This window comes from Strix uralensis, chromosome 4, assembly GCF_047716275.1.
Source record: "Strix uralensis isolate ZFMK-TIS-50842 chromosome 4, bStrUra1, whole genome shotgun sequence".
Lineage (NCBI taxonomy): Eukaryota > Metazoa > Chordata > Aves > Strigiformes > Strigidae > Strix > Strix uralensis.
Window position 1 is genome coordinate 94,174,555 of NC_133975.1, and position 115,191 is coordinate 94,289,745.

At 38.8% G+C, this 115,191-nt stretch overlaps 1 protein-coding gene across 9 annotated transcripts; it reads right to left on the reverse strand.

The window, feature by feature from the left end:
* Window positions 1–3,556: 3,556 nt before the first annotated feature.
* On the reverse strand, window positions 3,557–95,701 carry PCNX1 (pecanex 1). Of its 9 annotated transcripts, none has more exons than XM_074867972.1 (36): window positions 94,835–95,701; window positions 86,547–86,755; window positions 80,440–80,545; window positions 77,307–77,352; window positions 76,312–76,401; window positions 72,962–74,662; window positions 61,272–61,401; window positions 56,416–56,600; window positions 48,928–49,018; window positions 47,124–47,181; window positions 44,748–44,965; window positions 43,617–43,770; window positions 42,858–42,890; window positions 41,654–41,825; window positions 37,978–38,088; window positions 37,406–37,497; window positions 36,029–36,138; window positions 34,224–34,329; window positions 32,475–32,567; window positions 30,733–30,883; window positions 29,231–29,372; window positions 27,622–27,799; window positions 27,110–27,218; window positions 26,363–26,492; window positions 25,189–25,247; window positions 24,253–24,468; window positions 23,571–23,824; window positions 22,359–22,589; window positions 20,944–21,044; window positions 19,531–19,681; window positions 17,571–17,801; window positions 16,932–17,206; window positions 14,959–15,200; window positions 13,444–13,880; window positions 11,873–12,013; window positions 3,557–8,597 (listed from the first exon to the last, which is right to left on the reverse strand). In XM_074867972.1, exons 1-36 carry the CDS (start codon window positions 94,985–94,987, stop codon window positions 8,457–8,459), a joined length of 7,047 nt encoding a protein of 2,348 aa, XP_074724073.1. In that variant the 5' UTR covers window positions 94,988–95,701; the 3' UTR covers window positions 3,557–8,456. The 9 variants fall into 9 exon arrangements, with proteins under 9 accessions (XP_074724073.1, XP_074724074.1, XP_074724072.1 ...); XM_074867973.1 differs by having other exon boundaries at window positions 44,748–44,950; window positions 61,272–61,404; XM_074867971.1 differs by having other exon boundaries at window positions 61,272–61,404.
* Between the last annotated feature and the right edge of the window lie 19,490 nt (window positions 95,702–115,191).

The window sequence follows — 115,191 nt, forward strand, 5'->3', positions numbered from 1 at the left end:
GAGCAATTATATTGAAGCTCCTGACTTCGTCTCTTGCAGCTTCCAGAACGATGAAGGTACTCTCTTTCCTCACATGTCCTTTCCCCAATACATTTGTCTTCCTTTTTCTTGCTGTTTGCTCTTCTCTTCTACTTTGTTCCCAGCCATGGATCACTGACAGTCAAAGAAAATTACTAGTTGGGTGGGTTTTTTCCTTTCTTTTTGACATCCAAAAGGACATTATAAAACAATGCCAAAAACCCCCAAATCAAACAACCGAACTCATTCATCCCTGACCTGGTCCACAAAGGGAAGGGCACGGACCCAAACAAAGCCAAAGGCAGCAGAGCTGATGGGGGCGAAGGGCTCCTTGAAAACCACCCCGAGGTCACGCCAGGCTGTGGCAGTGGTTGGGCACATGTTGCTATTGCCCTCGGCGTGCCTGACGAGCACGGGTCTGGAGCCAGCCCCAGCAATCCCAGTACATCGGTGTCTCAGGGGCGCGGGACGGAGAGCAGCGATGTGCCGTGCCCCAACTGGCGGGATACAGGCTACTCTGCTCTCTCCCACGCCACTGAAAACACTTTCTCAGCAGTTTTCGTTGACAGGAGCGGGAGGCTAGTCAATATGAATAGGTGGTGGGGTCCAGCAAGGTCCCAGGCGCCTTATTTCAGACTGCAGCATCCTTAAATGAAGCGTTCGGCCTCTGCGCTGGCAGAGGGAGCGTTGCTCTGCCCCTGGCTCGCCCCTGCCCCTCGGCACGTTCCCGCTGCAGGGCTGCGTTCCCCACCAGAGCCAGGCAGGAAAGGCTGACGTTTTTAAAGCAAGGTCCGTTCCCTGACGAGGTGAGGGAGAGGCAGCAGCCCCAGCCCAAGGGATGAACTAGCAGGGGCTTTCTACTGTCGGTGCTCCGGCCGGAGCCCCCCGGCCCCACAGGGAAGGGCTGGGGGTCCTCTTCCTGCGGGATTAAGGATGGTGGGATCAGCGCTAACCTATCGCGTGTGAACGCCGCTATAGGCTTCGCGGAAACACCTGGATGCTGTGGGAAAGGGTGGAGATCAAAATGACAACGCTGAAAGAAAACGACCCCCGAAGGCCGGCTGGGTCAGATGAGCGAGCTGAAAGCCAGGTGGGGATTTCAAACCCCGCTCTCCGCAGTCACAGCCATCGTGCCTCCCCGGCTCCTCTCCGGCAGCCCCTGGGCTCCTTGCCCGCTGCCCTCCCGCCCGCCGCCGGCGCTGCCCCCGGCCCCGGGCCCGGCCGCAGGCGCGGAGCGGGGCTCTGCCCGCCCTCAGACGAGCCCGCGCCGGCTGCCGGGGGCGGGGCCGGGCGCGCGGCGGGCTCCTGCCGCCCCCTGCCGGCCGCCCCCCGCGACCCACGGCCGGCACGGCGGCAGCGGCGGGGCTGGGGTGGGGGTCGCCGAGCTGCCGCGGGGCTGCCCGGGGCGGCGGCACCGGGAGCAGCAGCGGAAGGGCCCCTGCAGCCCCCGGCTGGGTGCGGCAGGCCTGCCGCCACCCGGGAAGCGCCGCTTCCGCGAGGAGAGGGGGAGGCCCCTCCACCCGGCTACCCACCGCCGGGGCCTGGGCCCCCTTGCGAGGGTGACCATTTCTCTCTTAACACTCCAGAAGTCAAAGACTGCTATTTTGATTTTTTCCTCTCTTCCTAAACATCATCAAGTTTCACCACCCCACCTCATGAGGCATGCTCATTTACTTTACTAAACCTAAAAACCTGGCACTAACAGACACCTGCTCTACCCATTTCAGACATTGGATACACACGTCTTCAGCCTTTTTTAGTAGGCTGAAGAAGGCCCAAAACCACCTGATTTTTCAGTGACATTCGTCCGTCCAGAGTTTTCCCTTACTTACAGCCACAGCACAACCTGGTGCTCTTTCCATTCATGTAGCAAAGCCCAGAAGGCTGAAGCACCAGGATAAAGTTAAAACAGAGCTCTTGTACAAGCAGTTTAACTATGTGGGTTCATTTCTTGAGTAACTTGAGTTTCCACCAAAAGCAGGGTGGCAGCCCTGCATCATCAGCGCTACACGCCCTTAGCACCGCCACAGGCCAAGGGGTGGTGCACCCATATCTAGGAAAAACACCCAAACCACTTTCTGACAACTCAGAGCAAAATCCATTTAAGCCGATCCAACCAAAGGAGAAAACTCTCTTAAGAGATACTCAAAGGTAGGTGTAGCCATGTTCTGCTGGAACCCAAGTATCCTCTTTCTACACAAGAATAATTTTCCAGAAGGCCTATTAAAAACACAACCCAGGATCACCTTTGGCCTTACAGGGAAGCCATGTGATTGGCATGACACTTGCATAGACTAGGTGTTTTTGAAGAAAAGGTCCTGCTCCCATCTTCAAGACCTTGGCTCACATAGTTACAGTCTTGGAGGATGTGAACTGGATGCCTCTCAGGCAAAACTAAACCAGTAAATAGACTCCAACCACTAACTGGGACTCCAGTCCCCCATTTTTTACCAGTTGCAGTCCTCAGGCTGACACCAACAGCAAGAAAGAGTGGAATACAGCATAAACCCATCTTCTTTCCCACCCCTTAATCATGCTTTAAGTAGTGCTTGTGTCTTTTTTTTTTTTTAATATGGTCATTGTTAAAAATACAGCTGAAATCTCAGCTGCTTTTTGTAAGCATATCAGTTACAGACCTTTTGATCTTTTCAATGAGACTCACTACCTTTTATTAAAAAGTACTTGTTTTTCCTTAAGAACACTTGTTGTATTTGTACTCACCTCCTTCATTCACAAGTTAAGGCCCGAAGCAGCTGTTGGTCAAACCACCTTGTCCAGCAGAGGCAAAGAGAAGCAAGTTCCAGGAGATGGATAATGTTTTGGTTTGATTTTAAAAAAAGGAAATATCCAATCTTCAGTCTGAAACACCCAGAGCTGTCCAATGAATAAATCACCATCATTTTTACATCTGAAAAGTTCACTTCTAACTCAGGACAAGATGTTGTAACTCTCTGTACTAGCATGAAGAAATCTGAGAGTGTACAGACAGCAGCTGAATATTTTTAAGTTAGTATCAGTGTATCAACAAGTACATGCAAGCGTAGCATTCATCAGGGCTTTACACAATACTTGCACTGGGCTATCAGCTCAAGGACGGCAGAAAGTTAGAAACCACTGATTAAACCACACTGGGTAAAATATCTCCCTGCAAAGTATGAAGAATGGAAAAATCACTGAGCGTGAAGACAATACAATAGCATTCTGGGCTTTGAAAAAGATGCAGAGAGAAGGGAAATCTATGATAAACACAGAAAAAAAATGCTTCAACAAAGACCAGAGAACAACATTTTAACTGTAGAAGAGAGGGCATGTGGCACTCGTATTTATGTAAAAGCATGAAAACAGGTATGATGCTGGCAGTAAATTAGGAATAGCTGAGGTTCTTATTTCTACTACTACAGCTACATAAGAGAAAAGATTTTAAAATAAGAGAATCCTTCATTAACAGGTGATTTGAGTAAACGTAAAACAGTTCTTACAGGCAATTTGTGAGAATGATATCTTAAGAGAATGTAAGAGCGCAATAAATGACAACAAGTGAAAAAAGGTTTTTTTATTTCTCAGTGTTTCTCCACTGTCAACACTGTCCTTTTGCTGCAACATGTTGCAAAAAACTCTCTGCCTTTTCCATTTTAAACAGCTACAATATTTACAGGCTGTTTCCAGTAACACACGCAGACACATACACACTCACAGACACGCAGATACATATATCCCTATCCCTGGCAAGGTATTCGTTTGCTGGTAGAGGCAATATATATTTTCATCATCCGTTAAAAAACAAAGCCATTCTCTCATTTACGCTCTACTCCCCTCTCCCTCCATTTCCTAGCCAGCAGCTTATCGTCAAGCTTTTGGGGGCGTCTGTGTGACAACTTAACACATCCAGCTATTTGATCGCCATCTTTCAGAGTTGTGGACTAGGTGTACTGGGATTATCTATTCAAACTGTACATACCAGAAGTAATAAAAATTGCTCAAATTCAGATGTTTGTGACCGAGTGATATATGTACACTCCTGAAATCTTTTGGAGCAGCCATCTTAATCTCCTTTTTGGAAATATGCATATCATGCTGGGGTGAAACAAGACACATGCTTTACTTTCCACCAAGGAGTTATGCACCCACTTTTTTACTAAGGCACCAGTAATTACCAGTATAGTTTCTGAAAGAGTCCAGCGCCACTGAATGTACTGCATTAGATTATCAAACAGCAAGCCAGACAAGAAAAGAATAGATGCCTATATAATAGGTATAAAATTCCTTAATAAAATCAAGTACATAAAACCTGTGGTGGTTTAACCCCAAATCCAATATAAGTTGAATAATATTTGAATAATATTGTTAACGGTAAGAAATGCAATCTATCCTGCTCCATTTTGTGAAGAATTCTGTAATTGAGAAAGATCATGAAAGCAGTGTCTTTGTATCTACAGTCCTAGATCGTATGGTGGTGTGTGCATTATCAGAGAAACAATCTGAAGTTGAATCCAATTGTAAGGCATCTCTTCTCCCACCTCGGCCCTCACATCCTAGTCTGGACCAAGCTTTATGGCCACTCGCCAAACAGCCACGAGCATGGACCTGTGCCACGAGTCGTCAACTTTCACCTCACCAGTCATCTAGGCTTCTCCTAAGAGTTCTTTAGTTCCCGTGGGGGCTGTGAACATGGGGGTAAGGAATGCTTGGTGACGAACTACACAGCGGACTGGAAAACTGAGATCACCACTCAGACACATGCCACATGTCCCAGGCAAAGTGCCTGTAGGACCATTCAACCTACATGGAATTACCTTAAAAAATTAATCATCATCATCTTCCCCCTCGCTCTACCCCCAGCTCTGAAATAATGTCATAAATGCTGAATCACAAGAGAGATCTCCAGAATTCATCACAAGTATCACGCAGTGCAAGTGGCACAGACATCTCAGTGGTGTCACATAATATTTTAGGGTTTTGTTTGTTTTAATCAGAACATTTTAAAAGATTTCACAGGGAGGTAAAATGGGAAGAGGTTTAAAAAATTAAGTAGCAGCCATTTTTACTAATGAACATAATCTGATTAGCAGGATTTTCAGCAGTTTTCTGTAACTGAGTATTTGTTTTAGGGAGCAGTAAGTTCGGACATATGTACACACAGATACCACCTTTCAAGAAATCTGAAAGAAACAAAATAGATTGGGATCTACCTGGAAGCTAAAACAATGGGACTCAACTGGAATGTTCTTATGACAAAAGGATATCACACAATGCAAGTGGACAGAGTTAAAGCACTCATCTATAAAGGGTTTTCATGAAAGCCTAGAAAGATCTTAAAAAAAAAAAACCACCAAACCAAACCACAACCAAACCCCTGCTCTATGCTGAGCTCAATCTGGACTGACAGAACTAATTTGAAAATACCCATCTTTTCCATACTCACAGCAGGAGAAAAATATTATGCATCAAGACAAAGGCCAAAGAAAAGATAACAAAAGATGAAATTATCTCCATCGGGAACAGAGGTTTCCACAGACAGATCTATCCTGTGGGGAGTTAGAAGAAAACAAACACGGTTTTGTCACTTGCACAGTGGAAACCAAGACAAACTGCACAAACCAACGTAAAGTCATATATGAGTTCTGAATGCAGGAAAAGCTTTTTTGAAAAAGTTAGTTTTCCAAAACCTTATGCAAGAGTGAAATTTCAACTAGGTGGTTTCTGGAACAAATCTGGAATAGGTACGAGCACCATGTGAATGGCTTCAAACAGGTGTTTGCTGAGTATCTGAAAGAAGGTATTAACCTGGTAACTGGACACATGAAAATCCATCTCCTGAAGGAAACACATCAAAAGCCTTAAGATTAAAAAAAGATCCATCAATTCTCTTTGCCCCTAAAAAAAGCCTTTCTTTTTCCTCATGTGTTGTTTGCTGATCTAATTCCAGGCAGTTACATATTCTCTAGAATTTTTATGTTAACAAGCCATTAATTCCCATCATGTCTATTACCAGCAATGGACATTATCATTATCTTGCCCTGAAGAGAGTGAAAGAGACTGTTCAAGAGCCAGGGTTAACATACTGAAAGTTGCTTCAGTCAAGTTTAAAAAGTAAAACCAACAAAATCAAAACCCACTAGGTCTTCTGTTTTTCAGTCATTTGTTTACCTCAAGGCTTCAGTACAGGAAAAAAACCTCGTGCAACTAGTATCAATGGGGGCCTATTTTCAAACAAATTCCTCTTTCTAAGATGAAGCAATATTCCTAGTGATACAGGAAACCCTGTAATTACCTGATGGGAGGGACACAGAATAAAACCTTAACGAAAACACCTTCAATTCAAAACTTACAGATTTTCTTTGTTCCCAACAGCAACGTTACCAGACTGCTGAAGAAGGTTCATCTACTGTACTACATTTTCAGATATGCAGGAGATGAATTCAACTATACTATAATGTGCACATGTGATAACCTACGTGGAACAGCAAAATTATTTCAATGGTGGCAGATCCAGAACTGTGCACTTATACCAGGATTAAATGGGACTACATATGCATAAACCAAATAGCAATATGCAACTGTAAGATGCACAGTACTTTGAGTACAAGTTTGCATAGTCTATGATGTAAGCAAGGTCCCAGTATAATTCACTGGGAACAGTATCAAGAACTGACTAGCTGCCAGGCACACAGACTTACCCTTACACGGCTAGATGGCATACGGTGACTTGAGTTGGAATATCAGTATTTCTTAGGTAGCTGTTTCTTCCTTTGTTTTGTCTTATCCCATATAATTTTACACTTACATTAGGTACATAATGGACAAGGTTTCTCTGATGTCAGAGAAATAATTACAATAACCTCTCGTGGTGTATCAGAAGTCTCTTCTGGTTACGTTACATATAAAGAAGCGGAGGTGACTGGGAAGAAGATGGCTGCTCCCAAAAGCTAGGACTGTGTGCAGTTTCCCCACAGAGTCCTACATAATTACAGGTCAGAAACAGGAAACAATCACAACAGGTACATTTCTTTCTTACGGATTAAGAGAAGTGAGTCATAGGAACTGCAAGTCAAGAACAAACCAGTTTCCCTCTCACACTCCCATGATAGTTCTGAGTTACTTGTTTCCCTGAATACACACTTTTTAAAAAAATACAATAAAACCTAGGATATGTAACACATGAATAATTCAACTTCACAGTTATAAATACTCAAATTATACTTACATAGAATATATAATCACAGAAAATAAAATTCAAGTCATAGAAAAGAATGAAGACTAAAGGGAAAGAAAAGGCAAGGTGGTAAAAGTGATACAAGTTTAGGGCTGTGCCTTCTATAAAAGCTCTTTAAAAGCTGAACTCAACTTTTTGTTAGGGTTTTTTCTGTTTTGGTTTTTCTGGGGTTTGTTGTTGCTCTTTCTTCTTTTTAAATTAGATGGAATCACAAAAACCTTCAAGCATCCATGAAGTAATCACGGACCAGCACCTCCCCCTACAAAACTCAAACTGTCTCTGCCAGAGACGAGCCAATGAAACAACATAGCCAGCTCTGGGTGTAAAGAAGCAAAGTAGCCATGGCTAGTGAAGGGAGGACAGATGAAAGGTAGTATACTTGGGTCTACTTTAAAGCTAGACATGTTGTACAGATTTGAGGTACCACTGCCACCACAGTAGAGTCTGATGTAGTACATGGATACTCAGGTGCTTTTCTACATATTTGTTATTTTACCATTTATTGTGAAGAGGATGCAGCAAATGCACTTGTACGAAATACAGAACATAGAACCAAACCCATGGCACAGCCCTTACCATCAACATGTATATGGAGAGGGAGGGGATTAATCCCAAAGGCAACTTAAATAATGGTATTTTATATACTTATATTTATATATATAAATAAATGTTCTCAGCAATCTCAGGGTTGTTTTTAGTGCATTGCTGTAAAAAAATTAGTGCAGTTCTCATTAATGTTTAGCTCATAAGGAATAAGAATCTATACATCTGTTCAGTCTCTTCTTGCCACACCTGAAACCCTTACACTGTTTCACCAAACTGAAGGTTTGTAGTCAATTTCTTTAAAATAAGGTGGATGAATTCCACACACTCTGTGACAAGACATGGCAATTTTTGGCAAAACAATTAGAAAAATATGAGGTGCTCTGATCTTAGAACTGAAAAGTTTGTTGATTTAAAGCATTACGCAATGCATAAACAAAATTTATAAACAAAAAGATATGTCTCAACAAATCTATCCTTCATGCAAATGTTTCTTCAGCAGCTAACAACTTAAAAAAAATTTCTTACACTTGTTTATTTGGGGGAAAGGGACTTAGACAAATCTGTGTTTCAAGTCCTTTCCTACATCTGGACCAAAGTTTCATGTCCTGGGAGCTGCTTCTTCTGGACCCTTCTCTCTTCTGAACCGTTGCAGAAGGGGAAGTTTCAGTCTCAAAGAGATTTACACTTCAGCCCCAAGTTCAAGGACTCCAGTTTCAACAACAGCAACGTATTTATCTTCGATTTGAACCAGCAGGATGGTTTTATCTATATGGGACCGACTACTTGGATCTCTGCTGCAAGGCACCCAGCGGTGAATCACCTGGAGGGAAACAAAAGTAAAATAAAACGTAAGTTCCATAGGGAAAGCTGCCATATCAAAGTTATGGCTGATAATTCAAGACACTTACAGGGTAAAAAGAGCAATAACAAGTGCTACACTGACTTAGTTGCTCATTTTTCAGTGACAGCATACCCACAGCTAAGCTAATCATTGAAGTCTTGCAGCTTACCTGTGAATAGCCAGCCTTTGATGTGAATTTCAGCAGGAGCAAATAATTTGACCCAAATCAGAACTAAACAGTTCATGCAAAGTGAATAACAATTGAAAAAAGTGTACAGGTACAGATTTGGGATATTTTGATGGTCTAGCTGTAATAGTCTTAAATTGCCTCAGTGCTGCGCAGCACATAATAGCACAGAACTGTAGTTCATCAGGAGTTAGGTGTAAACTACTATACTATCTCCTCTAAGTCAAATTCTTTCCCCTAATTTTGTTCCCTACTCTGAATTCACGGTTGATCTTTTAAATTAATCTGTTCAAAGATAATTTTAAATGAAAAAATACTAGAAAGAGGAAGGGTTTCAGAAACAGTGCCACAAACTACTGTCCCATACTCACTTGGATCTACAGAATTCAGGGTACTTTGACGCTGCTTCCAAGGATCCTGCCTGATATTGACCATCAGAAGGTCCCTTTTCCATACAGGCCCTTGCATGACCTTGTATGTGTCTGCTCAGCTGCCTCTATAAAAATACACCCTTAACCTCTGGGTACCCCAAAGGAACCACAAGGATGCTCCAGTAACATGGTTTTAAGTATTGCCAGCTCCACAGAACTATCTCAAATTTGCCAGTTGTGGGACAAGAACCCTAAATTCAAGACAAGGTAAGGTAAAAAGCAAATAAAGTTAATTTTTACAAAACCCAGGACAGTACAGTTTTCAAGAGTTCTAATGATACAGGTGGGGAAAAAAGGACAAAACACCCACAGATAATCCACAGGGAGAGCATTTCAGCCAGGGAAGCACAGCATCCTTAGTTCCCCTTTGCTTGATGCCACAGCATGATATTTAAGCGGTCTGTTCAAATCTGTCTTCATCAAAGCCTGTCCAGATAAACTTTTTATGCTGCTGTATTGAGTGAGGCCAGGAATATTCTATCCCCAGACACATAAACCATGTACAAGGAAGTACTACATCCTTGTTGTCCAACTTACAACTGGTGCCTTTGAGGTAGATGAGGGCTGACTCCAAGGCATCAGTATCGTGGCTCCTTAAAAGCTGTGTATATGCAGAAGTTGCACATAGATTATAACTCACTGCAACCATGCCCCCACACTCAGTTTTAACATCTCTTCTATCATGATTGACATTTATTTGATGCCCATAAATGACTGCTAACATGCAAAATGATGTCATTAGATAGTTAAGAGGTGATAAGAATTTCTTGGGGGGAAAAGGGTTCTTCTGCATGCCAGTGTCAGGTATCACAGAAAGACAGTGCAGAGTATACCTTAATCTCAAAGTCCTGGAAGAAGTAGCTACAATACAAACAGGATTGCTAAATTTAATTTTTTTGAAGAAACCCTATAATGTCTTTGCGTATTATATATACTGTACTGTACACTCAGCAAAATAAAAAGCAAAGTTAGGAAAAATGCTGAACTTCATACTGAGAGCACTGACATAAGGCTTTGGCTGCTAAACTGCTTGACAAGCAGCATCTCAGGAGGTAAGAATCACTTCTGCCTGCTACAGGATCAGTAAGGGAAGACTGTCCTAAGAGCTAATGGCTTTACTGATACTAGTTTAACCACAGGCAGCAGAAACTATGTCATCAAGTTAAATCCTCTCCTCCTAATCACACATAAGATAACCTGGTGCTTTCAGAATGCAAGAATAATCTGGTGCATTCAGAACAGTAGCTTACTCTGACCTTCAAATCCTCATTTTAATCTTTGTGTAACATCAATCACTGTACACGTCAGCATGCTGCAATTTGCATAACACACTCATGAACTCCTGAGAAAAATGTGTCCAATGATACCAGGCAACAAAACGCATTCTGATATAACCCTTTACATTCACCATCTTTACGACATTCTTGATCTGCAATAGTTAATAAGGAAGCGCCAAAACTATAATGTCTAAACCCAACATAACTATGAATGTTTACAACAGCATTCTACTCCTAGGTGTTACCTACAAGGTAACCCTACTATCTTAAGAGTGGACTGTCAACTATGATAAAATTATTTGTGGAAGGAATTTATTTCCAGGGCCCTTCCTTCACATACACATAACATCAAAGTAGTTTTAGCATACACTGTGTTATCAGCATATTGCCATTTCTTACCTGAAGTTTGCACATACATCCACAGTGATGTGGACTTTCAGACAGCAAAATCCAGTCCCTGAATCCAATTTATAACTAACGCCTCCAACTGTGGTAAGCAGTCAAAGCAAATTCTTATGAACTGTCAGAACTGACATATTCCAAATGCAAATACAATTATATCAATGAACCAATGCAGACACAATGTCAGTGATTCTTCCCTTTCACTATTTATCACTGAAAGAATACTCACTGGAGCATCCTTTTAGACACAAAGGTCTAAAAAAAAAAAAACATATGCCTTGGTAATATCCAAGAAGTCTCAAGACAGAGCTGTGGTTTTTCCTTCTAAGGAGAGCCTAAATTGGGAGGTAAGTTTTCTAACTAATGCAGTGAATTTTTATAAAATGCAGATATAACACCCCTAGGAAAAAGGGGGATGGACTTTCAAGTCACAGGCTTTCGCAGGTTTTACTTACAAGCAGATTTCCTTCTTAAATGAAAGTAAACACCTATCACGTACCTATTATATAATAGAGACATCTAAAGACAATCTTACTTGGCTCTATTTTTATCAGAATAATTTAAAAACAAATGCTGTTACCCATTCAATTACGGACTCGTTGGTAAATTGACCTTCCATATTTGCTCAAGGATTCTGTTTAATGAAAGGAAAATGAAGGTTGGATGAATGAGCACAATGCCTGAGAGTTCATGACAAGAGCTGGAAGAAGGCAAGGAAGGAGAGGTGGTCGACAACATCTGAATCACCATCCCAAATCTTTTGGATACAGTTGCAGAAACATTCCTCTGCTTCAAATTAGGATTCTAGACCTGCTCTTCCAGCAACAGTGACTTGGAGGACAGCTGCTGATCCAACTCACTACTGTATGTGTCTTTGGCCTTGACATCTAGGCAGACTGCCATAGAATCAAGACACTGCCTTTTTTAAAAGTAGCTTGTCAGCTAAGTAAAACTTACATGGCCTTCCATGCCTTCCTGAGGACTCCAGTCTTTCCAGCTGTTTCTTCCAGCTTTTAGCCGTATCACCTCATCTGGCCACTGCAGCTCTTTCCTTTTTGACACGTTGATCCCTTCCAGTACTTGACTGGGATCCATTAACTATAAGTAGGAATTGAGTTTTGACTGTTAGTTCAGCCAAAATTTAAAAGAAACAGATAAACTGCAACCTTTTGCATACTTCCAGAGAACTGGCTTAAACCCACAGAAATCGATTTCTGACCAATTCCAATATTGGAAACTCAAGCTCCAGGCTAGGAAAAAGCCTGAGCAGCACAGAATTTGGAAATTAGACTGTGGTTTCAGACACAGCTGACAATATACCAGTTCACCGCTGTCTGAAGCAGCAGCTCTGGTTTCCTTTCCCACCCCTTCTTTCAGTTGTTACACTGGCTCATGGCAGGGTCTGAGGAGCTGGCACATCAGCACTGGCAGCACATGGTCCAGTAGCAGGGAAAAGTTAAGGGATGATAAGCTCTTAAAACTGGCTCATCACTTCTTACAGAACATCTCTAAGAAACATGGTCTTGGAGAATTTGCTGTTAGGCTGAAGAATTACTTATCTACTAGCATGGTTAGTTGAGACCCACCCCGTGTTTTGGAGTAAACTGGCCTTTCCACAGGGGCAGCAGGAGAAAACTCCTGAAAACTTCTTCCTATTTAAGGAGACAACTGCGTAATGTCCACTATCCAAGGGCACATGCCAACTTCGCCTGTATCCTCCTTACACAGAGGAATTACACGGTTTCATAAAATGGTCCTTGCCTGTAAACAAAAGCTACTAAGCACACACCTGCAAAATTTATTTGTTAACTTTCCCACTATGGTGCAGTTTACTAAGTTTACTTAGGATTACTCTAAAATGAGGTGATATCAGCAATGAAATCATGTTTGTTATGATCTATCCTATTAAATACCTTTCTTGATGTTTCCCACTAAGATCCTGCCAGACATGTATGTGGGACTAATAAAAGCTGGAAGATCAAGAATACAAATTTCTGGGTTTTCACAAAACAAGTAAGGCTGCTATGATTTAACTTAGTCAACGGTGTACTGTTTGCTGGTCAGTAAACCCAGACTTGGGGCAATAACCAGAGAATACATATGAAAATGAGTAAATACATATGAAAGTATTTTTACACTTACTTTTATGGAAAATCTACCTGGTTTAAAAGAAAAAAAACTAGTTGCTTTCTGGCCTGCAAATTAAGCTGTTTAGCTTTACACATTGTAATGAATAAAGGCAAACTAAGTATGAGTGGAACCCAAGTTCAGCTGACACTCTCAAAGCTGCACTACAGCAAGACATGTAAGTAATGTAAACAACGATGTCTAAGCATGCAGGAAGGCTGGTTGTCCAGAAAACCTTTTCCTCACGTTAGTTTTCCCAATGTAACTGCACAATAGTTGTATGCTGAGACATTCCAGACTGTGTGTGTGCGCATTCAAAAGTAGTGATTTGAACAACATACAAGGTAACACTAACAAAGCACGTGGAAGCGTAGGTTAACTTGTTTTTCTGGACTATTCACCTGGATTCTGTAAATAACGTCATCCTTTTTGGCTTGCATTTGATTTGCAGGGCTTGCATTGCCACCTGACTGAGTTTCAGTTGCATTACTCCCTCCTTCTGTCCCTAGAAAGCCCACAAGGGCATGCTGTTTACAGGCTGGGATGCTTTGGCTGGAGCTGCTAGAAGAGGGCAGTCCATGCTGCGCGCTGACCCCAGTCTGGCCAGTAGGTTCCATTTGGTTCACCATAGATAGGCGGGACTGGATGGATGATGGGAGGTTACGAAGGGATATCTGACTGGTGGAAGAGCGCCGACAAGGCACAAAGCCTGTTGTGGATGTGCGAAGAGATGAATGACGACTGCCGTAGCAATAAGATGAATGGCTAGCTACTGAGGCACGGGCAGGGGAATGTCTGACAAGGCTTGACTGCACAGAGTGAGAGCTGTGACTGGTGCCTAAAAGTAAAAGATACAGAATCAGGAGAGTTTGGTAAAGCCTCCCACACACATTAGATTGCCAACACACAAACGTTTTAGCGCCTAGATACAAAACTGGTGGGTCTAATCAACATCATCTGAAACAGCTGCACTGCAGAAGATCTCCATTGCATTTCATATAGCAGAGCATTTGAATACATTCCATTCATCTCATCTTGGAATTTCATACTCTGTTCAATTCACAATCCCTGCAAGACAAGTATCTTGAAAAATGCTTCAATTGCTCTTCCCACATTAACAATTTGCTTCTTAATATTAACACTTAAGTTTCCCATACTTAAGGCATTAAGGCAGGTAGATATGTCCGTGTTTCAAACTGCTAAATATTCTTTCTTAATATGCTTGATTGGATGTTCAGAGATTGAGTCAGAAAATTTGTTAGAGCCAAAGCTGTTCTTAAACAAGTTCAAAAATATTTAATACACTTAAAGTGAAAAGCAGGAATTGCAGTTTATGAGCACTGGTGTCACTGCTTTTCCTATACTAAGTACTTGTAGATACCTCTCCATAGCTGACAGACCTAATTATGCTGCATTAAAAAAAAGTTCATTCAATTACGTACACTTTTGTATTCTTTGTGAGGAAAGGCAGTGTTTGGAAACCTTTCTCAGCTTTATTGTTTATCACCTCCCTAACTACAGATCACTATGGACTCTTGGATAGGATTCAGCTAAAATACTATGGAAATAGAGAATCCATTCCACTGTATAAATAAGAAATATAAAGACACTCACAAAATATGGTAAGTTTAGCATTTGCAGGCAATACAACAGAAGTGAAAAGAGGTGTTATGAAAAGTTACTTAATCTATTTTGCCAGCACAACTATACCCCTATTGCTCAAATCTCTGTTTGGAAACCTTGCGTTGCATAAAACAGCACTGTAGTTTGAGATGAATCCAGCAGGTGTTAACACTACATAACCAAGTCACTTTTGTTTGCTTTAACTTAGGCCTGATCCAAAGAGCTGAAAAGCCAGTTCTGGCTACAGGATTGTACTTGTATAAAATGGTTGCTTTGTTTTATTTTAACTTTACCCAGAGTGGAGGGATGAGTTGGTGGATGAGCTGCAGGAAGAGTTGTGGGATGAGCTGCAACAGGAGGGTGCTGTACTGCTCCAGGTCCCTGCCCTGTAGTTGCATTCCCTCCTCCTTGTGACATGCTGCCCTGTGACTCATTGATAGTTGGATTGTTACTTGTGCAAGAAGCTCCACCTCCAGCGTCTGAATCTTCAATATTTCCACCGCTATTGCAGCCAGCTCCACAGCCTTTCCTTAGTCTGAAAACACATGCAATTGACACACTAAGTCAGGCCTCCAAATCACCGGGATTCTAAGAAATGCCTTATGATGACAGGCTTTACTCAGCACAACCTAGAGCATTCCCTAAAAATCAGATAAAACTTGACTTTATTTTCTCAGAACATGCTTTGCAAATACAAATGCTGTTTTCTAAGAGATTACAATTTTCTTCATGACAGCTATTTAAGTAACAGTTACTTATAATAAGCCAAATGCTCATACAAAATAGCTTTTGAAAAAATCAAGCCACCTCTGAAGCACAACAAAGTGATAAAATTCTAAATATAAAATGTTGGTAGAACATTCTGGTTCTTTTGTAATAGTTTAGTAAAATTTATGCTCCTTAACACACCTTTGTACATGTATTCTTATACTGTAAAATCGTTGTCTATTCAGATGAGCAGGAAGAGAGCATGGTGTTTTGTTTGGTTTTTTTTTCATGTATTTGGTTTCTTGTTACCTTCAGTAACCTACTCATGGTTGTTTGAAGCATGTATTGCAATTATTTGAATCATAAATTCTAGTGTGAAGTTTGAACATTCAGACAGTAGCTTAGCCAACATTTTCCAGTGTATATAACCATACAGGCTTTTCACCACATTGTCTGCATTAATAAACTTCAGATGGATGCAAAAAACACAACACATTCCTCCTCCCTTCAATTGCTACTTTTTACTATTCCTTTCTTTCTGTTGCACTCAAATACACTGAGTACTCCTTCCTAATTTCATCTGCCCCTGGGATCCAGAATCCTGAAGCATACACAGCTTGGATCCAAATACTGTTCTGTGTCATACTTTCACCTGTTATTCTATCCACATGTCGGACAAGCAAATGGCAACAGAAGACAATCACACAGACTGTAGTTAAGTGTGGCATATTCTGGGGTGAAGCACATTCTGGTTTGATGTGCTGTAGATGTTTAAGTGTAAATATGACCATCAGAACAGCTACAGGACTGTTCCAACTGTGGCACCAGCTCCTGAAACTAGTAAGAATTGGGACATACATGTCTGAATGCCACACACAGCTGCCACTGTTGCTTTTGGAGCCACAGTCATAAGGGGGCCAGAAGTACAGTAGAAGTTCTCATGGCCTATTAAAACACAGCACAGCAAGAGTTTGTACTGGGTTACTGAGGGGTCAAGTGGAGGGAGGATTATATTATTATCACTCCAGTTACTTGTTCTGGCTCTGACATACAGAGTATTTATAAGCACTCGTGAAATTCTGAACAACAGCTAAAGATTGTGTTACTGTGTGTGAGCATACCCTAACAACATTAGTATCAGCACTTGCATGCTAAATATTTGACAGACAGGAACCCTATGAAATAGTCCTGAATCTGTAAAATGGTATTACAGACTGCAAAAGTGATGGTACTGAAAAAGATACAGAAGTTGTATTGTCTGTTATTATCAGAGCTGACATGAGAACTGAAGTTGTAGTCCCTGCATCTAGATTTTGTCCTGTTTTTTCTGAGCTCTCATTTACATTGTTTGTGGCATGTTACTTACATGCCTTGAAGATTATTCCTGTATCAAACCAACTGCCATATGCTACAGATGTGCCTGAAATAAAAGTCAAGGCTTATTTATTATTATGTGACTGAATATTATAAATTATGCTGTGTTGGGCATGTACAAGGCTAGTTAACAGGTTATGAGAGCATTAACACATACTAATAAGAGCTCATTTCCTCAGCTCACCTGTGCCATGTAGACACTATGAAGTTTCTGATGTTTCCTAAGCTGATAGCTCCCCCGAGAATCTCCTTCAGCTGTTCATGACTATCTGAATAGGAAGTAGTCAAAGGTGATACATAGATTGGGTATCCAATTGGCTGGTCACAAGAGGAGTTGATCATGTTCCTCAGAGCTTGTTTTGCATTTTGGATACTTCCTCTTTCTGGATTACGATTACGCAGGAAGACAAGCTCCTGCTGCTGTCCTGCCCACAGGCCACGCACACACTCCTTATTCACCTGCAAAACCAAGCAGAAAGGACTGTGTCAGAAAGTGAAACAATGAGAGAGTGTGATGACTGCTTTGCTATAGCTAGGCCTTTGTGAGTGTACGCAATACCGCACTGCAGAATGGCAAGCATTCATATCCGCTTCTTTAAAAGGCTGAACTTAGGGACACAGGCTGCAACAGTGCGAATAAAGCAAATCTAAGAATGGGATGAGACCTGGTCTTCTGATTAAATACTTCCACTATATGAGAAGAAGCAGCCCTAGCAATGACAGATCAGTAATAAATAACTAACAATTTGAAGTGGCAGTTCGGTATAACTACTCAAATACACTACAACATATTGTCGCATTGTAGAACGTGCACAAAGCTCACCTTAATGACCCTGAAACTGAGATACCGTTTATTCAGCATAATGATTTTATATTCATTGGTGCCATCATCCATCACGTGACGCAGAGCAAGGAGAGAGGGAGAATTGGAAAGAACTGCACTCCGCCAAGCAGGGTCCCCTTCATGTGCTATAACCAGATTTTCTTCATGGGTTGTTATGGCTTCATAAAGGACAGAGGGATCATCATATTCATCTGGAGAAGTGAAGTGATCCTATTTCCAAGAACACATGTTCAGTAAGATATGATTAACATTTCAGATGTAACTACATCTAAAAATCAAATATTTTACACTTCAAACTCTTGAAAGGCTCAGTGCATTACAAAGACATCAAAAAACATCAGATACCTACTAAAGAACATAGGTAAAGATGACTGCTTTTCCAACAGATTAGTTGTTTGCTTGTGTTTGCCTTCTTTAACTTAAAATCAAAATGATTTGAATGACATGCCTATTATTGACTCTAGTTGAATTTTACACTAGATTTATATATTTATATTGCCTGCAGAAGCATTTTAGTTTTAGCTTCTTTGCTTATTCACAAGTCTTCAACTGTAAAAACCACTTAAGTAAAGCACTGATCGTTCACTGAGACTGTATTATATTAAAATAGCAATAGGAAGAAAACCAGTAAGATTTATCTGTACTTTGTATTAAAAAGTTCACATTAGTACTTGATGACAGACTATTTCAGCATCAGATACTATCAGACAACTTACATTTCTGCCAGTCAAATACACACAAAATTTCTAAGTTCAATTCAGTACTAGGTCACACTACTTTCTGGTTAAAAAAGGATAGTCGTTAATAGCTAAATTTCCAACACTGGCTGAACCCTTGATATGCTACTGCACTTCAAGTGAATAAAGTCACCCTTTACCAATTAATACAATAATGTTCAGAAAAAACCCATATTTTATTGTTAGAGATATTTGGATTTTTGTCACTTTTCATTCTCTGAATGAATTCAAGCCCATTGCACACAGTAACCCAAATATACTGAGAACACTTCAGAATTGCTGAAGTGGTATCTCTGCTGGTTTCAACAATGATTTTGTAATTATTCTGCTTTGCTACATGTACTCCTAATATATGCATTCTGCTAAGTTTAGGCAGTTTGTGTTACATGAAGGCATTTATTCAACCACTGCTAGCTTTGGGGGACTTCTAGACTCTGCAATGAAGACAAAAAAGAAACTTTAATTATTATCAAAAAAGTTCAACTAAGATCTGCCTATCTAATATGATTTTCAAGCAATCTGTTCTTCTAGAGTACCAACACTTTACCCCCCCTCTCAGAGCGCTTATCACTTGGTACATACTTTCTTGTACTTGCTGAGTTTAGTTAATAGATGCACCGGACAGAATTTGAGATTGTTTATCTTCACCCTCACTTCACTATAAAGATCAACCCCAATTTCAGCTTATTGAAAGGCAACCTCATACTCACCTGAAACCTTACTGATGGGATCAATGATTAATGCCAAAGTCTCTGTGACTACAATACTTCAAAGAAAAAAAACGAACAAGAAAAACAAATCCCACTGAAGGAGAGGGGTGTGCAACTTTGAATGGCATGATAACCAATTACATATATGTGGGGAGTGGAAGAGGGAGGGAAACTATCAGAGAGGCTGCTCATAAGGAAATTATCTCTAGATGGATATGAAACAGGGCTTGACATGTTCTCTGATCTACATCTGATGCAATTTTCAAGCTCTAAGCATCAACTGCATTCCCTTTTCCTCTGTATTACCTTCCACACGAGCTATAATAAAACAAAAGACAAGACATGATACCCCCTCATTTTCAGCTGTCCATCTCTTATCACATGGCTTTTTATTCTTTTCCTCTTTTTGCTGTCTCCAAGCCACTTATTTTTAAAAGAACAAACACACAGAAATAAAAAGAACTGGACACATCCTCCTGGGTAATCTCTCACCTGATGTAGCTTCAGTGACATCCGTATTCCAGGAACCACTACTTTCCTCAGCAATTCCATGTCAGCAAAGATCCATTCATCTCTAATTGAAGATATACGGAAGTCACCCTTAAATAGGGCATGCAGGCCATATAAGAAAGATTCCAGATTACTGTTAAGGAGGAAAAAAAAAAAAAAGAAAACAGCCCAAATATTAACAGAAATACAAACATATCTACAATTATCACAACTGACAAGAGGAGAAAATACTGAGCTGTACAGAAAGGCAGACAATTCTTCTCTATAAAGATAACTTACAAGATAAGACAGGGAGAACAGAACATATGAGTAACAATGTGTGTGTAAGCAAAGCTTGGACACAAGATGTCTACATGCATTGAACAGGTAATGAATAAACCACATGTGCAACAGACTATTTACACAGACTAAAGTAAACAGGAACACTGTGAGGAATGCCTGACTTGCTTCTCTTTAAAAATCTCCAGAATACTTTTCAGGAAATTTAACACCACAATGGACCAGTTAAGGAAGACATGTAGCTTCAATTGTGCACGTTTGAGTACAGAATAAAAATCTTGACAATTTCCTCATGCTTAAAGGCATTGTTTCCTTTTACAAAGCTAACTTAAGAGTGAAAAAATCAAATATGCTCTGATCACTCTTGTGACTGCATATCCGCAGGACCTTCAGGGGTCAATTGGCTGGTACTCAGAATTAGTCAACAGTTTCCCTGAAAGTGAAGTAAAACAAGTTTTACAGTTGGCACCCAGCTGACCAATAGCTTCCACATCCAATTAAGCTTCTTTTTATTTTCTTTTTAATCACCTTGTGATTTCCTGAAACATACAACCATATTTCACATTGGCTTTCTAAAGTAAGTTGAGGTTGTCAGCCTGTGAGAAAGAGGTTGCCGTATGATGACAGAGTTGAGCTGAAGGAGATTTGCACAAAACACAACTGCTTGCCACAGAGCCAGCTAAACTGTGAAACTAATTATAATGGTCTGATCTGACTTCCATTAAGACATGTATATTCTTCATTTTAAGAAGCTGTCCTCTTCCCCTTTTTCCATATAGGGCACATATGCAGAGCAGGAAATGGAGCTTACTTATAGAACTCAACCCATTCTTGTTTTTTTTCACCAGTTATAACTGATCCTTACCAGAATTCTCTCCTTGCATTAGTTCGATAAAACAAAATGCTCAAATTCAAGTTCTCCCTCATTTGCTGTTCTTTGGTTACGTTTCACTGGCTGTTATAATGAAGACAAGTTACAATGCATATTTGTGCAGTTTAAGGAGAGATGACATTAAATACCTGTTTCTTTCATGAAGAGGTACTCATCTAATACCTAACCTAGGAACCCAGAGGGATTTTGAGGAAGGGAAGCTTACAACAACAGTATTTTATTACCTAGACATATGATGTGAAGCTGTTCCCAACGCTCTCCGCCCCAGAACACACAGTCCATAACACAATGTCACCAGGGGTGAATCTTTACTTGAATCCAGTGGCTTGTAATAAGAAAAGAGAAAAGAATATTCAGGTGAACAGACTAAAGAAGTCACCACAGAAAAATTGTTCTGCTGGGAGAAGTAAGAAGACCCAAACGCATACACAGGTACACAAATTCAAGCATGCTTATGTACCTACCACACTAGTTATCCTTGCTCAGACTTTCAATAGGAATTCTTTTTTTAAAGTTTTGCAAGTACGTAGAATACTTGTAAAGGCAGACACACACATACTCTATTTGTAGTAAATTGTAAACTAAACAGATGCATGCCACATTACTCATGGATACTGTGTATCTTGTATGCAAACTGTTGATTAGCAAAATTATGGGGTTAAGACAAAAATACTTTTACTGAATAAAGTGAATTCTCATTTACTGGTTAGGATTATATAATTCTGAGTTCTGGACTACAGCTTTATTTGGGGGAAACTCATCCTCAGCTCAAAGCCAGTAGTAGCTTTATTAGGGTATATAATACCCTAAGCAATAGTATCATTCATTCAAGTGATTAAACTCAATTTTCAATACCTACACAAAATATTTCACAAGACTGTGACTTGGAGAGAATCATTTGACTGCAGAACACTAAATCTTACACCCATTAAAATGAGCTTCTAATTAATCTTTTACCTCCAAAGTAAAACTGAACTCTGAAGTGTCAGATCTTTCATTAAACCCATACATTCCAGTTATATTCCTGTCTCTTTAATCTCAATCAATTTCTGCTTATTCTCAAAGGCAACACTATTTTGACTACACAACATACAGTTTTTTCATAAACAGTAAGAAGTGAAGGCATTCCTCTACAAACATATTAATGTTTCTATTCAAAAGATGGAAGGATTTAGAGAGAGGAAAAGAGTTGAATATGGGATGATCTTTTTCACAGTGGTCCAAAGGAGTGGTAGAGTATGACCACTAAGAAAGAAGTGGTCAGTCTTATAAGCTGGCAACAGGTATTTGGTTTTGGGGGGTTTTAGTTTAGGTTGATTTGTAAACACTGACATCTAAGCACAAAACATCAATTCTATAAACCTACCCTTTTGTATGTAGATAAATGCCTGACTACGATTCGATTCATCTGAGTTGGTAAATGATGATTCATTTATGAACAGGTTAAATCATACACTACTTAGAGAATTTATTTAAATTCATATTTATAGAGCAGAAGATCAAAACCTGTAAACTATAAGTTAATATTTCAAATATAAATATTTTAAAAATAAACCAGCCTGTAAGTCAAACCAACAGGGGAAAAAAAATGAGACCATTCTAGAATAGCAAATGGCTTTCCCCACATGTTCATACTTACCTTTTCTCTTCGAGAGCAGCAGTATTCTATCCAGTTCAAATATATCATACAGAAACTCTCTCTTGAGATCCCTGCTAGACGGTGGTCATAATCCTCATCAATATTGGGGTTAAATGTTGGGTCTACATCAACATAATTGCGGTCTGTGCACAACCGCAGTCCTTCCTGCATGGTCTCATTAGCTAACCATTCCTCTAGCTTGGGAGATGTTGTGACATAATAAATGATCCCCTGAAACAGTAGTCATTAAAAATATGAGTCAGTATTTTGCAATAAAAAAAAAGTCAGCAGTGTCGATTGTTTCAACTCATTTGCATTATTTTCCAGTAATGAACAAAACTGATACACGGTAGCATTTATTTAGCTCAGAGGCAACAAATTTGCACAGAAGCCACAATACAAGTTTGTATACAGGCATATTTTTCAAAGACTGTCAAGATTTCTGAAGCATGCACTGAATGAATAAAGAAAGGAAAAAAGGATGGGACAGGACTCTCACTGTAATTTTGCAGGAAAACAGACAAATACATAGGAATTTTTATGTAGTTAACATGGAGGCCTAGATACTGAATTTCTAAAGAGTTCAAATGCTAATAAAAGGCAAGACAGTTTAACACCCTTGTGTTTGGAGGGGGGAAGGGGGGAACCACACAACAACTTGTGTGTGAATAAGTATCTTGGAAATATTTCAACATGAAAATTTTCACGTCTCTAAAGGAGAGTAGCTTATGAATGATCTCAGTTAGTAAACTGATTATCTGAAGGGATTCTGAGGCCTTGAGTCCTCCTACAACTGAAGGGCAGGGCTTTTTATTTATTTATTTAAAAACAAGGATGGGTTTGGACAGCTTTTGAAGACTGAAACAGCTTGACTTTCTCCAAGAGAAACACACTATTTATTTAACTTTTCATTTACAACAGAGCTATTACATTTGGGTAACAGCTTTCAAGTTTCTACACCAGCTTCAGCTAGGAAGTGTCCTCTCTCTGTTCTACACTACAGGGTCATCATCCTGCTCATGCATCAGAGTATCAAGTAATCATCAGTACAGCAAACTCTGTCCTCCTTTGCTGAAGGTGTTCATACGTCTATTGTTTGTATCACAGTCTATGATCCTCATGCGGAAGACGTTAGACATTCAAGACATTATGCAGTTCCCAAATGTAATCCAGCCCAGCTGCCCCCAAGGGTTGTACTGATCCAGATCATACCTTCACATAATAAGTGGTGAGAATTTTCCGGAGATCGAAGACTTGAAGCATGGAAGCCGCACTGTTGTCAGTGATACTATAACCCTCCAGAACATACTTTGTCACGAGCACTTCCCAAGCCAGCCAACGCTGCCCAAAGGCAGCATTAAAGGAAAGCATGTGAGGAAGGTGGCCTGGTTCACAGCAACAAAAACCTTCATCTTCCTCTACACCTTCAGTGATGGCCTCTACTTCTCGTTGCTGGCAATAAGTTCCTTTGGAGAAAATAGAGAAAAGAAGAAAGAGTTGAACACTTTATATGATTGCTTTAATGTTGACTTGTGTTTAAGAAGGGTTTAGAATCCAATGCATCTCCAGTTATGTTTCTGTATTGCAAAGTGAACTATCTGCCAATGAACACAAAAGATTTGGATAGCTTAATTTACCACTCTAGGATCACATTTTAGTTTGGTGTCTGTAAGAATCCATTGTGGTAGCCATGTCGCACTAAAATGGAAAAAGAGACTTAGCATCAACTCTGCTAGAGCAAGCTATTTTTCTCACAAGTGATGGGGGCATAAAGAGGCCCTGAAGCCCATTTTCAAAGCAATTAATTTACAGTATGGAACTGAAAATAACTTAAGTTTCCAAAGCACAAGTCTACTTTTTAGTACAGACAGTTAGGAGGGTGTAACACACTCACCTCTGAATTCAAGCCCCCTCAGCTGGAAGGTGACCAAGCCATTTCCTATCTCTATAAGGTGTACAAGTGCATTGAGGTAGTCAGAGGCTAGGATGAAGCAGTCCCCAGTACTATAGTTTCCCCACCGACCCAACAACAAGTCTCCACATAGGCTGTGCTGAAGGGAACGGGTTAAATGTTCATAGAAGATTGAATTCAGGTTGTTATCATCTGAACCTGCAAGAATATTGAATTTGGGTTATTATCTGAATCTGCAGAAAAACATCAAGCTTGAATGTCAATTATCACTTCACATTAAATCGTACGCTTTTCTTAACAGCAATGTTGTTTCAAGGTCAGTCTCCACCCCCCCACCCCCCCCCCATTTTTAAGGGACAACTACTCCAAAAGTATGCTAGGAGACTTAGTATTTTTGATCAACTTTTTTTCCCTTCTTAGTCACTCCTCCACTTTCCAAATTATTCCTTCAGTTCCAGTCATGCATCTCCCATCAATCTGTTCCACATAATAAAGTGCAAAAGCCAATGAGCACAGAAGTATCCCAGTAATGACTGTTGTACCAGTCTCATCACCATGACATTGAGACACCCTCGCATAATGTTTGGCTTACTTTAATTACTTAAGAAGAATAAAAATCACAACAGCTTAATGCATACTATGATTATAAATAAAGAAGTAACACAGACACACATAAAGGTAGGGGGCAAAAAAGATAAACTTATAGGAGAGACTAAGGAATAAAGCAAGTGAGAGATGATGGAGGAGAAAACAGTAGACAGAACAACAGAAAGTTTGGGTAGGCTGGAGAAGATCAGAGGGCAAACTGATCTTGAATCCTATGAAAGCCATTTGACAAAACCACCACTCTACAAAAAAATCCGACCCTACCCAACAAAACTCCAAAAAACCCACCCATGTCAGACTAAGACAGCTAACCTGGATTTCGATCAAGCTGCGAAGCCAGTCTTGTATTTGAATGATCCACACGCTTTGTGCTGAAAATAATAAAACATACTTAGCACAAAATTTATTACTGTAAGAAAATCTAAGGGAAGAAACTACTAACAGAATAAAAATTGTTAGAAAAATATTCCTACTGAAATACTTTGTTATTTTAAAATAATTTAATATGCAAATTTACTGCTATGTGTAAAAGTATTTTCTGCCTATAATAGCATTATAATCCAATACCTAATAAAGTTTGTCCACAGTAGGTAGCCATAGAATAATCTTTAGCTTTAGATATAAGTGCATATATTTTCTTACATAGATATCAAAGTTTTAGATGTGACAAACCTAAAACCAATTAAATCGGCACAGCTAACATTCCAGTAGACTTTACTGAAAGGGCAATTTTCAGAAATTCATTATGGCTGAAGTTACAACCTTAATTCTTTAACATACGATTTGAAACATTTTATTTAAACTGTTCTAGTGTTAGAAAGAAAAGAAGCAATAAAGCAGTGAACTGAAAAATTAATTCTCCATCAACACCAGAACTATTTGCTTATCTTGCCCTATGCTGTTTATCTAACATTTCTGATGGTCTGATACTCCATCAACAATAGTGGACTTCTGAGAAATAAAACAAAGGGAGGTATAATCCGACATGAAGGATCTTTTACTATTGATCCCACCTTGATCAAAAAATATTTAAAGATTTTTATATTGAGGTTAACCAGTTTTAGCTGTAAAATGAGCAATAATGAACACGGGTCAAATACAGTTATGAACTGCCCCCCAAACCTTTTTGTACATAAATTCACTTTCTGATTAAAATTGCAGTTCACAATACTAGAATTTTTATCTTTAAAAAAATTACCAGGATGGCATACCTCTAATTAGAAATTACCCAAAAAGCTAAAGTGTTGCTAGTATAAAAAACAGTTGCTACAGTATTTCAGAAACAAGCTCATTGAACACTTCCAGTGCTATAAACTAGTATTCTGGGGGGGGGGGGGGGGGGGAGGGGGAAGCAGCACTCCAAAGAAAAAAGAAAAGCAACCCAAAAAACCCCCACCACAACGAAAAAAACAAACCAACACATTTAGCCACAGTTACATTATTAAAAACAAAAGGACACAAACTTTAAAGGTCTTATTTCACCTACTTGTAGTCTCTTTCCCAGAATTTGACAGGCCTGGCATATGAAGTGATGAATATTGCACTTCCCAGAAAAGGATTCAGTGGAGTAGAGAAGAAAGCTGACACAGCTGCTTGGACAAACAACATTGCAGAATCTGTAGGATAACAGAATTAAGGAAAGCGAAGCAACAACTACTGTTTTTCAGGCTTCTGTGATAGTACCTGAAATAGACAGCAACACCAGTTAAAAGCAAAACAAGATGTCTAAGAATTTTTATGCAACAAAGTATCTTTACAGTATCTCCTGCAATAAGGGGATTACTTCTGTTTTTAAAAACAAAAAAAAATTCAAAAAAATTGGCACTAGACATGGCGGTCATTCTCTTTCTTAAAATTCTACAGAGAATACTGACAACACTCCATTCAAACCAGCCTATGGAAGCTTAAAATGCAAAACTCAAGTACTAAAAACCACAGTTAGTGACTCTTGGAAAAGAAAGGAATGACTGTCAGAAGAAAAGTTGTGTCATTTTCAGAATGAACTAACTCCTCCTCCATGTTTCTTTTATGTCAGAATTCTATTCCTACTGTACAATTGTAGCATTGTAGCATTGCAGCAAGGCAGAAAGTGTGCACAGTTTTTCATGACTACTCACTAGACAAACCTCTTCATTCACTAGATTTAGCCCATAACACATAATCCATTATAATGCAACATTCAGAAGTTATAAATACACGACTTCAGGAAAAAGTCTGCATTTTCAAAGGATACGTGGCACAGCAAAGGGCTGGGCAAAAGCATGGAAGGCAGATCCCCATGTGATCTGCCAGGGAGCAATGTAGGTATATACAAATCTCAATTTATAAAAGAGTTCCCAAAGCTACAGGAAAAAAAAAAGGAAAAAGAAAGAAGAAAACTTTAGTGATTTGGCTCAGAATCAACACACTTTGCAGTACACAAATATCCTGAGGAACTTACTGGTCACCCTAGAGTTCATACTGGTATACCAGAAGCCTTGAGACTTACAAAAAGGATGTATCAATGAAGCAAGTAACATAATACGCACTTCATTGTTCTACTAACAGAAACTCATGAGATGTTTAGGAAGTTACACATGCTTTCTCAAGCCAACATAAGTGCTTTGGGAAGGAGAGTCTTAGCGGTCTTATCACATATTGATTACAGCACCAATAGGACTGACAATCTGGAAAATCACCTATCAGTTCAGACTGTTTTCCCTTTTGGATGACCTGAAACACCTAGAAATAGAGAGTGAAAGTTACCTTGCTGAAGAGTATGGACATGAAGAAGAGATCTAGCAGCATGGTCTCAGTAAAACTTTTGTAATCAAAAGTAAAGAAGAGCACTGTGAAAATAACAGTGACATACTGGCACGTTGGGCTACTGAATGATGAACGCAGTAACTTCAAGCCAGCTATTGTGATCATTAAAGCACCCAACCTGTGTAAAAAATTCACACAAAACAGTTACTTATCTGCTGTCTGAAAGGAGTTTAAAGACCACCTAAACTGTTGCTGTCATGCAATGCCAATCTCTTCAAACTCAAGGTTTAGATTTGGGTTTAGCTTTTGCAGTGGGGGGTGTGGTGAGTGTTTGGTTGTTTTTTTGAAGACAGCTTCAGATTTATTATTTTTTTCAAATGTTACTATCACAGTCTTTCTATCAGTATTCTCAAGCCAATCAATGTTCAAGGATCAGCATTATTTGTAAGAGTCTCACTAAAAAAATACAGGAAAAAACCCCGGAGGTGAAATATCCTTGCACTCCAAACAGAAACCGGGTCTTTAATTTACGTTATGAATATTGAGATGCCAAAATGCTAGAAGTGCTGTATATTAATCAGCAAGAGCATGTTAATGGAACACTGGATTATCATTATTTCCTGCATGACTATATTGTTCTAGCTTATATCAGGGGAACTGCACCTTAATGATACACTTAGTGATATTCTTTTTCAGAGATAGTAACTGACAGATCTAAGAACCAGTTACAAAAATAACATTAAATTAATGTTATGACAATATTCGTCCCAAAGATCTTGTAGTGGTAAGAGTAATGAACCTAAAGCAAGAATTTACTACATCCAGGGACTATTAAACTTAGAAAACCAAACCCATACCCCCCAAAAAATCTAACATACCCCCTCCCCCCAATACATATTTCATTTTGTTTCAAGATTTATTTTCTCTATAACACTTCTGTTCTAAATCAGTAGAAATTCAAATCAAAAAAAGCCACCTGGTCACTGTTCTTGGAGGCAAAAAATGCAGAGCCTATGACTGAACTCTCATTTGCTGAGACAGTCAGATACACTGCTTGATGGATTATAACTAAGGCTCAATTTAAGAGGCAATGTGCAATTCCATCTGGATACAGATTATACTTAGGGGCTGAAAGGCCTGAGGAATTCCTTGATGAGAGCAGAAAGCTGTAGAGAGGGCTGCAAGCTGGCACACCAGTTTGGGGATCGTTACACAAGTCTTAAATTTAAACCTAACAAAATACCAGAATGTACTGCCACCATCTTGAACTTGCAGTCCAGATAATCATATTAGAGACTATGAAGATCAGCAAGGAAATTGATATCACACTACTAGATAATTCCACAACCTACAATCTTTATAGTATATGCTATGAATTGAATGACTGATTTTTGTGGGGGTTCCTAGTTTAACACTGTAACACTCTATTCAGTTTAAGCCAGCAAGGTGAATTGGTTCTGCAAGAGCTTTCAAATAAAGAAAAACTTTATTTATTCCTTGCCTTAGTTTTAAGACAATAGCATTGTCTTCGCATTGAGGCCAGAACTCACTATTTAATTTCCCACCACAGCAGACATACTCAGATTACCTGATAGCCTTTTCTACTTACTCAGTATCCAGTTTCTTTGGACTAGCAATATTCTTAGCGCTGCTACTAAGCTCATTGAGGACTATCAGTGGATAGATAACATTCTTCTCTACAAAAAGGAGCCAAATGTGAAGTTTCTCAAACCACATAACATGTGCAGCATCTATCAAGATATATTAAAAAGAAGAAATCAGATTGTGCTATCAAACTCAGCTAACAGAATAAATATTTTTGATCCAAGTAACTTGTAGAGCCAAACACTAACTGCAGTCTCATACTCGACTGTCATAGTTTTATCTAGCCGAAATAAAGAGAAGCTCCTTCTAAGCTACTGTCAGTAGCCCCAGTAGAGTTGTTGCACTGTTATGCATCTATACAAAATGTATTACAATAAGCAGTTTGCAAGCTACTTGCTTACTGCACACAGCAGGAAACAAACTGGGTTGCCACCTCTTCAATAATTTCAACATTGATACTGATGAAGCTGTTTGACATTACACATTTTATCTCATGTACACATTTTATCTCATGGATGTTTTCCAACCATATTTGAACCAAAATGATTTCTGGTTTCTGACACTACAATGCACAGGAGCATATGTAACCTGCCAACACAAATGTCTGAGACTTAAGAACTTCTTTTAAACTTCTACAATAATTGCAAAATATGTAACAGGATTTCTACATTTCAAATTAATGCAAATGAAGATAAGGAGAAAATTTATTTTACAAGGCAGTACAAACATAGGCTGGAAGAGTCTACATCAGAAGTTATGTTTAACGTTACTGCATACATAAAGGGTTAAAGGTATACTTCAAAGAGCTTAAAAAAAAAGCCCACCCCTCCACTTCTTAAGTCTGCTGCTAACAGAAATGTTCCAACAGTTCCTCACGATCTACCACTATATTTATCCATACTGGAAAACTGATCAACAGTATAACTAACTTCATATTTTCTGCATTCTCCAGGGAAAAATTTCATGGAAACACAGACTTTAGCACAAGATGCAAGTGTGTCTATGCAGATCAACTAGCAAGACTGGTTCCTCAGTGTGTTTTTCCATTAGTAGGCTACTTGCACTACTTTCTGTTGTTAAACATTTCAACAATACCATTAAGAATCAAATCCATGCCAAGACGAAGTCTCCAAGAGCATTTACCATACTTAATCCTCTAAAACATTTGAAAACTTAGTATCTTGAAGAAATACATACTGAAGCACACTCTATACAAAAATTAAGGCAATCATTAGCACAAACTGCAACTTCAGATTTTGAAGACTGCTTTAATGCAACTGCTCTGAGATAACATGAGCACATATAATATACTATCATCATCAGGAGATACATAAAATGTCATGGAATCAAAGCTTGATGAACTGGGAAACAAAGACATTTCTAGATTAGACATCATTAAATACTCCAGTGGTGAGAATAATAAAAGAGATTAAGTATATCAATAGGTAACCCAAGTTGGTCAGCAACTAGAGCAAGTTTAAAAATAGTGTCATGAACGATACTTACTTCGGACTTCAAACTGATAGTATTCCTTGGTTTTCAGCAGCGGGTGAGAAAAGCAATGCCAAGGAAGTTGCTTTCGGAGTTGAGGCAGAACATAATGGGTCACAAAGCCTACTGTACCCACCAATGCATAGAGAACATAACTTAAAATAGGCTAAAAAGAAGAATTTAAGAAATTAAGGTTTGTGTTTTATAACTAAAATCATACAGTAATAATACCTTTTCCAGCATCTAGGCACCTGCTCCTGTAATAGTAAATTGGGAATGTATTTCTTCATGAGAAGCTGTATTACCAACTTTAAGATCAAACAAGAAATGCCTGTGAGAGAACAAACCATCTATTTCTAACAAATTTTCACTAAGTTGAGAAATATTTTAAAGTAAAAATAGTACACCAATCTTCCTTCATAGTCCACTGCTTCTGAGCCATCTGCATTTCATTTTATAAATTACAAAGCTATTATCCTCTAAAAGCTGAACCCAATTTACATTTTTAATCTGCTGGATAAAAGGAGGTGTAAGCATAAGGAAAACCAAATCATTAATCTTATATTCTCTTGAGAAGAAGGTGAATAAGAAGCCTCCCACCAAGACTAAACTCCTTCACAGAAATCATAAAATACTACTATTATTAACATGGTATGGAGACTGGATTTCACAGTAACACTTTCTATACTTTAAAATTTTCTCTAGATTTCTAGATATGTCACAGCAAAATTAGGATTGAATTACCTTGTTATAAGGTCTTGGTTCAGAAATCCTGTGAAGCCTAAGCCTAAGCTATTGAACTATACAACTGGTGAAGAACATATAGCCATGTTTCTCAAACATGGGAGAAAACAACATTTGGAAGGAGTGCTGAAGTCCAGCCATACAATAGAAGAGATTTTCCTTAGAAAAAAATAGTACACATGCTTCACTAGGACACTTCACCTGAAAACCTCAAGCTACCTAAACACATATACTTTTTAAAATTAGTTTCTTACTTTAACTGTAGGCAGCAACAGGAGGGTAAAATCCTTCTAAAATACATGCAAGAAACTTTCATTTGCCTGACATAAGGCTGTTCATAAACTAACCAATGGTTCCATTACAGGAATACCAAAATAAGAAATTCAGTAACTTCAATGCTTTAGGCAAATGCCTTTACTTGAATTCAAGCACAGGATCTGGTTCCATGTCATCATCATCAAGTAGGAGTCATATATACACATTAAAAGTATCCGAAGCAGTAATATTAGCTAGATTGACAAGTAAAAAAACTTGGAACTCAAAGGCTCTTTGAAGACCTGTAAATAACCATTCCAGTAAAGGGGTACTCCCCTATACTATAATCTATAAACAGGCACGCTAGCACGCAATTGCTGAGTCAAGGTTCAGCCCCGCAATCTTTAAGAATCAAACCTTTTAAACTTTTTTTTTTTTAAAAAAAAAGTTTCATTTTCCCTTACTCCAGAATGATCCTGATACTATTCAACCGAGATAGATGACGTGAAAGAGGGCATTTTGTGTCAGAGACTACAATAAAAATCCAAAATGTAAGAAGTAACTAGGAAAGAGCAGGGGAAGAAGAGCTTTTGAGCACATAAAACTGGAATGTGAAGACCTTCAGTCATGTACTTCTCTCACTATAAAAGACATCTAAATCTAGTCAGGAGACTCAGTGCACTACCAGAATAAGCATTATATCACATTAGAGTATTTGTATATAGAAGACAAATGGCAGACATGATGGAACACCTTACCTGTAAAACTGTAAATACTGTACTGACGTGAATTGCAAAATAGAGCACACCAATGACTATACACACAATCAGGTCAGACTGCAATCGCTCGCTCTGGGGAGTCAAAACAAAGTAATTTTAGAAAATAGCAGCTTTGGTTGTCCTCTTCAGATTCTTAATGCCCACCAGCAGTAACACTAAAACTGATTAAAGATTTTCAAATTATGCCAGTGTTAATTATTTTCATTGAAATGATCAGAAATTTCACAAGATAAATCTTACAGCTAAGAGCATTAGTTCAAATGGGTTAAGTGGAAAGACGCATACCCAAAGTGGGGTAGGAGAAATTAATATACCCAATATATTCTCTCTCATTCTGGACTGTGAGGAGGTATAAGGAACCCCCCCTACAGCACTGCCAAAAGAGCTGGAAGGGCTAACCAAATTTCCTATTTATGATCTAAGAACAGCTTAGACTACTGAGCAATTAAGAGCTCTGGAAGACAGCTGCCGAGACAAAGCTAATGACCAGGTGGAACAACTAGTCTCTTCAACCCTTTTTCCCCCTCCTTTGCAGAAGGTAAAAGATAGCTTTGGAAAGACCCTGAGGAATTTTTCTGTTACCTCTAAAAAAAAAATAAAGACAAGCTGTTGATAATGGGCAAAAAAAAAAAAAAACAAAACGAGTAATGCCAGGCTCAGTCACAAGGGGGCAATATGTACTTAAGGCCACCAAAACTCAGAGTCTCCAAGTTTAGACCTGTTCCCTACTCTGTAAATACAGTATTAATATTTTCAGCCCAGAAAATCATTAAAGGATTAACTACTCCAAAATCGGCCAAATCATTACACACAGCAATTATCACTGCAAGGCCTTACCTTCTTGTGATACAGCTTACTTTCTTAAAATCAGTAAGGCCCAATTCAAAAAACACAGAAAGAAATGTATTATAGTTCTCAGTTGCCCTGTCCCCTTGGTGACTAACAAAACAGTTTGCGTTAAACCTTAAAAGAATTGAAGATTCTCTGCTCTAAATATTTACTTGATGTTTCCACACACTGCACCTTGTCACACTTGTGCCTGCTGTACTAGAAGAAACCCCATCTATAGTATTTCCCTCCACTAGATTAAATGTTCAACCTACTTCTGTACAAATCAAACATACTAAGTTTCTTAAGTCTTTTACTTACTGCTCCACTGTGTGAAAAAGAGTAATGCTTAAATATTACTACTTCGTCCTAAAAATTCAAAGTATGTGCTAAAGTAAATGGAACAGGTTATATCTGCTCTTTAAAAAACAAACCAAACCAACCACAAAAAAAGCCACAACACTTTCCACCATTTTTATTTTCTGCTTCTGGAACAGCACACACAAACCTCTTGCTCACAATTACTAGAAATACTGAGTTAGTATAGTTTTGCCACCATTAACTCTTTCCCACTAACCTCTGCATAAAAGCAAGTCTTTATTGTTATCATTATGAGCTAGAAGAAAATCCTCAATACTACTTCGCTGAATTCACACTAGGGACTTCCAATACTCTCACGTGCCTCCTTTGAAATAACTTAAATTGCAGTATCAGCATTATACTCTTAGTGTAGTACATTGGTTCATCTGCAGATGAAGGAATCACTCTGACATGCCTGCTAATCAACACCATGGTAATTAACAAGTGTTGTGATCTAAGTAAGATACAGACTGATGCTATACAAACCAACATAAAGTAAATGCTTAGATTGAATTTAAAAAAAGTGAAAAGCTTACTTACCACAGAATTTCTAAGCTTTTCAGGTAAAGGATCTTTTACTTCAGACAGAGGATCCTCAGGGTTTTTGTCTTCAGAATTAGGAAAAAATTTTGATTGCACTAAAGAGCTTAAAGACAGACAAAAAAAGAACCCACTGAAAAGTATGTATTTTTCTATGTGGTTTTTAGAAGAATAACAAAGTCAAAAGTTCTATTACAAGAAAAAATAATCCTGCTTTCATATGACTGAGCAAGTTTATAAAGATGAGATCTCAACTTTATAAAAGAATTAGTTCTCTGGTTGCACACGATGACCACCATTAAAGTCAAGTAGCCAGATGTTATTCAAACAGCAGTTTCTCTAGTACCAAACAGGAGTAACTGAACAAATACTGAATTTTAAGTGGAATTCTTAGTACTCATGAAACAAAACTCTAGTTCATAAATAAATGCACAGGAAATTAACTTGATGCAAAGTTTAGAAGCAGTCTATTTGTCAACACCAATTTTGGTTTAATTTAAGCTTCAACAGCAACAAAAAAAAAAATCTGTACTACCCTGATTAATTAATCAATTAGCCATGCTGACCAAACTACTAAATTCTTAGCAGACCTTGCTGGCACTAAAGCCCAAAAAACTTATGCTGAAGCTTTTAGAAGACCCTAGCTATGGCTAGCAGTGCTGCATAAGCGTCTCACAACCCCTCAAGGTGATTTTTCTTACAATACCCTGTGTGGTATAGAAATACGTAATACTTCATTTTATGGACAGGAAGCTCGCTACAAAAAGAGCCCTAGATATTCAAAGGCAATTACATATTGCAATGTATTGCAATTCTTAACTGTTCCGCATCTGGCTAAACAGATGAACCTGCAGACCAAACTGAAGCATAGAGACTATAGTACTTGGAAAGAACAAAAGAACAGGTATCTAGGCACAAGGACCTCCTATCAAGTAAAGTCACCTGAACTAAGAGTAGCAGGACAAGGTTTAGCTGTCAACCCAAAGATAAGAGTTTTCCTTCTGGGTGAACACTCAAGAATCATTAATCTCCCTGTTAACAGAAGAGGCCCCTCACTACCTACCCCAGACTACTGCTTATCAAATTCATCCAACATTATGGCTAAATATAAATCCAAGTTCAAGCTCTGCCTAACCCAGGTATGTGACTGAGCTTCTATTGGCTATTCTGTGGGAGGTGTTTCTCCTACTGGAACTATTTTGTTTTACACACATAATTATTAACTGAATCGGAAATACTCTCACCATCAGATCAATACTCCAACTCAGAATAGCAACATGAATACATGTTCCCCCATGCTAGACGGGAACACTCATCACCGAAACAGATCCCTTTTGTTTTGCATCCGAGGTGAAATAATTTGAACAACTGCTTTGAACGTACAAGTCAAGATAAGAACACAGTAACAGATTGAGAGAAACATTTCAAAAAATCCACATGTGGGCTTCAGCTTAAACTACTGCTTTGAGCACCTCTCTAAACACAGAATGGGTGCAGGTTGTTCAGCACACACACACCAGCAGAAAGATGGCACCTGACTGGCATTTTGGAGAACACCAGCAGGCAGTTAAATCAGATTCTGGCATATAAGCGATTTGCCAGAAGTCACAAAGAAAGGTTATTGTTAGAGAAGGAACTAGGTGCAAAATTTGAGAATTTCTCTCCAGCTACTGAACCAATATTGTACTATTTTTCATAATGCTGGTGACTACCAGTTCAAACAGTACTAACATCTAACATTATAAATAATGCCCCCTTGTGACTTGCTTCTTCCTTGGGGAAGTGACACAAATTGAGTTACTTACAAAAGTACAGAAGGGTCACTACTTTGTCTGCTGAGATGATACGATATTGCCACTAACAAACCACAAAATATGGAGAAGAGAACTGGAATATGCTGCCCATCCCAAGAATCCTGGAGACAGAAATTAAATGTTAATAAAAAGGAGACGAAGTATATAACACTTATCTGACATGCAAGAACTATGTATATCATAGTAAGAGAATGGAAACATTAACTACAATTCCACAAAAACGACACAGGACTATTAGTACAAAAATATTGTTCAGTATTTAACTGTGTCTAACTATAGATCAGAAACTCTGACATAGTGTATACATCCCTTAAGCCTACACCATCTTAATCATTAGTCATCAGTTTTCATAACCCTTATGAAGAATTTCCTGCATTCCTTGAGACCACAGATTCCTGAGTTGCATTTAACCACTTCTAAATTTTGAAAGTTACATGTTTTTTACTCAGACTTATTTTTTTTAAAGTGCTGAATTCAGATTAAACCAGTGGGTTTATTTTCATTTTCATGATCTATACTGGATCTGCAAAGATTATACAGTGATTCTTTACTAAAGCTTGTTTATCTTGAACAGATGTGTTTACAAAAGGCTAATGAGACAAACGTACAAATTCACAGAAAGCTAATGATCTTCTGCGGGCGATAGCACCATAAGAGTATTTCCTCTAACAACTTTTTACTCTCTGTGACAGAATGGAAAAAAGCCAGGCAACTCTGAGTTGGAAGGTGCACATGCTACAATTAATTGTGAACCAAGAGCATTTGATTATTGACACATGCCTGAAACCAACAAACAGAACCAACACCACACTGTTTTCAAACAGAACTGCATTTCAAGAAACAAAAAGCTGTTGGGTTTGGGGTGTTTTTCCCCCCCTCTTTGACAGCTAACTCTACCTTTTAGATGGGCACACATCTTCACTTTGACACTACAAACTATTTCCTGGTTTCTTTTCAAGTAAAGATTAATTTGAAAAGACTTTCTGGTGCAGCACTGGAAAAGGTACTCACATGAGCCATTTTGCAAGGTTAATAAGCAAATACATCAAGACTGTGCGAGAAAGCCACTTACATGATTTTTTTCAAAAAAACAATGTAAAATGGAACTGATGGTAAGTGTCATGTGTTTTCAGCCAAAAAGAGAGCCTGTTAATGCAGGCACAAATCATACCTTTCAAAAGCAAAAAATCTGCTCTGTTCCTCCATTGCATCTCCTTTATTGACATCACAGCTGAGCAAGTATAAAACCCTACCAAATCAGACTAATATTTCTAATTCACTTTCTGCATATTTAAGTATCTAAGATACAAGGAAGCAGAGAACAAAACCCAAAACATTAATGTATGCTGTGCCTAAAATTTTGCTCACCTTCAGGGCACCATAGCACAGTCCATACAACAATGCTACTGCCACAATACTACAGATAAAACTGTAAAGTGCTGCAAGCAGGCTTGTGGTAGCTGAGTATCACAGAAAAGAAAGAAACATTAAACATTTATGTGATTAGGTTAGAATACAACATACTTCAGATTAAGAAAGATATCAGCCCCCCAGCTGCAACACCCCTCTGATATAAGAAAAAAGTCAACCCACAGCAACTACTTATATTTTCCCCTACAAATTATTTTTTAAAGAGCAATTTATGTGACTTGATTTACCCCCTCATTTATTCAACAGCATTACCATGGGAATGGTTAACAACTGCAACAGAAACTAGTTGAGAAAGAAAGTATATTTTTGACAGACTTACTAGGACAGTAACTCTTTTTCTCAATAATCAATCAGAAGACCTTTAGCTTTTCTAAAAATACAGTTAGTATTCTGTGTTTAGAGGGTAGGAATACAAATAGTGTAATCACTAAATTTTTTAACTAGCTTACTGATCTGATGGCTGCTCCTAATGTAATGCTTTTTCCGCTGACACAAAAAGCAATGCTTACCATTGCCACCGAAGACATGAATATCCAGCTGTTCACAGAGATACATCACAAATGTATTCACCTGAGGCAGGAGACCAATGAAGAATACTATGGGGAAACATAGTGTAAACACTACGGAGAAAAAAAATAGTTGAGAAAGTGGTGAATATGAAAAATATATATGGTAATGTACTCTTCAGTTTTAAGTTCTAGGGTATCACACACACCATTTAACTCAACATCACTGAAGTGTTTCTACTATTATTGCTAAGGAAAATACCCGCTATGTAAAGTTCTACTTCAATGACTCAGAAGTGACTGAATATAGAAGTTATAGACCAATAGTCAGAAGATTTTTTGTACTTCTGTTTTAATTGCTGTAGAAATGGACACAGGCCAATTCATGCTTTCCATTTTTATTTAGCAAAGATCAGCCAAGAGTGTTTACAGATTAGAAGATTTGTAAGTTTTCATTCATTGTAAATAAGGCTTATCTGAGCCTAACTGCCTGTCTGGAGTTACAGGAGCAAGCTAACACCAGCCACACTGATGTAGAAGAGGCCAAGCATTTCACCTCCGGGTTTTCTGCCACTAGTGTCTGATGATTTTACTCATTTTCCCACACTACTTCTGAAAAGTTCTGATACTAAATGACTTTTCTAAATGAAAATGGGTAACTATGAACCATTAAAACCTCTGCAAACTACAGCAATGCAAAGATAAACGAATGCCACTTAATGTTAATACAGAGAATGGTACATCCCAACCCATACATATAATTTACTTTCCATCTTCATAAAAGATGCATAAATAACAATTTTTTACACATCTGTTAAGTAGTTCAGATACGACTCACAAGCGGCAATATACCGTAAGTTCTAGGTTCTGAGGGACAGAAGGATCAAACCATGAAAATATCCCTAGCAGACAAAATCTGACAGTTTGGGAAGATTTTCTATAACCTTATTGACTTGTAGCTTCAGTGACCAAAAGAAGAAACTAATTTTCAAGTACCCTGTAAAGAATCACAAGTCTCAACTTTAAGTTTCCAACTTTATATTCACAGAATGGTTGGATACTAAAGGATATCACATTAGAAATATTTACAGTGAGGTAGGTACTGAGAATCTGATTTTTTTTTTCCTACTCCTTGTTAAATAACGAAACATTGTTTAAAAGCATGGAGGTTCAGGGCTTGAGAAAAACAATGAGTTCTGCATCTTTTTACTGATATGAATTAGGAAATACAACACTAAGGACCAGCTACTCAGGACCTGAAGAAAATACTTTTCAGAGTTCTCAAGCCAAACCTTATCTCAATTCATTACTCAAGGAAGCCTACATAGGAGACAAATAAAGTGTTCTCTCGCTGACAGGTTAAAAAGTTGTCAGTTGTTGTGAAGGCCTGCAAGTTGAACTATCTTGAGTCCACTGAAAACAAAATAGATCTGGGAATATACAATTTTAAAAGTGCAGTCCAGCAAAAAGCCAACATTTCTGATGGCTTTTAAAGTCTGTAACAGAATTGCTCTCTAATTGGGACCACCTCGGTGAAAACAGAAAATAATTGTTACAAATGTGGAGCAGAGTTAAACCAGTTGATCAAGTCCAGTATGTGGGACATAAATAAATAAAAAATTTATACCAGTCCTCACTTGTCTGTTGGCAAGGACTCAGCAATTGCGTTATCTAAACACAAAGTTTGCCTTACCCTGCACCTGTGTTGTTCTAGAAGCCTGGGAATGCGAAAAAATGGCAACCAAGCTTTTTACTTTGTGTTAACAAAGTATGTTTGCTAGCAGTCAGCTTGCTTTGCGATACACACAAAGCTTTTTGAAACAGTTCTTCAGCAACATTAAGAGTTGCTGCAAAGTCAAGGGTGTGTATTTGTGTGGGGTGGAGCAGGGTAGGTTTTTATTAAGAAGTGAGAGCTGTTCTGGCAATCCGATTTTTTTTGGTAGAACTGCTAAGAAATATGAACCACATAAGCTGATGCAAGATAATTGAGAACAGTAAAACATAAAGGATGAAAAAGCATTCAGAACTCTTGAACTGAGAAGTTTTAAAAATGAATCCCAAACTGGACACAGCCTGGTGAAGATGCCAGTATGTCTTTAAACGTGGAAAAGACTGTTAAGTACTTTAAAAAAGTAGGTCACTTTCACAAAACAACACACCACCTACACACACATTTATGTATTACTTATGGGGATATAGGTATACATTACAGCAATGACTCAAGGTGACCAGAAAGGGAAGAAAAGACTTCTGAGACTGACAGAGCATAACCAAGGGGAAATGAAGCTAACTTTGTATCTTGAGTAAGTTAAAATTATCTTCTGTGTTAACTTTTTCTTTCATCACAGCTACAGAATGAAGTATGCCAGTGCATTAATAGATCCACAGAATCTGTAGAAAAGCACCTTTGGAAATGCCTGGACAACACTCTGTTTGTAAATAAGTGGCTTAGACCTCTTCCCTCTGGACATTTAAATACAGATTTACTACCAGAAAGTCAAAAGGGGAAACAGTATGAGGTATAAAATTCAGGATGTTCCTAAAATCAAGTAATAAAAACTAATTCCCAAAATGCCTGAGTCAGTAATTCTTACTAATCAATTAAAAGTCAAAAATAAAATAAAAAAATCAAAACCAAGATCAAGTTTTCATTTTTCTTGGATAGAAGACTGTCCAAGAACAGGAGGTGTGCAGTGGTAATGTTTAACTGCTGTAGTACTTCATGCATAGATATTTTGCTACAACTGAAGAACAAGTGTGTTCAATTTAGACAAGTTCTTACAGATTTTCTTCCCCCTCCAGAGACGATCACCCAAATAACTTTGCCCCATTAAAGAATATGCACGAAGTTCCCATGAGAAGATGGTCTTCAAACATTTACATTCTCTCTCTCTCCTCTCCATGGGCTCTGCCTGAGTTTACGTAGCTGTTACTATTTTCAATAAATTTTTTAAGTAAACAGGGGAAAGGTTTGCTGGAGGATGGGGGGGGTGGGGGTGTTATTTGTTCTTTGGGATGGGTTTTTTGCAGGGGGAGGGTGAGGGGGTGTTAAATGCCAGCAGAATTGTGAATGCACTGTACTGCTCAGAATATAATCAAAGTACCTTATACTGCCTAAAAATACATTTTTGGTATTGCTGATAGGCCTGTTCTGAGAAGAGACATATTAAATTAGATTTAATCTGTCTATGATGTTTCTAAAAATTGTGTCTGTACTGTTCTACCTGATGGCTAAACAAAAATAACCTGATTTATGAGAACTCCATTCACTTGCCACACGCCCCTCTAGAGAGCACAAAAAAGACCAAATCAAAAAGTTTTTTTAACTACTGAGCAGCTAGATCCAAGCACAGGGTATCATATCTGGTCTAAGTTAAGACAGAAGAACAGAAGGTTCAGCTATGGGGACTAAGATACTAAATAATTAAAAAGCTAAAAACATTTTTTTTCCTGTGACACCATATTAGTTGACATCTCTGCAGTTTGTTTCAAATCTACAGAAGGGGGGAAATTTTCCCATAAACTTCAGCAAAGCTAGAACTACTCTTTCCAAAGGAAACTAAATGAACTGCATTTAGAAGGTGATGATGCAACAGTCGTAACAAGATACAGAGTGATTAAAAAAAAAAAATTTCTACCGAGGTGAAGAAAACAATTAAAATCCATGAGAATCACTCACCTATAACTAAGTCCCTGGCTGACAGCAGCAGCAATGGGTTGGTGAAAGCCATTCCATACAACCTGAATCTTGTTGTAGATATGTTTCTGCTGCCATAATCCAACAGCCAAATAAGACCACAACATAAACAGAAATATACAGGCCTACTATAGGCTATGATACGATTATGACCCTGTTCAAAAAAAACCAAACAACAAACCAACATTTGTTTCATTATTAGCAGAAAAAGTAATTGTTATTCTTCTGTTACAATTTCATAACTAAAATTAATCATTGTTCATCAAATAACATACTGTCACCTCAACACATACTTAAGTTTTATTCATGAAATCCTTAATGCATTGCCTTGCAGTGATATAAGTTTTTTTGTGGCTTTGATATAACAAGGACACAACAGTTAAATTAAGGTAGCCTAAACTATATTTACCTTTACTGTCCATTAAGCTTTAAAGTACATTTCTTGTAATACTAAATGCCAGAGAAACTCTGACTAGGTTTCATAAGCAAGACAGAATATATTAATTTTGAAGAAAAGGCAAATCAAGTTTATTACTCAGATACTGCTCCTGCTAGAATTAAAAAAAACAATTTGTGTGTTCATTAAAACATACAACTTATTACCTAAAATAATATGATTGACTTGCTGCAGAGGAATAATGGTTTTTCATTTCTTATTTAGGACACAACAGAAATATTTTGTCTTGGCAATCTAGCAGATGCACAATAGAATATAGACATATTGTGCAACACTAGCACATTAACATTTCCATACTCAAACATTAATGCTCACTAGAGCATTGCATACTCAGCTTAACAGAGTAAAAAAAAATAAGGCTGTGCACACACTAGGACAACTGAATGATCTACAAGACCAGAATAGAACAAAGCTGTGTCAGTTCATATCAGTATGGCAAATGACAATATTAAGAATACTTCTCAGTATAATTGCTTGAATACTAAAGATGAATCAAAAAACCTATCGTGATATGGCTCTATAGCAAAAGCTAGGCTTAAAACAAGGAAGACATGATTTACTGAATACAAACAAAGCCTATGGGGGGGAAAAAGTGTATCAGTTCCCTTCTCACACACTAAGACAACATAAGCCTCTTGTGCCTTATGAGAAGGCACGTAAGAGAAATGCCAAAAAGATCGAATGTCTGTGTAAGTTCTACATCTGCAGGGTTACATGCCCATGACTTACATGTCGAGGGGAAGAAGAATCTGGCTGAACGCTCTGAAACCAAAATGGAAAAAGTTACCCCATCTACAGATAAGTGCGTTTACCTCCCACCCCCCACAATTTCTTGATTAAAGTTCTTTTAATATTATCTATAATTATCTACAATTGTCAAGCCACTCTACAGTCTTTAAATAGCACAATGTATTAAACCATAAAATCTGTTCAAAGAATATGTCTACAGCCAAAGTTTTAAAAAACCCCAATTTTTAGAACTTTTACCTTTTTAAACATGAAATGTGTTATGCACTTTAATTTTAAATCTAATTTCCACCCTAGTAGTCTAATCATAAGGAAATAAGCAATCATTCTTAAATTACAAAAATACCGTTAACAACTGTCTAATAAAAACTAAGTATGCTTAGATGCTAATTGCTTTGTATGAATGCACTGAGGTGCACCCAACTAAGCAAGACCAAAACAAAACAATAAAACTTCAAGTTCCTTCTGTAGGCTGTTTTCAACCAGTAAGAATTTGCTCCTCTTTGGGAAAACAAGTAGTGCATGAGAACAACAAATAAAGGGTTGTTTAACAAACATACACAGAACCATTCTAGTGAAGTGACCTTGTATGACCATCTATCAAACTTTCCATGAAGCTGAAATTTCCTCATTTGTTTTTAAATGATAAACACGCAGTTTTTTCCTTAAGGCTCTAACCAACCTGCAACCCCCAAAGTTAATTCTATTGTTTATAGAAAGGGAAGATAGAAATGAAAATACCTTCAACAGCGAGTACTGACAACTGGCTATTACCAGGCAGAACTGGAAGACCCAAATATCCTTGAAAAAGCCCTCTATAAGAAGTACAGAGCCCAGAAATGCAACTAGAATAGCTAGGATGACAGCTAACACGTTTTCAAGGATCTCACGATTCCTGTATTAGAGGGAGAGAAAATTTTTTTTTTTAAAAAAAAGTAGTATTGAAAACTAACTATGTCTAAAAAAAGGCTGCAAAGGAACAGTTAGGGTGAGAAGTTAACAAGAATTATGCTGCTGGTAGCAAAGTCGTTAAGATTTGAACCTGCACAGACTATACTAGCACACTGTCTTTTAGCAAAGCCAGAAGCTACCATTTCAATGATAGCTGAAATTGAACTTTAAACAGAACACAGTTTCAGAAATAAATCAAATGCTCAACCAGAAGCATGGTCTATAACACAAATCTATATTCAAGGTTCACACAGGATGATTACAAGCCTGTGAAAAAATACATGCATGATAGCTTATCTGTATATAATTTGTCATTCATGATTTTGTAATGAAGAAACAAAAAATACTCTCACTTGGCTAAAATAGGTCAAGTGGAGTAAAGAGAATTCCATGATATTGGTAGTGCAGAATTAATAGTATTTCTGCCTGGTCAGAATCACTACTGGATTGTTTATCTCAAAGAAGTTCACTACCAAAATTTAAATACTCTACATATTCCAAAAGCTGGTAACTGTGGGGAGTCACCTTCATTTTTATTTCACTAAGTAAATGCAGTAGGGACAACAGATTACAGTATTAGAGGACCCTTGGAAAAACAGCAGGTAAATTCGCTCTGCTTGCTGAAAAAATTAAGTGTATGCCAGATTCTAGACCCTTTCAATTAATTTTCTGAAGAAGGTTATTTTCTAGCTTTAAAGAGTAGCAACAATCTCTCTCTTTGACCACTCAAATACATTATCACCCCACTCACATGAAGTGTTTTTTTTTTCCTTTTTAGCATTGCCAAAGAAAAAGGGAGAGTAGCGTTCATTATTTTAGAAAATCTGCACTTTGTATTATTCTTTTATCTTTCAGAGTACAGTAAATAGGTACAATTCTCTAATTGTACAGTTCTTAATCATTACTTTCTGAGGATCTCACCTATCAAATAAAGCCAGAAGAGTTAATCTATCAAAATTGATGCTAATCCAAAGCTTAGGCAGGATCCAAAAGCGATAGTACTGCTTGACTTTTTGAGCTGCTTCCTCTTGAGGTTGCATGTGATCCTGAAGGTCAGGGCTCAGGTCAATATCTTGCTGCTCCAGTAGATCTGTATCCATGGTTAGCAGCCTGTTCAACCTGATCTGAGGAAGAGAAAGCTAAAAGAAAGTCAGTATTAACAAAAGCTCTTTTTTTACTGTATTACTGTATTCTACCAAAAACAGCTTTGCTAAAAATTGCTAGAATTATTTAGTTTCATTTGAGAAGTTATATGTTAAACACTGCCAGTTCTCAGGCTTCTACTTACTTTTCCTGACCTAATAATAATTTGCATACAACACATCTGTTTGGCATTTTAGCATATGCCTTATTTCAAATGAAGTATGAACATGTCTTCCACGCACATTATCCCATTTACTCTGAAAGCTTCAAATTTGAAGACAAGTAAACTGATATGTGAACAGGAATAACATATACTACAAGAATAATCCAACAGTGAATTTAAATAAATTACACCACTTTTCTTATAGTCAGCTACTCTGCATGCACATCCATGCCAAATGGTTGCTTTTGCATGACAAAGCAACATATGCATGCGTCACTGGTCAAATTCAAGCTCACTACATTAAGAATACACTCAGAGACAAACTAAAAAAAAAGCTCTGTCCTAACTAGTCAAGTACTATTTATGACTGACTACATTTCCCACTTGTTTTGTAGTTTGTCACTCTAGAGTGCTCTTGAAATCACGGTAATATTAACAACCATAAAGGACATTTAAGGAGAGTACTCAGAAGGTTAAAAAGTTACTACAGTGTGTATGTGTCGTCTAACCCACCCTATACATTTCATTAACAGGCCAAGAAACGTCTTAATACACTGCCCTTTACTCTTAAACAATATGATCGTTAAAATGACATTTAATGAAAAAATCTTTACAATCTTTTAAGGCAAAGAGTAAAATTTAAATACTCATGTTGTTACTATAAGTGTCAAAGTTATAGGTGGTTTTGTTTGCCCTTTTGGTTTGCTTTGCTGGTTTTGTTTTTACAATTGCCTTGAAGTTTAACATTCGATTTCTTGTTTTTAAAAATTTTTTTCATGACTCCTTAAAGCAGTTTACTGTAACTATTCTCAGCCAGCTTTTCTTTCCTAGAAAAATACTAATAAAAACAACAAGCAGGAACACTTCTTTTCTAAAGGCATTTCAAAAATACAAACCATACTACCTCAGATAAGCTGTGTCAGAAAACAGGTGCTTTTTTGACAGCTTTTTAAGAACTTGATTTCTTAAAAGGTAGCATCACCATAACATAACATTTATCTCATTAATAATAAACTTCAGTGGAAGCTTCCATCTAGGCACATCTGCTAAGCTTTTACAAATACAAGTCTGTTTAAACAGAATCCCTCCGTCCAATGGGATCACAATGGCAAACCAACAGCACATAACAGGTAATGCAGCCTCCTTTTTGAAGGTTTTTGAGGGGGATGGTGGAAAGCAAAGAAACTTCCTCTAGCAGACACCATGTTTGAAAAGCACATTCCCGATCAAAAGCATGGTCAGCAAATGGAGGTCTCTTGCTCCGCTGCCAAATGCTGAAACCATATTTCATTTTACCCTCTTGATTAGGTCATTAGGTACTTCAATATACCTTACTTTGGTTTCCTAACTTAAGAATCATGACCATTTGCACTGTTTTCATGACACAGCAATATAAGACTTCAGAATTAAGAGTGCAGATATGTCTGGACTTGACAACAATATAAAAGGTTTGAGATCACAAAACTAAGGAATTCTAAAGCTGTTTGCAGAATTAAATAGCATAAGCCTCTGCCTTTTTTCCCCAGTCACTCCTCGCATATGAATTCAATTTTTGTACAACAGATTCCAACAACAGATTTTTAAACTCCTTTCAGGGAAATTACTGAAGCTTCTCTTGGTCAGAACACAAAATTTATTCATTCTGCTGCCTGCTAATCTTCGTAATGCACGGAAGGAAAACTCTGTCCAAGTTGTCCAGTCATCTCTGGAAACCTTTACAAGGTATCTCAGAACATCCAATTTCCACGTGGTTTAGAAAATCACTATGCTTTAGATCAGAGGAAACCATTTATATTTAAAGCGCTATGCAGAAAAATGAATTTGTATGTATATATAAAGACACTGCAACAATAAAGAAATACTTTATCGTCATTTAAACCCAGGCAAAAATCCTTTTTAAGAACTACCACATAGGATGATTAATCAGTGCTATAAAATTGGAAAGTCTTCTGATTTTTTGCATGCTTTAAAAATAAATAAGAAAAACTTACTAGATCATGTGGATAAAAGCGAACTGAGGTAGAACTCGATACGTGAGAGTCCGTGTCACTATAAGAACAGGGGAAAGACTTCAGATTATAAAACTACATTTTACTTCAACAGGCCCCTCTAATTTTCTAGCATCCCAAATTAATTTTGACTCCTTGCAAATTTTATCTAAAAATCTTTAAGTTTCTCCATTGATCACATACGTTAAATACAAGTATCCACTTAGTCTTGTGTGCTGTAGTAAATTCTGTAGCTATAGTATGTCAGAAGACTCTTTACCCTTATCCTTGCTATAATTTTCAACACCTAGTCCTTAAATTGTGTAACACGGATTATCATGATAGTAATTATTCCACTTGAGAAAACAAAGATGTTTTATTATCTGTTACCTACTGATGGGTAAACACACATCACATCTCTACAGGAGCGCAGAGTCCGCTTTGTGTTCACATACAGAGTTTTTGTTAATTCTATACTGTTTTTACCAAGGTCCCAAAACTGCCAAAAATAGTACACACATAACACAAGTATACTGAGTTACTTAATCTCAAATTGCTTTTGAAAAACTTAACTTTACATAAACTTAAACCTCTGGTAAGAAGAGCAAAATTACTTGGCGATTTCCATTCTTTAGAGATGACGAGAAATTTCTCTTACTGTATGAGAGTCCATATCCAACCATTGCTTTTTTCCCCAATTTTGGATTGCTTTTGGATGTTTGTTTTCTATGTAAATCACATGGCTGTAAGACTTGTATCAAATTTATGCAACTTTCCTTCAGTTCCTTGCCTTAAGATAAAAACATTCTTTGTTATCAATTTTACTTCACTGAAACTCAAGTATTCTTTAAAGCTGAGGTCAGATTATTTGGATGTGGCCAGTTTATTCCTTCCACTAGCACATATAACTTCATCACAGCAGCCATCAGCAAAGCCATTGCATCTGGAACATGCAAGCTGTAGAGGCAGGCACTGGCAGCTTTGTGCAAGGAATACAGAACTTTTTATCAAAGTTCAACTCTACAAAAGGCACTTGCACACTTTCACAAGAAAGATTAGAAGATGGGAGCTTTTATATTCGTTACTCCATAATTCCAATAGCTGTTCCACCTACACGTGGTGGGAGTTTGTAGCATTCAGCATGACGCAATAGCTTCAGAGCAGCTCTATGTAGTGGAGTGGATTGGGGGGGTGGGGGGGTGGAAGGTTTTCGGTTATTTTTCTTTCTTCTGCCTCCTGTCCCTTCAGAGAAAGAAAGGGCATCTTTCCAACAGCAGAGGAACTACCCAGTATGTAGCTGGCCATTTCAATTCTAAGTCAAATTTAAACCTCAGGCATGTTAACACTTCCATGTATTGTTTCATGCCATCTATGAACTTGAGAATAAATTTATCAGTTTACATTTGCTTCACAATTGGAAGTTCATTTGTAAATAAGTTAATAGCCATTATGGTCAATAGCCACCTACTTTCCCAAAACCTGGGTTAAATCATTTAAGAAAGACTTTCTATAAGCCAATCAAAAATGCATTTTGTCAAGTTCTTGGTTTGGACATCTATTACTTTAAAAAATTATTACTTAAGCTAACAGTAGTCTTCATTTTTTGAGATTTAAGTGGAGAAGATAATTTATGCAGTTAGTGTCATTTTCTAGTAAAAATCACTTAGGTTTCAAAAGTAGAAGTATACGGATAGTATTTTATAATGATTTTTTGTAGTCCATACTAAATAACCTTTTAAAAATTAAAATCAAAGATTTGTTTGCAGTAAGACAAGAATCATCACTCTTGACTGGCCTTCACACACACCAGATGTTGGATGCTCTTCTTGCAGCTGGCTCAAAGTTCACAAGCGACATGTCGCAGCCCCCTGTCTCGTAGAGTGTAGAACTGAACTTACCTATTAAAGAGAAGATCAAAAGCAGGTCAAGATTTCATCATGTTTCATCCCACTGGCACTACTTTCTATTTAACTTACTACTGAGATCAAGTTAGACATCTAAATTTACATTAGTGTCAAAATATAAAATGTGATTACACATTAATGTGTCACCAGTGCAGACAAGACATTAGCTACTCAGTCCTCTTCCATACCATTTTATATGACATATATACAGTAAACCGCAATACTGAATTAAATTTTAAGAGTTTGTGTTTACAAGATGTCACCATTAACACAACAGCAGCACAATGTAAGCCCTTCCCCCCCCCCCGCCCCCCCCCCTTTTTAGAATAACCAGGCAAACAACTTGCCATGACCAGCTTCTTCAGTTCTTCCCCACCCCCAGGAGAACAATCAGTACATCATTCTCTATCAGCATCTAAGAACCATGGCATTTAACTAAGGCAGAGATTCCTCAAGGGCCCTGAATAAAATTCTTTTGAGAGGCACATGTCTATTTCAAAAGAAACACAAAGAGTGAAAGAAGTGGCCGGAGATGCTTTGTAAGTCATACCTCTAGAAAAACTAAAAAAGGAATGGCAGGCAGATTTATTCTACAAGTCAGAAGCCAACACTTTAGTGTGAGAACAGAAGACTGCAAACTAACTTCTCAAGCAAGCCATTTGGAGTTACCAGAACTCCATTAAACATAATTTCCTAAAGTTGTTATTAAAAACATTGTGAATGAACAATATCAAGTTATTCCTATATATATAAATAAGAAAAAAGTAGCTAGAGATTATAACTCAAATTATAAACTACCTTACTCACAATATGATGTTTTTACAGTGCCCTTCTCCCACAATAGTCCGATCAGAGAGATAAGCATTGTAATTTCCCCTGAAGGCTAGGTTCAATATATTTCAGCTCTGAATACAGGAAGCTGATTTTGAAATTGTGATCTCATATGAAGTGTTCTGCCAACTTCTCCATCTCTTCTAGCTCAAAACTCTTCTTAAGCCATGATGCAAAGCATGCACTATTTTAGTATCTGCTTATGCAAAACAAAAAAAAGTATCCTACTTTGGAGCATCTGAAGCAAAAACTGTATACACCTCTCTACTGCAGGTCTTGCAGCTTTCTTCTGTTGATACAGGGTAACAAGCAGTCCCAGGAGAAATGCCTAACATTCTCCATTCTCTTCCCTCTCTTTGAGAACATAACCTGCTTCTGATAGTGTTTTTTGATATATTTTATTTTAAAAAACCACACTATGATCCTGCTCCAACTTTTCTTCAGACCCACAGACAATTAAGTTCAATTTAGAAGTGTCTGAAAGCAAGAAGGTTAAAACATCAAGCTGGACGATTAAAACCAGCGAAACTAAGGAACAATACTGGCATATTGAAAATATCTTCATAAAGCTTTCTATCGTCAGAGGGGGCACTTCAGACCAACTAGGCACATACTGCAGCCATGGTAAGACCAACCATTCTGACAAGACAATCAGCTACATAATTCAGGAGTCAAGTACAGCATGCGTCAGAGCTCAGCAATGCAACAGCTCTCCCTCAATATTTAATTACAGTCGCTATACACATTTGTAAGGAAATACAAGTAGAAAGTTCACTTGTTAGGGTTTTTTCCTCAATGGTTAAGATTTAATGAAAGTTTCTGTTAAATACCCTTTGTTTTTTAATGCATAGCGTAGTAAACAGTTGTTACTGAAGTTTAAAATTTAAACTAGCACAAGACATTAGGGATCTTCATTCCCACAACTAATAAATAACCTTAGTTACACAGGTCTATTTCTTAACTGCATCAGTAAAAAAAATTTCAACAGCAAACATGAAGGTATTAGATAATACACTTCAGGTTCTAGTCAGGACAAAATTATGCATAACTTAGTATGGAAAAAAACTTATGGGAAACCAATCCTTAAGAGAGACAAGGAAGTTGAGGTTAAATTCTTCATGATTTTGCACTACTGAAATGGGAGCCTGAAAATTAAACTTTTTGATTTCTAAATTAATGAAATTCTAGTCACAGAAATTAGAATATACTACTTGCAAGATATAACTTCCCATTCTCTTGGGCTGTGATAAAATGTCAGATACAGTTTCAGAAGAAGTTTATTAACTGTTACACTCATGTGAAATGTCTGAAAAGGGCCTCAAACTACGAAAACATGTAGCATAGACCACTTCACATTAGAAAACATCTACAGTTCCCTCACATCCAACTCACCTTTGAATCTGTCAAAATTTACTGTATTTGTATTGTTGGGTACATTGGTGTGGTGAGATAAAATAAACATGCTTAATAGAGAGGCAGCAAACAGAACACTTAATTCCAATTGTTTACACACAAACTACAAACTGGACTCATGCTTTGCCATACTTGCAATTTATCCCCCTACTTATCTAGACTTGCTATTGAAAGTTAGCTCTCTGTCAAGAAAAGCATGGCTTCTCAGTAAAACCAAGTTGCCTGCCCTTTTTGTTTGTTTGTTTGTTTTGTTTTGTTGGGAGGTTTTTTTTGTTTAGTTGTTTTAAATCAAAAAGCTCTCCAGAAAAGTCTCAACTCAGCCAAAACAGAAAAAAATGACAGGACTATTCAGTGCTGTTGAGGACACAAACCTCAAGGTGTGACTGGAGAATCTATGACCAAGCACCAAAATCCCACTTTTTAAACTGTGTGAGATAACAGCAGCTTCCTCTCAGCACACTCAAACTCTAATGAAGGATTTCAGTGCTCACAAGATTCAGTATCTATGGATATACCTAGCATTTTCAGTTACCCTAGTAATTTTCTCTCCCATTCCTAGCTCTGCCACAGCATTCTCTGAAATATTTTTATAGCATCACACTGAAGAAGCTGAAGATTTTTTCTTTCTCTAAGGACTGTAGTTTCATCAAGTTGTGAACAAATAGCAGACTTAAAAACTTATTTTACAAATCAAGAAATGCAGCAAATGGCATGTTTGCCCACTAAACAGAAACGCTTGTAACTTCTACCCCACCCCTCAACGGGAGAGCTGTGAGTTCTTAGCAAATTAAAGTCACTCAAACAATATTCTATTTGGACCAGGTTACAAAAATAACAAAACCAAGTCATTGATACTCAGGCACACAAATCCAAAATACATCTTCACTCTGACATGGAGAGGAAAAGATGAATGCACTCCTTTGAAACAAGCTTCCTTGTTTCAAAAGACAAAAATATTTCATCACCAAATCCAGAGACAACCACGTAACAGTTCACATTGTATGAACTGGTGTTCCCAGTTTTGGGAATCGGTGAAAGCAACAGCCTGACGAGCTTACACAGATGAAACCTGGAAGACTTCAAGTTGCTCAGGTCCCAGCTACAATGGTACTCTGACAGTTTCTTTAGCTAAATTATTTTCAGCCCATTTCCTGGTTCTCCATCTAATAAATAATTACTTTGTTTCAAACTTCTCATAAACTAGTTCTGAGTATTGCTAACACCTTTTGACATGTTGAAGTCTATACCATCATTAGATCAAGGTACATTCATCTACTACTTGACAGTATTTTTTAAACCTAGTCAGCAAAACCAAAGCCACCAGAATTTGAATACTCTGTAGTGTGCAAGGAGTTATTTCCAAACGTCAAAATTTTACCTTCAGCTCCAGTATGAAAACTTATAATTTTTCAGTTAGAACAGTTCATAAGTGGTTCATTTCTTATTTCTACATGAAGTTTGTCAGAAGAGTAACTTACCTATTACTCCACAGACTACAAGAAGGGTATTTTCAATAGGAACAATGGGAAAAGAATATTTATTTTCTACCTGTACCTTTGAAAATACTCCCCCATCCATCCCGAATAAATTATGTCTACTTAATTATAAAAAGGTACTGAGGAACTGATTCTAAATTGGTTTTAATCAAATAAGTAATCAGTGCATTTGTTTATCTTTAGAGAAGTTGATCTTCAAGAGCATCCAACTGCCTTCATAAAGTACTCCAATAAATCTGAAAGATCATCACTTGCACATATGATACAACCAGAAGTCCAACACTGCAGTGTAACTGTATTGTAAAGCTCCAGATGACCACTTCCCTTTAAATCACAAAAGAAATATTTCTTTCAAAAAATAATAAAAATCATCTAGCAGAGGACAAGAGGTTGTTATTTCACCCCAGTTTCAGAAACTGGGCAACTGTTCTAGTAACTCAGTACTTGGATTCTTAACTGCTTCACAAATTGTAACACCTACAGCCTTCACAGCAAGGACTGAAGAATCCTACCCATCACCTACATGTCTCAAGAATCAGACATTGGTGAGAATAAAAGGCATCAGTCCTGCCACACTGTGCTCTGAAGACTGTCATTCACTTAAGTCATGGTACATGTTCCGTTGCTTTTTTGGATTCCTATTATATTAATCCTGACTATAATCATGGCATTTGGTCTGCCACCTTTCTTTTCTGTCCTGCATTCCACCTACGATTTACCTCATGTTTACTGCTCCACACTAAGCTCCTTTTCCATCCTTTCAAGTTCTTTCCCCCAACCCCTCATGAAACAACAACATAATTGATATAAATCTTTCTACTTCAAATCTGGAAGACTAAAGATAATGCCTCAAAGCATCTCTTCCCTTACTCTCAGGACAATGCCCAGTTAAAGATGGCTATAGTTACCAGACTAGATGTAGGCTAGCTATAATACAGCAAGGTTGACCCTTCATAAAATAAGCCACCAGAATGAAGCTAACAGACATGAATCTTTAAAGCAAAAAAAAAAAAAAAAATTGGGTGTCTTGTTAAAAGCTGCAGTTTGACATCAACACACAAGTGGAAAAAAATGCAGAAGCAGATACTGCATTGGTACACAAAAACAGGAGTCCTAAATGTGGGGGCTTTTAATGTAAATTAACACATGCTCTGTTTGTCTTCCAGACTAGCTGAAATATGTTAATAGAATTTCAGTAAGAAAATCAATTCTTACATGCATTGTACAGAGACACACAACCACATCTACTGAATTTGTCACTTATATTTCCAGTTCCTGTAAATCAAGTTTTGTTTCCATAGCTCTTCCCCAGCCTCTACTTTTAATATTTATTCTGTCCTGGACAGTCACAGTGATTTCCACAGTGACAAAGAGTTGGTTATATCACCTGCATTGCTTTGATCAGCATCAGAATAAAAGTTAAGGAAAAAACAAACTACTATACTCCCTCACCCCCAAACCATACATAATCTAAAGTAACAGGGTCATCTTTCACTGTAAGGTATCTTGGGACAACAGAGAAAAACCAACAGCCTTAGAGTTAAGGGGAACAGAGCAGTCATGTTACTTCATCCATGACTGAGGATAAAACCAAAACAAAAACACCAAACAAACCATGTACCAGTTATAAGGAAAGATAGTCTCCTTTTTTGTCAGGGCTGATAAAGGAATCACGCATGGGAGAGCTTGCACCATTTTGCCAACTATTTTACTCTATCAAAAGATAGCACCTGTCACACAAAGCCTGCTATGCAAACTGGAAAATTTGATTTTCCTAAAATAATAAAACCAGATTTTGCCTATAATAGCAGCTTTCACTCATAGAAGGTTTTTGAACAGATGCTCAGATTTTTAAATCAGGAATAAATCCCTACTGTACATCAGATTTTTAACTGAGCGGATCCTGGAAGTTTTGTGCCTCCCAAAGGCAATGTGCTGGCCCATACAACTGTAAGCACAGTACAGACAATTTCAAAAGAACTTAGCTATATACATTTCAGAAGATTCCAATACATGCCAAGTGCAACGAACTTGCCTTTTTAGAATGCCTGAATGCAATGTTTTATTTCTGAAATGATCCTCTTATATTACTATGTTGTAGTAGACAAAGTTCTTAAATAACTCGGATTTATCTAGAATGTGTATTAAATCTTGAGTTCTATACAACTTAATTGTATTATTTTGGGTAAGATGAACCCAATCCTTCAAATACAATAATGGTGGCTTTAAGATTAAATATCAACTTTAACCTTGGACTGATACAACCAGCACCCCTGAATTTCAGTTATATTCCAATATTTTTTCAAACAAAAAATAAGAGTCCAAACTAAATAAAGAAATCCGTAGTTTCATGTGATAAGCTTTCATAGTTCAGAGACACATACAAGCGGTGAGACAGAAGTCTCAATTTTTCTATCTAGAAACTAGTAGAGCCACAGAAGCTAAAACAAAATTATCAGGTAAGTAGATTGTGTGTATTTAGCACATCTGTCTTTAAATTTTATAGAACATCTCAGAGAACGTCAGGGTTGTTTTCAGTTTTGCTTATATTCAAATTTTCCTTATATTGCAGCTAGATGGTGCAAAAAAAATGGCAACTTGTTAGCCAAACTCATTTTTAAAGGGGTACCACAGCCTGGCAACTCCTGAAGTCTTCCCCATTAGTGGAACAAGATGACAATTCACTTATCTTTTAGTACTGGGTTACAGTAAGATCTGAAACAAGTGTTTTGTCAGTGATCTGAGCTAACCTGTACTTTTAGGTTATTACAACTGACAGCTGCTCAAAATACTGTCAAAAATAATTGTCAGTTCTAAAGATGCCCATTTTAATAATTCAAGGAAGAATTCCATATTAATGCTGAAGTCATAAGTCATTCAGGCCATGTATAGATAGCTGCAAAGATCCCTGCCAGGAATTCTTCTGCCTCTGCATTACTGTGTCACAGGAGACCAGTCACTTACTATGACCATCTCAACTTCCTTCTCCCGAGTAATTTTATTAGCTGCATAGAAGTTAACGAATAGTTAATACTACTAAATAAAATGGACCATGAAGAACTAAAAGGCACTATAAGGCTCCATGAAATGATATGACATTTGATATAAGATTCCAGATCTTCTTCCAATATCAAGCTCCTAAATTAAGACGTACATAAAAAGTAAAGCACTTTCATTTACACAAGGATTTATTTTTTGAACAGCAGCTAAGCAAGACTCATCTAAAAAAAGTAAGATCAAGAATTCCTAAGGACCGTAACAAGTATTTTTTTCAGGAAACAGCAGATCCCCAAAGTTGGTCTCAATCTCTGCACAACTACTGGTGACAATGGGAGAAAACTTATTCATTACAAGTGTTACATTGTTGAAGTCATGAAAGCTCTCCCACACCATCACTTGTAGCTATGCACTCTCACACATCACTTGTATCTATGCGCTCTTAGAGTGTTTCCCATCGTGCATTTGTTAGAGAAAGTGCCAGGAAAGGCAACTGTGAAAGGCAAGGAATTTATGAGCACCATGGCCTTCTAAGAAACGCACCTACAAGATTCAGAAACAAAGCTAAAGTTAGCTGCTTTTCACCGCATTATTACCGATATATCTGCCGTATTAAAACTTCCATGTCACCAAGGTTACATAAGGCCTGCATACCAAGTTCATCGTGCAAACTGCTACCGCCTACAGCAGATGCAGTGGCATGTGATGCTTCTAAGTGGACACTCCCATTTCTCACCAGCAAGGAGGCGCTAGCGCCGAGCACAGCTGCCTGGGAAGGGGGGCGGGACTGCACTCTGACCTGGGAGGAGCACTGCTGGCCTTGCTGACCATCTTGAAGGCTACGAGAAAACACGGATTGGGGACACATTACCAGGAAGAAGAGAAAAATAGCTAGAAGTGAAGCAAAACAAGACTTTTTAGTTTAAAGAGGAAAACTTTAAAGCGTACAGCATTAAGAAGCCACGTACTAGGGTTAAGATAACCCTTGAGTTCTGTATAATGGCATATTTGGACACTAGTTTCCTCAGTAATCTAGAGATACAGTTCCTGTCCTACTTCTTAGAAGTAGTATTGCTTTCTAAAATCTCCCCAAGTCTCCCTCAAGTATATTCTTATAAGCCTTAATTTGTGGGTGCGAAAGCTAATTATTAGTGGTTAGTCTACAATTAGACTAACCTGAGGTATCACCAACATACAGTAGTGACTATTCCAGTCTTCTCACAATAGTTAGAGCCCTTTTTGTTCATTGAGATCACTCGATCAACTGTTTAGTTGACCATTTGGGGTTTTTTTGGTCACAATAACACCACCTTTCTTGCTATTAATCTACTAGAAAAGTTTTCCTAGTAGCTTTATTAGTAGCCGTACCCTACCACAGACCTTCTAGATAACTGTAGTTAAATGCTTGGATTCAGATTTTTTTTTTTTTAACGTATTAAGAATGCTTATAACAAATTATTAATTGGCAAAATTTTTAAGTCTGTTTTGAAATTATTTTGACAGTACAGCAAAAACTTTATTACTCAAAGAAATTCTCCTATACCCAGACACATACCTGCACCAAAACACAGGTTTTAAAAGTCAACTTGGGCTTCAGAGAAATTTGTAAGTTTACAGCCATGAGTAGACAGTGCTTGAAGATGTTAGTTCTCCTCTTCACAGCCTTCTTATTGCAAAATTATTTTATAAAGCTATTTAACAAAGGTAGATATTTTTAATAGCTTGTTTAATATTAAACATGGTAAAGTGTCAGAATAGTTGTTTGCACTTGTATATCACACCTACTTTGTGAAATTAGCTTTTATAGCCCTTTATTTTGTGCATTTAAAGATGTCACAGTCATTAGTTGTGAGACGTGATAAAATTAAGAAATTATTTTTAGACAAATATAAGAATTTATACTTTAAAGATTACAGAAAGTACCTTAAACACTGTTGAAAACAGTCTTTATCACCTGTTGCTTTTAACATTTCACTGTTTACAGTGTGATGCTATAGTTGGCAAGTGAGGCAACTGAAAAAGCAAGATCTTACTAAGAGTTGAGGACTTAGATCTGATGTACTTGCTTTTAACAGTATTTTCTAGAACATCTACTTTTCATCTTTTGTTAGAGCACCACTGGAAAACAAAATATGGATATAAGTATAAAAATAGGTGTTAAGAAAAGCTCATGCAAAATAAAGCAGACATGCACACAGCTCATAAGGTAAAAACAGCAACTCATTATTTATCGTATTCTAACATATTTTAATCTGAACTATAAATTTGGTGTTTTGCTGCTGTACACAAGGCTTTCAGTGAGCTACATGGCAACAAGAACCCTAAGGAAGCTCACAGATGTGCCAGCCTTCATTGTTTCCCTTAAGTATTATCAGCATCACCAAAACACTGCTAAACAATACTACTTTCCCTTAAGTGGTAGCTACTATCAAAAGGCATCTACAAAGTTGCCCTTTCAGTGGTTATCCATCTCCATCACAATAAAAACCAAAACAAAACATTGACATTAACAGATTACACAGATAAAGATAGATTTATTCTCTGCCTAAGTAATAATTACAAAAAATAAAATTCTGCTCAAGACAGTCACTTACGATCTTGTATCAGACATACATGCATACAGCACTGAGTACATAGGATGTCAGTGCATACTTATGCTTAAAGTACCCAAAACATTGTTGACATTTAGGCAGGACAAAAGCAGGGGTGGGTGGTTGTTTTGTGGTGGGTTTCGGGGTTTGGTGGTTTTGTTTTGTTTTAAGTTACCAGGCAACATACTCTTGTGTCTAATTTAACATCAATCCAGCAGAATTTACTAGACCGGGTTTTACTTAAGTATCTACTATTACCAAACACATACATATATAATGCCATTGTCTCTTTTACTAAACATTTCACAGAGGAAGTGAAAAGCAATTGCAATAATGACAAGAATTTTTAAAAAAATAATCAGGCTGAACTCAACAGGTTCAAAGGGAACATCCCCACGACATCCAATTTTATGCCAGAGTTAGAAGATTAGGAGATTAAAGTTTGCTGGTAAGAATAAGAAAGAAGTAACATCAGGGCGACTAAAGATTAGTAAATCTAATACTGTTAGAAGTTTAACATCTGAAGTCATACAGATTAGCAGTATCAGGAACTAGACTGGGGCAGCTGACCACTAGTATATACAAGTAATGCCAGTACAGTTGCAGTGATATTTTGAAAAGAACTAGGTGGTGACTGGCTGAAAAAAAAAAAAATCTGCATTTCTTCACATTTCTTCCTTATGCACAATTTTCTTTTTTTAATCTTTCTTAAGGGTTTCTTCTTCCAGCAACACATAGAAGTTACACTAAAATTAAGCTACCCATACAAAAGAAATTTTTTTCAGCCTATTCATCTAGAAATCAGAATAGTAATAAATACAATTTTTCAGATATCTTCCACAGTTGGTAATTCAAATGGAATTTATGTCAAACATCTCTGAAAGCACTTCGGTGTTTGGTTGAATTAAGGCAATTTAACTCCACTCCAAGGGACAGTCATTTAGCATCACAAACAATGCCTTGAGCAAAGTAACCTCACTAAGTATTCAATTCTGAACATGTTTGTAAGACAAGTGGTTTTAATAACGTTCTTTAAGAAAGAACAGAGTTTTGGGGTTTTTTTTATTTAGAGAGGAACAAATTTAGATAACTCAAAGATGCTTGGAGGAAATACAAGGCTAGAATATTTGATCCGCTTTTTCACCCTTGAACATCTCGTCTGATTAAAAAGTTACTTCCACCAACTTCCGTTTTCTCATGATATCTCACTGAAGTCCAGCTTAAACCATGGGAACCTTAATGACTGCACTAGCATGAGAAAATGAGGCAGCTGTCAGTCCCAGTTTAAAACAGAGTCCTTTATTTGCCTACTTTCTACCTGTCTAAAAGAAAGAAAACTCAGTTTCCTGGCTGATGCACAGTTAAGGTGCTGATTAGTCTGCACAGCCTCTTAGGAGCCAATACACAAAACTATACCACCCTTCTTTTAAAAAAAATAAAGGAAAACACATACAAAAAAATACCAGAAGCAAGTGAATGCAATGGAAGAGTAAAGCAAAAGTGATCTAAGGGAATGCAAAGTTTCAGTACGCCTCACTATGAAGAAAATCACTAGAAGTCGAACAAGCCATGTTCAGCAAGACAAGAAGCAGCTCAACAACAAAAAAAAATCATCTGAAATGATGTGATTACTGCTACATACTGCACTAGCCACTAAAACCACATCTAACTAGTTTCAGTCCTTGATGTAGCAGATGTCAATCCTTCATTTGTTAGATTTTAGCATTTTTGCAATCCTCCTGCCTGAGGAAAATGTATAAACTTAGACCTGGATTATTTCAGTGGTGCCAGAAAGATGGCACAATTCCTTCGCCATCCTCTATTATAAAGTATTTTGGTTTTATTTGCTCAGTTTCTATAGCTTTTTCCACTTAAAAAAACTACACAAGTATTCATGAAACACAAAAGCAGACTGCTCCTATTATTAAAAGGTACCTTAGCATACGAATAAAGACCATTAAGAATATACAACATATACAATTATTCCTGCATATTTATCATATAACTGGAGGAAGAATTACTTTGATATGTACAGGGGAGTGTTCCTTCCTCTACATGTAATGTTCTGCTTGCCAGATTCTCCAACACCATAGGCAGCCATGGGATTGAAAGATTTAAAAGGCAAGTTTAAAAACTTATTGTGGTTGCTGCATCTACTGTTCAAGTAGACAGACCAGAATTGCTCTATGTAACGTATCACTAGGCTCAGTATTGTTAACAAATGGCCTAGTAGAGGCTGGGGACTCCTGCGATACTTCTATGTACTATATTGTAAGCATCACCAAGGCATGCAAAGTGCCACACAATTAGACTGAATACTGAGCAATACTGTGCATTCTGCAACAAAAGCATCACTGCTACTTCATCATTTCTTTTGCTGTAAAAAGCTGCAGGATATTCATACAATGGTCTACCTGTATTTTAGACTTAGAACCTTTACACTTATGATTTAGCTCTTTATAATGTTCCGCCATTTTGTTATTATGCTTATCTCTATCTACAGACATGAAAAGTGATTACAGTACTAGTCCCTAATGCTTACTTTTTTAAAGGAAAGACAACCAAAATGAGGAGCCGTGAATAGTATTTTCTTGTTTTTTTCTCCTTGCTTGAAAGTAAAAGTTTCTAAAGTTTCAGATAAAAAAAACACTGAGTTTAAGTTTGTTAGCATTAGTTCATTTTGTTATCAATCTGAAATCAGCTATAACACGTTAAGAGACTGGCTATCCTGATCATTTTGAAAATAGTGCCACATATACATGCACAATTCAACAAGCCCACAGTGACATGCAGTGACAGCTCAAGGAGGTTATGGTGGGGAAGGAAGTAAAAAGTGCTTTTCTGGCAACACTGGTGGGTGTGGGGAGAAGTGGTCTGCTGCATGCATGCTAAATATGGTGGAACATTTAGATACCCTACCTGAGGGGTGATCCGATGAGCAATGTAGGAGGGGTAGGGTTACTCCCTGCATTGTGCCGGCGTCGTACTGCCTGACGCCTAAATGTGCTGCGTTCACGACGAAATGTGACAGTCTCCTCGCTGGCTTGTGCTGCTGCATCAAGACAGACTTTAGGTCAAATAAGAACCCATCCTAGTTACGTACACAGTAACTTAAGAGTCCTTTCTTCCCCCTGACCCTCCCCAAGTTAAAGAACTTGACTTGCAACAATAAAGTAGCTTATGCACTGACTGTTCAAATAACCTGCCTCAAGAAAGGATCACAACACACAATTATCAGTAAAAATTTGGGTGATTGGGTGTTTGGGGGGTGGAGTGTGTGTGTGTGTTCTTGAATATACAGCTTGCCTTTGTTTTTTTTACCCCCAGATCCAAATAGCCAGATTGCAAAAAGTTGGATATCCCAAATCTCTTCCATTTACACAGGGCAGGAAGAGACAAGACTGATTTCACCCTTCATCTCATTTAACAGATAATTAAAAGAGAAGCCTAAAGGACAACCTAGAAGGATTGTCTGCCACTCCTCACCATAATATTCCTTTCTCAATTTTATAATTTCTGCCAAACAGGTAGGGTTGAGGTTAACCTCATCACACCTCCTCAGGGGAAAAAAAAAAGTTGCTTTTCAATTTTTCCTCATAAGCACCAAAGGTTATGCTCATTTTAGACTAGTTACACTATGATTTGGAGAAGCATGGAGTTGAGATTAAGTGAGAGAATAACTTCTTTGTAAGGATTGGTGGTTTTGTTATTTCAACTCCCCAAACAAAAACAAACAAACAAAAGGTTTGGCCCACTTATAAAGCAACAAACCCTGTAAAAACAGTTTGTATGTACTCATGGGAGTCTGAGATTTTTCCCCAGATTACCCCACAGAATCCACCTGTGCTCCCTAAGGTTCACAGTCTGAACAACTTCAGATTTCAACTACTTCATGGTGTGTCTACAGTCTCAGTCTTCCTCCTGAACCAAGGAATCTACTAACCAGTTTCAATGCTGAGCACTAGAGCTCAAATGAATGGGTCACAGAGAAAACAGGTTTTGGCAGGCAAGTGAAGGAGGAGAAAAAAACCAACCAAACAAACAACTTGACATGAAGTCAGTACAAGAGGAGAATCACAATCTCGAAGAGAAAGTCACAACTTGGTAGCCAAGAAGCCTATTACTAGAGTGAGAAAATCAAGGATTGTGTCAAGCCAAAACAAAAAAAGAAAAAACACTAAGTGAGCAATGTTTTTTTTATGGCAGAAAGATCACAGGCAGAGTAGTCCATGTTCCCCTAAGCACTTATCAAGTTGCAACATTGCTGTCATTAAGCTTTCAAAACTTACCAGCAAAGATTCTAATGCTGGTCTGCAGAGAGTAGCAACCTACTACTATTGCTGCTGTGTATGACTGCCATAGCTCAAGCAATAGACTGCATGGAACAAGAGTATAATTCCACCCATGAACCACAGGTTATCAAGTGAATCCTGTATATGAAACTTCCATCTGTAGCTTGGTTTAAAAGCTAAGAAGCTCCATGAAGAGATATACTTTAAGACCGACATTAAAGTTACAAGCACTTCATTACCAAAATGTCAGAAGTTAAGGACATCCTTAATTCAGTCCTTTCCTATACTTTCAGGAGAACTGTGGGATTGCTCACTTTCTCCTCCATTCTCCACAACTGTTTTTATTATTCTAAGCATGAATAGATGATTCTTTTTCAGTGTATTTCATCAAGAATTCAATACATTTCTCTTGTGGTTTAATATACAGCTTCACGCTTTATTTTAATACACAGCCTAATTTCTCCAAGGATTTCCTTATAGCTCTCATACTTGAAGTAGTGGGAAAGTCAAACACACTAAACAAGATAGTATGAATCCTGACTTTTTTTCTGGTGGATTAAGTTAACACAGAAGAGTTCAAAACTGTCCACTAATTTTGGGTGCCAATTTGTAAAGCTCTAATTCTTCCAGTGTATACATGAGCATATAAAAACTCATATATTCACAACACAGTTTCCACTGACTTGAGATGCAAGAGCAATTCCATACGTTTCTGCTAATCAGGCCATAGTTAATCACCACGAAATAAAGAACAGTGACTAGTCTTAACTGAAATGTAAACATCCTAATTACCATTAAGATGGTAAACATCAGCATTACATCTTAATTACCATTTGCAACTACTTAGCAAAAGCAGTATTCAAGTGCAATTCTTCAAGGCAGCATACTTAACACTGACAACATCTGGTTTTCTTTTCATATCCTTTATTCACTAAACATCACCTTCTGCAATAACTGAAACCCGGATTATGGAAACACTAGAGGTCCTTCCTACACAGCTCCAATTTATTACTAAAGCAAGTCTACCTCAGGCACTCACTGAGGCCGTGTCCTGTGAGAAAAATAGAGATATAAACATGTTTGAAAATTAAAAGAAATTTAAAATCAAAATTCATATGTACTTGGGGGTTAGATTCCAAGCTGCACAAACAGTTCTGACATTTGCTAACTTTTTATTATTTCACTTTTAACTTTTAAAAATCAAAATAGGTTTTGGTGTAGCTTTCTACTTATCTACCAAGGAATTTTTGATTTATCTTGAAACTTACGTTCAATGCATATCTTCTATATACACTCTTCCTGAATGTAGGTGGTAACATTCAGGATCACTAAGCAAGTCTATGCGTTCTTTTGAAAAGACTGCAGAGCTTTTCAAAAAGGCCAACAAGCTCCAAGTCTACTAACATTACGCAAGATCTCAAGAAGCTACATGTTGAAACCATGACTAAGAAAGTAAAAAAAAATAGTTGAGAAAAAAGGGATTACAGTTTGACATGTGGAAAGTCAAACTGAGTGAAGTTTGGTTTTGGTTGTTTTGGTTCTTTTAAAAAACAAAACACAAACCCCTTATTTTACATAACACACAGGATTAAAAAAATATATACCACCATGGAAAGCTACTGATGTTAATATGTATTATTTGTGTTTCTACTTGTCTTTAATGACAAGCAGTACAGCTGCTTTTGAGTTCACCAGTAGGATGCAAGATAAAGCTCCTAAATTATCCTCTATCATGCTCTGACAACAATTTAATTGAGAGAGATTGCTTTGTTTTAACATAAATAAGCTTCCTTCAATATTTACAAAGTAACATAATGTTTTCATGTTGAAAACAAAACTAAATAAAAATACCCTGTAAGACAACTTTTTTTAAAAAAATACATCTTTAGAACATCGCTCACTCTTCTCTGATGCTGTTACACTCACTTACTCTACATTCCAGAAAGGTAAGATCCAACATCCACACTCACGTACAAAATCTAGATATAACATGAAGAAATAACATAGGCTCTTCTTTTACAGTTCCTGCTTAAAGTGAATCAGTAAAGGAAGACTAGCCTTTCAGGTTATAGCATTTATTGTTGAAGCCTGTTCTATTTTTCTGTTTTATTCTAAACTTCAGTGTAGTGTTTTAACAGAAATGTCAAAAAAATTAAGTAGAATTTTCTTCTGCATGTTGTCATATGAATTTGAGCCCCCAACATCATCTGTTCTCAAGAACAGAAAAATCAGGTTTGAAGTTCAAAGTGCAGAAGTTAGAAATACAAACTTACATGCCAGAGATCAATAAAATAAGAGGTGAAGACCTAATGGCAACTCTGTAGCAAACCTAACCCTCCCACACCTATTCCCAACTGTAATACATCTGATTTCAAAGAGGAAATAATTTGACTTTTGTATTTGTTAATGCAACTGTGCATATGAACATATATTTATTAAAATTCATCCTTTTTTTCTTTCATTACATTTCTGATTGGGAAAAAAGCCACATTAGCAGTTACACACTTAGAAAGTCATGAGGGTATTATTTCATCATCATACATTCGGAAAGATACTTTCCCAATAAAAGGACTAAAATTTATTGTAGAGAAAATTCTAGAGTAACAAATAATTCACATCCCTTTGCCAAACAGCTGGGAATATCTGAACATAGGTTGAACCACCATGCCTGCAGGTTCTATACTACACAAGTATTTTTGATGTAAACCTCTATAGTTTCTCAAAGTTTTAAACAGAACTGAAGACTAAGTTTTACAGGAAAACTATACAATTTTTGTACAATACAACTAGTTTGAAGAAATGTAACACACAAATATTTTCTTTCAAGCAGGAACATTTACACATACAGGCCAAAACATTTACAACATCACCCTGCATGTAGGTACCACTGCTTCTAACCCAAACTTGGAAGATGTAAACTGAAGAAGCATGAGATGAAAAAGTAGAATTTTCAACTTTTATTGCATCAACAAGTGCCATTTCATTTTTGCTAGGCAAAAACACTAAACCCAGTGCCTCAGAAATTCTCAAATACAGATAAATTCTTCCCAAGTAAGAATACTCCTGGAAAGATGCGGTATGGAGGTAAAGTATCCATGTGGACACAGAGTTCTCAGGATGAAAACTGCATACATCAGTCTGACTGGAAAGAAAACAAAATACCAAAAAACCCACAAGCAATGGAAGCATAGTGTCCCTCAGTCTTCTAAGGAAAGAAAAAAAAAAAATACAGCACTTGAAGCCTAGATGGTTTGGAACATTAGTCAGGTTAAGCGTGGTTAAACGTGTGCAGGGAACCAGAGCGATGCTTTGACATGCCATTTCTCTCCCTATCAAACTGAAAATTGTGATCTATTTTCAAAGACATGTAATGACCAACCCTACAAATTCTCAATGAGAGACAAAATGAATAGTTTGTGGCTCATGCATTCTCATAAGCAATGAAATCTGTCTTCTAAGACCAAACTTACTTTGCCGAACCAAATAGCTGAAATCTTGCTCTTCTGTATCTCATTTGTGTTCAAAACCTAAGAAAAGCCACACTTCTCACATGTGTTTATGGATTAACACCACCACTCTCCTCACAGTTGAGGCATTCGTAGTTTATTCTCATGTGCCCTAACACTATTTTAAAAACCATACTTATAAGATACCCAAGTACAAAGGAGTCCATTCAGTCTGTATCTTCAGTATACTGTTACTAATCACCATGGATTATGCACCATTGTAAGATCTACAACTGCAGGGATTTCTTATCTGATGAAAAAGCAAAAGTATTGGCTTATAGTATTATAACTTACTGTGGACATTTAATGAAGAATATCACTACTGCTAATTTCTGAAGAATCAAGATGTGGTCAGCAAAAACAATGAAGAATAGAAGGGACATCTCTAAGATACAAACTTTTACTAGAAAATAGGACAGAGAAAAAAGAACACACAATTTAGGAAGGAAAGCTTGTCACCAAAGAAAAGGAGAGAAAATTGAAAGATAAACAAGGGAAGTAAAGCCCAAAACTTCTGTGTTGTGGTTGAATGTATGGAGAAAAAAAAAAGTTTGAGCCTAGGCCAGGGGAATATCTACTATTACATCAAACCAGCCACTACAACAATCTGTAAAGCAAAACACTGTCAAGCAAGAAATAACCAGGACAATGAAACCATTTGTTTTGAATTCTGAACCAACACTTTTACAGATCAGCTTGATAGACAAATTTCTATATTAATGCCAAAGATAAAACTAGGAGTCTCAGTTATTCTACTTCACTGTATTTCCCACTTGAATTATTCCATTTTTAAAAACATTAGGTGTTACTCACACATACTTTTTGAATATAACGTTGAAGGACTTGGAGTCAAAGAGCAAAAGCTATGACCTAATCTGATCCCCTGCCCAACAGAGTCCCTATATTCAGGGATTTGGGTATCAATAATTGGTAGTATGTTCATGCAGCAGACATATGTTCATAACCTACACTGATCTTTATGAAACTTAATTACGACTTTGTATTTGCATTTATTCACCTTAAAGAAAAAGATGCTTTAAATCTTTAGAACACACAGCCCTTCCAGCATAAGTGGTATTCCATATTACTGTATCATACACAGAAAGTCATGTTTGCTTTGAATGGGCTTCTATTAACTATAACACCAAATGTTAATTAGTAGCCAACCTCAATATATCCTGGAATTACATCTCATAGCTACCTCTAGCAGCGATGTGAGCACTTCCGTTACAGTTCAGACAGCTCTCAGAACTTTCTCAGCTGTATGCGTAACAACAAATCCAGTTACATCTACAAAGGAGCATGAAAAATGTGGCTTATAAACTTAAGTTAGTAGATGCAGCTTCGTTTATACCAAGCATCAAAAATTCTTATTCAACTCCTGTTTGAGATGAATACTTGGCAAGTTTATGAACAACACATGCTGTTTGTCAACAAAATGGAACCATTCTTTCCAAATCAAGTAAAAATTATTGCGAGAAGTAGTTGCACAAACACTACCAATCTAAGACATTGAAATAACTCTCTTCCACAGCAATGCAAAGTATTTTAAAAGAACTACTACTCCTGGTTTCTTTGGGACGTTTGAGAGAATTTAACCAGGATCAAATTTTATAAATTATATTCCCAGGGAAAAAACAACAAACAAAAAAATGATATGAAGTGTATTTTGCTTCATTTTTAACTTTTGGTATATGCTGTAATGCTGTGGCTTACATTTCTCATCAAGTATCCTAATTTCCCTTATGGAGCCCTGCAGACTTTAGGTAAAATACCTACTACTCTGTAGGTGACACACTAAAAGGAGCATGTTTCTACCAGGTGACAGGAAGCCCCTTACCAGTAGTTCTCTGGGCTTTTGCCAAGCCATTACACACATTCCTGGCTCTCAACAGCCACTGCTGCAAGTTGGACAAAACCTGAGGTTTTTGTTTGTTTGTTTGTTCCCCATTCCCATCTTTATGGAACCACAAAGTATCAGGAAAGTGGTAGTTATTCTGGTCATAAGTCATCTAATGGACGCCCCTTTTTATCCATAAAAACCAGAAAGGGGACAACACAGGCAGGAAGGAATCCCCACTCAACGTTACGTTGCCTTAGTAGGTAGTGATGAAGAATTAGCAGATGCAAGATTCATGCCAAGTGTTATTTCACTGTTAAGTTCCAAAACTGCAGAACTCCATTTCAGCCTCACATCACCCTGAACACTGTTTACATCTTTAAGTGTTGAATGGCAACATCCCACCTCTGCTGAGATGACAAGACATCCAAAATTAGAGGTAATTCTGTAAAACTCAACCTTTACACACCAAAGCTGGGACAGAACGTCAGATATTGGGGAGAGCTAACATCAAAACTTCTATGTCATCCTTGAACCAAATGCTGTGTACATTATGACACTGCTAGCTGATGCATAACAATCAAGTAATGGAATACAGTCCTTTGGTTCCAATAAAGAACCCGATATGGAAGAGAGCCTCTTATACTGGCTAATCTGCTTAATCTGATCCAGTTACAGGAGGACTCCTACTGAACACATGAATAGAGATAGCCAACATACACGCAACCAGATTACAGTAACTTGACATGTTTTTCAGTTTCTACCATTTCTAAACTCTTTCAGAGTTTGATTTCTCATGCAAAACTGTTTCATTTAGCAGTCTGAATGTGAACTGGATAGACTCCCAGAAAACAGACCAGAAGCCCCATCTTCTGTAACTGTATTAATTCCACCTGCAGAAAACGTATCAAACTGAAGCCATCAGAAGCATGGACAGCTCTACAACACAGGCAAAAAAAGTAATGACTGTAGGCCATACACGACATAAGCATAGTAAGGAAAACGTGGTATAATGGTAAGAGCTGACATGACCACAGGCTGCTTAGCAGAGAACTGAATTGTATTTTTAATTTTGGAGAGGATACTGTCTAATGATTACAGACAGATATGCTAAGCATAAATGTACAAATACAGGCAGACTGAAGAGATTAACAGGTTTCCATATGCCATATGAAACACAAGATTCTAATCTAAACACAAAACCCTATTTTGCCTGCCTGTAGAGATGTACTGCAGACCACAAAACACAGAAGGACAGAATGAGCTACTACTTCAATATCACTATACAATGCACAGAAGGAAAAATGCATTACATTACATGCATGCAGTTTTATTTACAAAAGGGTATGTAACTCAAGAACTTAAAGTAAATAAATGAATCTTAACTTACAGCAATCTGTAAAAGAGTAGCAACTTAAAGGGTACATCTTTTATACTTAATATGAAATTGGGGGAGAACACTTGACTTTTCAGGTCAGCTCAAGTTTTACAAAACGTCACTCTGTCATATACAGCATTATGTTGGTTCTTTAAATCTTTACAAACAGCAATCCAGAAACAGCATACATTTGACAGAAACCAGGCACAGGAGAATATTAAGGTGGTATTTCCAAAATACTATTAGACATCTAGGCAAACTTTTAGACATCTAAACAACTTCATCTAACCCATAATCCATCATTTCACTAGCTACTTTTAGAGGCTGAGTAGTTAAAGATAACTATTGTAAGACATCCTCCATTTTTTTATTATACATCCACCACATGTATTTAATTACAGAATTTTCAAATGTTGTTTGTCTGCATTTTAAGTGAACTGCAATTTCTATTCAAATGCACAAGTTATCTTGTAAAGAGTGAGTCATTCACCACTTCCTGGCATAAAAAGAGAAATGAAACTGCTACATTGTATCTGCTGAAGTACAAGATGTACAGGTTTGTATAGCATCCTACTTCGTAAAAGTTTACTAAACGCCCTATGTATTATGAAACACATTTTAGTGATTACATGAACAAGTAAGAATGTACTTTTTAGTTTACTCCCTGAAGACTTAAAGATAAAATCGAGTTAAAATTACTGATTTAAGTCATATTTGAAAAATAGGAACTGAAAGCTACTGACTGAAAAAGAGGCAGTATTACTATCAAGTCTTTTAGTTATCCCAGCATGCATCTGTTAATTGTTTCAGAAAGTTGTCATAAGCAATCACAGAAATTAAAAAATATTTACATAAAACTATAAAATAATCATTTAGCAGGAGGTTGGACCAGACAACTTCTAAAAGTCTCATCCAACCAATATCCTCTGATCTTATGAAAATCTCAGCCAAGTTTATTCTGCAATTCATTTGCTACATGTAAATAACTTCCTAATCCTCTCAAATAATTTCTATACACATACACATGTATGCTGTGTATTACACATGTCTTTAGAAACACTCCCAAAAGGTAAAAACAAGTCAATACTGAGAAATACTGAATATAAAGCAACTCAGATTCTAGAAAGTTAAAACATTTTCTCTGATTATTATTAGTCACAGGTAAGCCCAAAGAACAAAGCCACAGTTAAATACATAGCTGTTACAAAACTTGTAATATACACTATAAATCTGGGGAAAAAAACCCACAACACCACACACAAAAGAAAAACTAGTAGAAAAGGAGGACAACACAAAGGAATTATTCAGATTGATCATGAACAGATAAATTCAAAATGGCTTGATGCTAGAAATGACTGCATAAATACTTCTGCAATGCTAAAAGAAAAGTAAGTTTTGTTTTTGTTCTGTTTTCCAAAAAAGCAGAATGACATTAATTTCTTACAATCATAAAGGAAGTATTTCCTATTCTATTGGTAATAAGAAACATAAGATATGGCGAGTGTTATTAATCCTATGATGTCATCAAATCTGGAGAACCTGAATCCAGATTGCTTCTTGAAGTCAGCTAGAAACCCATGGGCAAGTAATACTTGGGTGCAAGCCATTTATTAGAAATACTATCAACTTCAAAATGATCATTATCTAAACAAAGTTTCAAAGGGAAACTGAAGAGAATAGTCCAGCAAGAATGACAAGACTTCCTGCTTAAGCTGCTACAGACTTGGATCTTTAAGATTGCTTTTAAATGCATTAGGTTTAGTCTTCCCCACCATTTCACTCTTTAAAAGAGCAGTCAAAATATTTGGCAATATACAGCACCAGTAATGCACTGATTCTTTCAGACCACCAATGACTGGTGAGCACATACAAAGTCTGACATGTTCTGTAACGTAAGGTATATTAAGTCTCCTTTGCACGTAAGAAGAGAACCTTAACAGTTTTAAAGTTGTACCAAAATTAAATTAAATCTTGTGCTAAGGAGAGCACAGAGTCAAAACAGTAAATACATAAAGCAGAACTTTTATTTGTCAAATTACTCTCAGTAGACATAAAGAAGAGCTGTCACTTTTACAAGGCATGTTAAGAATGTATGTTAAGTGTTTAGCTTGCAGAGTTAGTACTAAAAAAGCAACCTGGACTCTTTCATTAAAGCTACTGCAGAACCCTGTTGCTAGCAATAACTAAGACAGAAATTACCAAAATATGCAGGTTTTTCTTTTTTTTAAGAAGGCATCTAAATATGTCTGAACTAATTGTAAACCAGCCAAATTTGATCAGTAATCCATACACAGCTGAACTTGTGTAGCACACTCTCTCCATCCTCCCAAAATTAACTGTACTGGTTTTTGACTTTGTTCTTATGTCAGTGTCAGGGGAAAAAAGAAAGAACTATTGGTCATATTTCATCTCACTGTGAGCTGGAAGTCTCTCCTTTTAAGATGGAAGTTACTACTTTGCTTAGGCAATCTAAATAACAAGGACAGTAAATTTGCTACAATTTCTTTAAAATATCTATGCCTTGATCTAAAACACAATTTTATGAATCATTTGTGTGCTTAGCTAACAAGATCCAGATTATCTGGTAGGTATTCCCCTCAATCCCAGAAATCAGACTGAGGTAATCAGCAATCCCATACTGCTCTGAAAACATATTTTAAACCCACTTATCTTCCATGACACAAAAAGCCTTCCAGTTAATGCAGTCAATATGGCTAACCAAGAAAAGAGACTGAAACGCCATAAGAAGTGATAAACAAAACATGATTAAGAGCTCCAAATTCTTTTCTTGAAAGCCCCTATTAACCTATATTAATACCAGCTACTACAGGTAAGCTTAGTACTCACATTACACCAAGCAAAGCAACAGTTACAGAAAGTAAGAGGAAATTACCTTCCTCTCTCCAGCACAGGAAGGTTATTGTGTTCTCATAATGAAGGAAAAAAAAACACAAACCAAAACAAAACCAAAGTAAACAACACTGTCTAGCCAACAATGGCAAGGCTAAGCAAAATCAAATCCCCAGGAGAATTCAGCTTAGTAACTAGACCATTGTAAGAATGCACAATTCAAGGCAGCATGGTAAGGGTTGTTTGTTGTGATTTTTTTTTATACCACCTCAAGCCATGCCAGAGAGTTCATCTAAGAAGCAGCAGTAACAATCAATCACTTCCAGGTTCCAAATTTTCTAAACTGCACAATTTTTCAGAAAGAAACCCCAACAGCCTCTCTTATTATTATTAACTTTTTAAATAGTACACATAATTTGAAATAGTACAGATAATTTAAAATAGTACACACAATTTAAAGCTTGGAGCAGGTCTGATCTGGTCACAAATAACAATTTTAAGATACAGCTCTGGTTAACAAAGACTGCCAGTCACACCCGTAACACCTCTACCCATAGATTTCGTAACATTTGTTTGAATTCAACTCCTATTTCTGTAGATCTTCCAAGAGATTATGAAGGAAATGCTTTGTCAGTTTTACTAGGCAAGAATGAAGAAACAGGAAGACGCTTAAGTATAGTAACTTAAGTCATAGATACCAGACTCATTAACAGCAAGGTACTTCTGGTAGGTCATTTACTTACCTCCACTTGCTGATTCTTGCTCTTCCCCTTCAGGAAATGTAGCCTGGCTTGGTAAGCTATTCCTAGAACGAGTGACTGACTCTAAGTGTGAAGCCCTTCCCAACAGAGATAGCTCATCTAGCACCTCTCCTTCTTTGGCTTCCAAATCAGATTTTGAAGTGGTTAACTGTTTTATGTTACCTGGTGCCATTAAACTATTTGGGTCATTTAAACAAGCTACAGTACCACTGTCCAGGCTTAATACTCTGGCACGATTCTTGGCACTGTTTGTGCTAGAAGTCCGACGTGTAGATCGTTTTTTGCTAATTCCTTCAGAGCTTACATGGGTTTTGTGAGCATTTTCAGGGTCTGTGCCCCCACGTTCCTTAGAAACGTATTTGGTCTTTAGAGCACTGTACTTCCCCTCAGGAGACTGGCATGAATGGGAAGTGGTGCTGGAAGAGCTATCACTGCTGAACTGGTGAGCTGACTGCATACTTGATGTCCTGCTCAAGTCACTTTGATCACTGGAGTCCTCATCGTGACAAAACACAGCACTGTGAGGTTTAGTACCAGATACACCTCGGAAGGAAACATATTCCCTGTGCCGACTTGAATCAAAACTACTAGCCCGTTTTTTTCCTGTCCTTCTCCGGCTGGACTTGTGGGTAGAGGCTGTTCGATGTATTAAGCTAGAAGATTTTGGTCGAACATCTCCTTCTTTTTGTTTTCCACTTGTTTCTTTAGAAGTTCTTGAATCTACTAACACAGCCAGCTTCTCACTCTGCTCATCTCTTTGTTCAGCAGCCTTCCCCAGTGGCCTGTCAGCTTGCGTAGTCAATTCATTGGCATGTGGGTTCTTATTGGCCTCTTCTGAAGCAGAGGCACCCAGACCTTTCTGGCTGTGCCCCTCATCAGACACATTTGAACCCTTCACCTCTTGAACACCACTGGTAGTGCTCACTTCCACAGCAGTCCTTTCGCTACTAGTCCTTTTGTCAGTAGTAGAACTACTGTCCTCCTCTGAGTCAATACCACAGTCTTTTTTCTTACCATCCTTTTTCTCTTCTCTAGGAGACTCCTCCTCATGCTCCGACAACACACTTTCTATATGTGTCGAGCTCGTATGTTCACTTTTATAGCTACTGATGGTACTGTTAGTGTCGCGATCAGTCCCACTGCAGTAGCTTTCTGTTGAACCACTGCTTCTAGTACTCAGGCTTCTCAGACTGTCCACACTTTTGTCTGCTTTCAGGGATTTGCTCTTCCCGCTCTTCGCCAATGGTTGAGGGCTGCTACTTTTCAGAATGTCATCTAATTGAAAAACTCCTGAAATGCAAGAGTTCTCAGCCAAGGACTCTCTGGATCCAGAAGGGGGCTTGGAAGCTTCTAGCTCACTGACAGGATCTAGTCCTCGTTTTTGCTGATAGAGAGGGAAGTCATTTAGTGAAGCATCTGGAAAAGCAACAGCAGAGCTAGAAGTCCTTGGTACACCTCGTGGTCTATGATCCTTCCTATAGGAGTGAGAATGCAGAGTTACAAGCGAAGCTACTTCTGTGTCACATGCACTGGTTTTAGACTGGTCCACAAGCTGGTTGTTCGAGAGGCACACTTTGTCACTGTTGTCTCTTGGCAAATCCTGTCCAGAGGATAATGAAGGTTGGATGGAGACAAAGGAGTCATTCGACACCAGACGAAAAAGCTTCCGATCAGTTGCCAAATCTGTTTAAGTACATATTTAAAAATATTCATGTAGAATGTTCATGTAAGTTACACAATCTGCTTTTACAACTGCTTGTTTATGTCAGATAAAGTAAATAAACAGACAAATCCATTTGCAAGTACTATGCATCACATTACCATTTAAAAGAATTCCTAGCATCTGGGCAAACCTGACAGACTGTTTTTTTGCAAAAAAGAAACAATGAACACCAGCTTAATCTTAGCAGCTAATAAAAGACAACATGATTCTGACAAGTCGTCAGCCTCCTCTATTGTTCATGCCTCTCAGACTTAATGTTTTTTATGTATCCCAAAGTTCTTTAATTATAAAAGGGTACCCTGCCTTTTGTTTTATTTCCTACTTGCAGTAAATTGTTTCACATAAACTTTAAAGTTATTAAAGAAAACAGAGTAAACCCCACTAACTTTGCAGTCCAAAAACCTACAAAAAAAACCCCCACCTTTCCTACCAGATACCAAGTAAGCTCACAGTTAGCAAGGATGCAGGCACTGACACAAGTCTACTGGTACTATAATGAAATCCATATGAAGTTACTGAGTTTTACTACCTCTAAAACTGATGTTGTTAAAGAAAATCATGAGGATTTGCTGTTAGTTCTTGGTCAGAACAACTGTTTCTGTATCCACCACAAGTGGCCTCCTATAGAAGTGTCCACCTGCAGGCAGTATTGCAAGTCAGGCTACTTTTTGGTACTGTCACTAAAAATAGAAGATCTGGAGGCCAAGTTAAGTTACTACAATTACTGGGTTTTTGTAGAGGGTATTTGCACATGTGTAACTTAAGAGACTTCACAAACAGTTCCATTACTCAGCTGAAAGTAGTAGAACCCTGCTGCCTATTACAACAGCACAACCACCTGTAATCTTCTATTTTAAACATATTTTCTGCACTGAATCACACTAAGGACTGAAAGGAACCCATCAGTCTGATTAGACTGGCCAAAATGAACTACAGTATTCCCAGAGTTAACTTCCTGCTAATCACCACATACTTTAAAAACAGTAAACAAGAGATTTCCCTTAACTTTTATGCTGCTTTAGTCTGAGCAGACTTTTTCCTGGCAACAAAGCTAAATGAAAAATGTGATCTGAAACAAAACTGGATAACTAAAGAATACAAGCTAGCAGTTTCCTTACATACTAGGAAAAAACAATTACAGAACTCTGATAGCTTGCGTATTAGAAGTAGTCTATAGCTCCAGAAACACAGAACTCTGTATGGGATTATTTACGTAAAAGCATGCCTGATTTAAAAAAATTCGTTTGGCTGTACTGGAAAGCAAAGCAAATTGGTCTATAATTAAGTCCATGAAACCCAAGCCACTTACAGTATGAGAGAGATTATCTAGAAACATGTAAGCTAGCGATCTTTCAGCAGTAAGGAGACAGTAAATATTTATTACCTGCTGGAAGATGCCAGAACAAGAAACACACAGCCCAAGAATAAAGTTATAGTATTCAAGCTATGCATCCCAGGAACTTGGATTAATTAAGAAAGGAAACAGAGAGCTTCAAGATACCCTTTCTTAAGAGTCTATCAACAAATTGCATGAATTTATTTAGCATGTTAAGCAAAGGATCTTTGGTAACAAAATACCATGTTTAATATGCAGAAGAAGAAATTTTACCTTGTTCTTCACTCCCTTCTTTACATAGGCTAGAACTCTGGCCAAGACTTAAACTGATATCATCAGAGGTCTTGGCAGTGTCAGTATCTCCTGTGAATTTAAAGAAAGAAGAGTACTAGTGCTCAAAGTATTAACACATACATCAACATACACGCAAATTTCTCGCCTGTCATGAAAGACTGTTGCTTTTATTTACTCATTTGAAGGTAAATAATAATTACAAGTAACACAAGATTTATCTTATCTTTTAGAGATAAGCATTGTCTGCTCTATTTCTTTTATTACATATATAAGAAAGTTTTCATTCAACTGAACAGATCTGCCATGAAGAATTGGAAAAGCATGTTACACAGAACCCAATGGAAAAAATTCCTTTTTTTTCCTTCAAGATATATCTATTTGACTATTCCTTTTTGCCTACATGCCAATAAAAATGAGGGGTAGACTGTAACAAAATACGTGTAAAGATAGCTAAGGAAAAATCAGGAAGGAGACAACAATTCACATCTCATTTTCTTTTGTTGTCTTATTGGCTTAACAAATTTACAAGATAGCAACTTTTCATATTACAAATAATTTATTTTTGCCTTGGGGCAGTTCTCAAGGGCTGTCCTGGACAATACTTTCACTAGATGCCAAGCAACTAGAAATAATCCAGTCATTGAAATACAATACCGCAAGGGCGACTGGTTGCACAGAACTCAAAATAATAAGGAAAAGTCCACTGAAACCAATCCCTTGGCTCTGCATTCACAAGCAAAAGAAAAACCTGTTGTGACATAGAAAACAGAGCAGGATTCCAGGATATTCTCTCCTCGTATTTTAGGCATATAATTTGTAACTCCAAGGAAGATTTCTTCTGTATGCTGTACATAGCTCACAAAAAAGTTTTGAAAATGAACAAGGTAGACAGTATTTGGAAACAACATAGTAAACTATAGTGATCTGAAGTGCTACTGCAAGGCAATTTTAAGAAATAGTCAAAAAAATCTCACCTTTGATGGTTGCTGCTGTTCCCAGACGAGATAACCCAGATCCAACCTAGAAACAGGGAGTTACGTAAAAAGATGTAAACTTTCAGGAATTACCCAATTGTTGTTTACTATTACTGCAATGCATGCACTTGCCTACATATTTAGGAGAGATTTTCAAAGGCACAAAACCATCTAACAGCACAGTGCTGTAAAATCCTTTCTAACTCAAAAGAGTTTCTACTGCAAACAGAAATGACAAGCCATCTAATTATGCATCCAACTATATCACTGCATTATTCTGTTTTATAGCAAATGTACTTGGAGATTTTACTATGCTGCTTTTAAAACCAGTTTCTATTCTAGGAATTTTCCTTGAAAATACCTAATGTGGAAACAAACTACTAGTGTGATGGTATAGTAATAACTGCTGTTGTAAAGCTAACTGTTTAACACACTGATCACGGTTGTCTGAAATGCTTAAAGACAACACCATGTTAATATAAAACTCTTCTGTTCAACATAGTAAACACCAAACTAAAACCAGAAACTGTTCCCATTGGAAAAGATACATATTTTTACCAGGATTAGTTTTCAGGTCTGTCTCAGAGTTGATCCACTGACTGGGTAACCACAAGAACTAAGTGTTGGTACATGGAAAGTGGCAGCAGCATGACCAGGGAATATGGCAGGATGATCCCTGCTGGCAGCTGAATAAACTTCTATCAATTAAACCTAATCATTTTACTGTATCTTATTCCTCCCTCTCATTCCTACAAATGCAATTTTTCTTTTGAAGACAGTTTCCAAGTACACAGATAATAGTTACCTCAAAGCAAGTAAACTGGTTAGTGGAAGACTGCAGTATTGCTTCATCTATTCTTAGGTATTAGTTACACTCACATTTCAAATTTATAGTATCTGCTTTTCAGCCATGTTCAATGACCAACCAGCAGGCATGTACTTCCTCATACAAAAACACACTCACAATTTAGGTCTGCAGTCTGCCTTTATGTGTCCTGTAATCTGTAGCAGATTATTTTACAGAGGTGCTAAAGAGAATTTAGTCTTTCCTTCAATAATATTTCCAATACCACCTCTCTCAAAGAGCTTCGAATAGCACACGAAAATGCACGTGTCAAATAATTAAACCACTCAGAAATAAGACAGAAGAGCATTCAAAGGCAAAATCTGAACCCAAGATACAAAAAATGATGGCAATTTGACTTTATTGTATACTTATTGGGATACTGTTTTTCAAAAATCCCCTAGTTCAGACAACTCTGGGGAAAAGAAAACATAATTCTATTAATTCTTCTCTGTAAGCACAGCAGATCTAAAGCAATCTGAAGATGTGTGCAGATTTTATTCAGCCATACTACAGAAGAATAGCTTTGCTATGTGTAATGCAAAAAAAGCAGTCAGAACTTGTTTAATACATTTTCTTTACTACACTGTCATGCACACTTTTAGTTAGTAATTTTGTCATGTTTCAACTTTTTTTCCCCTTCAGTAACATGCTTTGCTGAATACTGTAGCTGAATGCAAATGCATCAGCATAGGAAAGCTATTTCACACAAAAAACTGAACAGAACTCCCATGCTTATTGTTCACGTACCCTTTTGATGCTACAAATTCAATTACAGGGGACTAGTGAACACTAATTTTATCAGCATAAACACATTTTAAGCACTATACTAGCTTTCACAGTAGCTTTAACTGTGTTTTAGTGTCAGCATTAAAGCACACAGGAAAGAGCACAAGAGTTTCTTCACATGCTTTAACACTGAAACTGTTATGAGTACGTTTGGAATAGTTTGGGATTTTTTTTTTTTTCCAAAATCCAAAGAAACATGATTCCCAGTCTAGTTCTGTCTTCCTACATGGACCATTGCTTCCTATTCCTCTGAACACTACCAAATACCTGCTCTCTTCAAAGAAAATCTCTTATTTATGCTGCATAATGAAGCATTTTTCAGCTAAACCAACAACATTACCGTAACACTGCACTACATTATATACTGCTTGCTCAGAGAGCTAATAAGGACTTGATATTGTAATACAACACCACAGATTTCCACATCATTCAAACATAGCTTCTGTATCTTTAATATGATGCTGCATTGCTCACTGTTAACGTAACCATACAATCAATCTACTCGTCCTCATGAAGAGTTAGTAGAAGTAGTATGCCACAACTGGCTAAACGAAACAAGCCAAACAGAAGGAACAGCACATACAGCACTACAGAAGGTGAAAGCATAAATCTAGCAGACATCGTAAGGAAACAGAACAACCTCCCCAGTGAAATCACAATGCAAGTAAAGCATAATGAAGTTGCATTAAATTCTAATAAAGCCAAGTTCTTCAGCACTTCCATCTGGTGCACAGCAGCCCCTATTTATTGCTTTCTTCCCACCCCTACTGAAGTGTCAAAATAGTGAAGATCTTGCAGAGGTCATCCAAAAATAAACCAGTTTAGTCTTTCCATTTCTACCAGTTTATCTTGCTTTGGACCTTAGCAAATTAACATTTCTGACTGCAGAGTCTGAACTGTCAGGAATAACAACTTTCAGAAAGCCATTTAAGCATTGCAAAAGATCATCATCAGCAGATACGTTCTAAGAAGACTTAACAGAAGCCTCCTCAAACTCAGGACAACTGAAGTTTGCCAATTAAGCATTTAAATGACAGATCACACAAAACTAAGGGAGGAAACCGAAGTTGGAACATAAGGATGAAGTTACAGCTTGAGCTATCTAATGGCTCACTGATGCCACAAGAAAGAAGGAAGGAAGCCCACCACAGTGGGTCTTAGTACTTACCTGACCATGCTCAGAGCCATTTTGATTTACTAAATCAGAAGGAAACTACCTGAGCAAAAGGGAATACTTTCTGATGGGACAGTGGGTTCCCTTATAAAATTCAGCCATTCCTAAAATGAACACAAGATGGGAAGAGCAAGAGCTATGCAGCTAGGAGAGTGCAATGCCACCCTAATAAGGCAGTTAAACACAGAAAGGTAAGTTGTTAGGGTTTTTTTAATTGTGTTAGGATAAACAATTAAAATAACAAGAAAAAAATATATCAAAGATTACTCCACAGATTGCAAAGACAGCAGTACTAAGGGAACAACTGCAGTAGCTTTAATTCTTACCTGGTTGTTTGGATCTACCCCAGCATAAGAATTGCGTGAGCTGCAGCCAACAGGGGGAGTTGCTTCTCGTATGAACTCTGACATCTCAATCCCTCCACCAGGGTCACTGAGAGAAACATACAAGGAAAAAACCCAAAACATTAACCTACCAGTTAAAAGGAAGTTTGTCTGTCTACATTGAGCACAGATTCAAAACAATTTTTCCTTTTTCAAATATCAGGGGCTCAAGTATAGTCCAGTATCTCAGATGAACTCTGCCCATTTGACACAGGAAGCTCGGTCAGAGCAGGAGCACCCTATATACTGCCACAGAAGCTGCTGCCTTGTGAAGTCCACTGTCACCAGCCAACAAACCCTGAAGACTTAGGAACTACAAAGCATTTTGAAATGCTCACATACGAAATTCTCTGTCTGTGTGTAGACACATGTAACTTTCAGATCATCTGTTCAACTACAATACCCAGAAATCAATCAACAGAAAAAGTACTAAATAGAATCTCTTTCAAAGAGCAAGGAAAGGACTCCAGATCTTTCCCTTAGACTGGATCTAGGAGCAAGAGTAAGAATGGGTTAACCAAGAAAGCCACACACTGTCAGTAAAAGTTACCAGAACGGCAGAGACATACAGGGACATGGTATCTCTCCAGGGATGCAAACCACTTCTTTCTACCAGAAAATAACTTCCCTTCAGTCAATTTACAGGCCCTACCAAGAAATATTTTGAGGTAAAACATCTATATTATGTCCTAGTGATTTCACCCTTTCATAAGTACTGGTTTGAAAGTATTTTCTCGATCAACATCACCAAATTGTAATTCAACATAATTCAGCTGGTCAAAGGCAGATATTTATGGAATAGCAAGTTGGAGTTGTCCATTAGGACAACAGGCTGTGAAATGAGTTGTGGACTACAATTCAGAGATCCAACCTAGCACTGTTTGTTCATTGCAAAGAGCAAGAAGTTGAGGCATCCTTTTTCCTCTCCCAATACAGTTCTCTTCAACCATCATGATCCAGGAGACTTGTGAACAGAAGTAACTGCAGTCTAATTTGACACTGACCCTCTCTGCTCCTTCCCAAAGATAAACAACTCACTCCCAACAATCAATGATTCAGAGCTGTGGCAAGTCCACTCCAACATTTTACTGGAGAAAGAACATATGCACAATCCTTCTCCAGCTGGACTAAAACTAAAGATGAAGCCTCTCTGGAGAAGGGAACAGAAGTGGACAGAAGCACTGTCTCATAGAAACAGACAGCCTCATAGAAAAGTCTCATGCAATAAGACCTACACCTAATAATGTTTTTTATATAGGGACATTGATCTAGGATATTATAAACAAGCTGTCAGTAGACTAAAGGACCTGAAATATCATTCATTCTGCAGCTTGACATTTCAAGCTCTTGTCATCTCAGAGAGGCATAAAGGTACAGCCTTGGGAACCATTCTAGATCATACAAAAGGCCCCTGAACCTTCCTACATCAAAGAGATGACAAAAAAGACTATTTGAAGTTAGGAATATATTACTTCAGTAAAAATAAGTTAACTTAAGAGACAAATCCATCATGAGTTAGCAGAACAATTGTGGTCTGACTCCAGCAAATTGAAGAAAGAAGTGAAAAGCCATCATTTTGGTACAGCAGTGACACATAAGCATGCTCTTATTGATGGCTGTTTACAGAGCCTTCTCTGACCTGATATTATCAATTATTCTAAGGCATAACCAGGTAAGGAGAAGAAAAAAAATTTATCTTCAATAACTTCCATCAGCTTTAGCCAAAGTATTCCTTATGTAAGCACTTCAAGAACACATAAGGACGTAAAATGAAGTTAAAGACTAAACTGAAAAATTCTCACTTAATGTTTAAGTTCAGCATACATTATGATGACAACTGAAGATATAACAAAGAATACCTTCCACAGAAAAATGAAATTCCTTTCCTGTTTGAATAATTCGTTGAGAGACACTGCATATGATTAAAATATGTCCTATGAAGTAGAAAAATAAGTCAATGCAAATAAGCTCTCACACAGAGAACTGGGTAGTTAGCCATGGTTGGAGAAAGAGGCAATTTTGTCTAGAAGTGAACCAACATATATCAGCGTAAGCAACAATACAACCCAACACCACCACTCTACTCACAGCTGCTATATTTTGTGACAGCACACACAAACTAATGGATTAACAAAAGCTAATAACAAACAATAACAAATAAAGTCTGCAGGAACAAGCGGGAAGTATAGATTTCTAGGATTAATCATTGTATGCATAAGAACCTGCACTACAACAGCATGTAGAATCCTTTAAGAGCTATTTTCTGCTAGTGTTGTGGCCATTCCTTTCTGCTATTAAGTTCCACAATCAGTTTCTTACAGTTTACTGACTTCATACCCTAGAGCAAGTGCTATGCTTTTCAGTTTGGAAGCAAAAAAACCTGAAGTTACTACACAAATTGAGAAGACTTGAATAAATTATGTCCAGCTACCTGAAATGGAGATTGCTGTGGAAGAGGCATTCAGAGACCACACAAAACAAATTAAAACTAATATTTCTAATTATTAGTAACTGTCCTATCTGAAATTATTATCTGCAGCTATATTCCATCAGTGTGTCAGAGACTAACCAAAAGTCTGAAGAGGCTGTAAGCCTACATGAATTCAGAAGTTTAAAACCTGACTTACACTGATTGACTAAAGCAATCTGATATTCAGAGTAGAACTTCTAGAGATAATTTGGAATGAGCAATTCTGATGTCAGGATAAAGCAGAGGAAGCATTTTATTATTTTCTTTTGAATACCTTCTTCTGTCCTTAATTTCCAACTAAAATAGCAGGATAACTAGTCAGGAGGCTGCTCTCAAAACACAGCAGAACTACAGCACATACTGCAAATACTAGACCATGACGGTTTCAAGTATCAAGAGAAGTTTTCGTTAAAGCCTGAATCACTAATTATAGAGTCAAATAGGCAAAACAACTCCAAGCTCAAGGACACATCTGCCAGCCACAGAAAACTGCAAGAAGAAATAGCAAAGGCAGGGCATGAGTTGCAGAGATTACTTCTTTAATTTCTCTAGCTCATACTTGTTTCAGTAGACTGTACATAACTCAAAGATGTAACATTGCCCAACTGTCAGTTTTATTTTGTAGAAGTACATGTGAAATTCACATAGCATCATGATTACAGGTCCCCCATGCTGATGAAGATCAGGGACAGCAGTGTCACTAGGTTAATGCTTTATGACACTTTGAACCATAGTTGTCACTGACACAAGAAAGAAGCCATATTCATACTGCCAAAAGCAAGACAGACTTAAGTGTTTTAAGGTATCTGTGTGGGTCCACTGATACCCAACAAAGATTACACTTGTACTGTTCCTTCTACCTTTTAAGTGAGATTAGGAGACAATCCCCATTACTTGTTCTCGTGAAACCTCACAAAAGCATTACTAACACTACACCCTTAAGTATGAAAGCAGCAACTGCACTAGAAGCTACAGAAGACAACTCACATTCCTATCTCTAAATTAAGGCTAGCTTCTTTTGAAAACATTAACTAGAGAATTTCAGCTTTAAAAGAGGATGAGGAAAAATAAGGCACTTCTTACGGAACAGTAAGTTGTTCTTCGCTTAAGCATGCCGAAGTTTTATGAAAAGAATAAAACCCCTCAGAGTTGGATCCTATTCACAAACTAGTGTGAACCAAAGATAAATGAGCAGTTCATGTAAACCTACAAATGACAGCACATAATTTTAGTCCAATACCTGAAAGCTCCACTTTGCAGATAAACATCCTCAGAAAGAAAGAACAGCGGTTCTTAGAAGCTAAACAGAACCCTGAACATAACTTTTGAATAGAAACCAGACTATTGCTGAATCCTTCAAAAATACTAATATTCACATCTAAAGTGGTCTCAGGAAGGGTGTGTGGGGCAGGGTAAAAACTCTAGGTCAGCTTTGCACACTATACTATATATTCATATTTATTGGTACCACATGCTGTACCCTAAGCTATCAAAATTAATATTCTGATTATGCAAATATTTAAGGTAGGGGAGATCTAAGCAGACATACTATCTCCACCTTATGCTAGGGGAGCAGAGTTTAAAAAAAACAAACCCCACATACACACTTTCTTCCAAGACTGTTTTTTTTAATTAGTGTTCCAATTTAACTTACTAAGAAGGTGACAGCTCAATATTAAACACTCATTCTACATCCCCTCTACTGGTTTGAATGTTACCCCAGAGTTCTTGTAAGCTTCCAGGCAAAGATTAGTATATACTGTACATCCCACTTACCAAAAAGTAACTCCGTAATTTCTGCATTGACCTTGTTCCCAGTTCTAGTTAAGAGACCTGAAAGTGGGAACAAGGATCATATAAAAGTTAATGAAACTTTAGTTGGCAAGCAGGACACACAGCAAACTAACCTCTACTTCTGAGCTCACAAATGTTTATAATGTAGTAACTTGTCCCATGTCAGCTGCTCCTTAGACAAAACAGAACTTCTGAAACATCCAGAAGTAATTCACAATACCAGTCGAAAGAAGTCCCTTGCCAAGTCTTGGCTACTGTTTTGGAAGCAAAAGCTATATGGCTAAAAAAAAAAAACAAACCCACAAAACAAAACAGAATCTAAGGATCGCAGCTAAAACATGCATTAGCAAGGTTGCATTGAAACAGAACAGACCACTAGTTTACTTTCATGAATTTTATTAAGCAGAATAAGCATTAACATACATTTAGGCGAGCATTCTGCCAAAACAGCTCAATACAGTTTTAGTAAGGTATATGGTGATCTAAATGGAGTCACAATTAAAATCAGCAGGTTCAGTTACCAAACACAACATGGAAAAAGGGTCAGGTTATAAAAGATTGATACAAGAAGTTACTGTATATCAACTTTAAAGGAATCTAAGACACTGTTTTTGCTAACAATACCTGAGCTGAGAGCAGATACAGAAGAACTTAAGACCCATCTCCTAAGAAGCTACCCCATATGCACAGTGAAGTCCTTTTACTTCCAGGCTCAGCATTTCCAAGAGCATCACTTTCACACTTCCTTTCTTTAAGGATCCTGATAAACAGACTTAAGAGGCTTCTTTCAACTACACTTCCTTATAGCATATGTGTCCATGTAGAAGTTTCAGGTTTGGGGTTTTTGTTTAAGTTTTTTTTTTAAGACAACACACACAACCTTTTAAGAGTCAGGACAGCATACTAACTGCCTCACTTTGAAAACTATTCATGGCTACTAGTACCAGAAACTCACAGACAAGAGAAAGGTCTTCTGTAAAAGCTAAAAATTCAAGGTTGATTTATTTCATGCAGTCTAACTCTCAAGATGGCCTCAATTATCTGGAGCCAGGCAGAGGCTTTGATAATAGAGCTGGTAACACATCCATAGCCTGATCAGACTGGTTAGGCTGGCCTTCTTGATGAGTCATCTTTTGTTCTTCTTTCTCCAAATAGTCTGGTCAAAGGAGGAAAACCTCTGGGGTTTTTTTATGCTAGTGACAGCAAAGATCTCTGGAAACAAATCACCTCCTATTCAAGTACTTCAGAATCGTCGTCTTCATTACTGAGCTGAGCAATTCAGAATTTCTAAATTCACAGGACAGTGTTCTCCTGGAGTAAGACTATGACTGCAGTCAAGCATTGTATCCGACTCCTGCTTTTGCAAAGCTACCCTTTTAGAGATAAATGACTTAGCATGTACTATGTGGTCTTTGACAGCTAAATTTTTAAAATTAAGTCTACTGCTGAAATAAGATTACATGTACTGGTTGTGTTCATTAAGTATTTAGTGACCTAATCAGCACACATTTTCCACACTATTGTTTCAGCGCTTCCAGCATTTTCGACATTGTCCTGGAACTCCTCTGGGGAAGGAACCAGGAAATTAACATGAATCCATCATTTCAAACCAAATACATAAATAAGTCTGCTTTTAAAGACCAGACTGAAACAGTCTGTCAGCACTACAGAGGACTGCATCTATATTCCTCAGCGCTTATTTCAACCACCATTCCAGTTATACATCTGATAAAAACAAGACTGTTTATCATCTGAAGCAGAACACAAGCACCAGCAGACACCTTACCTGGGCCCATTGCTGTCCTTCCTCTTGGCTGAAACATTGCTTTGTTCTGGTTTTGCACCTCTGTCCATATGCTCACTGGCATTCCTCTCCACAATTTCTCCCTCATCCAGTGCCCTGTGCAAACGGTAATTCACCATCTTCAAAACGATAAAGAGAGCTGCTATCACCGGGCAGTAGACAGCTACTATCATCATGGAAGAAGGAAGAGCCTTTCAAAAGAGAGTAAGAAAGAGTTAATGAACACAAGGTCAAATGTCCATTAGAGTACATAAAGCTATCTAGAGTTCAACTGTTTCTTTCATACAGAAAATATTGATCATACTGAAAACGAAGGTTAAACACACATCCCCTACAGTCAAACTTTGTGTGAAGATTGTTAGAAATCTAGCAACCTAGAAAAAAGGAACAGTGGAACGACAAGATACCAAAACACCGCAGCAGCATGCTAAGCAGACCTATCACTGAAGCTCGAGATCCAAATTCAACTCTTGTTCTCTTTTTCCAGGCTATTGGAATGCAAGACCTAGACTAGGAAAACTAGAGCTAGCATGATTTTTTGTGTCACACCCAATATTTTTGATTAGTTGTTATGAAGAAAAAAAGATGGGAAGATTTTATGCAACTTGAAAACTAAACCAAGCACAGGGTATGACCTTATTTCAGGACTGGTACACAGCACCAAGTCCACTTTGGAAAGATCGACTTGAGTTTGACGGCATGGTGGATGGGAGAAAACCTGCTCAACTACCCAACATAGACATTTTGACTTAGCTTGTCAGCTTCCAACAGCTACTCTTGCATAACAAAATAGTGATCAGTCAAAAGTCAAACTTTTCCCTACCTGCATACAAAAAAAAAAGGCTGTTGACATTTGTTGCTCACACATTTGAGCAGTAGTCCACAATAACCTGCAAGACCACACACTGCAAAGATTATTTGTGCTACACTATTACATGCCCATGGAAAGGCAGCCAATGCAGATGTTCCAAAGAGAATTTTTCAGCTGTGTCAAAGGGGGCCAGAAGCCATGTGAAAAACCTCACTGAATCCAACTTTTGAAATTCCACTCAGAGTTCAGACTTCTCATGCAACTTTTGCCAAGGCCCATAATGATTTTAGAGATCGATCACTTCAGCAACAGATATTAAGTGTGGCCTAACAGCTATTTAAAAGAAGTGTTCGGAGTACTAGTTAAACTTCAGGTTTCATTTCAAGGCTTTCACCCTTCTAATTCACCTTTTATTCATAGTTTTGCCATTTCCTTAAGTAGTCACTAAACAAAATGAAATATTAACTCTTAGTCTTCATCCACAAATAGACCACTTTCTTCATAAAAGCAGTAAGAGTCTGTTCTCAAATATCTTGCTGCATTACTTTTACTCCACTCATGGTGTACTTTGATACCAAATTCCAACAGCCATATATATACACACACACACAGACATAGGACAGTCAGAATTAAACAGCATTTGTTGCCCAGCAAACATTAATTTAGCAGATGAGAATAAATGAACTGTCTTTTTAGACCTCCTAGCCTAAGGTAAACTCCAGCTTGACTCATACACCTAGTTCTCCCTCCCTATACAGACCATTGCAAGAGAAGAGTCTTTATGGTGATAAAAGTACCATGCACATTTTGCAGAATTAGAAAGGGAACATGACTGGAGAATAAAACAGAGAGCCCTCTCTGTTCTGCACATAAAGCTAGTTTTAGTCATTTAAAAAGAGATCTGATTACAACATTAATATTTCTACATATACAAGAGCTTATTAGTCCTAGAAGAACTGGAAGTGCTTGTCACACAATTTAATCCATGAGTTTAGCAAAAACACCATTTTAAGAGATCTCCAAATACAAAAAATTGGACTAATATGGGTGATAAAAGAATAAACATTTCTGAATATTGTATTGACTGTTGATTTCAGAACAAAACCAATCTTTAATCTGGCTGCTTTCTGGCAGTAAGCAAAAAACAAATAATCAATGTAACATTTCTAAAGCCGAACAAGTATAAATAATTGAGTCTGGAATCAATCAGGAGGCAGCTTACTTATTAGGATTATTTTCTTAAAGAGATCAAGCTTAACCTACCTTTTCCACCAAAACAAGTTAAGTCAACACCTAACATAACATTTGAAGTAGGACAAGCAAACTAAGCTGAGGTATGTTCACTTAGATTTTGCATGCTGAGCTGGACAAGACCCTAATGGACACAGAGATTCACTTACCAAGCACCACCTCAGGAGGACAAAGAGGAAACAAAGCTATTTAAAAACAGCATCAGTAAGCAACCAGGAGCCACAATGACGCTAATGGCATCCACACAACCCCTGAAGTAATGCTACAAAGGTTTCCTCAAGAAATACCACGCTTCCCCGTCCAAGAACTTCAGAGGCAGCTAGCTCCCTGCAGGCAAGGGCAAGCCCGTTAACTTTGGCAAAATAGGTGAGCTTCCTGTACCTGCTAAGCAGTCTGCTACCCAATCACAAACACAACTACAACTACCTTCTCCTTTACAAGCACCCAGTGTTCAGAAGCCATTACCAGAAGAGTCACTTTAACACTAGATGACAAAAGCTAGAGTTAAGTGTATAAAAGGCAAGCCTATACTCTTCTGACTAGAGAGCTCTTCAATTTGTCCCTTCCACTCCCTCAGCAGTGAGGTCACACAGTGTATCCAGTTTATCTTATGGAAGGTGAAATCTACACATTCTGTTCTGCAAAGGAAAGCTTTGAGAACAAGTGGGGAAAAAGGTGAAACACCTCATGTAACTTGCAGCAAATCCAATAAAGAATTAAAGAGTGCTTTTTCTTCATGTCCTGTTTCCACAGGATTGCAGAAAGCTAAAAATAAGTTAACTCACTACTTTTTATTCCTCATATTCATTAGTAGTTGCTCCTCTGTGGATAGGGCATATACTCTGGGAATAGAAGAAATTCTAGCATGTCTGCATACTCTGCTGTCTGATGATACTTTATACTAAGTCTCATGCTGTGGCACAGCAGTGCTACCCATGGTACCTGCAACTTGTCTGCATTCCAGCCTCAAGAGGAATAGTTACTGCAATCTAACCTAAACCACTGCTGCCTTCTCTATTTTTCTTTGCCAAACTTAGAAGCATTCAACTTCCATTTGGGGTCTTCTCTTCACAAGCCAAGGCAAATTCAAGTGAAATTAGTACTTTAAACTGTGCTTGACATTTTACCACATTTGAGGGGAGACAGGTCTCTCACCAGCATAACTGAGTATCCTATACAATACCATTTTCAAGATTGGAATACAAATCTAAGTCCTACAAACTTGCAGTTAGATCTCATTTCAGTTCTCTTCACAAATACTAAAGCATTTTTATTGGGCACAACAGATGAAAAACCTCAGGTTAGAGCTTGTTAGCAGACACCAGCTGGCTACAAGTCTGTAGTTGCAACAACATTTCAGACAACATCCCATTTAACTGCACATCTCCAGTCACTTCCATTAACACCAAAAGAAAACACACTGAACAGCAGTAGTCAAAACTGAAGCTCTTGTAGAAGAAAGAGCTAGACATGACCATACAAAAACTGCCTGCTTTAATTACATTCTGTTGAAAACTTCAGTCATCTAATGGTGAACAAACCCAATCATTAGATAAACTCTTCACTACAAGTATTTCCCTAAACCTTAAAGTGAAGTAGTACTCCAAGATAGAGAGAGGGGAAGGACATTGATTTTCCTACCACCTTCCCCTCAGGGGTTACTTTCTAAATTTATACCTTTCAAGACAGCATATGAAATCCATACTATACACACAGCAAAGGTAAGATGCAGGAATGCACAGCTGATGAGTGGGACTGTCCCTTCTGGAAGCTGCTGGCTATTAGGTCATATTGGGTTTAGGTGATTTCAGTTGTATCACAGCACATCTTTTGTGAAAGAGTGGGTAGAGAAAGCTTTAAGCATTCCTAGATTCCAGTGGTCAACCTAGAACCGAAAAGAAATTTCAGACCACTAGTTACAGGACTACAATATTCCCATTTGAACTACAAAGGTCACTCTATCTTGATTCACCATTTCAAATACCTAAACGCCAGGAACCAGAGGGAATTTCACTGATCACAGGCTGTGCTGCATACTTACTAAGAACCAAAGATTATATGGATCTTAGCTAATCATATCTAGCTTTAGCTAGACACTACAGATGCAATGAGGTTTCCAGATTCTTTTCAAAAAGAGATGTGTAGGTGTTACCTGTTGAGAACATCCACAGGAAAGTCTCCCAACCCAAATCAGATTTGCAAGCCCTTACGTAAAAGTGATATCAATCAAACATTCATTAAGCAGTAACAGTTGTCTTGTAAAATGACTTCAAGTTCAAACATTTTGAGGCCAGTATTTTATAGAAGCACTCATCCAGGAGACGAGGAAAGATAAAGAAACAGTAGATGTATTTTTGTCACCATTTTTTGTTTATGAACAGCCAGAGCCCTTAAGAACTGCTGTTATCAGGAAGCTCATTCAGTTATGAGTTATCTAGTTTTTGACTGAAACCTCAAGCTGTGCAAATGAAACTCGAGTAGCCAAGAAACTAGATGTGGCTTAGAGAATGTGGGATACCAGGGATTCTCATCATACATCCAAATTCAAGTACTTAAACTCTTAGTTTAAGAAACAGAATCTATTTCAGACACTTCACTGGAAAGAGACATTCACATGAAGCTACATTTATATGACCTACTTCTATAACTATGTACACAAGTCAGAAAATCAACTGCGTATTAAGTGAACTGTTGTCTAAATGAGCTTGACTTTGACAGACAAGTTCTGTAGGTACATACAAGCCCATCACCCCAAGCAAGGTACAGTCCTGGCTCCTCTTCAGTCACTGGCAAAGTTCCCTGAGTGCCGGAGCCAAGACTTCACCCCCTCCTGCGCGCGTGGTGGGGCTGAAACAGCATTCCGACCAGGGGAAGTGCTTTGGCAGCCTCTGCTCTTCCCCTCCCCCTTGAAACACTGATGCATAACATTGGCCTCTGCATTTACGGTATTTTTTCCAACTCTACCACTATATTTTACAACCCAGTTGTACAGCTTCCCCATATTGTAGCATATTTTCTTCTCACAACTTGAGTTTTGGATTAAAGTAAAAACAGGGATCAGCTCTTACAACAGATATGCAGATCAACAAACACAGTTGAGTCTGTTACTGAATACAAATATCCAAACAGGATAGATTTAAGTAGTCTAGAAAGCAGTATCTTTGTATGCATGCTGCCAAGCCACAGATCCAAGAGCACAGACTCAAGCAGCTTCACTCAAGCAGACATTTCTCTTCCTCTACCCCAATTCCTCCATTATCTACACTCTTCTTTTTGTCACACTTCCGACAAGGACAGGTTGAGTGATAAATACACAAGAAAAAGACAAGTATCTGGATCTGTATTATAGATACATTTATATATGTCTCTTCTTCATACAGGGCACAGACCTCACTTTCACATGCTTAAGCTCAGAGGGCAGATGAGGGACCAAAGAAGAAAGGCTAGCTGAATTCTCTCTCATTTCTTCAGTTGGTTTGCAGTATGCGTTAAACCCACCAACCCTAACAACCCTGGCAAAGAAACACACAGATTTATGGTATTACTCGCTGACCACAACCATTCCCAGATTCCATTCTGAAAATACAGGATCAATAGAAGGAATGCACAGATGAAAGATTAGCAACTTCGGGTGCAATAAACCAAGTCTTCAAGCAATAAGTGCATCTAAATTACCATATCCAAAAGCGATTAAGTGTTCCATTCCTGTTGGGGGTTAAATAACATCTGAAAAAAGTGATTAGCTTCCTGCAAAATGCATTCAGCCTTGAGAGCTTGATACAAGCAAAGTTCTTGGGGGATCCTTCCGCCTTTGTTGCTACAAACCAATTTAGGAATAACTGCAGTTATTGCTGCCCCAACGCAAAGCAACACCATGATCTTAGAATTGTTTATGTGAGAAAGTTTTATAAGTAATATAAAACCTGAGAGCATTCTAAGACTTTCTATATACCTTGTTTTTTTAAACACACAGGATTGTCTGCCAGCAACAAGTCATTTGAAGCTAGCTTAGAAACTCCCTCCTACACACCAGTGAGCCATGCTCAGAATTCAGATTACGATTACCTAAGACTTTTTAAGCAAGTTCTGCTTATTTACGTATGTTCTACAGTAATGCAACATTTACTGCTTTTTATTCTTAAAATGAGCTTATGAGATGCTAAAGAGCTAAGATGACCATCACGGTTCTGCCTGTTTAGTTTATGTCTAGACAACACTTAAACTGCAGAGGGTGGAAAGAGGGAAAACAGCCAAATATGATTCAATCTGCTTTAACTTGTGACTAATCTCCCTACTTATTCTCAGGGAAGCTGGCACTTGTTGTGGCATCTTTAACTTGTCCAGAGCTATGAAGCAAGACAATTTCTCTGACCTCAACAAAACCCAAAGCAGCTTGCTTTTGCCTGTCTTTTCCCTCTGCACAGGAAAAGAAAAAAGTTTAAGCAACACTGAAGTTTACCCCATAGTATGGGCAACTGAAGCTTAACTGCTGCTTTAGAGCAGCAGGAGACTCAAATGCTGGTCCAGATTTAACAGTTGTCAAAAGACCCATGTACAATATCAATCAGCCCCCCCTCCAAAAGCCTTCTGCACATGCAGGATACAGCTCACCACACCTTTATGAACAGCTTTCTCAGCACTGCAATACTAATTAAATATTCTATCAAAGCAGAAGAGCAGTACTTAAATGTAGCTTTTTTTGTTGTTTGTTTGAGACCAAAAGGACTCTCCTCTTCCCATATTCAGTGGAACTCCAAATAGAAACAGATTCACAGTTTTTATAGAGAGGATCTGCTTAGTTCAAAGTTTTATCTAGCTGTTGTCACATAAACTTTGGTTTTAAAACCAGCTTGTCTCAGCCTGCGGTTTGCTTGCCAGCAGTCTAAAGTTTTCAAACACAAAGCCTTGGAGCTACCTTTTCTGAGACACAGTAATATGAATTAAAAACTAACCATACAGGGCTGCAACCTCCTCTTCCACATTACCTGTTTCTTAGTATGAAGTGTCTCATACTACAATCTTACAAATTGCTTTTTAACAAAGCAAATGCCTGACCCCAGAGCTCTCAGACTCTGCAACTGCACTCACGCAGTTTTTCCTCCAAGGTTTCATTCACTAACATTTTTTCACAAGGCTGTTCCTACTTTTAGTTGTCACAGCATCTGGACCTGACAGACTTGCAAATTACTTTCTACCTCATATGCTCAAAACTGCTCACAACACACCTAGTATGACCATACTTTTCTACTGAGAAAAGTGAAATATTAGTATATCACAAATTACACAAAACTTACACAGAAAGAAAAGCACCAGCCAACAGGAAACTGCCCCCTTCTCTCATAACTGACCATACCTCTCCCATACTTGTTTCCAAGTCCAAATGTCAAGAAGATTACTAGGTTTAAAGGCTAGTATTTTAACAGCTTTGATTCAAGTGTCAGATACAAAGATATATTCAACAGGCATTCTCCCAGACCAAGTCCAATAAAGTCTGGACTCGAGCAAAAAATAAGTAACTCCTCATCAGTAACACACAGTCCAGATACGGTGCCAGCCAGCACACAGTACACTGCACTAGGGCCACATAAACTTCTAGGCTATGGACCCTAAAGCACATCCCTCCCCAGCCTCAAAAGTCAGAAGACAAAGTGACAGTGCTGCCAGGCAGAAACACTGGCTAGATCTGACAGCTTCTACACAAACTGCGCTTTTTCCTGCAATACCCGTAGATCTGCAGCGGAAGCTAGCAGAGTTATGCCCAATTTTGAAGGAAAGCAAACAGAAAAACGATGGCAAAGTGCCAGCGACCGAAGCCCTGCCGCGCCCGGTGCGCCCCGTTAGCGCCCACCCCCACCTTCCCGGTAACAGGCCCGTGCTCCCGAGCCGCCGCAGCCTCGGGCGCCTCCCGACCCGCCTCGACGGCGGCTGCCGGGCCCGCCGCGGGCCACCCCTCGCGGTGGCGAGCGCCGACCGGGGAGCGCCGGCGGCAGGCGGGCCCCGGGGCGCCCCTGCCCGGGGCAACCCGGCGGCGGCAGCGCGCGGGCAGCGCCGCGGGCAGGGGGCGCGCGTGCGGCGGGCCCGCGGCCCTTCCCGCCCCCCTCCCGAGCCTCCCCGCCGTCGCTGAGGCGGGCGGCCCCCCGCAAGGCCCGCCCGCCCCGAGGCCCAGGCCGACACCGATCTCCCGGGCGCGGCGGCGGCCTGCGCTCACCATGTAGAGGGTGAAGGGGAAGCCGAGCAAGAAGAGCCACAGGTAGAGGTGCAGCGCGTTGACCCCAGCGCCCTGGTGCGGGTCCTGGTACCAGCCGCCGCTCAGCGCCGCCCACACGCCCTGGCGCAGGATCTGCAGCACCTGGGAGCCCATGGCGGCCCCGCTCCGCCGAGCCGGCCCCGCTCTATCCGCCCTGCGAGCCCGGGCAGAGCCGCGCACCTCCCGCGCTCCGCGACAGCCCACACGGCCGCAACCGCCGCCGCCGCCTCCCCAGCAACGCCGCCGCCATCTTATGTCCGGGCCCCGGGCCGGCCGCCCGCCCCCGCGCCGCCGATAGACCGGCAGCCCTTGCGGCAGGGGACGCCCGCCCCGCGCGCTGCCACCGGGGAGGGACAACGCGGCGGGGGCGCCCCCTCCCGCGCCTGCGCGCGGCCTCCCCGCTGCCCCCGCCCCCGCCGGGCAGAGCCGCCGCCAGCGCCCCCTGGCGGCGCGGAGGAGGCTGGGGTGGCGCCGGCCGCCTGGGAGAGCTGCTTGTGCCGCCGCCAGCCCCGGGCCGCATCCCGGGCCCAGACCCCACCTACGCGGCGGCGGCAGGCCGGGGTCCGCCCGGAGTACCGGGCGGAACGTGTCCCCCCGTCACCGAGACGGGCTCGTGCCTGCGGCCTGGCCGGGGTGCCTCTCGGGGCTCGTAGCCTGGTAGGATAGGCCTAGAAAATGGAGGGAGACGCAGCCGTCGCCAAGGGCTTTTCCTTCCCCTCTCTGAGGGCCTTGCTCCTGGCCAGGCGCGTTGTCCTTCTCTTGCGGCAAGGCAGGAGGACATTGTCCCTTCTACACTTTAATGCTTTAAAATTAAAGCAAGAGAACAACCTTGCGGATTTTGGAGTCCTTCCATTTACTGTCAATACCTGATTTTACCATGCCTGTCCCCACCATGGGCTTTATTTTGTTGTTGCTTTCAGCACATAGAAAGGCAGAATCACTTGGATTTATTAGAAAGGAGAACACAGCACAGCAGGCCATGGGCATGCCACAAGTCTCTCACAAATTTAAGGCTCAACTTCCCCATACACCTATTTATACAGAAGCTCACTAGTTCTCATCAATCCCCAGCTTTTCAGGCTTTCCCCGTAGACAATCACATTCCACAAGTCACACGTCAGATAGAAAGGGACACGAGAGGAGTTTTGAGGGTGCTGTCAAGCAGGGGAAAGGGGAGGTCTCTTCCTTCAAACCCTACGAATGAGTAACACTGAGGATCCCCCATTAAGTTACCCAACTCTCCAGTCATATTTGGGAAAAGTAGCTTTGAGGGCACATTATGGTACTGTCTCTGTGGTGGCAGAAGGATCCCATATAGGTTCTAGCCTGAAAACAAGTTATTGGGAACTCCAGCAGATACGAGACAGGGGCATAGCACCTTCGGGGGCTCTGCTGCAGAGAAATTGCAGGAATTAAATAACCCGAGCACCCCGTCATGACTCATGATGAGCATGCATTTGGGATGGTGTTTTCAAGAGGCTGCGTTAATGCCACAGTCTCCACAGTGTTTTTCTCCCTGACAGTTAGCGAACCAATGGCAGCATTTGGCTATTCTTGGAAAACCAGAAGACAGAAGTGACTGACTCAAAGCAGATGTAGATGATCTATTTTTTGTTTCCCCAGTGGGAAAGTAGGGAGAAGGGATGGACAGAAAACCCCAGCCATGATGGCTCACTCCCCCACTATAAACAAATAAACCATTTTTAACTTTATTGTTTCGGATAGTGCATTTTCAAATACAGGAATGCTAGCAATATTTTGCAAAGGAGCATTTTTTCACTCTGTCAAACAGGATTGAGATATGAAAGGAAAAAAAGAAGGCGGGGGGAGAAGAGGGAAAAACTAACAGAGGATTATCATAGATGGGGAGGGGGATTACCCTTTATCCTTTTGGGGTAAAGCCAAGCATGACAAGCCTCACCAGTTACAGTAGGCTCAGAAAAAATAAAACTGTTAAGCCTGTTTCAACTACGTCATTTGCCAAAATACCATTAAAAACTGAAATTACAAATACAGCTGTTAAAAGATGAAGCTTTTAGGATGTGTTATCCCTAACTATGATACTGTAATGATCAGGATTATGAAGCAGTTCTTCCAGAAGCTGTTTTATGAATGTTACATAAAAGCTGTTCACCTTCTCCACAAAAAAGGAGGCAAGAGGGATAACATTCATAAATAACATGTCTGAAGGCTGCAGTAAATGCTTTAAAAACCTTTATGCTTCTGTTTAGGAGCCATTGATTAAGTCTGGGCAGTTTACCCTCAGTCTCATAATAATGATACATGTTAAACAGTGCCCCGGTGTGAGAAACTAGATGCTGTGGAAGCTTATGGCTGCTTCCCCAGCCTGCTCCTAGAAGTCACTGGACCAGCCATGAAGTGATAGAGGCTCAGAGGGTGGGGGAAGGGGGGCAGTTAAAGCAAAAAACAAACAGAGGAAACAAAGCATGAATATTACAGGCTCAACCCTGATCCAAATCAGCGTAACCTAGTTTAGCACAGATAGCCCTGTTCAAGAGCACTTCATCATGGCATGATCTAGTCTGTGTCCAGTAAAATAAGCGACAGAATATCACGTGCTTGAGAGGACAATTAAATTTCATTGTTTAGCTATTTAAATGCAGACAGGCTGAAAACATTAGGACACAAGATGGGGAAATAATATTACTGGAATCCATCCATGCCTGAAGGTAAAATTGATAACAAGCCCAGTCATAGGCATCATTAACAAAGTAAGAAAAAAAAAAAATCAGTTTTAGCTTTTAACGGAAACAAACAAACAATCCATATCCAGATAGAAAGTAACAGCTGTAGACTCAACCTATGCATCAAACCTCTGCAATCCAACAAATAACTAGCTTATCTTCTGTGTTCTACTTTAGCCTTACAGTTCTGCTTTAGGATGGGTACTACTCTCTGTAAGGAAAAGAATGTGCTCTAGGAAGAACAGAGCATGACACCAGTGAAGACTGAACAATTTTAGATAAAATATTTAAGAGAGGGGGCATTAAATCAAATGATTGGAGATCACCCTAATTTTCTTCAGCATTTATTTCTCTTATAATTTAGTATGCCAAGACTAAGGCAAAGAAGTAATTTGCCACATAAGCTAGTGTTACACAGGAGGAGACCAACTCAAAACTGTAACTTTTTTATTTTGGCCAGACAATACTTCAATTCCATTTTTCTTCACGTTCTTTATATATGTACAAGTCAGGTGCCCTCCTTACAACTGCAGGCTATTGGGGACACTTCTGCAGCAAATTAGTATTACTGACTCTCTCAGGCATGCCATCATATTAAAGATATGGCTGTTTTGACTTGGAGTTGGCCAAGGAAGAATTATCTTGTAATCATATTGAGAAACATTTTTCTTTACTTCATGCCACACTCCAGTGGGCTGAAAGAGCATTTGCAAAATCAGGGCAGCGCTATCTGTGGTACACAGTGGAACGTAGGCTATACCAAATACTCAGGTGGTTAAAACTAATCACAGTTTTTTCACCAGCCTTGTGAGCACACTGCTTCTGATTTGTGATATAACAAGAAGAGGAAGTTAATCAAAACAGTAACAAAACATTGAAACCTGCCACAAAAATTCTTCCACCTGTTGCCATTTCTAAGATTAATATTGCAGCATGTTTTGCACCATTGGTACTACTTTAGTGCCTCTTATCTTCAGAATGAAGTTCTACACTTTCCCTCCAGACATCTTTTGCGGGATACCCAAAATTATCATTTTTAAATTAGTTATCAAAAGAATTCCTAAGTTTTATGAGAACATAACTTAGATAATTAGGACAAGAGGTGAAACAGAAAGTTTAAAAGAATATTTTGCCTAAATTGGGTGAAGTTTATTATGTCCAGAAACAAGCTTATGATTGGCACGTCCTTGTAATTTTTCATTACAGTAATCACAGTATGATACCAAGCTGTAAGTAGCTAATGAAACAAACAGCAGAAAATAAGGAAAACACTGATTTACTTACTTTACAAATATGAGGGTTAGCACTTCTTTCTCCATGCTGCGTTTGTTTTCAGACAAAGACTGACAAACTAGGCCTTGGTGGCTCACTACCAACTTCTATTTACTTCTTCGTATTGATTTCTTGTCTCAGGATCTATAATTAGCAGCAGCATTTCAACCCCAACTTTTGGATCCTGCTGACACATACTACTTGCGGTGGATTGGATACAGTCTCAAAAGCAGCAACTTTGTCTCCAAAAAGAAAGAAAAAGACAAAAGTCAAGTTTCTATATAATTGATCAGCCTAGGAGAGAAGTATACCTACCTTTGATTTCCTGAAGAAGGAATAGTTATAATATATACTTACTACTTGGGCATTAAGAGTCTTTACATAATTTTAAATCTTGACTTTTTCCCCCCCCCACCCTTCCCCTGTAGTCACAACCTAGTTAAAAAAGGGTTTGTTTCACTTATTAATATATTTATTCATATATTTAATTTTATTTATTGTCATAAATGATGACAAATGCATTTTATTATCTCATATGAGAATTAAGAACTAGGCTTATTTACAAGGGTGAGACAAAGCAGAAAGTCATTCTGCAATGATATTTGTTAGCCTGGTTTCACTGTAAGATAGCTAATTTTCTTATAAAACCTGTCAGGAAGTTGTTCTAGATTTGCTTTTAATTACAGTAGAGTGTTTTTTGACAACTGCAGGACTCTACTGAACATGTTGCCATCACATTAGCATCTGATAGCAACTTACCTGCTATTTGCACAGCTTTTAAACACGCTTCTAAACAAGGGCCAGGCCCTTTCACAGACCACACTCCCTTTCTAGCAGAGAAGTTACACCAGATTCAGCCTTGTACACTAAGAGATTGCTACAAAGTTACTCTGTGAAATCCAGTCCTGTATATTACCCCTACTCCCAACTGGAATATAGCCGTTAGAAACAACAAGAAAAAAAACGCCTGTTGTTTAGGGTTTCAGTACAGACCAGGCATGAATTTACTAGCAGGAAGGTTATGTAGCAAGAGACCTCCTCTCCCTGCTGTGCTGGCAGGCTCACTGCTCAGAGCACTCAATACAGCCCGCACCCACCTTTATCACTGCCATGGCACCAAATGCACTCCCAGATCCACCTGCCCTTTCAGGATGCACCCTGCCCAACAGCTTGTGGGGTGGGCCAAACTATTCCCTCTCTCCCAGCATGGGAGAACATAGTTCTTGCCCTCACAAACCAAGAAAGGGGAAGAAAGGTTTGAGTTTTGGTTGTATTTTTTTATATTTTTTTCAACTATCCCTATGTCTAATACAGCTCTCCATAGTTCTACACAGTGCTACTTAGGCAGAGATCAATTCACTGGGTGGAGGATGCTAATTACTGATCTGCAAACATCTGAACCATGAAGCTCACAGTCCCATTAATCCTGCCCTTGCAGTTTGTCTCAGTTGCCTGCTGCACCTTTTGAGTATGTAAGCTCTTTTTGTATGCTCTCTAAGCCCTGTGGTTTTCACAAGGCAAAACAACCAGACCAAAACGAGATTCTCCCTGAAGAAGAGCACTTACATAAGTTTCTTATTACCAGGGAGTGCTGAAAGGGGAAAACTGTTTAAAATAGATCCACGCAGACAAAGAAGTCCCATGACAGCTAAGAAAAAAGAAATCTTACCAACTTGTTGATAGCAACCTCCTGTAAATTGCCATTAGAACAACAGCATCTTCAACTCCACTCCTTTTCTTTGTTGTCTAGGAATTGTCTCTATACAGCTTTCTGATGTACATTTTTAGTAGCTACGTGGGCCCCAGTCTCACTATCCTAAACTTTTGCAGCTGCTTCACCATGGCTGAAAAATCAGTTGGAATGGCTTGATGCTCCCATTGCTAGAGACAGAGTGCAGTTTAAAGATGAACTTTCCTCCTAAAGATGGTTCTGGTAGCATTTCTTGCAAGAAAACTGTGACGGCATCATCCACTTTCATATTACAGGACCTAATTGTGTGAACATGTCCATACAGAAATCACACAGAGAAGCATCATCAGTGTCCCAGTGACCACAAGCTCTCTCTGAAAAAGAGGAATTTTCTAGCATTGCTGGTACAAGAATTGCCTAAAAACACCATGGAGATGAAACATAATAAACAAGGCTAAAATTAGAATATCCAAACACCAAGCTGACAGTATTTTAGCAGCATTTATACCGCATTCTTTAAAGTACAGCACAGTGGTGCCTCACTGTAAGAAATTTTTACCAAACAATGATTCATGATGCCACTGGGATAAATTCCTATTTAAGATCTTTGTTCACAGTTAAAACTCTCTGTCTGAAGTACAAAGTTCCCATAGCATGCAAATGAGTCCCCAAGACCATCTTCTCCATTTTAAAGGATTTCCTCTCTCTTGTGGTTCTTTTTAGCCATTTCTTCTAAGAAATTTTGAATTGGTAAGTCCCTGTCTAGGAGAGGGTTTCTGTTTCAAGTACATTGTCAGAGGCAGAATTTAAATATTAAATGCCTCCCAATTTCAGGGTAATGAAAAGAGGCCGACATTAGGATTCCCAAAGGGGAAATGTGAGCAGAATCTGAAGAATAGTCTTAAACCAGCTGGCTTATCAACAGGGATGTGATTTCATATTATCCACAGTACGGACCATGTCTTGCACAGTTAGCAGGCCAAAAATGTGTACACAGGAAACATGGTTTGGGGACATTATTGCGGGGAACTATGGAGGAAGCTATGACATTGTGGTGATGGCCACAGTGAAGAAGTTGAGAGCAATGTGCATTCTTCCTAAAGATGGTTGTTGTAGTGTTTCTTGCAAGAAAATTGTGACGGCATCATTTCCACAGCAGGACTGTGGAAATCTGTGGAATAACTAGCAGCATTGCAAGACCACAATGTTGTAGGGGCTATAAGTCACAATTTCACATGATTGTATTTCATACTAGCACAAGAGTCCGCTCGGGCAGAGTAGCTGAGAGGCCCTGCAGGCCTTGGTAGTTTCCCTAGATCTTTCTTGGATTTCAGCTTCTTTCTGAATAAACAGAAAACTAACTTTATATTTCTGTCTGATTTCAACTCCTTTGCTAACTGTGCATGTAAGACTCCTTGTTGAATACAGCCTTGTCTGAAGTGGAATATGGCAGTGACTGTGTGCTTTAGTAGGAGGTGTGAAGAATAATTTTGACATTCAAGACTATGGGAAACAGTATGTAATTCATTGCCTTGAGATGGAATGTGGCCATAGTTAACAACCTGAATTCGAGAAAAGAACTGCAGAATCTCATTTTTAAATCCCTTTTGGAAGGTAGCATCTCTAGTCACACGCTGCTTCAGCACCAATATAGGTTGGTCGCAGCAGAAGCAGTGCTATTTTTTAAACAACCAAGGTTTGAATTCCCAGAGATGTTGTATGATTTATACTGGCAAGAAATCTCAGCTGCCTCACAAGATCTGCCCCTTCCTGTATTCTTCTTTCTGTTCTCTGGAGGTCTCTCAGATAAATATCGAGCAGGTCAGACCTGCTTAGTGTAGAAGATCTGACGAAATCATGCCCTGAGGTGTTGTAACTACTATTTTTGTATTTGCTTGAATTGGCAGTGCCTGAAGGTACAGTTGACAGATTTCAGAATGTGAAAATGATTAATCTGGGGGGGGAGTGCCCTGAAACACTGCCACTTTATGGCAGATCTAAAGTAACATGGATTCCAGCAACCCTTTAAAGAGCTATTTAAAAAGAAAACCCATATGAGCTACCCAGTGAGTAACGTTCCAGGAATCACAGAGGCACAGACCCAGGATGTCCCAGACAATCCTTCCTTTTTCTCTAGGCCCTGCTTTCTCTAAGCACTAGCTTAAGGAAGCCATCATCCTACAGCCATACAACTGCATGAACCAAATGAATCAGGCATAAGTACAGCAGAATGAGGGAAGCCTGAAGGAGGTGTGATGAGAGCTTTATTAGAGAGGACATATGGCTTTTAAAGAAAGGGTCTTTGGCAGCCAGCTGGAGGTGGCATAATTATTCATCAGGAAAACAGCAGCAGCTACAAAGATCTTCTTCCTCCCCTGCTGGCTGAATAGATTTGTTGCAGCCATTCAGTGGGCAACTGATTTCAGTCTACCCTCCGTAAACTGCATTTCACGTTAAGCTGATTTAGGAGGAAGCTCTTACTGTAAAAGAAACCCATAGCTATACAGAAACACATGCACACATTCAACTCAGCCTCTCCTTGTGGCCCCTACTTTCAACTAGCTCTTAGCTATAACCCAGTAAGACAGTCACTGTGAACACGGAGCACACATATGCATATACATAGACCGATGTGTTCATGCACATATATAGATACACCACAGGTTCTGAAACAGCATAACTTTTCATGCAAATATTCTTTCAGCTTCATTAGCTGATAGTCTTCAGCCTGTTTTTACATCAGACCGTGTTTCACTTTTTACGTTTATCCTTGTGTCCATGAGGTCTGTCGTCAGAATTATTTGCCCTCATTTGTACAGGTAAGGTCTGACAGTCCTCAACAACAGCAGGAGCACGGTGGCCCCATATTGAGTAGGGAACGATGTGCAGCCAAGAAAACTGGACTTAAAAATAGATGCAACTCCATGTTATCTGTTAAGTATGTGTTAGATATAGGGGGGTTTGTATCCGTAGATGAAAGCAACTTGCAAAGGAGGCATCCGTAATTCCTTTGTACAGGTGTTAAAACTGTTGCAAATCGAGTGATTTACTCTGGTTCATGATGTAAACCATTGACAAAGCCAGCATCCAAATCTCCTAGGTCCTGATTCATTAAATGGAGTGATGTTTAACATGAAGAGCATCTGGACAAACTGTCACAGCTTCTGCAGAGTCAGTACAAGTGAGCTTTTTCTTGGTTCAGAGACAAGGCAGTGGGATAAAACTAAGGCTATTCATTCCTCTATATTTATTTATCATATGAGATTGTTCCCCACTTCCTATCATGAGCAGATACTGAGCAGCACAGTAGCGGTGGAGTTCACAGATCAGAAAACCCCAGGCAGATTCATTCCAACTCTCAGCCAGCCTAAAGGTTTTTCTATAAACACTGCTTGTTGGTCCGTGCCTTCTGTGGAAAAACCCACAGGAGACACTCTGAGAGGGTGGATTCATGAGCAACCCTTTGCAGAGTTTCTTCCTGATCTTTTGCTCAGGAATGAGGGATTTTGCCCATCATGGACCAGCCTGTAAATCCCTCATGGCAGATTCTTAGGGATCTTCAGACACCCAGAGGCATCTGTGTTTCCCAAGGCCACTTGCATAGATGCCTTTGTGCAGCTGCTAGGTTCTTGGCCCCAGGTTTGGCTCCAGAGCACTGTCCATATTAATAGCATTAGTCTATTTATTACATTGGTGCATTCTTTATCAGCCTGCAGCATGGAAAGATATATTCAGCCCCTTGGGAAATCTTTGATGGATTAAGCAATGAAAATGAACAGAGAGAAAACTGTTAGCCAAGGAATTAGATATAGGTGTATGATGCTGATGACAGTCATATATTTCTGACCACATCAGCCAGAAAAACATATAACCTTCACCTTTTCGTAGGCCTTACCAGAACAGTGATGACTGCAAAATGGCCTGGAAACACTTTTCTGAAGATAAACAATGGAAATGATCTAACATTAAAAATAACCCTAAAGGCAAAAAATCAGAAACAACTTTGAAACAAAGGAAGGGTGGAGTAAGCAACCCTTTTGGGGAGATTTGTACTCTGCTTCGTGCTGCTTATAGTACCCAGAAATGCCAGTGAAGGTTGCATCAGAAATCTGTATGCTATATGCCTATAGCTGTCATATACACTGTTCTAAACATTACAAAAATTAGTGAACCTATTGCAAAATTTGCAGCAGTTAAAATTAGATTTGGAGTGATTTATCTTTTTGCCATTGTTTCAGCATGTGACATGTCACGAAAAGAGGAGGTTTTGTTGCAAACAGTATTTTAACCACAAAAAGCTATTTTGCAGTAGAAAATGTACTTCCAAGATTTAATTCAATACGGAGTGTTACACAAATCATATGAAAAACAGTCTTGTTGTGGTAACAGCAGAATTAAGCACAGGTGGCCAAAGTATTTTGACTCTTGGACTAAATTTTGAATTTCTGGTACAAACTGCTGCTTCACAGTTACATTGGTAGCAATGCAACTAAATGCTTTCTTGTAAAACCTTAAATGGCATATGATGGAAAACAAGCAAAACATTTTAAATTTTAAAAAAGAGATGTAAGTCAAAGTTTCAGGCATAATTTTTCAGGCTATATATTGAAAAGTGTCTTTATTCACAACTATTACTTCTATGACATGAGGAAAACTGCACACAACTTGATATTTTTTTTAACACAGAAAGCCTGTAGGATCTGAGTCTTACAAGCAAACAGTTCAGAGCTTATAACAATCCAACTTTTCACTAGCCTCCCTTCTGCCTTACTCCTTACAACAGATCTAAACAACATATACCTTTTCAAAAAGACTTCTATGTGATTGGCAGGCCTGGTAGGAACTTCTGTTGGATGCTGTTCTCACTAGCTAATTGCATCTCCTGGTTTTGTGAACCTCATCATCTCATAAACTTTGAGATAAGTTCTTAAATTGTCAGATTTGCTCATAAATACAACAGAGAAATTACGAGGGACTGAGTTTAATGGAGTGATGGAAGAACATCAGCTCCAGGCTAAAAGTGTTTAGTAGGAGTGGGACTGATGTCTCCAGAAAATCCACCAAATTCAGTTAGCTAGAGTGACCTTCAAGGAAATTCAGTAGGAGGTGGCTGCACAGGCAGTGTGTGTGGCCTTGTGTAGTCTACAGGAAGAAGAGAGATTTCATTACTGAAAGCTTATCCTTTATAATAACACCTTGTCTTCTTCCCACTGATAAGATAGCAACAACCATTGTCTTTGTGATCCGTCTTTCTTTCTAAGACTCTCTATCCAAAATAAAGGTAGAAGTGTGCTGAGAGTTAGTTGGTCTCTGCGAGTACAAACGTGGAAATTGTCGTGTTCTCTGAATCAGTCAGTAGCAGAGCTGAGGAAAAAGCCGGGAGTCCTAGATGTGCATGTACAGCTACACTCGAATTAAGACTAATTCAAACTTTAAGCAAAAATTAATTAACCTGCCTCACCCTACTGCACAGTTTTTAAGAAAAAGAAAGAAGATTACATCCAAAAAGCATGTGTTTCTTTATTCCCACTCTTACAGCACCCTCAGGATTTGTAAGGGCACACATGAGTCCCATAGAAGATTAAAAAGTGGAGAGCAAACAGGAAAGAACTGAAATCAGCTTCAGTATCAGAGGATAAAAGCAGTTGTTCTGAGGGGGAAGCTGGAGGAAAAGTATGGTAAGAGGAGTATGAAGCACAGACCATGAGAAGAGGTCTTCCACGGAAGAACTGTGTGTTTAGGGGAGCCTCTGGACCTAAGTCTCCCAAACCTCCTTGCAGACCTAGATGAGGCTGGGATCAGTGGTGTCGTTCGTAATAAAATTTAGGTAAAGAGAGTTTATGCTTCTGCTGAGGGCAACCGTGAGTTCGCTTCTTGTGTGTGCTCGGAGGTGACTAGATACAGTTCTATTTTCGGGGCTATACCCTGGCTGGGCTGACTGGCTGTGGGATGTAAGCGGGGCCTGGCAAACTCCCTCCTGGGTGGGTGAGAACTCGACCAGATGCAGTGCTCAGCAGCGGGATGACTCACCCTACCTCATTCCTTCACTATTACGCAACTTGCTTTTTTTCCAGAGTAAGGTTTTCTTCCACATTCTTTCTGTGATTTTTTTTTTTTTTCCCTTCAGTAAAAGCGCCTGCCTTTGTCATGACTGCACCCTGAAACGGGCAGGGAATTCAGTAATGCAACCTGGCAGGGTATCAAAGGTCCATTTTCTCCAGGGGAACAGGAAAAGGTGATAATGGCAGGAGGAACGGCCAAACGCGTCCGACGTAGGCCGCGATTGTTTCACCGAAACGAACACAAACAATGAGCTGGGAGCCCTGAGGGAGCGGCGTGCGGCTCCGGCGGGACCAGGAATAGCCCGGCCGAGAACGCCTCCATTGTTCCCGGCAGCACGGGCCGCCGGGCTGCCCGCGGCCGGGCCGGGCCGGGCCGAGCGGCGCGACCCCGCGCTCCTCCGGGGCCCCGCCCGCCGCCGCCGCCACCGCCTCCCGCCGGGGCTTCCCCGCCATCCGCCCGAGGGAGGCGGGATTTCTACCTGCCTCCATGCAGAGGTGTCACCCTTCCGCTGCGTTAGGCGGGAGCGGCGAGGTTAGTCACGGCTCCCGCCGCTGGCGGGGTCTCGGCTCTGCTGCAGCGGTTAGAATGACCCAAAAAAAGTGCTGGGAGATTCCTGGAAATGTCACCCCACGGCTGGCGGGGGAGAGGGAGGGGGAGAGGGAGAGAGACTGCCCAGGGGTGGCACCGCGGCTCCTCCTCTGCCTGGGCGACATTCCCCGGGCTCCCCCATGCTGAGAGAGACCTGCCTCCTCAGGGATCCTCCGCCCCAGGCAGCTCCGGAGTTCCTCAACTTTTCCTTTTTATTATCCACGTAGAGAAATTCCGGCACAGTGTCGACAGTTTAAGGATGGATACCTTCTACCAGGGTTAAGTGGGCAAAACCACTCATACATCAAAATTGGACAGAAAGGAAGCGTATTTCTTTGCTGGTGGTGAAGCAGCTACGCTGTACTAGAAGGGATGAGATAATTGTGTGAAAATGGGGAAATGGAACAGTCTCATCGTAACATATTTTACACATTTTATTCAAAATAATATAGGCAAATAGCACGCTAGGTGTTCCTGAAGCCCATCAGAAAATGGTGGGCTCCGTGCAGTGTTTCAGTCCCACTGGGCACCTGTCTGCAGCCCCAGGGAGGTGCTTGCTGGCGGCACAGGCTCAGCCCTTGCAGACTGCCCGAGGAGCACCATGGAGTCTCACGGGAGCAGGTACTGTTGTGGACTGAGGGAAGGGCTCTGCTGGCATGAATTTGAGTTGAATACCTAATGAGCATTAAAGCTGTCAGTGAATTATGGTAGCTCATTCTTTCCAGCCCTGGTTCATCATTACCCTGTTCCCCGTTATCTGTATAAAGTTACAGAAAAATAGATACTGAAAAAATCTGAGAACTGCAAAACCTTTTATTGTGACTCTTTTTCAAATTCCCTCTTCCTGTAAAGCCAAGTGTCTTACTCGCTTTGAGTACAAGGGTCAAAGCTGACTTCAAGAAAGATCGGATTATTGCTTGTCTGTCCGTAAACATTGTAGGTAGAGTCTTACCTGAGACCTTTGGGGATTGAAGCTGAGCCTCTCTGCTTCCCAGTGATACAAAACTTCAGATTCTACCAGCAGTGGAGCAGGAAGACTTATGCTTAAGTAATATATACAGGAAGTCTGTCATTCATACACTAACAAATCTTACTCTTACAGGCCCTTTCGGAGGCGTAATGTGGAGGGAAAATTTCACACTCATTCTTCTGAGAAAGAAGGAGGTATGTATCGTTCAGAAGTTAATTATGTTTAATGTTATCTTTTGAAAACTACTCAGGTACCAATTAGAGTCAAAGACACACAACAGTCTGTAGTCTGGGACTGATCTGTGTAGGCTGACTCCGTGAATCATGCTTCCCTCATTCCACAAAAGCTTCAGCTGTACAGTGAACCGTGCAGTGCCTCAACGGTGTGCAGGACCAGAGCCCACCAATTACGACCACCAATTAGGGAAAGGAAAAAAGAAAAGTAAATAGATAATGCAAATTAATTCTGGAGTGTAAAGGCAGACTCCTTGAGGTGGTTGCATCAGCGTAACGTGAAATCCCTGCTCAATGGGGTGGTATCTCTGGCTGCCTATGGACCCGGTGCTGCCAGTACTGAGAGATGGCATCACGATTAAAACATGATGTATCTCTCTGCCCACACTTAACTAAAAGATCAAAACAGAGTTAGGTCCATTTCCATGTAAGTACAAGGAAATCCCCTTCCAGTTGCCTTATGAAATATCAAATGAATACAGTATCGTATTTGAGCTTAGTCACCAGGCATAGGGTAGACGCTACATGGGAAAATCAAGACAGAAGATTTTCCAGTAGAGAGTCATACATTTTTTGAAAGAGGCTTCTCTAACTAATTCTATTAAGGATTTAAACTGAGATTGCAAATAAAAGGAGACAGCAGGCAAATGTTGCCTATTCCCTCAAGACAACGTGGAAGAAAAAAATTACTACTGCACTGACCTAGTTGGTCGTATTTTAGACTGAGGTTTATTATTCTGAGTAGTAAGTGAACTTACTAAATACAAATTAGAGAAAAAAAGACATCAGCATCAATCAACAAAAGCATTATTTTACTCCAAATGAAAAGGCTATCTATTTTATGTCTGTAACTTTGTAATGACAGATTTAGCAGAGTTACGATTTGGGTATAAAGCTATGATTTGGATATGAGTTCTGGTATCTGATGGACATTGTATGTCTCTGTATGTTGTAGGAATAAAGTTTGCATCTGTCTCCTATGGTTTGAGTTCAGATGCAGGGTTCTTCATTTTTGTGTTGTGTTTCTGAAGCTATTCAAGGGTGGCTTTAGCGACCTGAAAACTGCCCCAAAGGCTTTGTTTGACAAACTGAAAACCTAAACAAAACCACAGACTAGCTAATACCTTCTTTTCTGTCTTGTTTTTGTTATTTCCAAACAAAACCTCATTGCCCTCACAAACTAGGGAGACTTGGTCATTCCTGGGGCAGAAGGCCTCGAATGGGAGCCAAGGTGCCACAGGCAGTGTGGAACTCTCTGAACGAGTGCTGAACCATATGCTGGCTGTGGCATTGAAAAGTACCATACTGCTTCTTTGTTTTTCACCTGAAACATAAAGAGGAAGATCAAGGCCACCAGCATTTATAAAGATTTCAGGAACCTAAAAGGTTTGCTGTGGGAGTGTCAGCTCTGCACAGCTGTGGGATATTCAAGATGTTGAGTCAAATCATGTGTTACTGGTAAATGATTAAGAGGCAAGTCGGCATTGGCCTGTCAGCTCTGCACAGCTGTGGGAGATTCAATACTTAAGAGCCAAATCGACATCAGTAAAGGAGTTCTGTTTGGGGAGCTTAGCAAAGGTGAAGAGCTCTGCTCGGCAAGCCCAGCAGGGGTTCTGTCCTGTGCTGGCTTGGAGAAGTGCTAGCTATGCTTTGCGCCGGCCTGGAGAAGCAGGCCTTGGAAGAAAGATAAGTCAGCTTGGAGAAAGTATGGAGCAGTTTCTGGGAGAGAGGGTTGATGATTGTCTAGTTGGTGACTTGCTTATCGTGAAGTAAGAGCTAAGGTAGCGAGAGCAGGAGTATGTACCATTGTAATAATAAAGGACTTTCCTTCTGCACCTCAATGGAGAGTCTGTGCCTCAATTGGCACAGTTTGCTGCAGTGTCTTAGCTGAACTCTGGTGGGAGCATTTGCATTGCACTAATCTCAGTTCCGTGGTTCAGATAAGTTAAACTTTTGTTCCACACACTTGCAAAACCGTGGCACAGTGTTGCCAGTGTGGCAGTGCCATTCTGGTGTTCTGCTACAGGAACTCAACCAATGACAAATTGAACAAAAGCTATAAATGTGGCTTGGATTGAGATAATATACAGTATGCAAATGGTAGTCATTACTAAGCCAAAGTTAAATGTTATTTCTGTTAGCTGTATATCTTATAGTGTAGGCAGAAATCTCATTTCAAAGTCTTCCTTTGTTTTATTTTTCTTATAGGGATGCTGATAAATGTATAAATGCTTTGTGTTACATGTGAAATTATACTGTGACCTGTAATAATAAGTCACGTAATCATTGCTATATTTTATTATCAAAATAAATTCAAACTAAATTTAGAAGCCAAGTATGTCTGTAAAATCTACTGGAAGCTCTGAGATTTTGGCCCAGAATTTCCACTCTCCGGTGTTTTTAGTCTTCTTTTATTTTCCAGGTCATCTGTTCTATGGAGAAAGAAGATATAGCCATCTGGGAGATTAGCATATATATTTTATGAAGCAGAGTAGAGCGCTCTCTTTTACTGACTTAGATGCTAAAGTCCCAGATTCGCAGCCTGCCTCCTAGCTAGCACAGCACAGTTCATAAAGCTTCTGTTGCCAGTGGCTTACCTCTCTCCCCTGCACGAGGAACAAGCCTACATAAAGTGATGTTGGCAAAGCAGTACTGTTCTGAAGTGGGGAAAAAAACAGAGTCCGGCTTTACCGCCATGCAAAGAGGCAATTTATAATGACAGAAGAATCCATTTGCCAGTGAAGCTTATATTGTTTGAGGAGAGATTATCATCAATTGATCAAACAAATCTGTCTACTGGCACGAGATACATCTCCGGAGTGGTGTATATGGTTATATCCACAGATATAACCATGGAACCCAGCTGAGATATATCCTCTGAAATGTATAAAAGCCAAATAAGAGCATTAGTGCTGGGTTAATTTAAGATGCAATATAAATTACCACGGGATGTAAAAGGAATGAGCTGCACTAAGCAGATGTGCCAAGGAGCATCTCCTTAATCTTTTATACTTTCTTACTGTGCTGGTACAGATGTGCTTTCATTGTAGCTGTAGTTGGAAGTACAGTGCTTTTCTAGTACTGTGGTGTAGTTGGGCTGTGCTGGTACTCTTTCTTCTTTCTGGACATTCCTCTTTTTTTGTTGTTGTTTTTAGCATTCTGTTTTTTCTCTCACAGAGACTAGGAGCCTGGAGTGCCAACATTTTGATATCCAGTGTAGATTTACAACTATGGACTGGCACAGTGGTAACATGTTGTTATAGAGCTGCTAAGTCCAGTGCAGAGAGAGGAAAGGTGTCCATTGAGAGTACTGGTTTAGCAGTCTGCACAAACATCTTGAAAAGACAGGGCAAAAGCTGAGATGATAATCCTAAATGTATATGAATAATGGAATTGAATAAGCAGAGTACTTTCCATAGCTTCTTAAAACAAGGGCTGGGGATAGACTGGTCTTTTTGTTTATTGTCTGATAATTTGTTGGGTATTTTTAAATGTAAATGCAAAAATGAGCCTGAATTAAAATCCTTGGTCCAAAGTTCTCAGTTTGGAGGAAGTTTGAACTACATTCTGAGTAGCATCTGCATTTTGCAGATTAGACTTTCCTTTTTAAACCTACTATAACAAAATCTATATCCAAACTTTGGGAAGCACTGAGTCTGTATTCAGATACAGACTTTGAGAACTGGATCTGTTATAATGAGAATCTAATTCCCATTATTCAGATCTGCTGAATAATAATGGGAACATATACAGTCTTATTAGAAAATGCATAAGGAAAAAACCTCCAGGGTAGCATTTAGGTTATATGTTCACCAGAAAGGCCTGTACCATTTCAAAAACCTTGCAAATGCTAAAATGTCATCTTTCACATACTGCATGCAGCAGTCCTTAATGTTCTTTTCTTCTGCCTTTTGCCAGTTACTGAAATATGAACTTAAAATTTACTGACTCTTCTATTTACCTTGATCCTATGAACAGCCTTCCCAATCTGGCCAAATCTTTTCATTCACAAACCAGTCTCTGACATGGCTGGTAAAAGATGCCAAAAGAAGTCTGTGAGAATGGGAAAATCCTACGATGGCTCTTCAGAGCATTTCCCTGGACACTGAAAGAGCTCAAACAAATGAATTAATGACAGTCCTTGACTAGGACTAAACTGTGATATATGAAAGCTTTGCTTGTGTTTTGCTTCATTTGTATCTTTGCTTCCCCAAGACTCCCTAACTGTTTCCCTAGGCCTCTTTGTCTGTCTAGGTAAGATTAAGATACTCGTTAGGCTTCCTATGTAAATCACTGATAACGGAGACTCAAGACCTTCAGTGGACACTTGGAGAGTTCCTGGAATGTGCAAACTAAGATAGGAGGGACTTCAATACAGAGACCCTGTAATGAGGAGGATGATTTTTGCTGATTGAGGAAGAAGACACCTGGACTTTACTTCACAGCACATGCTCTGGAAAGAAGGTCAACTAGCGATCACCGTGAGGAAGACTACTTACTTCTTCCTTTGACCACCAAAGGCCCCCAACAGAACTTAGGACACATGCTCAAAGGGGTGTCAACTTATGTAAATAGCTTCCAAGAACTCATTATCATAAGACATCCCTTCCCATGAAATCTAATGAATATGTATGATTTTTAAGTATGTAAACTGATGTCCCTTACTAACTCGGGGGAGCCCTTATGGTGGAGAATCCCCAGGGCGACCCCAGCGCTGCTGATAAAGAATACCTGCTTAACAGTAAAAAACTTTACTGTTGAGTCAATTTCTTTGTTTCAACATTCTCCCAGCTCCAGGCACTGGCTGCTCTGGGCTTCCTGAGCCACTCACATCGTCTCTGGAGAAACAAACGCATCATCGGTGGCAAAAAAAAAAAGGGGGAAGGAGGAAAAAAATAAGCAAGATGTCTTTGAGAAGTAAATCTGACTCTGTAGTTCAATATCAAGGCGTTCCACAAGATGGCAGGGTGCTGTCTCAGCAGGTCACTACAGCAGGCAACCCGAGCCTCTACAGAAGTCATTGTTTTCACCATCGGTAATATAACTCTCTACTTTAAACCTACCAGTGCTCTACAGCAGTGATCAAAATAAGTGCCAAACAACTGAAAGACAGGAGACCTGTATTTTCTTATGTCTCGCTCAAATTCTATATTACAACTTTTAAAGCACAACATTCACATAAAGCATAGTAATTCCCCACTGTGTGAATTAAAGAAATAATTTTTTTCCTAAACAAAATTGGACAGAAGTGTATTGCATACAACTGAGGCTGTCAACATTAACATCAGTCCTTCAGGTTTCATCTTGGTCATCTATTATTTGAACTCCAAAAATCATGAATGCAGCTATTTGTTTTGTTACCCCTCGGCTTCATGATCAAGACAAGGTAACCTGGCTGTGGCTGAAAGAGCTGGGTCTGCTGTCCCTTTCACCTGTCCTGCCCTCCTTCCTTACGTTGTGCTGCCTTTAATGACTGTGTGTACAGTCTTAACACAAGTCAGAACAACCTAAAAAGCTGTTTGAAAACTAGCTGCTTTTACTTGGTGACTTAGCTTTTGGTTGGATAAATGAGCCGAAATGACTCTACAGCCTTGCAGTCACTACTGCTGCAATCAGGATAGCGGGTCAAGCATGTGACAAGGGGCAGGAAGGTCCCTTTCAGCAACAGCGTAATATTGGATAAGCTTAGGCTAATTGTGAAAACACTCCCTTAAGTAACAAGAGTAGTGGAGCGGATGCATCCTCAGCTCTGCCCTCACTGGCAAGAGGAGATGGAGGTACAGGAGAAAATCTAAAGCTCATTTCTTAGACAAGTTCAATTGAAAACTAGTGCTGCAGCACACATCAATCTTGTGTATGTCACATTGAAATATTAGTTCTGATCTCAACTATATTTTGCTCTTTAATTTATTTGTACAATAAGGCTGTTAATATACCAGCTCTTTCTAGCAAGGTAATTTTTGTGTCTGTCAGAAGTAAAGGTTATGAAGTTTGGGGAAAAAAAAAAAGGAACTAGAAAAATTTCAGTTCCCTGCAGGGTTCTCTGCAATACTTGTTACTAAGTTTCAGTAGGGTGGAGGTGTTTTCCCAGAAATAGACAAGCAAATTCAAATATTTTACAAACAACAATAAGGATTTTGAATGACCTTTTTAACTCAGAGCACGCTATTCTTAAGATCTTCATCATTCTTTTTAAAGCCTAAATCCTGGTGCTTCTGAAGCGCAGCCACACAGTGCTAACACAATGGTAGATAAATAGACAAACCCCACTGCATGAAATTTAAGAACTATTAGAGTTTGTACATAAAACAAAACAAATGCCTCACTAGGGAATTGAGAATTAAAAAGACAAAATCATCTTGCAGAGAAGAATTGTGTAACTAACTCCATTTACAAAACACTAAAGAAAAACTAAGCCCGAGATTTATCTAAGTGGGAAGACATCACGTGTGGTGAGGGTACCTGGGATTCTCATTCAGTATTGGTGGGCTTTGTGACGATGAAGCATGAATAGAGACTTCTCATTCCCAGTTTTACCACTGAAAATCAAATTAGGATTTTAAAGAAGAGTGGATTGAAATGGAAAGAAAATGTCTCTTTTATGTCGCTAAGTACAAACAGATGCTGTTCACAAGATCCGGTACCTTCACAGGCAGTAAAAATGTTGGTAGCTGGGTGAAGGAATTTGTATTTTCAGGAGGAAGAAGCTATACACTGATGGCAAGAGTGAAAAATAAAATTCTGTTGTTTAATTTTTAAAGAAGGCATTCAGCAGGGATGCACCCGTATTAACCTCG

Excerpts from the sequence above, each read along its gene's own strand:
- PCNX1 (XM_074867971.1), bottom strand. The coding sequence starts at position 94,987 with ATGGGCTCCCAGGTGCTGCAGATCCTGCGCCAGGGCGTGTGGGCGGCG. Across the intron at positions 38,089-41,653 it reads AGCCAGGGACTTAGTTATAG|TGTTTACACTATGTTTCCCC; the intron begins GTGAGTGATTCT and ends TTTTCTCCGTAG. Across the intron at positions 30,884-32,474 it reads CAGTATTTACAGTTTTACAG|CCTATTTTAAGTTATGTTCT; the intron begins GTAAGGTGTTCC and ends TCTTCTTTTTAG.